The 128702-nt window shown below is 42.4% G+C and overlaps 1 protein-coding gene across 4 annotated transcripts; it reads right to left on the bottom strand.

Annotated features, from left to right (window-relative positions):
• Nucleotides 1-7591: 7591 nt before the first annotated feature.
• On the bottom strand, nt 7592-88969 carry dcp1b (decapping mRNA 1B). 4 transcript variants are annotated; one of them, XM_078220062.1, is made up of 9 exons: nt 88816-88969; nt 76305-76345; nt 70001-70128; nt 33739-33805; nt 29306-29423; nt 27433-27576; nt 22581-23435; nt 11494-11757; nt 7592-10028 (listed from the first exon to the last, which is right to left on the bottom strand). In XM_078220062.1, the coding sequence occupies exons 1-9, from the start codon at nt 88951-88953 to the stop codon at nt 9948-9950; spliced, it is 1836 nt and encodes a 611-aa protein (XP_078076188.1). In that variant the 5' UTR covers nt 88954-88969; the 3' UTR covers nt 7592-9947. The 4 variants fall into 4 exon arrangements, with proteins under 4 accessions (XP_078076188.1, XP_078076190.1, XP_078076189.1 ...); XM_078220064.1 differs by lacking the exon at nt 11494-11757; XM_078220063.1 differs by lacking the exon at nt 27433-27576 and having other exon boundaries at nt 8505-10028; nt 88816-88958.
• Between the last annotated feature and the right edge of the window lie 39733 nt (nt 88970-128702).

The raw sequence follows: 128702 nt of genomic DNA, 5'->3' as shown, positions 1-128702 counted from the left end.
CCGGCTACAAGATCAGTACATGTCCAAGAGGAGACACTGGAGAAGGACCAAGCTGGGCCTGTAAAGGGATACACCATCACTGGTACACTACCAGCCACAGATTACTCTTCCCTGCAGGGGCAAGAGAGCGGGAGAGATGCCCCCCCCCCCAACCAGAGGATGATAAGTCACACCCCCTCTCCTCTCCCCCCACCCTACCCCAGGGGATGATTGGTCGCACCCCCTCTCCTCCCACCACCACCCCCCCAGAGGATGAGACGTCACACCCCCTCTCCTCCCACCCCCCCTCCCCCAGGGGATGAGACGTCACACTCCCTCTGCTCCCACCACCCCCCCCCCGCCCCCCAGGGGATGAGACGTCACACCCCCTTCCTCCCACCGCCCCCCTAGGGGATGAGACGTCACACCCCCTCTCCTCCTCCCACCTGCCTCCCCCCCGACCAGAGGATGACCTGGGTCAGAGAGCCGTTGGAGGCTCTGACCCCGCTCTTCGGAGGCTGCAACGGCGACTTCAGACTTTTATTTGGCAGGTCGGTAACAACGCGGATCGGGCCAGATGACGGTAAAGTGAGATCTGGCGGTAGAGTTGAGCGTGCCGTTCATTAAGTCGATTTAAAAGCATGCAAATGCATTTAAATCGTCGGGCCGCAGGGGAACCTGTGGATGCGGTGTGGGCAAGCCCACCTCAGCCCTTTGTGGGATGCCTGGCCACATTTTACAGGCATCAGGCAACTTATTAGTTGCCTTTGGGGTTGCCATCCCGTTAGAGGACAGCTGCCCACAACCCAAAGGATCAGCTGGCCAATAGCTTAGCAACACCAGAGGTGTCCAGTGCTCAGACTACACCAAAAGAAGATGCCACCCTCCCAACCAGTTAAGTGGGATATGGGAGCACTGGGACCAGTCACACAGGCCCTGGTGAGGGGAAGGGGGTTGTTGCCATGCTAGTGGTCATTGCTGCCAGGATGCCCCTCTGTTTGTCATGAAGAGCTTGAATACGAGGCTCAACCCACTTCAAGCCCATAGAGAGGCAGCCAGGATTCACCAGGCAATCCCTCCTAGTGATGGAGGGCTTGCCTCCTGCTGGTCAAATGAGGCAGAAAAAGACCCTTAATTGATCACCAAAGTGTCTCAACTGGCCTCTGGAAGGGAGGGATGTTTTGCACCTTCCCCAGTGCTGACAAGATTGAAATGGCAGTAGGAAGACAACAGTCACTCCACCAAACACTTCCTGCTCCCCTGCAGCCCCCTGCTCCCCAGCAAATTCCCGCACCCTGCACCACTACCCCCTCCCCCCGCTCCCCCACTTTCCAGTTCATCCTCAGAAAGCTGGTAAAGGTCAGCCGACCAGCTCTGTCCACATTTGCTGAGGGAGACAAGAATGAATTGACTTAACCCTTGATTACATTGCAAATATCATAATTACAGAATCCCGACAGTGCAGAAGAGGCCATTCTGCCTATTGAGTCTGTACTGACTCTCTGATAGAGTATCTTACCAGGGCACACTACCCAACTCTATCACCATAACCCCATACATTTTCCATGGCTAATCCATCCAACCTACATATCTTGGGACACTAAGGGATGATTTAACATGGCCAATCCACCTAACCTGCACATCTTTGGACTGTGGAAGGAAACTGGAGCACCCAGAGGAAACCCACGCAGACACGGGGAGAACGTGAAACTCCACATAGATAGTCACCCAAGGCTGGAGTCGAATGAGGGTCCCAGGCGCTGAGGCAGCAGTGCTAACCACTGTGCCACCATGTTGCCCTATCACAAATGCCTGATTTGGAAAGACATCCCTTTTGACTTTCTCTATTTTTTTCTCTTTCGACAGGGATACATAGAGCTGTTTCTCTTTACAGGTGTAAATCAAAATGTAGATCATTCAGCAGACATGGCAGAAGAGGATTCTGGGAGAAGTCGACTCACTCACCTCGACTCTACGGTGGGTAGAGGAAGAGCTGGTGTCAAGAAGCGGTTAAGCCCAATACACTACATTTGTGTTTCCCTCCCTCCCTCCTCCTCTAACCAAAATAAAGGCACTGTGAGGAGGATAAGCAAGGTAAAAGCAAGGTAAGATTCTTATTATTTTTTCTTTCTCAAGCGGACAAGGGCAGAGATAGTTGTTAGAGCAGTGATATGCTCGTCCTGCCAGATGTGGGAGATCCAGGAGCTTTCTAGCGTCCCTGATAACATGTCTGCGGGAAGTGTGACCAGCTACAGCTCCTCACAGACTGCATAGTTTGGTTTGAGCAACAGCTGGACACACTGCGGAGCATACAGGGGGCAGAGAGTGTGATAGACACTAGCTTCAGGGAGGTCACACCATAGGTCCAGACAGGTAGATGGGTGACCGCCAAGAAGAGGCAGGCAGGTAAGGCAGGATTCTCCTGTGGCTATTCCCCTCTCAAACAAGTATTACCGCTTTGGATAATTTTGGGGGGGTAGTCTCTCAGGGAAAGATACCAGCAGCAGCCAGGCCTGTGGCACCACAACTGGTTCTGCTGTAAGCAGGGTCAGGCTAAGTCCAAGTGAGTGATAGTAGTAGGAGACTCAATACTCAGGGGCACAGACAAGTGCTTCTGTGGCCACAAATGAGACTCTAGGATGGTGTTTTGCCTCCCTGGTGCCTGGATCCTGGATGTCTCTGAGTAGGTACAGGGCATCCTGCAACGGGAGGGTAAACAGACAGATGTCATTGTCCACATTAGCACTAATGACATAAGCTGGAAGAGGGAAGAGGTCCTGCGAAGACAATTCAGGGAGTTAGGTAGGGAGCTAAAAAGCAGGACCTCTGGGGTAGTAATCTCAGGATTACACCTCATGCCACGTGCTAGTGAGGCTTGGAACAGGGAGATAATACATTTGAACACGTGGCTAAAGAGCTGGTGTAGGAGGGAGGGCTTTAGATATATGGATCACTGGGATGTCTTCTGGGGAAGAGGGGACCTGTAGAAGAAGGACGAGTTGCACCTGAACTGGAGGGGCACGAATATCCTGGGCAGGAGTTTTGCTAGTGTTGTTTGGGAGGGTTTAAACTGGTGTGACAGGAGTGGGGGTCGGAACCAGAACAGCAGACCAGTAAGTGTAGACAGGGGAAAAAAGTGAGACTGAGATAAACATAGCGCAGAGTAAGCGCAGGCAGAGGGAAGCCGCAGGGCTTAATGGGACTGGAGGTCTGGAGTGCGTTTGCTTCAGTGCAAGAAGTATAACAGGTAAAACAGATTAACTGAGAGCCTGGATTAATGCATGGAATTATGATGTTATTGCAATTATGGAGACATGGCTAAAGGAGGGACAGGACTGGCAGCTTAACATTCCAGGATGTCGTTGTTTTAGATGGGGCAGAAGGGGAAACAAAAGGGTTGGGGGAGTTGCATTGTTGATTAGGGAGGAGACATTGGAGGGATCTTGCAGTGAGGCATTATGGGTGAAGTTTAGGAATAGGAAGGGTGAAATCACAATGTTGGGAGTGTATTATAGACCTCCCAACAGCCTGCAGGAGACAGCGGAGCAGTTGTGTAGTCAGATACTTAAAAGGTGAGAAAAAAGCAGGGTAGTTGTGATGAGTGATTTTTAACTTCCCCCATATTGACTGGGACTCCCTTACAGCCAGGGGCTTTGATGGAGAGCAATTAGTTAGATGTGTCCAGGAGGGCTTTTTGATACAGTATGTTGACAATCCAGCCAGGGAGGGGGCGACACTAGACTTGGTATTGGGGAATGAGCAGGTGATCGATGTTTCAGTGGAGAAGCATTTTGGGCTTAGCGACCATAATTCCATAAGATTTCGGGTAGTCATGGATAAGGACAAGAGTGGCCCTCGGGTGAGGGTGCTTAATTGGGCGACAGCCAATTACATCCAAATTAAACAGGAACTGGGGAATGTGGATTGGGAGTGGCTATTTGAGGAAAAATCCACGTCTGGCATGTGGGAGGCTTTTAAAGGCCAGTTGATTGAAGTGCAGGATAGAAATGCCCCGCAAAAATGAAGGGTAGAAATGGCAGAATTCGGGAACAATGGATGACAAGGGAAATTATAAGCTTAGTCAAAAGGAAAAAGGAAGCATATGATAGGTCTAAATATCTAAAAACTGAAAAACCCCTTGAGGAGTACAATGAAAGTAGGAAGGAACTTAAATGTGGAATTAGGAGGGCTAAAAGGAGCCATAAAATGTCTTTAGCAAACAGGGTCAAGGAGAATTCTAATGCTCTTTATGTATATGTTAGGAGCAAGAGGATATCAAGAGAAAGAGTTGGCCCACTCAAGAACAGTGGAGAGGTTATGCATGAAGCCACAGGAGGTGGGTGTGAGGCCCTTAATGAGTACTTTGTATCAGTATTCACTAAGAAGGACATGACGGATGTAGAGTGTTGAGTATCCTAAATTGCGTTAAGGTAGACAAGTGCCCGTGGCTGGATAGGATCTATCCCAGGTTACTATAGGAGGCAAGGAAGAAATAGCCGGGGCCTTAACAAATACCTTCACATCCTCTTTGACCACAGGTGAGGTTCCAGAGGACTGGAGAATAGCCAATGTTGTTCCCTTGTTTAAGAAAGGAAGTAGGGATAATCCAGGAAATTATAGGCCAGTGAGCCTGACATCAGTGGTGGGGAAGCTTTTGGAGAAGATACTGAGGGACAGGATATATGCACATTTGGAGGAAAATGGACTAGTTAGTCTCAGGCAGCATGGTTTTGTACAGGGAAAGTCACGTAGTCATGTCTCACCAACTTAAATGAGTTTTTTGAAGAGGTGACAAAGAAAATTGATGAGGGAAAGACTGTGGATGTATTTTATATCGATTTTGGTAAGGCATTTGACAAGGTCTCACATGGCAGACTGGTACAAAAACTAAAATCACATCGGATTCAGGGTGGGCTAGCTAGATGGATACAGAATTGGCTTGGTTATAGAAGAAAGGGAGTAGTGGTAGAAGAATGTTTTTTGGAATGGAGATCTGTAGCTCGTGGTATTCCACAGGGATCAGTGCTGGGACCTCTATTGTTTGCAGTAAAAATAAATGATCTGGAGGAAAATGCGGGTGGTCTGATTAGTAAGTTTGCAGATGATACGAAGATTGGTGGAGTTGCTGATAGTGATGGGGATTGATACAGGATATAGTTAGATTGGAAACTTGGGCACAGAAATGGCAGATGGAGTTTAATCTGGATAAATGCGAGGTGATGCATTTTGGAGGATCAAATTTAAGTGTGAATTATACTGTAAATGGCAGAACCCTTAGAAACATTAACATACAGAGGGATCTGGGCATACAGGTCCACAGTTCCCTAAAAGTGGCAACACAGGTGGCCAAGGTGATTAAGAATATGGCATATGGCACTCTTGTCTTCATCAGCTGGGGCACTAAATAGAAGAGTTGGGAAATCATGTTGCAGCTATATAAAACCTTGGTTAGGCTGCATTTGGAGTATTGCGTGGAGTTCTGGTCACCACATTAACAGAAGGATGCGGAAGCTTTGGAGAGTTTAAAGAAGGTTCACCAGGATGTTGTCTGGTCTCGAAGGTGTTGGCTATAAGGAGAGGTTGAATAAACTAGGTTTGTTTTCATTGGAAAGACGAAGGCTGATGGGAGACCTGATAGAAGTCTACAAAATTATGATAGACAAGGTGGATAATCAGAGGCTTTTTCCAAGGGTGGAAGTGTCAATTACAAGGGGGCACAGGTTGAAGGTGAGAGGGAACATGTTTAAGGGAGATGTGCGGGGGAAGTTTTTCATGCAGAGAGTGGTGGGTGCTTGGAACGCGCTTTGTTAATAGGCCTTTTCTGTTTTGCTCAGTACTTAAACAGCTCAGTTTAGGTTGGTATCAGTATAATGCTGCAACAGTGTAGGGAAATAGTTTGTATCAATGCAGGCATGGATATATGACAGTAAACTGCTTTATAAAAACATGAACTTGGTGAACCTGGCAAGGAGTTCGGAGGTGACTGCATAGGTTGCTTCTAACCACCAGGGAGTCCATGGAATCCATGGAAGAGAGGGCACCAGAGAGTGCAGGGGTTACCCAGGTAAGAGGGTCATGGATACAGGGCGGGTAGAGTGTGGGACAGTGGGGGGGGGGGGGCATTGAATGAGGCCAGAGAGGCCAGCCCCAAAGCGGGTTCCTTTGTTTGAGGGGGGTGGGGGGGAAAAGGTTGAGTGGAGGCCTGAGAAGAAATTCCAATCTCATGAGGTTACTGAAACCCAGTCTTGGGGAGGCCGCCTTTGTGTGTGTGGGTGGGGGGGGGAGGGCGCAGGGTGTGGTCTGGCCCTATGAAAGTGCCACAAAGCCACTGACAGATCACACCCATCCTGAGGATGGAATCCACAGCTGAAGCACCTGTACAATCTCAAGGGATTCTGGCAATGGGCTAGGAAGGCTGAGGAGCTGTGCTAGGTGGGTGGATATCCATAATGCAAGGCTGCTGGGAGGCACAATATTGGTGAGGTGGGGTCTGCCAGTGATGTTAACTGATCCGAAGTTTGATATGGAGCATGACAGCAATAACCTCACCCATACTTCACACAGGAGCAAACCACTTGCCCATTAACACTCCTTAGCCTTGATGGACGAGCCAATTATACTCAGTTACTTAGATGTGATTAATGCTGGTGCCACTGATTGGTACACGAGCAAACCCTTCCCACCATGATCTCTCCATTTCTTGAATTCCAAGCTTGCCCACAGCACCGAGAGAGCTAGCAGATGTACTGCACCCGTCAAGGATCAAAGATTTCAGAGCTCACCAGGCTGCCCAGCTCCAACATGTATTGTTTCAGCGGCATCCTCACAGGCTATGCAGTGCCACCCACACCTTCCCCCAGAAGATCTGCGTAGAGGGCCCTTCAGTTAACCCATGGGCTTCATGAGTTTGCCCTTCAGGAGAACTGAGGGCTAAAGGGGGTATCCGAAGTAGATGCCCATCTGTCACGCTGAGGCCCGTGTGGGAACTTGGCTTGTGTGGGAATTTGTGAGAGAGTAGAGCTCAGTGAGAAGGCGACGTAGGATGCTCCCTGGGTTGAATGGGCAATAGGGGAGGGCATAGACAGGACTGCTCAATGGTCACTCATTCTCTTTCTTCCCTTTCAGTTATTTCAGATGCAAACATGAAGCATGTAGAGTTTTTATCCTACTAGCCATGAGGCAAGAGACAATGGGTGGGATTCTCTCAAACAAATTCTAAGTGTCAAATCCGTGTAAAAACGGGAGTAAATCACGCTGGTTTTTTCAGTGGGAGTTTCGAAATGAATCACCCACACTGTGCACTGCAGAGACCACTAGTGTGATTCACTCTAGAAATCAATGGGTGGGCCTATTCCCGCTGGAGAGGCCAGCAGCATAGCGCTGAACGGGCCACAGATCGGCACATGCACAATCGGCACCATGCACAGATCTATCAGCACCATGCGCAGTGGCCCCTGTCTGCTAGTCTCCCAATCGCTGGCCAGCCCTGTGTCCCCCCCAATGTCGGCCTTCTCACCCCCCCACGGCCCAATCACTGGTCTCCCAGACATGATGTGGAGATGCCGGCGTTGGACTGGGGTAAGCACAGTAAGAAGTCTCACAACACCAGGTTAAAGTCCAACAGGTTTATTTTTGTAGCAAATACCATAAGCTTTCGGAGCAGAGCTCCTTCGTCAGATGGAGTGGATATCTGTTCTCAAACAGGGCACAGACACAGAAATCAAATTACAGAATACTGATTAGAATGCAAATCTCTACAGCCAGCCAGGTCTTAAATGTACAATGTGGGTGGAGGGAGCATTCAACACAGGTTAAAGAGATGTGTATTGTCTCCAGAAAGAACATGTCCAGGCCAGCCTCCAACCTGCACCCCCCTCGGACCAGCATGTCCCAAATCTCTCCCCCACCCCCTAAACAGGCACCACCTCCCATCTGGGGTTTGTGACTTTGCTGGATGGTCTCCAGCCCATTTGAGGGTACAGCACATCACAACTCTCCTTTTCCGCATCCAGCAATCTGGTCAGAGTTCCCTCCAAAAACCTTGGCACTGGCTTCTTTGCTGCCATCCTCGTGGCTAGACTATGAACAAGTGCAGGGGAAGTACTTAAATGCAGCATCCCCATTGAAATACTGATCACCAGGTGGGCAAATCAGAACAATCTCACCATAGGTGTGGCATGAGTCACGTAAATGTTTTTTTAAAAAGTGGTTAAAGATATGGTGCAAACTCCCACCCATGGGCCGATGCGATTCATTCCAGTTTTCTCATTTAGCCAAAATAATGGAACATTCTGCCTCGAGAGTATAATAAGTGCACCTGGAGAAAATAAATTGTTGCAATTAGTGTCCTATGTTTTATATATCACAGGAGTAGGAAACATGTGCAGACCCACCTATTTACAATGGCATGACAGTATTTTGGAGTTTATGTTTAATATGTGGTGTTAAAATTTTCATAGACCGATAACTTTTAAAAAGATGTTTGAATCCCCAGTGACTGACTGGAAGGATAACAGGACAAGATTGCAAGTTTTAAGATTTTTACTGTAATAAACAAACCAAAAACACCATTGTCCAAACACTATTCAGTGTGCAACTTATACATCAAATAACAGAAAAGAACCCCCATTTAACTTTTAAATTACTAAAAGTACCACTCCATGCTTATACTTTGCGTTGCCCCACAAGTGGACACTTCATTCTCCAGGAACCAGTCCAAAGCAATTCTCAGCTCCCGATGATTTGCTTCCTTTTTCCTTTTCCAACCGGATAGCTCCTAATCCTCAAACTGACTTTACAGTGAGGGTTACCATGGAGATTTCTCTGCATAGCCATTGTTTAAATCCTTGTAAAACCTGATTTTTCAATCCAAGTATGAGTTCCCACCCACACTGTGGTAAACAATAGGACTGAACACCTCTCTCTTTCAGATTCTTGCGAACTGACCTGCCCTAGGTTCAGGGATATCTTAAGAAACCCATAAGCAGATACTACAATGGCTTGCTCATGACCTTTCTCCTCTCAAACTCCACTTCCAAGGAATTGTAAATCACATAGGCCTTGTATCCAGGTAGAAATGCTAACTGGCTGTCCTCTCAATGCACCTCCCCACTCCATTCCTACTTGAAATTAAATAGGCATGTTTTAAGTGCAACTGTTTATAAAAGCTTTCATTTCTAACACCTCCCTGTGAGACTTGAAGTCCACCATCAACACAGTTGCTGTCATTGTTTATAGGTGAGAATATCTTGCACATTCTTTCCAGTAAGATGACCTTTTTTCTCCCCCACCCCTTAACATTTAAACAACCAAGCCAGTAGTTGGGCAGAATTCAGAACAAGTCACATGACCTCCTTCATTCTTCCATTTTACTTTAAAAGAAAGAGACAATCCCAAAACAATCTTACAAACTATATTTGTAACAATGGTTTCCTCCCAGAACCAAATAAGTTTGGTTTTACTCAAACAGTATGCAAGTTGCCTATGCGGGATTAACTTCTACACAATCTAAGGGGGTACTAGGGAAGAAAACTAATAAATGGTGCTGCAATTTTTTGTCAAGCAAGTAAAAGTGAGTTTTACATTACATGTGCTGATGTACATTGGGGGCAAATTGTTGACAATTCACAAAGTTGGACTGGTATTGCGTTTTTATTTGCTGAATCAATGAAAAAATACAATATCAATTTCCCATGAACTAACAGTAGTCTTCAAATAAAATTGATTCTTCAGATACCTCAATTCACTTTTAAATTATCTTTATCTTACAACAGCTTAAAATAAGCCTGATCAGCAGTAAAAGTTATCCAGTGTGAAAGATAGTCCTTTAAGCGCTCCACGCAAGGCCAACACAATTCCAAAAATAAAAGACTCTTATAAAATAAAAACAAAATAATTCTTTTATCAGTGTGTATCATTTGATTATCTTCACTAAATTAGATCTACTTTTACATCTTGCATCAAAACTTTCAGGTTTTCTTCAGTGCTGCAGTATTTGGTTGGCCTGCAAGATAGGCTTCATAAATTACATTCACAAAGCTGGTATCATTCTGAAATTCAAAATAACAAAAGTATAGAAGTTAGAAAATATCCAAAATTGATAAAACTGGGGCAAAAGAATTTGCTGTAAAATTGTTTTAATAGGACCACCACACAATCAAGATACAATCTTACCAAGTAAATATAAATACTGATCCCAATTGATTGAAATTCATGATGTGTTAAAGAAATTAAACTGCCTCAACTTAAAAAATGTTTCCAATTGATGAGCATGAAATTACATGTTAGAACTATTCCTGATTTACTGTCAAATCTATTTTTACAATTATGAAACACAATCAATCATCCCCAAGAGTCACACAACATATTTATCTTAAAAAATTATTTCCACTGAATTTTTGTGAAAACTATTTATGTCAAATAATAAAACAATCGATCAATTATTGTTGAACAAACTGTTGAGCCAAGGCAATAACCTCAGCTGAATTGTGTTTTTTAAATGAACTACTTTTATTTGAACACACAGATTGGTGCTTCTTCAAATTGTCGAAATGCTGATGACATTACTCTGCTTGCTAACTCTGAAGGAGCTACAGGAGTTGGTGGATCCCCATGATCAAGTTAACCAGAAATACAGTTTCCCGGACAATGTCAATAAGAAAATGGTCTTATGGATGAGTTGAAAGACTTGCAAGATTCTGATTAACAGAGTTCAGGTTGCTATCTTCCACTGTCTTGGGTCACTCATCATGGGAGGTGCACTTTCAAAGAAATCCAGGCTAGATTTAACAAAGGTCATGGCATTGTGAACTCACTTTAAAAAAAAGTGTTGAGTAGCTACAGCATCCTGAAAATTCATCTCTTGAAAGCTTGTGTGTGGCTGGTGACAATGTATGAATGTGTTTGCTGGTCCATCAAGAAGAGTGATGAGGATCAAATATGAGCATTTGAAATGAGAGGACTGATATTACATGGACAGCCAAAGTGGACTAATGAGTGGGTGCTCAAGAATATTGGTGCTAAGAGGAGCTTGTTTGAGGCAGTGATATGAAGGAAGCTCACATTTTGAACATGTGATGCAAACAGGAAAGGAGTGTTTGGAAAAAGAGGCAAGTGATGCAATGCAAAACACCTGAGAACTTGCATGAGGAACTCCTAAATTGGCATGTTGCATAATATCAGACCATGGACTGGCCTCTCTCTGGGATAGGCATTGAGGGCAACAGAGAAAGAAGATTGTACAGAGTGTGGCCAATCCTTGAAATGAGGGTAGATGAAAGACAAGGGTTGGTGCTCGAGTGAGGTGATAGAATGGTTTCTGAATTTAAAAAGGCTGTTTGCTTTAACATATTGATATTAAACTTTGATCCAAGAACAGCTGAGAAAAATTGCTATAGTCTCAATGACATAGTAAGTAATAAATGTATGTTTTTGAATTGATTTACAAAGTTACTACATGCAGTGACCAGAGCAATTCTTTCAGAAAATCCTAAATTAACTTATTAAAAATTTTACCTGCAAAAGGTACAAAAGGGTTTCCTGTAACTGAGTCTTGGTAAGCACATTTGGTGTTTTATTAATCAGCTCTCCCATCTGTGCAGGTGGATGCAAACAAACATGCCGCTGTTTGGAAGTTGGAATGGTGTCTGTCTGTGGTAAAGGTATTGCACTTGTTTCTACCCCCATCATTGGCTTTCCCACTGTAGACTGGGCAAACACCATGGGTGACATCAATAGGGATGGCACCACTGTAGCTGGAATGCGCTGTGGGGAAATTGCCTAATCAAGAAAGAAAATAAACAACAAAGAGATTGCTAAAGTAAAATTGGCAATAAAAATCCCAATTTAAATTTGTAATTTCCCATAATTATGCCACTTTATCTTATGTGGTCTTCCTGAAAAGCAACTTCTGTTTGTTCTCCCTTTTCTAAAAAAATTCTCTTAAGGGTTTCTTGTTTCATTATTCTTTGACTCTCACTAATCTTCCCAGGACCTGTTTGGATAAAACAATGGAACATGCCTTTCAGTTTCAGGATTGCGACACAAGATTAAAAGAGTAGGATCACAAGGATGATAAACTAAGGAGTAATCCTAATACCATTCAGATTATAAATAATAAGGTAAAGGAGGTGAATGCTTGGATGAAAACTGTATAGGGAGAGAGTAATGATCAGATTTCCAGGACATTAGGATCAGTCTTGTATGGTTTTATTCACGAGTTTTTTTGTGTCAACAGCAAATTTTGTGATCATGCTCGCCACACCCAGATTCAGATAATCCATATAGAACAGTGGCAAAAAGTAACCAGCAAAAGACCTTTGTTCAAGAAAGGAGAAAAAAATTCACTGAGTAACTGCAGATCAATTAACGTAATGAGTTGTAGGAAAGTAAAAATTAATTTGCATTTCATCCACTTGCACACACAAATTGTAACTACCGTCATATTATTTAAGGTGTTCCTTTGGCATCCCTGGCAGCTGCCTGAAATTAATGTTGACTGCATTAAAATGTTCCAAGGAGGCCTTGGTATTGTGTTAGAATCCTTTCAAGAAATTAGTGCCTATTCTTGAAACTGCCCAAACAAACATGGCACATTCAAGAAGCAAATCAAGACAGTGATATTTAAAGGGATCCCACCATTTCTATTGAGTTTCTGGAAAGTTCTTTCTGACTGCTGGGATTTTTGGAGTGGCTACTTTGGGGTATATTCACTTCTCATCATATTCTTGATGCAACCCATTCCCACAGTAGACATGATATCCAACCCAACGGGAGAGGACCTGAATGGATACTTTCCCACATCTGTCCAAATATCCTCTAATAAAGACAGTAGAGGTGCAGGGTGAGGCATTTGAAGAAAGAGGTGTGGAGTGAAGCACGCTGCAATAATTGGAGCAGGGTACTGTGGTTCAGTTATTTCAAGGCAATGCAGAGAATGAGGTACAATACAAATTAGATGTCTTATCTTAACAAACCCAGTCAGATCATAAATGTTTTCATGTATTGCAGTCTTGTTCTGAACTGGTGCTCTTGCTGTTGACATGCATATTAAAAAATGGTGGTCAAATTCTTTATTTCCTTTCTGACTTCAATGAACAATTTGTGTTGATAGTGGCTGAAGGCTTCTCCAAACTGGGGCTTTCTTTTTTTAAAAAGTTTCTTTTTAAACAGTCATCTCTAACAACTGTTCCATATTCTCTATACACCTACTAGTCACCTCCACTATTATTTGTACAAAATGCTGCAAAGCATATAAATTTTCCACCATACCTTAATCCTCCTGCTCAAGCATTTAGATGTATCAGTTAGTCCAAGATATTTAGTATGTAGCAATATGTGATAGGAGTTCTGAAATTTAGCTGCACTAGGGATCATAGAATCATAGATCGTAGAATCATAGAATCCCTATAGTGCAGGAGGCCACCATTTGGCCCATTGAGTCTGCACCGACAATAATCCCGCCTACGCCTATCCCCGTAACCCCACATATTTACCCTGCTAGTCCCTCTGACATTAAGGGGCAATTTAGCATGGCCAATCAACCTAAACTGCACATTAATGGAGTGTGGGAGGAAACTGAAGCAATAGGAGGAAACCCATGCAGACACAGGGAGAACATGCAAACGCCACACAGCCAGTCACCCAAAGCCGGAATTGAACCCGGGCCTCTGGCTCTGAGAGGCAGAAGTCCTAACCACTATGCCACCATGCTGCCCGTGATCCTGAACTTTGGTAAAATTAGGCTGGATGTCCAACATTAGTAGTGCTATTTTACATTAGTAGTACTATTCAGGTTTGGCAGCAAGAGGATTTGAAATGTTTTGATTTGGCATTACAGAAGAAAGGGAACCTGACCTAGGGGTGAAGTGTTTGACTTGCTAGTGAATTCCTGATGTCTGTAATTGCAAGACTAAGATGCCACCTGTAGTGCCCCCTACCACTTGCCTGTCAAATCAATTAGCAGACAATGGATTGAACTAGGAACCTTCCTGGTTCATGCGAGTATCTCATTTATCTGAGCTTTAGGGAAGTGTAGATTTATTTTACCCAAAAATAATGAAAGACAGTGTAAATGAAAAAGATTCATCAAGACACAACATTGGAAATGAGGAAAACAACACCTTTGTAGCAACACTTCAGGTGCTAGTTATGACTCACTTGGTAGCATTCCCACTTCTGAGTCAGAAGGTTGTGGGTTCAAGTCCCATTCCAGGCCTTGAGCACAACAGTTAAGGCTGACACTCCAGTGCAGTACTGAAGGACTGTTGAATTGTCGGAGGTGCTGTCAGATTAGCCATTGAACCCAGGCCTCTCTGTGCTCATGAAAGAGAGGCTTGCATGTTATATTGTGCTTTCCAAGATCACTGGACATCTCAAAGTGCTTTGCAGCCAATGAAACTTTATAAATGTTGTAAGTGACACCATTGTCAATTTGTGCAAAGCAAACTCCTGCAAAGAGCAATGTGATCATTACCAGATAATCTGTTTTTTGTTGTTGATCAAAGGATAAATATTGATCAGGACATGGAGGATAGCTCCTCTGCTCTTCTTTGAAATACCACCTTGGGATTTTTTTTTACATCAACCCGAGGGCAGATGGGGCCTCAGTTTAATGTCTCATCCAAGAGTCAGCAACTCAGACAGTGCAGAGCTCCTTCACTTAATATCCTGTAGTGTCAGCCTCGATAATTTGTTCAACGCCTGGAGTGGGATTTCTAATTCAAGGGTAAGAGGGCCACCAACTGAGCAACTACTAGCATCTGAAGTGTTGCTACAAAGGTGTTGTTTATATAATTTTCAATACTGTGATGTGAAAAGGCACTATATAAATGCAAGTTGCTCTTCTTTATTTCATTTTAAAGGTTTCAACTGCTTCAACTACTGAAAGTGCAACAAGTTTGTTCATAAAGTAAGAGTGGTTGTTTTTGGGGTTACAGTGAAGAGATACACCTATTGGAACTGATTTAGATTTCCCCCTAATCAAAATGTTACAAACAGCTTTGATGTATTGTTATTTATCTAAATCTTTGTGATCACTTTCTCTAGTTTGAAAAATTCAGGAGCCTACAAAGAATGCAGCAAATAAAAGTAACAAAGACAATATGGACAGATACTACATATCAGCTAAACAAACAGTAAAGAATATGCAATTGTTATACATTACAATAGATCACAATATTCTGTATTTTCTATTTTTATTTCAGTTTCTTGCTGGGAGATACCCACAAGCCTCAAAATCCTCAGGACTTGATAGCATTATTACGTCTACTTTACATCCTCTTAGACAGAGATTTGGGTTGCCTCTGGGGGCGTTTCCAGAATGGTAGTTATGCCTCAAATCCATTAAGATGAACATAAAACTGATCCATTTTCATCTCCATTGGCTGGCATGTGTTTCAAAACAACTCAATTGTGTCAAACCACAATTACAGAAGCGTTTTGCAACTTTGAAATGCACATTACTCTAATGGAACAAAAATCATTGGTTTCAGATCATTTATTTGTTAGTCACTTTCTGCATTGACAAATGGATGTAGAGTGAAGACTTGTGTAATTAACTCACATGACTTGTACTGAACAATGATTTGGAGGATAATTTGAACTTTCATTTCACTGTATGTTACTAAGAATTAAGAAAGCCTGAATGCATAGCATAGTGGAAAATGCATTAGTGCTTTGCAGGTTCACAAACCTTCAATTTGAAAAAGGCAGCATATTTTGTAGTCATCTGGAAACTATTGGCTTTAAACAGTTCTTGCATCACATGTAGAATATCAGTTGTGCTTTAAAACATATGAAATTATTTTACAAGTATATATTAATTTTTAGATGTTACTTGAAATATTACAGATGATGGAGTGGACAGTTTAAATATGTCAACAGCAAGAATGAAATCAAGAGAGGAGAGACTAATATCTTCTCTTAACTTTCCTCGCAAATATTTGGGTTTCATTGGAGCTTAGACGGAGATGAGGTTTGTGAGCAAATGTTTTGTTGCTGAGTTTGTAACTTTACAAATTAAGTCATAGGATGTGTGGGGAATGTAGGTCGTGTGCCATCCTAGGTTGACAAGAGATTAAAGGGTTCTACATCTGCATCAAGTGGCAGAGGACTGAATTCCTCAGGGCATCAAAGCGAGCTTGAACTGACTGTAATATAAAGGCAGAAGAATTTCTAAATTACAAACTATTATTCCCGAGTATAATTTGAGTTTCATTTAATTGGATGTTACTGAGGTTTAGGAAAACCTAAATACATAGGTGTAGTGGCATTTGTTCGAAAAGGTAGCAGCCACTGAGAGAGTGAGAATGAGCGAGACACACACAGACATTTACATTCTCCGACTGGACATCAAGACTATTGACTTTGCTAAATCTACATCTAAATGCTTTATGCATTCTTTCCACTCAATTGTGTTCACCTTGGGGTCTCAATGCATTTTTTGGTGAGGTATTGCAGCGCCACCTACAGGTATAGTACCACCAGCCACTCTATTTTTAATGAATAATGGATACAGTTAAAATGTTGTCTTTTTTTTCTAAAAATCAAGTGAGCAGAACGAAGCAGAGTCCCTTGACAGCTTCTCCAGTACTTGTTTAATTCTGAAGTATGTTTGGGCAACAAAAAAAAAAATCAATTCTCAGGACTTTGTTTTATCCCAAGAGATTTCTCTGCTGGTGAAGGGCTACCAAGAGCTCTGATGAACTGTATGTCAGAATATCTTCCACTGGATTGGTTAAATTCACTTTTCACAACTTGTAGCTAATTTTCTAAATAAATTGGGTTAGCTGTTTTATCTCGTCTATTTTCTGGTCTGAGCTTAACATGAGACTATGCTCAGCTGCTATCTTCTCAGTGTAATTGGGATGGGAAATTAATGCAATCTTACTAATACTGGGTATATCCCAAGAATAAGCCAATGAAAACAGAGAAAAGGAAAATATGGCCACACAGATAATAAGAATGTTGAAGGGTGAACTGCAAGAGGGAGGCAGAGAACTTTCTGACTGGAAAGAAAATGTGCAAATCGATGATATATACCAAGTCCTCATTTAAAGTTGTATTCTTATTCCTGAAAAGTGCAATGCAAGTGAAACAACTTTAAGTGAATCAGATTTTTCCATTAAACCCAATGCAAAAGCTGTAGTTAGGCTCTGTAAGACCTTTGTCATTTTATAAAAACATTAAAGCATTATACCCTGAAATATTTGTCTTGCTCACCATGCATCCCACTCCCTGATCCTCCTACTCATTGGCAACCCACTGGTTTGCATCCTGCGTCACCCTCCGAACCTTCTGGTTGCTGTGGCCTATTCCTCTCATCAAGTCTCCCACAGTGACAAATGACAGGAAGTGCAGCTTTAACTGGCAGAAGATAAGCCATAAGGTGCAGAGATAGCGAGAGGAATTGTCACGGATTAGCAGAGGTGGAGGGAACATCAGAAGCAGCAAACCATGGGACCAGCAGCAAGATGGCACTGAGGTCAAAAATCAAAAGGTTCAGGGAGCAGCAAAGGCAAAAAACTGGAGGGTTAGCAGCAGGGGGAGGCAGAGGTTGTGAACAGGAGGATTGGTGGTAAGTGCAGGGTTAGGAAACGGCAGAGGACACTTCAAAATGGTGGGTCACATGGCTCTTCAGACCCAGACTGAATATGGGCACCATTAACTGACCTGCATGAGAGGTGAATGGCTTAAAACGACATCCTTAATAAAGAGGCAGTTGCCCAAGTGATCATTACTTTTGTCCCAAATTACTGTTTCTAGAAACATTTCCACGATTAAGGTTAGGCTGCATGGCATGTAGATGCTAGGATTATCTTTTGAAGTTTTTTGAAACAAGGGTTGCAATTCTCCAATTCTGACACCAATTTTGAGTCGAAGGAAAACTGTAAAATTATGGCTAGTGCCTCCAGCAAATTTCCACTCACTTCATTCTGCATCCTTGGATGCATCTGATTCTGGTGCCTAATCAACTTTAAGTACCTACAATCTATCCAATATCTCCTCCTTATCAATTTTAAACCCTTCAAGTGAGTTACCTACTCTTTCACCATGAACTATGCAACATCATCTTCCTTGGCTCCGCTCTCTACCTCTATGTGCAAATCTCCTTTTTGGTCTCTAATTGGCCCCATGCTTCTTTTTACCACTCTATCACTATTTAAGTGCTGATAGAAGACTTTTGGCTTTCCTTTCATGTTAGCTGCAAGTCTGCTTTCATACTCTTTGCTTTTCTGATTTGCTTTTTCATCTCTGAACCTTCCAATCTTCTATATTCACTCTGATTCTCGGTTGTATTATCCAGCTGACATAAGCACACTTCTTTATCTTAATCTCTATCACTTTTGTCATCCAGGAAGCTCTAGATTTGTTTGCCATAACTGTTCTCCTTCATGGGGATATATGTGGACAGTGCCCAAACTACTCCTCTTTAAAGGCAGCTCATTCTTCACTTACCATTTTGCCTGCCAACCTTCAATTCCAATTTATCTGGCTCAAGTGCCAGGGACCCGGGTTCAATTCCGGCCTTGGATAACTGTCTGTGGAATTTGCACATTCCCCCCATGTCTGCATGGGTTTCCTCCGGGGCTCCGGATTCCTGCCACAGTCCAAGATGTTCAGGTTGGTGGTTTGGCCAAGCTGAATTGCCCCTTGGTGTCCAAAGGTATGCAGGTTAGGTGGAGTAGCGATGGCAAAATGCATGGGGGGTTACAAGGGTAGAACGGAGGGGATAGCTTGGGTGGGATTTTCTTTTGGATAAATCGGTGCAGACTTGATGAGCCAGGTGGCCTCTTTCTGCACTGTAGGAATTCTACAGATTATATGTAATCCACCCTAACCCCACTGAAGCTGGTTTTCCCTCAGTTAATTATTCTTACTCTGGATTGTTTCTTGTGCTCTTTCGTAGTCAATCTAAATCTTATGAAACCATGATCACTGTCCCCTAAATAGTCCACTACTGACACATAGAACATAGAACAGTACAGCACAGAACAGAACAGGCCCTTCGACCCACGATGTTGTGCCGAGCTTTGTCTGAAACCCAGATCAAGCTATTTCCTCCCTATCATCCCGAAGTACTCCATGTGCCTATCCAATAGCTTCTTAAATGCTCCTAAAGTTTCTGACTCCACTATCCCTGCAGGCAGTCCATTCCACATCCCAACCACTCTCTGCGTAAAGAACCTACCTCGGACATCCTTCCTATATCTCCCACCATGAACCCTATAGTTATGCCCCCTAGTTACCGCTCCATTCACCCGAGGAAATAGTCTTTGAACGTTCACTCTATCTATCCCCCTCATTATCTTGTAAACCTCTATCAAGTCTCCTCTCAACCTCCTCCGCTCCAAAGAGAAAAGTCCAAGTTCCCTCAACCTTTCCTCATAAGACCTACCCTCCAAACCAGGCAGCATCCTGGTAAATCTCCTTTGCACTCTTTCCAGTGTCTCCACATCCTTCTTGTAGTGAGGTGACCAGAACTGCACACAATATTCCAAATGTGGTCTCACCAAGGTCCTGTACAGTTGCAGCATAACCCCACGGCTCTTAAACCCAAACCCCCTGTTAATGAACGCCAACACACTATAGGCCTTCTTCATGGCTTTATCCACTTGAGTGGCAACCTTCAGAGATCTATGGATATGAACCCCAAGATCTCTCTGTTCCTCCACATTCTTCAGAACCCTACCTTTGACCCTGTAATCCACATTTAAATTTGTCCTACCAAAATGAATCACCTCGCATTTGTCAGGGTTAAACTCCATTTGCCATTTTTCAGCCCAGCTCTGCATCCTATCTATATCTCTTTGCAGCCTACAACAGCCCTCCACCTCATCCACTACTCCACCAATCTTGGTGTCATCAGCAAATTTACTGATCCACCCTTCAGCCCCCTCCTCCACTTGGTCCACCTCATTCTTAAAAACCAGGATTGGAAACATACTGCTGTGGAAGATTTTCTTGATCACACTTTAGGAACTCCTTTCCCTCTCTGCCCTTTCCACTCCTACTGTCATCGTCTAAATTCAGGTAATTAAAGCCCCGCATTATGACCACTCTATAATTTTTGTCTCCCTCTAATTTCCGTGCAAATTTGTTCCTCTACAGCTTTCCCTCGATTAGTGGTCTATAGACTACTCTAGCAATGTAACTGCACCTTTTTTGTTCCTCAGCTTTAGCCAGATATATTTTATCTCTGAGCCATTTGGGAATTTCGTTCTCTTCACAGCAATGTAATGCTGTTCTTAAATCAATACCGTCACCCCTCCCCCTTTTTTCTCCTGTCTTTCCTGAACACCTTGTATCCAGGAATATTTAATACCCAGTCCTGCCCTTCTTTAAGTCATTTCTTTGTTATATCATATTTCCACATGGGAATCTGTGCTTGTAATGCACCAATCCTATTTTCCACTTTGTTCATTTACATATGTGTACAGTAATCCTCAAGTCTTAATTACTTTCTCTGTTATGCTGAACCCACTCAATATCTTACTATTTCTTACTCAGGTTCGATCTGTCTCTTCCAGTTTCTGTGCACCTTCCCATTCTTCTGTGATATTACCTCCTGATTCCCACATGCCTGTCAAGTTAGTTTAAATTCTCCCCAACAGAACTAGCAAATCACCCCTCAACAAAATGAATCCCACTTCTGTTTAGGTGCAACCCATTCGGCCTGTGCAGGTCCTATCGCCCCCAGAGCCAGTCCAATGTCTCAAAAATCGAAAGCCTTCCCTCCTGCATCACCTTAGTCTCACATTCATCTGCTTTATCCTTCTAGATCCATGCTCACTTGCATGCAGAACAGGGAGTAATTCAGAGATTACAACTTTTGCTTGTTATGCTTGTTAATTTCCAAACTAGCTCCCCGAATTATGACTGCAGGGCAATATTCCTCTTTCTGTCCAAGTCAGTAGTACCAATATGGGCCACAATCACTGGTTATTGACCCTCTATCCCTCAGAGTGGTCAGCAGCCTCTTAGTGGCATGCTCGATTCTGGCATCAGAGACAACATACAATCCCAGATTCACACCTGGGATCAAAGAAATGCCCGTCCATTCTCCTAACTATTAAATCTCCAACTGCAATACTCTTCCAGTCTTCTTGGTTTTGTCAATTTTGCCATTTTCAGCAATAATCTTGCAATCATCGTTTCGCAACAAAATTACACCTAACCTGATTATTTTCCTCCTAGTGTTATTACTTTCTTGCATACCATCTTGGCCTATTAATTCCCCTTTTTAAAATACATTGTTTAGATTTGTTCTAACAATTTATTATTCTAATAGTTCAGGCCCAAATGTTTTGTTGCAATTTGAAATTTGATATCTCATAATTCAACTATGGGACCTCAGCCTGTGATACACTCATTTTCCTCTTGCTGATATGACTTGATTTGTATCTTTTCATCTCCTTTTAACCATCCTTGATTTATTTGCCAATTTTATTTTTGTTTAATCTTGACAAGCTCCTTGTTCTTATGTTTCTACATTGAACCTAATTATATTGCAGTCACTCTTCCAAAATGGTCCTCCACTTTATGACATAAACCTTGCAGTATATGCTTGTTCAGTCATGTACTGGTGCAAAGCAGGAAATAAACAGGGGCCCTAATTATATACCAATCCAATTATTTGGAGTAGTAGTAGTTCTGGATAGGAAACTCAGAAGTATCAGTGTCCTTAATGTTGATATTCTCTTTTCTGATTGGGTAAGATAGGGAAGCTACTTTCACTGTAACAGTAGAATGTTACAGTGAAAGAGGAAATAGAGGACATCCACCTGGGGGTTTTGAAGATTGGGGAAGACAAGATTGTGGGGGGCAAAGGGTGTGGAGAAGAGGTCCCCTGGTAGTGGAGAGGGAGAGAGAGAGAGAATATGGGGGTCATGTGATTGATGAGATCACCAAGGTGTACACCATAATTGAGAGTGGGGCAAGGGTTTGTGGGGGAGTGAACAATAGGGCTTTGCAGGTTACTCCTCCTTCTCTTGACCCACAAGCAGTGCTGGAAAGGACTTAACTTAATGGATCTGGCCCTTTATACCTCCTTTTACTGGCCAGGCTTCCCCAGGCCTATAAAACCCAGCCAACATGTATTAAAACTAAAAGGCTGTTAACAGAGACGTGCAACCTCCATAAAAGATTTTACTAACCAACCAATCTGCTGCTGAGTTCCTGTTTGCCATACCGACACATTAAAAATGAAAGAGTTTGAGTTTTGAGTCCAGTTTGAAATGTTAATTTCTTACTTGGCTCAAACTTACTCGTATGAGGGTTAAAATCTCTTAAATCTTCAGGAAGCTTGATTTTGAAAACAGTTTTGTACTGACAGCCTAATTAGGACGGTTACCACAGGAAACTTGCATAAATGCAACACAATGTTTCAGAACATATGAGCACAACACTGCATGCTCTGAAACTTCTTAAATATCCAATTCCTGAAGGAAAATTGTTCCTGCAAATTTTCTTCTCATTAATGAAGATTAATTTTTAAAGTTATCTGATTACTTTAGGTCTTTGTAGTACAAATGGTTTTGGTAAACATTTGGTCAGTAGTTCACAGCACAATCTTTAAATCTCTTTCATTTAGGTTTTCTTACCTGAAAAAGTAGGTTCTGTTTTTCTGAATTGACTGGTTTCTTTGTCCGAGAATCAAAAGATTTCATTGAGGAATTAGGCTGATTGATGACTGGAGGTGGCTGGGCTGAAAACTTAGCTGCAAGAGTCATTTTCCCAGCATGATGCTGCTGTTCCTGCTGGACTATCTGAAGCTTCTGAAACAGTTCATGAGGAGGTATGATACCAGAGGTCTCTATTTGATTACTACAACTATTCGAAGCAGCAGTTCGCTTGGCCTTGTCGAATGCTGGAACATGGGGCATTTTAGGTTGTGCTTGTAGGCTGGAACCAAGATAGGCAGACTGAGAACTAGGCTGCATCTGGGAACCATTCAGAGATTTGCTGAAGTAAAGTTCTGACTGTATTACAGTAGGACATGACGTAGAAAGGGATGCCTGGGTACAATGTAGCTTTTGAAACAAATTGTGAGTACTCTGAGATAATAAAGGACAGGATTCATCAAATGACTTTCGCTGTGAAGAGATATTTCCTTTTGAAGATTGTGAATGGAACAGTCCCACTAATGATTTTTCTATACTTTTTTCACTTTGGTTTTCACAAAGATGATTTTCTGGTAACTCAGACACTGGATGTAGGTCAACTCCGCGACACATTAGTTTCTGAATAGCAGGACAAAACTGTTTCTTAACAGTTTGGGAGGTTTCAGGCTCTGGCAGTCTCCTGGGCTCCTCATAGGACAGAGAACGCACAACAGCTGGTCGACCAGAAACTTTATTCTTGGATTCCTGTGTTTCACTTGACACATCAGTTAAAGCAGATTTTTGTGCACCAAACAAGGCTGCCAAATTCAAATGCTTTGTTCCCAATTCTGTGCTCTAAAAAAAAAAATACTTTTGTGACTGAGAGTATTAACTTCATAACTTTAAGACAATACCAACAGAAAAAAAAACGTTGCTGTTGCTGGTTACATTGAAGAAATTAGTATTTGGGAACAAGCAAAACTAAGTAAAAACAATTGGTGAAATGGTACAATATAAAAGAACTAAACTCTCAATAGCTCCAGAAACAAGGTGAAAAAACGGCAAACAGTTGAATTAAAAAGCATAATAGCAAATTACTATGTTAAAGGTGCTACATAAATTTTAGTTGTTGTAGGGGCCTTGAAAGCAACATCAAATAACTTTTGCTCCAAAACTCAAAACAGCAATGAGATTATCTGCTGGTTATCTGTTTTAATGACATTGTTTTGGAATAAATACTGGCAAGATGTTGGGGGAAACGCCCCTCCCTCTCCTCAAAGTAATGCCATGGAATCCAACACAGCTACCTCTTGTTATATTTGAGAAATGAGGAGACCAATAAGAAAACTAAAAATATAAATGAGAATGGAATGGAAATAAACCCAATGAAGCTATAATGTAAATGCAGGCATGCTAAACAATCTCTCCACCAGCCAGATTTTATCCATTTTGAAAATAACTGAATTATATACAAGCATTATAGTTCTACTCTAATTTTCACGACTGATTTTATTCTTTGTATTAGATTTTTAAGCTCATATTTTTGTTTTGATAAGTGAAGTTTCCGCTGACACAACTTACAGCATTATTAAATTGCACATTGTTTTATATTATACTGCAAAGTTGTATCAAGCTAGTTCTCAAAACCCCCCAAAATTCTGAGTTTCTCCACCTCTCTCATTTCCATACTCTCTCTGGAAAGCTTGCCTCACTCCCCAAAGTACTCTCAGCCACCAGCTCTTTTCACTGAGGCCTTGCACCACAGCCAGTGCATACACTAAAATCTCAATCTATTCATGAGTGTTTCTTATTCACCTACCCTTATAAAGATCCCCCAGATCGCAAATATATTTGAGGTACAGCCAAATTAAGTTCCTACGATGGGGCATGGTAAGGCAACCAAAGAGAGAGTTTCCTGAATGATGAAAAAAAAGAGTAGGATGAAGAAAAGGGGGTTTATAACAGATGCCAGGCTGATAATACAAGTAGAGAACCAGGCTGAATATACAAAGTTCAGAAGGGAAGTTTTTAAAAATTCTTTTACGGGATGTGGGCGTCACTGGTTAGGCCAGCATTTTTGTTGCCCATCTCTAATTGCCTGTGAGGTGGAGATGGTGATGTGTGGCTTTCATCCACTGCAGTCCATATCATAGAATCTACGGCACAGAGACAGGCCCTTCGGCCCAACCTGGTCCATGCAAACCAAAAAGCCCATCTAAGCTAACCCCATTTGCCTGCATTTGGCCCATACCCCTCTAAACCTTTTCTAACCATGTATTTGTCCAAATGCCTTTTAAATGTTGTCAAAGTCCCTGCTTCAACCACTTCCTCCGGCAGCTCATTCCACATACGTATCATCCTCTGAGTAAAATAGTTGCTCCTCAAGTTCCCATTAATTCTTTCCCCTCTTAACTTAAACTTATGCTCTCTAGTTCTCGATTCCCCAACCCTGGGAAAAAGACTGAGTGCATTCACCCCTTATTCATTCCTCTCATGATCTTATACACCTGGTGTAGGTACACCTACAGCGGTGTTAGGGAGTGAGTTCCCATGATTTTGACCCAGCGACAGTGAAGGAACGGAGATGTAGTTCCAAGTGAGGATGGTGTGTGGCTTTGAGGGACTTGTAGGTTGGGTGTACCCCTGCATTTGCTGGCCTAGTCCTTCTAGATAGCACAGGTCGCTGGTTTGGAAGGTGCTGTCGAAGGAACCTTGGTGAGTTGTTGCAAGGTATCTTGTAGATGATACACACTGCTGCCATTATGCATCAGTGCTGGAAGGAGTGGATATTGAAGGTGGGGAAGGGAGTGCCAATTAAGTGCGCTGCTTTGCCCTGGATAGTATTGAGCTTCTTGAGCGTTAGAAGAGCTGCACTTATCCAGGCAAATGAAGAGTATTCCATCACTCTCCTGATTTATGCCTTCTAGATGGTGGACAGACTTTGCAGGGGTAAGGAGCTGAGTTATTCTCTGCAGAGTTCCCAGCCTCTGACCTGTTCTTATAGCTACAATATTCATATGGCTGGTCCAGTTCAGTTTCTGGTCAGTGGTAAACTCCAGGATGTTGATAGTGGGGGATTCAGTGATGGAAATGCCATTGTAAGTCAAGGGCAGCTGGTTGGATTTTCTCTTGTTGGAGAAGGTCATCACCAAGGGAAAAGGAATACAAGAGGGGCAGACAGATTATGGAAAGAGACTTAAAAGGAAATCCAACTATGTTCCATAAGGCATATTAATAGTAAAATGGTAAAATTATAGTGAGAAGGGGTGGGGCTAATTAGGGATCAAAAGGAGACCTATGCATGGGGGCAGAGGACATGGCTGAGGAAGTAATGAGTATTTTGCATCTGAGTTTACCAAGGAAGAAGGTATTGTCATGCCATAGTAAAATAGCAAGTAGTTGGACTAAAAATTGATATAAAGTGGAGGTTGTAGAAAAACTTGGCGTACTGCAAGTTGGTAAGTCACCAGAACCAGATTAGACACAGCTCAGAATGTTGAGGGAAGGGTGGGAATTTTGAATGGTACTGGCTATAATCTTTCAATCTCCTTAAAATAGGTTGGAGGAGTGATGCCAGAGGATTGGAGAATTGTAAGTTTACGCCTTTTTTTAAAAAAAAGGTGGCCTTTGAAAAGGAAATTGGATAAGCACTTGAAGGGAAAATATTTGCATGACTACAGGAAAAGAGCAGAGGAATGAGATTCACAAAATTACTCTGTATTACAGAGAGCGGTCAAGGGTTAAACTGGCAGATTATCTTTCTATGCTGTAACCATTCTAAGATTATATTTTTTTCAGATTTCAGTTCTCTGAATGCCCCAACTAATAGGTCCAACCCCATAAACTGACGAACACATTTCAACACAAGACTCTTGCAACTTTACCTCACAGCCTTTATTAATCTAATCTTTAGCCCCATATTCCTTTTCCAACCACCCATATGCATAAATTCTTCGCAGCTCCACTTCAATCTTTCCTGCTTTTTATCTTCCTACATAACTCAAGTCTTAAGAAAAAATTGATAAATTGAGCACAAAACAGGAGACGCATGAGAGCGAGACAAGTGAGGAGGTTGAATTAGACAGAGGCAAAAACAATGGTAGAAAGCTGGATAATCACAATGAGATAAGTGTGACAGGAAGGAAAATAAAAAGTGAAAGGGAAACAGTAGGAATCAAGTAGATACAGTTATTGGAAGGGAAATCTAACATTTTAATTCTGTAAACATACCACAGGAGAACATACATAAATTCATGCCAGCATAAAATTACGTATCCTCTCCTTTTTTTATTCATTTGTGGGATATGGGTGCCGCTGGCAAGGCCAGCATTTATTGCCCATTGCTAGTTGCCCTTCAGAGAATAGTAGTGACCTGACTTCTTAAACCATGGCAATTCCTAAGGTGTAGGTACACCCACAGTGCTGTTAGGGAGGGAATTTCAGGATTTTGACCTGATGGTAGTGAAGGAACGGCGATATATTTCCACATCAGGATGGCCAAGAGTGTCTTGGGAGAGGAACCTGCAAGTGTTGGTGTTCTCGGGTATTTGCTGCTCTTGTCCTTCTAGATGGTAGTGGTCGTGGGTTTGGAAGGTGCTGCCTTCGGAACCTTGGTGAGTTCCTGCAGTGCATCTTTAAATGAAATACATGGCTGCCACTGTTCGTTGGTGGTTCAGAGGGAGTGAATATTTATTGAAGGAGTAGCATTCAAGCAGGCTGCTTTGTCCTGGATGGTGTAAAGTTTTTTGACTGTTTTTGGAGCTGCACTTATCCAAGCAATTGGAGAGTATTCATATAAAAGAACCAATATAAGCAATGTCATAGAATTACTGGTGAAATTTAAGCACAATACCTTGTCCTGTTGCTGTATTTGTTGGTAATGAGTGTCTGCTCCAATCTCAGTCAGTTTAATCGGAATTGGCTTGATCAGGTTTGAACTGTTGTGAATCAGACTGGAACTAGTTGTTATCTGCTTTGGCTCAGAGGACTGTTTAACCTAAAAACAAAAATTAAAGACACTCAATTTGAATGATCATTGTTCATTACTCAGAGGTACATTACAACTTGTATTGCTGGATGAAAAAATGATGGGGAAAGATCATCCCTTTTGGGCCAACGGCTTTGTTTCTGTGTTGCAAGTTCCATGCAATACATGGAAGCTGACCAAATCTCAATGGATGATGTCAGCAAGGGGCGGCAGCATGTGGTAAAGTTGAGGAGGATATGGATACAAGCAATCCAGAGACCCAGGGTAATGCTCGGAGGACCAGGTTCAAATCCCACCATGGCAGAATCCAATAAAAATCTGGTATTAAATTCTAATGGTGATCATGAAACCATTGTCAATGTTGTAAAAAAAAAATGCATCTGGTTCATTAATGTCCTTTAGGGAAGGAAATCTGCCATCCTCATCTGATCTGGCCTACATGTGACTCCAGATCCACAGCAATGTGGTTGACTCTTAACTGCCCACATCTTCCGAATGATAAAAAAAGATATTTGATGCAAGTGAGAGAGTGGATAAATAAGCCACTGTTCGAGGTCCTGTGACTGAAAATGAGTGGTACCAAGCAAGCAAAACCCTACCCAGTGGTACAATTGTGACGAAACCAAGGAATGGTAAGTATGCAAGCTTCTTAAACCGCTGTGGCATTTACTTATCTACTAACAAAGTAGTCAAATTTTTGAGGCAAAAAGGGTTGACTTGTACACAGCATCTGCTCATGGATTGGCAATCTAGATAAGTCTACTTTAGTCAGCTGCTCAAGCTAGCTGCTATGGTCAGGTTGAGTGCACCCTGATGAGGTCAGGTCTGCTGCAATTTGGCTTGCATTTGGGCAAGTTGTGATACATCGTTGAGCCTCTGTGCAGTGATCTGAAATTGGCAGATTGTACAGCCACAGTTGTGCCTCCTCGGGGAGAACTGTGGGCCACCTGCGATGGTGATGTTAGCAGAACTTCAGTTCAAATAGCTTCCAGGAAACAAGTGGATTGAGACCAGGACTTTCTCAGACACATTTCCTTTACGTTAAGTATATGAAGGGGGAGCAGGGAGGCGAGTAGAGTAAGGCAGGCAGTGGGTTTTGAACCCTGTAAAACTAGAGTCCACTTTTACATAAGGTAAGTGAAAGAGTGACACAATTTGAAGCCAAAAATCATGAATTAAATTTCACACAGGTATATATGGTATATCACATGTTATATATATCACGTGTTGTACAGAGGTTTATGAGCTGGACACTTCTAATTGGGGATGTTAAAGGTTGGACATCCAGTGATGCTATCTGAGCACAGATAGCATTCCTCTTCCTAGACTAGGAAACATCAACTGTTTTGTTCTGGTATCGGGAGTAGGATATATTATCATTGTTAAGTCATAAATGATTGATTTTAGCTGTCCTATGTTAGGCTTGTTTGACTACTGACACTGCAACTCCTGCTGCACTAGGTTAGTTGGTTATTTTGAAAAGTTGAATACTTGGCACACAACCCACTGGACAGGCTTCAAATTCATTTCTGTAGCTTACTGAACTGTTTTTGCAATACTCAACTGTTCAGCATACCACTGAGGCATCATAAATTGAAAGAGGATAAGATTGGAACCCGAATAAACTAGGCTGAGAATGCATCTTCCAAGCTATTTACACCCATTTATTGCAAATGGTCCACACATTCATTTCTCTTCATCTTTTACTTGGATCTTACTTAGTGGTCACCACACGCACCTTGTTATATTCGTGTTCAGCTTTGAACAGCATCTGCACAATGTCCACAGCTCTGTGGTGACTAGTGATTGGTGATCCAATTCCTTGCTGGGCCTTCAACTGCTCCAGCTGAGTTAAGCTGAATAAAAAGGAAATGTAAAATTTGAAGTAAAATTTAACAATAGTGCACAACCTCAACTTTTAACTTTTAGGCAGGATTCTGACTTAGAGGCGTTCAGTCATAATCCCACAGATGGTAGCTTCACACCATTGGCTCCTCAGCCAAGCACATACACCAAATGTCTGAACCTACAGTTCCACTCGTCAATTCACAAATTGACATTACATTCTTCTCAGATATGAGAGCAAGACTGTCTGAAAATGATGCATCTAATTTCAAGGAATATGCTTCTCAAAAGTGCACAACAGTAGTAAGCATCAATTCAACTACTGATTTTCTTTTTCTTCTTCTGACTGTGTTCTCAGCCCCCAACTATACCTCTTATACACCCATGACTGTGTGGCCAAATTCCCCTCCAACTCTATTTTCAAATTTGTGTGACGACACCACCGTAGTGGGGTCGGATCTCAAACAATAACAAGACAGAGTACAGGAATAGGAGAGAATCTGGTGAACTGGTGCGGCGACAATAATCTCTCCCTCAATGTCAACAAAATGAAGGAGACTGTCATCGACTTCAGGAAGCGTAGAGGAGAACATGCCCCTGTCTTCATCAACAGGGACGAAGTAGAAAGGATCGAGAGCTTCAAGTTTTTAGGTGTCCAGATTACCAACAACCTGTCCTGGTCCCCCCATGCCAACATTATGGTTAAGAAAGCCTACCAATGCCTCTACTTTCTCAAAAGACTAAGGAAATTTGGCTTGTGCGCTACGACTCTCACCAACTTTTGTAGACGCACCATTGAAAGCATTCTTTCTGGTTGTATCACAGCTTGGTATGCCTCCTGCTCTACCCAAGACTGCAAGAAACTACAAAGGGTCGTGAATGGAGCCCAGTCCATCACACAAACCAGTCTCCCATCCATTGACTGTCTACACTTCCCACTGCCTCGGAAAAGCAGCCAGCATAATCATGGACCACACGCACCCCAGACACACTCTCTTCCACCTTCTTCCATCGGGAAGAGGATACAAAAGTCTGAGGTTGAGTACCAACCAACTCAAGAACAGCTTCTTCCCTGCGGCCATCAGACTTTTGAATGGACCTACCTCGCACTAAGTTGATCTTTCTCTACATCTTAGCTATGACTGTAACACTATATTCTGAACTCTCCTTTCCTTCTCTATGAATGGTATGCCCTGTCTGTATAGCGTGAAAGAAATAATACTTTTCACTGTATGCTAATACATGTGACAATAATAAATCAAATCAAAAATATCAGCAACCAGTGCTTGTTCCAGGCAATTACTGTATGGAAAGGTGCACATCTAAGCTCCCTATCTCTTTCCAAGAGAGGAGCTTCATCAAACAATTGGAGATAACTTTGCTTTTTATGAAGGTTACAGCCTCAAATAAAAAATATCAAACAGGATCTTTATTCAAGATTGCAAACAAGCTATTAGAAGCTTGACTGAGAGATTAATTGCTGAAAAATTAGGAATGTGTTTCATCTTCAACATTATTTTCAAATCAACAAATTTTATTGTTTTTGAAACCTAAAATACAGTAATGCTTAGAAGTTTGCAATTACATGTTCAGGCTACTCTTGGGTAGATTACGCCATCCTCTTCTCATCTCCCAACACCACTTCTAGTGCATGCATGGAAAAATACTGCTTTATCTTGGTGAGAACAATCAGAAGTGCATTCCCGCAGTTCTTATGAAAATGTTCATTACCCCTCCAAAAATGGATATCTTCAGTCAGGAAATGACATGTGGGAAATTGCAGGCACAAATATGGAAAACATGAATACATGAAACATTTTGGCAGACTGCATATCATTCTTAGTTACCAATATCAAGGAAGTTGGTGGCTTTGTGATAATATCATTAGACTAGTAATCTAGAGGCCCAGGATAATGCTCTGGGGACTTGGGTTCGAATCCCACCCACAGCAAATGGTGAAATTTGAATTCAATAAAAATCTGGAATTAAAAGTCTAACCATTGTTGTAAAAACCCATTTGGTTCACTGATTTCCTTTAGTGAAAGAAATCTGCCACCCTCACCTTGTCTGGCCTACATGTGACTCCAGATCTAGGGCAAGGGCAATTACAGATGGGTAAATAAATGCAGGCCTAGCCAGCGATATCCACGGCAAATAAACAATAAAAAAAATGATCAATTTCTTAAATTGACACAGATACAAGGGAGCAGAGGAAAAGGACAGAGCAACAAGTAAATCTGATGTACTTCATCACACTCTGATACTGGAAGCAAGGAAGACATCTTTATGGATGCAATTGTTGCCAATTAACTTGTTTATTTACATTAATGTTTTGTTTACATTTTCTGAAATCTCACTTTCAAATCAATTTATTCAGTGCATTATATAAAGATCTTACATGTTTAAATAGCCAAATATGCAATTACGGTCAGGATAATCCCGGATGTTTGATTTATGCTTGCTTTTAAACCCCGTTGCTCATTGTGACAATCTTTTTGGAAAACACAAGTAACCTCCTTTTAAAAACTATGTTGTCTTTGACCCTCTCTACTTTCCTTTTGAAGTAATAATTTTCCTCAAAAAGTGCTTTCTCAAAAAGATAAAATCAGGTTCTTTCATAAACTGAAGTTTCTTAATGCCTAACTTGTCCAAAACAAAGAGCAAAATAATCACATATTACATATGTAAAAGTTTTAAAAAGCTGCATATGCTTGAAATCAGAGTTAAACATAAAATGCTGCAAGTATATTAATCAGTCATCTTCTTTGAAAAAGATAAATAGTCACATATAACTCTGTCAGAACGTTCTAGTCCAAAACTCTATTGCATATATCCTTTTGTCAGTTGCCAACCAATGTTAACCTACATTGGTTCCCTGTCCAATGATTCATTGTCACAATGATCTAGAAATTCAGCAAATCCATTTTTTGTGTGCATGGGCGCAAGGTCAATCTTGAATAGTGAGGCCTTGGGCCCCATTTCCACTGAATTAGTAAGCTGAAGGGAATGGCAAGAACAAAGAACTACAGAAAAGTACAGCACAGGAACAGGCCCTTCGGCCCTCCAAGCCCGTGCCGAACATGATGCCCTAACTAAACTAAAAACAAAATCTTTTGCCCTTACTTGGACTGTTCCCCCCGCATTCACGTACCCATCCAGATGCCTCTTAAATGTTGCGAAAGTGCCTGCTTCTAACACCTCCTCTGGCAGCGCGTTCCAGTTGTCAGTTGAAGTAGCGTGATTGAAGATTGAGCTGCTGCTGGTGTGATAGTGGACCTTAGATTCGTCAGGGAGTGTATGACCAGGACAAGAGGGAGCTGTAGTCTTGGTGGAGGAGGGAGCAGTGATAGTTGGTAGGAAATAACTGACAAGAGCATATGCTCTTCCAATGTTCAGGTCTATATTTGTTAAGAGAATTTGGATTTACATAGCACTTTTTAGTGCCTCAGGGCATCCTAAAGCACTCTCTGAGCAACAAAATATTTCTGAAGCGCACTCACAGGTAGGAAAGAAACATGGCATCCAATTTGCACATAGCAATAAAATAATAACCAAATAATTTGTTTCCATGTTGTTGGTTGAAGAATAAATATTGACTGGTTGACAGAGAACTACCCTGCTCTTCTTCAAAATAAGGCCATGAAATCTTTTTACTTCCTATTGTAGGGGCAGATAGGACCTTGGTTTAACCAAAGGACAGCACCAACGACAGTGCAACCCTGTCTCTGTACTTCAGTAAGTAGGGTGGGACCCAACGGGCATTCGCTTTAAGGACCGTCTGTTAGGCCGCATTTTGTACAGAAATGAAAACTACTCTTCAGTAAAATGGTTGGTAAAATCCTCCAAAATCTATAACAACAGTACCTAAGGATATGCAACGAGCAAAGTGAAGTGCAAGTTTTAGAAGGATCGTACAAACGGGTTTATATTTATTTATATTATGATTTGGCTTTATTCTAGCACTAAAATACATCACTGCCTCAATATAAAATAATATTTTAATATTTTGTATTATTTTATGTCAAGACACTTGAACATTTTGGTCAAAATCCAGAAAAGTATTCACTTCTAACTATCAAAACCTTATTGGCAGACTCCTTTAGAATGGAGTAAGAGGAACCTAAACCCAAGTGGTACTCCTGGTCCTACCAATAAAGGTTGTGGTACAGGAATATAGGTATGATATTTCCTTTGCAGAACACCTTCGTCACGTGACTTGTAGTTATTGTATACAAAAAGCTGAGGGTGGGGGACGGTTAAACTGTAGTACAAATAAATATACAAAAATAAACAATGATCAAGTTTAAAACTTTTTCCAACACTTACTTCTTCATTAATTCTGCAATCCTTTGACATTCTACCTCATCATAGAACCAGATCCCATAGATAGACACTGAAATATAAAAATATAAATCATGCATTGTAGAATTTGCAAGATAAAACTTTATCTTCAATTCCTTTCACTGCCAATGCTCACATTAAAATGTTCACCATCATAAAGGGCAAAAACATTTATCAGTGATATGCTTATATACAAGGCTCTGAACTTTCATGTGTTGTAGTCCAAAAGCAGGAAAATATCTTGCAATGGAGAGAAGGCACTGTCCACAGTCAGGAAAATGTTGGACATACTCTCCTGAAAACAGCAATGCATGGCTTATGAAAAACAGTAAACAAGCTGTGGAGATTTATAATATCATGATTCTAGCCAGAAAATGCTATCAGCTAAGTACAGGACTCAAAATTGAGGCACAATTTAACATCTTGCAATTAAAAAAATAAATTGTTGGTGCATTAGTAACAGGACACATACTGAATCTTTAAAAGGTACACAGGAATTTGTTGGAGCAGTTTTTCAAAAAGCCTACATCAAAAACTTGCTCCCCAAGCCACATTCCTCTTTGGTTTGTTGCTAAATTTGCTTGACAAAGACCAGCAGACGATCATTAATTTCAAGCAGCAGAAATATTTTGAAGCGCTGAAGGCAAACAGTAAAGTAGGAGAGGGCCTTCTGGACATGCTCTAAGTTCCTCAGTCTTTAGTGGGATCCAGTTAACTCCACAACTTTAAAATGTGCATAGAAACATAGAAGATAGGAGCAGGAGGCGATTCGGCCCTTCGAGCCTGCTCCGCCATTTATCACGATCATGACTGATCATCCAACTCAATAGCCTAATTCTGTTTTCTCTCCATAACCTTTGATCAAAAACTGCAAAAGCTGTAACAGACTGACTTTGAAACTGACTAATCTATACAATATGTAACAATCTAGGCATTAAGAATTTATACATCAATATTTTACAATTAGTTGCATAGAGTGCTACAAGCCTGTCAGAAACTAGTACCATTTTGTTTAAAGTAGACAGAAAGTTTGAAATCCCTGGTAATCATAAGAGAACAGTGCCACAAGATTACACTTTTTTAAACAAACAAAAATAAACTTCAATAAAGTCATAGGGCTAAAACAATTTTATAGTATCTATCTCATACTGTGACATTCAGAATTAACATGAGGTACATATGAATTAACAGGGAAAGTGTGTCAAACACACTACAGCAATGGCAGATGCAACTAGGATAGATGTAATGGATTTCTCAGCAACCCGCCCAGGCGGCAGTATCCACTGAGTTGCAGAATTTCATTAAAACTGTCTCCCTAATGAAGGATTTCAAGTCTTCATATTTGAAGATCTAGACTCTGAACTCATCCAAAGGTTGCTCCGGCTCAGACTGCCTCAACAACTGCTCACCTCGGAATGGTTTAATCTCTTCTGCTGAGACTACTGCAGCTTTTCAGCTCCAGTTTTTAAGCCTCACTAAGCAGAACATCACTGCTCCAAAACATTTGCTGCCCCAGTGACCCAGAGCATGTAATAATTGATCTGCTGCTGCTTTTTCAATTCTGCAGGGCTTCTCCCGAGTCCTCACTATGTGGAGCCTACCAGCAATAGTACTTTTGCTGGCTGGAGCCTCTTCTTCAGACTCCCAACACACCCAGTCCTACTGGCTCACTTCTCTAGTGTTTCCTACTGGTGGTCACCTCCTCCTCTGGTGGTCTCTCTCCCTGGGTCCTCCCCCTGAATTCCATCCATCTCCAGGGCTCCCCATGTTATGGTGTCAAAACTCTTGGTCTCGTGATTATGTTTTTTGTGTCACAAAGACACACTCCCAAAATCTTGGATGGTTAAGCTCTTTAAAAAAAATCAGAAATAGAGCGTAGTACGTGCAAGGTGCCACTCCGTGCTTGGAACCCTTGGGCCTGCCAGGAAACACCCCTCGGTCTTTAGTCAGGACCAGGAAAGTTCCCATTGCTTAACATGAGGCAGTCAATGAAAGAACATCTGGACCAGTTCCCAATTACTGCATGAACATAAAAACAGACATACGTGATATAAATTGTAAATAGTCTGATTAGTTAGACATATACTCCAAAAAGAACTTCTTTAAGAACATCAATATTCCATGGACCCAATTTCTCAAAGAAATGTTTTTTTAAATGGCAGAACAGTATTTATCTATTTTCACAGCTTCACTTTAGGCTGGTTTTCTAACTTGCCTAGATGCCAGTAATGCATTGAGAAATCTGTACCAATACCAGATTGCATGTCTAAACATTTTCATTTCAAAATGCTTTATAGTAACAGGATTATAAACAGGATAACTGTTGGGAAATACTATGCAGAAGTGCAAGGCACAGCTTGAATATCAGAACTAGAACGGAGTACGCTCGGGTTGCCGCTCCATGTCTCGAACTCTTGGGCCTGCCAGGAAACACCTCTCGGCCTTTACATTGAACTGACAGAGAGACCACAATAAAGTGCAACTTAATTCTGATCTGATTAAAATGTCAATGAATCACTTTTTGACGAACCTAATTATTCTTAGATCATGAAGTCTTGTTAACATTACAATCAGATACTGCAAATCTACACTTGGATCCTGCACTCTTGTTCAAAACCCACTGTAGCATCTTGGTGACCAGGAACTCTGCAATAAATTTAAACAAAATATTCCAGTTGGAAAATCCTTTCAGCCATTAAGCAGGGCACTATTCACCAATGCTATTGTTACACTAGGGTTTGGTACTAGATCACAGTAAAGTCCCATGTCTCCCACTGAATACACCCAAGGTGATCTTTGGCAACTTGAACCTTTAATGTGTTCCCAACCTCTCTGCATGGAAAAGAAAGTATGTTGCTACAGATTATTATCCTATTATCTTCACATTCAAAATACAACTTGTAGATCTACTGCAGCTAATTCCAGAACAAACCAGTGAAGAATGTGCCTTTTGTTTTGTCAAATCATACTGTGTATTAGAATGCACACTTTAGCATTACTCTCGCTTCTATATAATTTAAAGTAACAAGACACCAAAACCCAATTATGAAGAGCATTCACAATCAGATTTTGCAAAGAAGATGAGATGATTATAGTGACAACTGGATTATTTGACTAATATGGTAAAAGTTTACTCCCTTTAAACATGCCTTCTGCCTTCAAACCAAGGAGCTCCAGGAGGCATCAGTTAAGAAAATTGTCCAGGCTTACTGAACAAAGGATTTTGAATGGTGAGGGAGGGGGGGTGGGGGGTGTGAGAAGAAAGGACTAGAAACCGAATTTGAAGTATCTCTCCTCCCCACTGTAATTATTCACAGTAGGCTGATACAATGCAAACTGTTAAAAGCTTAGAAAAATAACCCTGACCCATCCCAATTTTGGTGTGTATATAACTCTTTTTGAATAACAATGTGCTGAATATACCAAGATGCAACAATATTTATTCCCAAAAAAACTAAACTAATTTCTGAAGTGTTAAAAGTATTTTTTAGTAGATTCCATCAACGGCCAGAAAATGGGATGGAATTTAATGAGGGCAGCAGGGGACCTGACTTCCACCATTAAAATTGGTGACACATCAGCCGACCAAAATCCCTTGGGTATCCTGGGGATAAGTCACTAATTGGCAGTGAGAACACTGCCACCAGGCCTTCTGGCTGCATGAGAGACATTTAATTGTTGCACTTTCCCTGTCGGAGCAGAAATTCTATCCTCGGAGTTGCTGGTAAAACAGTCTGGCAGTTCTCCATTGCCAGCAGCACCACTGACAGCAGTGTCAGTAATACACTTAGGGCTTCAGTAGGTTTATCATGGGATTCCTGGAAAAAGTGAAGTGACGGCAGGATTGGGGTCACAGGAAGGTGGTGTTGCTAGTTGCGGGTAGAGGTAGAAAGCATGAACCTAAGGAAAGGTCAGGGGGTGGGTCTCGGTGAGCCCTCCCTCTTATTGCTGCAGGGTCCCTCGATCAGTACTAAATGCCTTTGAACAAGAGACTCCCTTCTAGGCCACTGTCAGTCTGCCCACATGGCAGACCTGCCCATTGCCGGTTGAACGCAATTAACACCCACTTTCAGGCCTCAATTAGCATTTAGGCCTTCCCACCCGAACTTAATCAAAGATAGATGGGGAGATGGTGTGATCTCCATCCTGCATCATCCCACCCGATTACATGGCCCCTGCTTTCAAACTCACCAACACAGTAAGAGTTTTAACAACACCAGGTTAAAGTCCAACAGGTTTATTTGGTAGCAAATGCCACTAGCTTTCGGAGCGCTGCGCCAGATATCCACTCCATCTGACGAAGGAGCAGCGCTCCGAAAGCTAATGGCATTTGCTACCAAATAAACCTGTTGAACTTTAACCTGGTGTTGTTAAAACTCTTACTGTGTTTACCCCAGTCCAACGCCGGCATCTCCACATTCAAACTCATCTCCAGGGGTGGGAGGGACATTAAATTCTACCCATGATTTCTGTGACTGCATAAAGACCTTGAGGTTAGTTGTCACAACTTGGTCATGTGTGAGGTGAAGTGCTGAGTATTTCTTAAGAGGATTTCTTAGCTTTGATCTGGAATAACATATTCTTTAAGATTGAAACTTGAGTACTGTTTTATTCATAAGATGAGAATATGTTAGAGGGTCATTGATTTGCAGTGATAAATAACTTAAATGGTATTTTCAAAAAAGTATGGTAGTTTGTCTCGTCACTGGACACAGGTGAGGTCCCAGAGGATTGGAGGATAGCTAATGTGGTCCCGGTATTTAAGAAGGGTAGGAAGGATAACCCGGGTAATTATAGGCCGGTGAGCTTGACGTCCGTGGTGGGGAAGTTGTTGGAGAAGATTCTTAGAGATAGGATGTATGCGCATTTAGAAAGGAATAAACTCATTAACGATAGTCAGCATGGTTTTGTGAGAGGGAGGTCATGCCTCACTAACCTGGAGGAGTTTTTTGAAGAAGTGACTAGAATGGTTGACGAGGGAAAGTCCGTGGATGTCGTCGATATGGACTTTAGTAAAGCGTTTGACAAAGTCCCTCATGGTAGGCTGGTGAAAAAGGTTGGATCTCATGGGATAAAGGGGGAGGTGGCTAGATGGGTGGAGAACTGGCTTGGTCACAGAAGACAGAGGGTGGTAGTGGGAGGGTCTTTTTCCGGCTGGAGGCCTGTGACTAGTCGTGTTCCGCAGGGCTCTGTATTGGGACCTCTGCTGTTTGTGATTTATATAAACGACCTGGAAGAAGGTGTAACTGGGGTGATCAGTAAGTTTGCGGACGACACAAAATTGGCAGGACTTGCAGATAGTGAGGAGCATTGGCAGAGGCTACAGAAGGATATAGATAGGCTGGAAATTTGGGCAAAGAAATGGCAGATGAAGTTCAATCCTAATAAATGCGAAGTGATGCATTTTGGTAGAAATAATGTAGGGAGGAGCTATACGATAAATGGCAGAACCATAAAGGGTGTAGATACGCAGAGGGACCTGGGTGTGCAAGTCCACAGATCCTTGAAGGTGACGTCACAGGTGGAGGTGGTGGTGAAGAAGGCATATGGCATGCTTGCCTTTATAGGACGGGGCATAGAGTATAAAAGTTGGGGTCTGATGTCGCAGATGTATAGAACGTTGGTTCGGCCACATTTGGAATACTGCGTCCAGTTCTGGTCGCCACACTACCAGAAAGACATGGAGGCTTTGGAGAGAGTACAGAGGAGGTTTACCAGGATGTTGCCTGGTATGGAGGGGCTTAGTTATGAGGAGAGATTGGGTAAACTGGGGTTGTTCTCCCTGGAAAGACGGAGGATGAGGGGAGACTTAATAGAGGTGTATAAAATTATGAAAGGCATAGATAGGGTGAACGGTGGGAAACTTTTCCCCAGGTCGGTGGTGACGTTCACGAGGGGTCATGGGTTCAAGGTGAAGGGGGGGAGGTTTTACACAGAGGGTGGTGGGGGCCTGGAATGCGCTGCCAGGCAAGGTGGTGGAGGCGGACACACTGGGAACATTTAAGACTTATCTAGATAGCCATATGAACGGAGTGGGAATGGAGGGATACAAAAGAATGGTCTAGTTTGGACCAGGGAGCGGCACGGGCTTGGAGGGCCGAAGGGCCTGTTCCTGTGCTGTATTGTTCTTTGTTCGCTTTGTTCTTTGTTTGTCATTTTTAAGACATACGTAAGAGATGACATAGCCCAATCACACTTTTTACTGTAAAAAAGCAATGTCCGGGTTGAAAATACAAACGAAAGAGAAACAAATAAAATGTGTGTCAGCCGGGTCTCAGTTGATATCACTCTTCCTTCTGAATAACAAGATCCAAGCTCAAATCTCACTCCAGGACTTGAGCACACGAAAAATACCAAGGTTGACACTAGTGCATTACTGAGGGAGGCTGCAATGTTGGAAGTGTCATGTTTAACTTATGCCTCATCTGCCATCTCAGGTGGAAGTACATGGTCCCATGGCACTATCTGAAGCCCAAAGGAGGTGCGTCAACACCAAATTCATCAGCCGCACTCACAAGACAGCACCGAACATCACCCAAGCACAACGCAACGCCATCCACGCTCTCAAGACCAACCGCAACATTGTCATCAAACCAGCAGACAAAGGAGGGGCCATCGTCATACTGAACAGAACGGATTACTGCAAAGAAGTGTACCGACAACTGAACAACGAGGAACACTACAGACAGTTACCCACAGATGCGACCAAAGAACACACCCGCCAACTCAACACTCTGATCAAAACCTTTGATTCAGACCTTCAAAACACCCTCCATGCTCTCATCCCACGTATTCCACGCGTTGGAGATCTCTACTGCCTCCCAAAGATACACAAGGCAAACACACCCGGCCGTCCCATCGTTTCAGGCAATGGAACCCTGTGCGAGAACCTCTCCGGCTATGTCGAGGGCATCTTGAAACGCATTGTACAAAGAACCCCCAGCTTTTGTCGCGACACTACGGACTTCCTACAGAAACTCAGCGCACATGGAGCAGTTGAACCAGGAGCACTCCTCGTCACAATGGATGTCTCGGCACTCTACACCAGCATCCCCCACGATGATGGCATTGCTGCAACTGCCTCAGTACTCAATGCCGTCAACTGCCAGTTTCCAGATGCAATTTTACAACTCATCCGCTTCATCCTGGACCACAATGTCTTCACCTTCAACAACCAGTTCTTCATCCAGACACACGGAACAGCCATGGGGACCAAATTCGCACCTCAATATGCCAACATCTTCATGCACAGGTTCGAACAAGACTTCTTCACCGCACAGGACCTTCAACGGATGCTATACACTAGATACATCGATGATATTTTCTTCCTTTGGAGTCATGGTGAGCAATCACTGAAACAACTATATGACGACATCAACAAGTTCCATCCCACCATCAGACTCACCATGGACTACTCTCCAGAATCGGTTGCATTCTTGGACACACGCATCTCCATTAAGGACGGTCACCTCAGCACCTCACTGTACCGCAAGCCCACGGATAACCTCACGATGCTCCACTTCTCCAGCTTCCACCCTAAACACGTTAAAGAAGCCATCCCCAATGGACAAGCCCTCCGAATACACAGGATCTGCTCGGATGAGGAGGATCGCAACAGACACTTCCAGACGCTGAAAGATGCCCTCATAAGAACAGGATATGGCGCTCAACTCATCGATCAACAGTTCCGACGCGCCACAGCGAAAAACCGCACCGACCTCCTCAGAAGGCAAACATGGGACATGGTGGACAGAGTACCCTTCGTCGTCCAGTACTTCCCCGGAGCGGAGAAGCTACGGCATCTCCTCCGGAGCCTTCAACATGTCATTGATGAAGACGAACATCTTGCCAAGGCCATCCCCACACCCCCACTTCTTGCCTTCAAACAACCACACAACCTCAAACAGACCATTGTCCGCAGCAAACTACCCAGCCTTCAGGAGAACAGCGACCACGACACCACACAACCCTGCCACAGCAACCTCTGCAAGATGTGCTGGATCATCGACACGGATGCCATCATCTCACGTGAGAACACCATCTACCAGGTACACGGTGCCTACTCTTGCAACTCGGCCAACATTGTCTACCTGATACGCTGCAGGAAAGGATGTCCCGAGGCATGGTACATTAGGGAAACCGTGCAGACGCTACGACAATGGATGAATGAACACCGCTCAACCATCACCAGGCAAGACTGTTCTCTTCCTGTGGGGGAGCACTTCAGCAGTCACGGGCATTCAGCCTTGGATCTTCAGGTAAGCATTCTCCAAGGCGGCCTTCACGACACACGACAGCGCAGAGTCGCTGAGCAGAAACTGATAGCCAAGTTCCGCACACATGAGGATGGCCTAAATCGGGATGTTGGATTTATGTCACATTATCAGTAACCCCCACAGCTTGCCTCCTGGGCTTGCAGAATCTCACTAGCTGTTCTGTCTGGAGACAATACACATCTCTTTAACCTGTGTTTAATGCTCTCTCCACTCACATTGTCTGTATCTTTAAGACCTGGCTGGCTTTAGGGATTCGCATTCTAATCAGTATTCTGCAACTTGATTTTGTGTCTGTGCCCTGTTTGAGAGCACATTTCCACTCCATCTGACGAAGGAGCAGCGCTCCGAAAGCTTATGGTATTTGCTACCAAATAAACCTGTTGGACTTTAACCTGGTGTTGTGAGACTTCTTACTGTGTTCACCCCAGTCCAACGCCGGCATCTCCACATCATGACTATTTCAAAGAACAGGGGATTATCCCCATTGTCCTGACCAACACTTATCCCACAATGAACCTCACAAAAAATGGATTACTTGCATTATCACGGGTGTTTGTGGTAGCTTGCTGTGCCACGTTTCCTACATTACAACAGTGACAAAACTTCGAAAGTACTTCACTGGACTTTAAAAGTACTCTGAGATAGCAAGGCATGCATGAAAAGTCTTTCTTTTCTCAGGACATTACAAAATAAGTACAAATGAAAGGCAATTAACTGAAAATATGCAATTGTAAACATGACTCAAGAGCATAGGAGCTAAAATAGATTGATATCTCCTTTCCACATGCTTCCCCCAGACTTATTTGAAATATGCTTTAGGAGTGTGTGTTCTAGAAAACTCCAGAAGATAGACTCATAATGTGTTTCAGGTTATGCACATTTATTTTCCCTCTCTCCCTCCACTCCCTGCATCCACACAACTGGACTTGAAATGCAGAGAATGTTTCAACAGTTCATCACAAGATCATGACAAATTCTTAGAGAATTTTATAATCGTAGCTGACATGTAATTCAGGCATTGCTGAAGCTTTTATCTTTGCTTCCTCTTAATTGGATAAGGGTTCCATATCAAAACGTCAGCAGTGATGCAGAGATGCATACCATAGTTTAATTCCTTGGAGTGAAGCATGACATTGGATATAGCTACTATCTTCTTCATTTCTCATTCTTTGAAGGAACGCATCAGAAGCAATTAACGAGCTTGCTCACCCAACATGTGCCTTACTGAGCTGAACTGTGAATAAAGAACTCTTGAACACCTTCCGAGATTGATCTAAGATACTACTAATTTTCACTGAATTTGTATGTATTTTCAATGAAGATAGAATCATCACCAGGCAAGGTAAAATGTTTCCAGTAGTTTTTCATCGAAAAGCTTCTGTACAGTTGCCCAAACAATCACTACAAACATGGGATAACAAATATAAAGGCATAACCGTGAAGGAGACACAGCTGAACTGCTTCTACACTTGCCCAGGAGGTAAGATTTTCTCATGTATTTGCCCTTGTGGGTGATAGCATAATGTAAGACCATATTCCAAAATATGTTGTTTTAAGATTGCAATTTAGATTTGGGTGCAAAGTTCAAAGGTGTCCGAATTACATTTCTCTCCTGTCAGTGATCAAATTTATATCATTAACCATGTACATGTTTACAAATTTGTATCGCTACACCACAAGTACCTGAATGTTTATATTTCCTTCAATTACAAAAACATACCATGGATATGATAATTTTACAAAAATAAAATTCAATTTTAAAATTATGATTTAAACTACATCCAATACTAGGACTACATATGCCAATGCCCAGTATGAAATTTACAGTAAGTTTGGCCATTTTAATTTAACTCAGTTAGCAGGAGGTCATAAATATAAAAAATTTATCTCAACTTCCTGAGATTGTCTCAAAATATTTAGGGAGATTTTGAAGACCACCTGCAGTATATAAATAACTTTACCAAACCACTTTTTAATGTAGGTCAAAGAATTTATATGATGCAAGCGAAACATTAATCTCAAAGCAAGACTGCAACAGAGGTCATTTATCATGTCATTGTATTTTACTCATTTACGGGATGTCGTCGTCACTGGCTAGACCAGTATTTATTGCCCATCCCTAACCACCCTCCAGAAGATGGTGCTGAGCTGCCTTCTTGAATTGCTGCAGTTCCTGAGATGTAGGTATACCCACAATGCTGTTAGGAAAAGAGTTTCAGAATTTTGATCCAGTGACAGTGAAGGAACACATATATTTCCAAATCAGGATGGTGAGTAACCTGGAGGGGAACTTTCAATTGGTGGTGTTCCCATGTTTCTGCTGGCTTTTGTTCTTCTAGATGATAGTGGATGTGGGTTTGGAAGGTGCTGCCTAAGGAGCAGTGCATGGTAAATGGCATACACTGCTATGACTACACATCACTGGTGTAAGAAGTGAATGTTTCTGGAAGGGGTACCAAGCAAGCGGGCTGCTTTGTCCTGGGTGGTGTTGAGCTTCGAGTGTTGTTGGAGATGCACTCATCCGGGCAAGGGGAGAGTATTACATCACACTCCTGGCTTGTGCTTTGTAGATGGTGGACAGACTTAAGGGAGTTGGGGTGAGTTACCCACCCATAGGATTCCTAGCCTCTGACCTTCTCTTGCAGCCACAGTATTTATATGGCCAATCCAGATCAGTTTCTGGCCAATGGTAACCCCAGGATGTTGACAGTGGGAGACTCAGCGATGGTAATGCCATTGAATGTCAAGGGGTGATGGTTAGATTCTCCCTTATTGGAGATGTTTATTGCTCGTCACTTGTGTGGCATAGATGTTACTTGCCACTTCTCAGCCCAAGTTTGGATATCATACAGGTCTTGCTGCATTTGGGTATGGACTGCTTCAGTATCTGAGCAGTTGCGGATGATGCTAAATGTTGTGCAATCAGCAGCAAATGTCCCCACTTCTGATCTTATGATATCAAGATCATTGATGAAGCAGCTAAAGATGGTTGGGCTGAGAACACTCTCTTGAGGAACTCCTGCAATGATGTCCTGGAATGGAAATGATTCATTTCCAACCACCACAGCCTTTGTGCTAGGTACAACCCCAAATCAGTGGGAGAGTTTTCCTCTATGATTCCCACCAACTCCACTTTTGCTCGGTCTCCTTCATGTCATACTCGATCAAATGTGACCTTGATGTCCCTTGATCATACTCGATCAAATGTGATCAAATCATGATCATACTCGATCAAATGTGACCTTGATGTCACAGGTCCAGGCAAGCTGTGGCGGTTACAAATAGTGTGACATGGACCCAATATCCCGGTTGAGGCCGTCCTCGTGTGTGTGGAACTTGGCTATCAGAGCTTGGACCTGCAGAGTTTCACTGGCTGTCTTGTCTGGAGACAATACACATCTTTTTAGCCTGTCTTGATGCTCTCTCCACTCACGTTGTTTGTATCTTAAATACTTGATTAGCTGTAAGTATTCGCATTCCAACCATTATTCATGTAAATTGAATCTGTGTCTTTATATGCCCTGTTTGTGAACAGAATTCCCACTCACCTGAAGGGGCTTGGAGCTCCGAAAGCTTGTGTGGCTTTTGCTACCAAATAAACCTGTTGGACTTTAACCTGGTGTTGTTAAACTTCTTTTGCCAGGAGCAGAGATGCTTATCAAATAGTTATTGGAGTTGCAGGGTAGTATTTTACAACTTATGCTTCTTTAACTAATATTCCAGGTCCCACAGATCTACGGGACACGTTAGGAGCTTACCCAGAGTTACATAAAATGTTATAAGCCCATTAATGGTGCTCTCAATCTAATTGTGGAAAGGGGAGCTGCATATACAGATGTAAGTGCACAACCCAGAGTTCTCCCCATGATCCTGAAAACTGAATTGGTAGCAGGGCAATAAAATCAGGTTCTTCTAGGTCAGAATCAGCTCACTAATTAAGGTCACAGACTAGTAGATGCCACATAAACATCAGGCAATGAAGAGGGAGGGATAAGCGAATAACCCAGTGTCTTGGACAACATCTTATAAATGAATAATTCCCAGTCACTGCTTCTCCAGGGGTCCCTTGGTTAAGAATCTGTGCAATGTCTTACTGTGGTGAAATAAATTAAATCATCACTCTTCAATTACAAGATAGGCACAGCAGGATTATGTAATTGATTATCTGCGCATGTGCGGTGCAATGCACGTGAAGGGACAGATTCAGTCTCAGAAATGGTAACTTTACCTCTAGGCCATTTGGACAGTCCATTTTAAAGACACTTTTGTGACAAAGATGAAAACAAGCAGCTGGTGAAAGCTGATAATGACTCAAACTGGACGATTTCATGAGGAACATTTGCTTCTCCTCACTTTAACCAATTGCTTTTATTATATGGTTTCTTGTAATAACATCTATAATTTCAAGGAACTTGGATCAGAACAGATATTCAGTGGTCAAAAAATTAGATGGAGATGTCTTCCATTAAAGATGTGTAGGTTAGGTGGATTGGCTATGCTAAATTGCCCCTATGTATCCACAAATGAGTAGGTTAGGTGGATTAGCCACAGTACGTGCATGAGGTTATGGGGATAGGGCAGTGGTTGGGTCTGGGTAAGATGCTCTTTCAGAGAGTCATGCCCTCCACCCTGGAAGCCTCGGATGAACCTGTATCTGGGGTCACCATTGCAGATGTCAGAGCAGCTTTCTTGAAGGTCAACCCACAGAAAGCAACTGGCCCTCCTATTTATTGACTGCAGCTCAGCCTTCAACACTATTATTCCCACGAAACTCATCTCCAAACTCCGTGGCCTGGGCCTCGGCACCTCCCTCTGCGACTGGATCCTGAACTTCCTAACTCACAGACCACAATCAGTAAGGATAGGCAACAACATCTCCTCCACGAACATCCTCAACACCAGTGCCCCACAAGGCTGTGTTCTCAGCTCCCTACTATACCCGTTATACACTGATGACGGTGTGGTCAAATTCCCCTCCAATTCGATTTTCAAGTTTGCTGACGACACCACCATAGTGGGTGGGATCTCAAACAATGACGAGACAGAGTACAGGAATGAGACAGAGAATCTGGTGAACTGGTGCGGCAACAATAATCTCTCCCTCAGAGTCAACAAAACGAAGGAGTTTGTCATCAACTTCTGGAAGCGTAAAGGAGAACATGCCCCTGTCTACATCAACGGGGACGAAGTAGAAAGAGTCAAGAGCTTCAAGTGTTTAGGTGTCCAGATCACCAACAACCTGTCCTGGTCCCCCCCCCCCCCCCCCCCATGCCAACACTATAGTTAAGAAAGCTCACCAACACCTCTACTTTCTCAGAAGACTAAGGAAATTTAGCATGTCAGCGACAACTCTCACCAATTTTTACAGATGCACCATAGAAAGCATTCTTTCTGGTTGTATCACAGCTTGGTATGGCTCCTGCTCTGCTCAAGACCGCAAGGAACTACAAAAGGTCGTGAATGTAACCCAATCCATCACGCAAACCAGTCTCCCATCCATTGACTCTGTCTACACTTCCTGTTGCCTCGGCAAAGCAGCCAGCATAATTAAGGACCTCACGCACCCCAGACATTCTTTCTTCCTTCGGGAAAAAGATACAAAAGTCTGAGGTCACGTACCAACCGACTCAAGAACAGCTTCTGCCCTGCTGCCGTCAGACTTTTGAATGGACTTACCTTGCATTAAGTTGATCTTTCTCTACACCCTAGCCATGACTGTAACACTACATTCTACACTCTCTCGTTTCCTTCTCTGTGAATAGTATGTTTTGGCTGTACAGCGTGCAAGAAACAATACTTTTCACTGTGTGTTAATACATGTGACAATAATAAATCAAGTCAAATCAGTACAGACTCAATGGCTGACTGCCCTCCTTCTGCACTGCAGGGATTTTATGATTCTATGAATTAAAATCATATGCAAACAAGCACAGGCTGGTCTTGTGAAGTATGTGCTATGTGCTCATACTACCAATATTAGGCAGAGTTGAGAGTTCAGCATCTTACTAGCTTGACAGGATCAGCTGTATAAATTCCAGCATATGTGATGTAAACTTTGCCTCTGGGCATGAGAATGCTGAATTTTTCAGTGTTAGTATTTTGTGTGGATGTTTCTATCCAAAAGTTCCGACAGCAAGATTTGTGCTTAATACGACTAAGAGTTTGAAAGTGGTATCCCAAAGGTTATTCCTTCGTCGTATTCTTTTTTAGGGAGGAAGAGGAGAATGAAAGACAAGATAGGGGATAATGTCTCTTTTACACATGCCTGTTTTTAACTACACAGCTGAGAGTGCTAAACCAAGCACACCTACCTGCAAAGGTTCAAGGAAATTGTCTTCAGAGGAACATTCCATTTAGGAAGCAGTGAATGACAAAAGATGCTGTCAGCTCAACACTGTTTGCAGATAAACTCCACCTCAAGCCAGTGAATGTGTTTGCCTCAGACTTTTCAAACTCATAGAAAACAACAGCAACATCAGTCAATTAGCAGTTCACAAGTGGATTAATCAAGCAGGTTGACTGATTAAGTGTTTTGCTTTTACTAAATGTACAAATCTTTTCCCATGAGAAACCTACAACACAAAGTAAGCACTGGATTATTTTTTGCATCGTTTAAAGGCATTCATGAGGCCTGCACTCAGTAACCTGGCTTGGTGAACAAGCGCTTCTATTTCAAAGTATAGATATTCAGTGACCGTCAACATAAGATCAAGCAAGTGAATGTCTGTTGTTTCGGGAGCAGTCAATGTATCTTCATTTTAAGTTAATTCTCTTTCCAAGTTTAACTGATAAAGAATAGTGCAACAATTCCTTTATGCTATCCCCTTCAGTCCTGGTTCCAGACTCCACTGAAGTCACCACTAATGTACATCAAAAATACAATTAAGCCCATGCAGTCACCAAGATTGTCAGACGCATTATATGAAAACAGAAACAGTGATTCAGTTGATTGGAGACATCAGGAACATACAGCCCTGCCCAGAAGTCTAATACCTTTGTAGTCCATGGCATTTTCTACAGTCACCCAGACAGATACAATTATGAGGGCAGCAGATAAAGCCCACCACAGCCAAAGGCATGAAAAAAGCGATGACAACAGATCAGAAGGAAATCCTACTGAATAACATTTGCTGGAGATGGTATGGAGGTCAATAGCAGAGGAGTGACCAGGGAACATGAGTCGACCATCGTAAAAGATTCCATGACCTGATAAAATCTGGAAAGGCGAATGGCAAGCGATAACCATGTGACAGATCTCTGACTCTGTATACAGCAGCATACGCATGAGCTGAGCAGACTGAATGCCCAAAATTCTCCCTTACATTGATGCAACTGTACATTTGCTCTGACAATAAGTCAGCCACCTTCACATATATAGTGTAACAGACAGAAGCCATGGCCATCTCAGCTGCAAGTAGATACAATGAAACAGGTTGCATCCACCTCATCCTCAGTAATGGGACAGCACCCTGTAGAAGTGGGGGTGAACACAAGGCGCCACACCAAAAGTTGCACTTTGAAGGTAATTCGGTTCAAGTTTGCTTTGCCATTCATTTCTCCTGTAGTAATAACAATGTTTTTGATCAGATTTTTATGTAATTAAAGCTTGATGTCATAAGTGAAATGAAGTTTAAGGGGGAGGGACGGGGGACTGGGCTTGGTGGTGTTCCATTGTCTGTGATGTGAGGCAATATGGCTGATGGATATTTTTGCGTGGCAATGGGTTTATTCAGATTTGTGCTTGCTGCATAATTTCTGTCTCCGATGAAAGTTGAAGGACAGAGTCATCTGTCATGGGGTTGAGGCGCGCTCAAATGAAGCACTGCTGAATCAACATGGTCTTGAAGCCAGGCCATCCTGCCAATTGCCACAATGCTGGGACATCCTCGGTAGTCTTATTCCCAATGTCTGGGTAACAGGGCTCCTCTGCAGCTTCCCTTTGTCTTCCTCTTTCTTCTCCCCACCCTCCTTCAAGGAAGAATGCTGTTCTAGTTTCTTCTCCTCATCCAGCTCCAGTCCTCTTTGTATACTTTTACAACTTTTACAGATGCACCATAGAGAGCATTCTTTCTGGTTGTATCACAGGTTGGTATGGCTCCTGCTCTGCCCAAGACTGCAAGAAATCACTAAAGGTCGTGAATGTAGCCTAATCCATCACACAAACCAGCCTCCCATCCATTGACTCTATCTACACTTCCCGCTGCCCCGGCAAAGCAGCCAGCATAATTAAGGACCCCACGCTCCCCGGACATACAATCTTCTTCCACCGGGAAAAAGATACAAAAGTCTGAGGACACGTACCAAACGATTCAAGAACAGCTTCTTCCCTGCTGCCGCCCCAACCCTATGACAGAATTTTGAATGGACTTACCTTGCATTAAGCTGATCTTTCGCTACACCCTAGCTATGATGTAACACTACATTCTGCACTCTCTCATTTCCTTCGCTATGAACAGTATGCTTTGTCTGTATAGCGCGCAAGAAACAATACTTTTCACTGTATACTAATACATGTGACAATAATAAATCAAATCAAATATAGCCTTGTGGTGTGGTGAGCAGCAAATGACCAAAATACAAGATACTTTGGCTCTTACTGGAGGATGCCACCCAAACAGTCAAAATAACACAAGCGCAACTTCACGATGTCACTAGTTTGTTCAGTGCAGGTTTGTGAATTGATTGCTTTGGTTGCAGCACCCATCTACATTTGGCAATGGATAGGTATCAGGAGCCACCTCCTCAGAGAATAACCCCTATCCATCAGTAGCAATCCAAGGAGTCTGGATGTTAGCCTGAAGAGGTGCAACACCTGAGACTCAAGCAGGACGAAAACCAGTACACACCTGCAAAGATACACTTCCTATGTTCACAGATCAACTGGAAATTCAGTGAGCCTTTTCTGTTCAAAAATCCTTGAACAAACTAACCTTAGAGAATCCATCAAAGGTGGCAAACCTCAGTGCCGTCTGTACCTGCGATGGTTCATATGTCTCAAAGCGGATGTAGTCTCCTGCCCTCTAGAACAGGACATCTATGATCTGCATGTTGGTGTGCCACAGCTGATCTTTGCAAGGATCCGGAAATAAAAATATTCAGCATCACTGTGATCTTGACCGCTACAAGTGACTGCGATGGGGACCGTGAGGCCTCAGGTCATCACTGACCAAAGCACAAATACCCAAGACCAAATGCCTGGAGAGATGCAAACTCCCGCAGCAGTGGAACTCTGAAGTAGCTGACGCTTGAGCAGTACAGCCTTAGGTAAGGCCTTCTTTCTTTTGCAGCCCCTCTGTGCTCCTCTAGCCTCCTCTTAGAGTCATAGAGGTTTACAGCATGGCAACAGGCCCTTCGGCCAACTTGTCCATTCCGCCCTTTTTCTTTTTAAAAACCCGTAAACTAATCCCAATTGCCCGCATTTGGCCCATATCCCTCTATACCCATCTTGCCATGTAACTATCTAAATGCTTTTTAAAAGACAAAATTGTACCGGCCTCTACTACTACCTCTGGCAGATTGTTCCAGACACTCGTCACCCTTTGTGTGAAAAAATTGCCCCTCTGGACACTTTTGTATCTCTCCCCTCTCGCTTTAAACCTATGCCCTCTAGTTTTAGACTCCCCTGCCTTTGGGAAAAGATATTGATTATCTATCTTGTCTATGCCCCTCATTATTTTATAGACCTCTATAAGATCACCCTTCAGCCTCCTACGCTCCAGAGAAAAAAGTCCCAGTCTATCCAGCCTCTTCTTATAACTCAATCCATCAAGTCCCGGTAGCATCCTAGTAAATCTTTTCTGCATTCTTTCAAGTTTAATAATATCCTTTCTATAATAGGGTGACCAGAATTGCACACAGTATTCTAAGTGTGGCCTTGCCAATGTCTTGTACAACTTCAACAAGACGTCCCAACTCCTGTATTCAAAGTTCTGACCGATGAAACCAAGCATGCCGAATGCCTTCTTCACCACTCTGTCCACCTGAGACTCCACATTCAAAGAGCTATGAACATGTACCCCTAGATCTCTTTGTTCTGTAACTCTCCCCAATGACCGACCATTAACTGAGTAAGTCCTGCCCTGGTTCAATCTACCAAAATGCATCACCTCGCATTTGTCTAAATTAAACTCCATTTGCCATTCGTCAGCCCACTGGCCCAATTGATCAAGATCCCGTTGCAATTGGAGATAACTTTCTTCACTGTCCACTATGCCACCAATCTTGGTGTCATCTGCAAACTTACCAACCATGCCTCCTATATTCTCATCCAAATCATTAATATGAATGACAAATAACAGTGGGCCCAGCACTGATCCCTGAGGCGCACTGCTGGTCACAGGCCTCCAGTTTGAAAAACAACTCTCTACAACCACCCTCTGGCTTCTGTCAAGAAGCCAATTTTGTATCCATTTAGATACCTCACCCTGGATCCCGTAAGATTTAACCTTATGCAACAATCTACCATGCGGTAACTTGTCAAAGGCCTTGCTAAAGTCCATGTAGACAACATCAACTGCACTGCCCTCATCTACCTTCTTGGTTACCCCTTCAAAAAACTCAATCATATTTGTGAGACATGATTTTCCACTCACAACGCCATGCTGACTGTCCTTAATCAGTCCTTGCGTCTCTAAATGCCTGTAGATCCTGTCTCTCAAAATACCTTCCAATAATTTACCCACCACAGATGTGAGGCTCACCAGCCTGTAGTTCCCAGGCTTTTCCCTGCAGCCCTTTTTAAACAAAGGCACAACATTTGCCACTCTCCAATGTTCAGGTACCTCTTGATCAGGAGAATGCATCTGCTGAAGCTCCTCCTCCCTATTCTGTCACACATCAGAGTAACCTACTCCCATTTCAACTTCCCCAGTAGTGGGTCGCTCGTTTATCAGGGTTCTCTCTGCCAACCTCTATTGCCCAAGTGATACCAGCAGCCTTACATCCTTTCAAAAATCCCACCACTAAATTTTTGCAAACGCAAGCATCTCACTACCAGCTATGGCAAATCTGTGCCACTGGTTGATAAACTAAGCATTATTTTCCGCATCTTATGTTGGCTAATGCATCCATTGGCACTCATCTATGGTTTCCCACTGTGCTCTTGACTGGTGCACCATGACGTATCCCAGACATTGTTTTCCCTGTGCCTACTGACCTGAAATTTTCAAACTGCTCCCGAGACCTGTTAATGACCTCAAAAGCAGTTACTTGGAAACATGCAGGCTCCCACATCCACTCCCTGCCTTTGAAAATCATTTTGCATTCCGAGGGCATTGGGATTCAGTAACGTTGTCCAGAAATGCAATTTGCAATGTGTGCCCACACCCCAACTCGCCCCCACTGGCAACTGAAAACCAACTAAAGATGTCAATTGTAAAGTCAGAGTTACTCAAATTGAGTTCAGGAAAGAAGAAATGACATACATTTACATAGTGCTTTTCATAACCAGATTGTTCCAAAGCATTTTACAGCCAATTAAGTATTTTTGGACTGCAGTCACTATTGTGACTTGTATCTTGTTCTTCTCAAAGACATACAGAAACAAAAGAGAAAGCGAGGTTAAACTGGTAGCTGAAACACCTGGTCAAACAGAGTTTACGTGTGGAAGAGCATCTGTCAAAGTGCTTTGCTGTAATGTTCTATGTACACACATAAAGATCAAGTGAAATATAATACAATAACCACACAATAGTCAGATCTAAGTAATCGCACAACCAGGTAGAAGTTCTGCAAGTCCTCCCCATCGAGTCCTGAATGATTTTATTTATTGTCACATGTATTAACATAGTGAAAAGTATTGTTTCTTGCGCGCTGTACCAACAAAGTTTGTCTGCTTCCACTACCTCCCTAGGCACCCACCACTCTCTTGTGTAAAAAAACCTGCCTCATACATCTCTTTTAAACCTTGCCCCTCGCACCCTAAACCCACGCCCCCGAGTAACTGATTCTTCCACCCTGGGAAAAAGCTTCTGATTACCCACTCTGTCCATGCCTCTCAATCTTGTAAATTTCTATCAGGTCGCCCCTCAACCTCCGCCGTACCAGTGAGAACAAACCAAGTTTCTCCAACCTTTTCTCATAGCTAATGCCCTCCATATCAGGCAGCATTCTGGTAAATCTTTTCCGTACCCTCTCCAAAGCCTCCACATCCTTCTGGTAGTGTGGCGACCAGAATTGAACACTATATTCCAAGTGCGGCCTAACTAAGGTTCTATAAAGCTGCAACATGACTTGCCACCTTTTGAACTCAATACCCCGGCCAATGAAGGCAAGCATGCCATATGCCTTCTGGCTACCTTCTCCACTGCGTTGCCACTTTGTGACCTGTGTACCTGTACAGCCAGATCCCTCTGCCTATCAATACTCTGAAGGGTTCTGCCATTTACTGTATATCTCCTATCTTTATTAGACTTTCCAAAATGCATCAACTCACGTTTGTCCGGATTAAACTCCATCTGCCATTTCTCCGCCCAAGTCTCCAACCGATCTATATCCTGCTGTATCCTCTGATGGTCCTCATCACTATCCGCAAATCCACCAACCTTTGTGTTGTCCACAAACTTACTTATCAAACCAGTTACATTTTCCTCCGAATCATTTATATATTACAAACAGCAAAGGTTCCAGCACTGATCCCTGAGGAACGCCACTTGTCACAGCCCCTCCATTCAGAAACGCACCCTTCCACTGCTACTCTGTCTTCTATGACCGAGCCAGTTTTGTATCCACCTTGCCAGCTCATCTCTGATCCCATGCGACTTCACCTTCTGCACCAGTCTGCCATGAGGGGCCTTGTCAAAGGCCTTACTGAAGTCCATGTAGACAACATCCACTGCCCTACCCTCAATCATCTTTGTCACTTCCTTGAAAAACTCGATCAAGTTAGTGAGACACGACCTCCCCTTCATGAAACCATGTTGTCTCTCATGTTACCATCAGTCTACTCTCAATCAGCAGCGAAGTGATGGAAGGGATCATCAACAGCACTAACAAGTGACACTTACTCTTTTTTGATTTATTGTTACATGTATTAGTATACAGTGAAAAGTATTGTTTCTTGCATGCTATACAGACAAAGCATACTGTTCATCGGGAAGGAAAGAAAAGGGTGAAAAATGTAGTGTTACAGTCATAGCTAGGGTATAGAGAAAGATCAGCTTAATGAGGTAGGTCCATTCAAGTCTGATGGCAGCAGCAAAAAAGCTGTTCTTGAGTCGGTTGGTACGTGACCTAACTTTTTAAAAATCTTTTTCCTAATTGAATAAGGTGGAAGAGAGAATATCTGGGGTGTATGGGGTCCTTAATTATGCTGGCTGCTTTTCCGAGGCAGTGGGAAGTGTAGACAGAGTCAATGGATGGGAGGCTGGTTTGCGTGATGGACTTGCTTGTTCATGATCTTCTGTAATTTCTTGCAGTTTTGCACAGAGCATGAGCCACACCAAGCTATAGCACCACCAGAAAGAATGCTTTCTATGGTGCATCTGTAAAAGTCGCTGAGAGTTATAGCGGACATGCCAAATTTCCTTAGCCTCCTGAGAAAGTAGAGACGTTGGTGGGCTTTCTTAACTATAGCGTCAGCGTGAAGGGACTAGGACAGGTTGTTGGTGACCTGGATACCTAGAAACTTGAAGCTCTCGACCATTTCCAATTCATCCCTTTTGATGTAGATAGGAGTCATGATTCAAGTTTCTCAAGTTTCCTGTTCTTGTTGTGCTTTTGCTACCTGTTTCTGGTGTCTGCTGTGGACCTGTTCAGTCTGGGAGGCCAGAACCGATTCATGCCATGACTAACCTTTCGAAGCACTTCATAATGACAGATGTTAGAGCCACCAGGCAATAGTTATTAAGGCACACTGCCAGGCTTCTCTTTGGTACCAGGGGGATGGTCATCTTCTTGAAGCAAATAGGGACCTCAGATTGGTGTAAAGATATTAAAGATGTCTGCGAATACCCCCGCCAGCTGGTCGGCACAGGATCCGAGTGCTCGTCCAGGTACCCTGTTTGCTTGTGCGGCTTTTGCTACCAAATAAACCTGTTGGACTTTAACCTGGTGTTGTTAAACTTCTTACGATGTAGATAGGGGCATGTCCTCCACTACCCTTCCCAAAGTCGATGACTATCTTCTTTGTTTTACTGACATTGAGGGAGAGATTATTGTCGTCGCACCAGTTCACCAGATTCTCTAGTCTCTTTCCCAAACTCCGTCTCATCATTGTTTGAAATCCGACCCACTATAGTGGTGTCATCAGCAAAGCTGAAAGTCAAGTTGGTGGGGAATTTGGCCACACAGTCATAGATGTATAAGGAGTATAGTAAGGGGTTGAGGACACAGCCTGGTGGGGCACCGGTGTTGAGGATAATTGCGGAGAAGGTATTGTTGCCTATCCTTATTGATTATGGTAAGTGGGTTAGGAAGTCTAGGATCCAATCAGAGAGGGAGGAGCCGAGCCCTAGGCCATGGAGTTTGGAGATAGGTTTTGTGGGAATAATGGTGTTGAAGGCTGAGCTGTAGTCAATAAATAGAAATCTGACATAACTATCCTTGTTATCTAAGTGTTTCAGGATTGCATGTAGGGCCAGGGAGCTGGTGTCTGCTGTGGACCTGTTCAGTCTGGGAGGCCAGAACTGATTCATGCCATGACTAACCTTTCGAAGCACTTCATAATGACAGATGTTAGAGCCACCAGGCAATAGTTATTAAGGCACACTGCCAGGCTTCTCTTTGGTACCAGGGGGATGGTCATCTTCTTGAAGCAAATAGGGACCTCAGATTGGTGTAAAGATATTAAAGATGTCTGCGAACACCCCCGCCAGCTGGTCGGCACAGGATCTGAGTGCTCGTCCGGGTACCCTGTCCAGGCTTTCCATGGGTTGATTTTCGAGAAGGCTGATCTGACTTCAGTTATTACTCAGCAATAACCTGCTCACTGACACTCAGTTTGGGTTCTGCCAGGGCCACTTGGACTTCTGATCTTATTACCACCTTGGTCCAAACATGAACAAAAATAGCTCAACTCAAGAGTTTAAATTTGACAGAGTGTAGGATCAGGGAGCCCAAGCAAAACAAGTCAATAATAATCAGGGGGCAAATTCTCCATTGGTTGGAGTCAAACCAAGCACAAAGGAAGATGATCATGCTTGTTGGAAGTCAATCACTTCAGCCCCAGGCTATCACTGCAGGAATTCTTTGAGAGAGAGTAAACCAGCCCAATCATTTCAGTACCATTCACCTCAAATATTAAAGCGATCCAGGTTCATATGAAGCAAGACCTGAACAACATTCAGGCTTGGGCTGATGTGTGGCACTCATCACATAAATGCTAGGTAATGACCAACTCAAACAAGGGAGAATCTACCTGTCTCCTCTTGACATTCAATAGCATTACCATCAATGAATCCTGCCTCAACATCTTCCTGGGGGTAAGAGAAAACGCTGGAAAATCTCAGCAGGTCTGGCAGATCTGTAAGGAGAGAAAAGAGCTGACGTTTCGAGTCCAGATGACCCTTTGACATAGGGTCATCTGGACTCGAAACATCAGCTCTTTTCTCTCCTCACAGATGCTGCCAGACCCGCTGAGATTTTCTAGCGTTTTCTCTTTGGTTTCAGATTCCAACATCCGCAGTATTTTATTTTTATCTTCCTGGGGATTACCATTAACCAGAAACTGAAATGGAACCATATAAATACCGTGGCTGCAAGAGCATATCAGAGGCTGCAAATTCTGTAACATGTAGGCTCCTGACTCCCCAAAGCCTGTTCATTATTTACAGAGCATAAATTAGGAGTATGATGGCATACTCTCCGCTAGCCTGGATGAGTGCAGCTTCAATATTCCAAAAATTCCAAAGAACAGTAGCCTGTTGGATCAACATCCCATCCACCATGTTAAACTTTCACTCCCTCCACCAATGATGCACAGTGGCAGGAGTTGTACTATCTACCAGATGCACTACAATATCTCACCACAGCTCTTTCAATAGCACCTTCCAAACCTGCAACCTCTAACATCTAGGACAATGGCAGAGGATGAATGGAAACAAGCTCCTCTCCGAGCCACACACACCCCGCTCCCGACTTGGAACTTTATTGCCGGTCTTTCATTGTTGATGAGCCAAAATATCGGAGCTCCCTTCCTAACAGCACTGTTGGTACGCCACTGTTATAGCTACACCAGATGAACTGCAGCAATTCATCACACCTTCACAGTGGAAATTAGGGATGAACAACAAATGCTGACCTCTACATCAATGTCCACATCCCACAAAATAACAAGTGGTTTATCTGTATTGCATCTGGTTCTTGGCTTTGTCACAGTACACACATTATAGTGCCTTCATGACCTCTGAATTTTCAAAAGCACTTTACAGCCAATTAACTACTTTTTAAAAATGTAGACATTGTTGTCATGCAGGAAACGCAGCAGCCAATTTGTGCAAAGACAGGTCCTACGAAAGGAAGGAGATGATGACCAGATTATCAGATGTTTTAAAGTAATGTTGAATGGGGAATAAATATTGACAAGAGCACAAGGGAAAACTTAATTCATCTTCAAAAGTATTTAAAGTGATCTTTTACGCCTGGAGGGGGGAAATGGGTCCTCAGTTTAACATCTCATCCAAGATAATGGCATCTCAGGCAGTGCAGCACTCCATGAGCTGGAATATCAATCTAGATTTTGTTCTTCAGTTACTGGCATGGGACTGCTATTTAAGGTAGTCATGGTATGCTATGAGATCTGGAGAAATTCTAACCTGACACGTGATTATCATTCCAAGGAGACATTATGCCTGCAACTAAGGTAAATTGACATTGAATTCTAAAAAAGGCCTGTTTTTTTCCCCTAAATGTTTTTAATATATGTAATATACAAACCAAAAACACAAAGTAGAACTTTAGTTTTTTGGAGCACTTGAGATCAGAATTAAAAGTAATTTGGTTAGAAAATCAAGATTGCAATCCAGACTTTTAGGTTTAGACTGCACTAAATCAATCAGGTCCAAAATTCTTTAGCAGCTTGATTTAATGCACGGAGTTGCTTCACATCCACATTGAGTTCCTTTATCTTATCTTAAATTTCGTTAGAACACAGAGTGTTGGCAGAACACTCTTAACAGTCAGTCACATAGGCTGACCTATATGCAACCCAGTCATGACCAAAGTTTCCTTTGACTATAAAAGGTTAGAGTAGACAGCAGATGGGAGCCACATATCTAGTCTCATTCTTAACACTATTTTTTAAAACCTATTTATAATCTGAAAGGGAGCAAGTCTCAACAAGACTTCACTACACCTCCAGTCAGATTTTAATTGGTATCTGCACTGTTCTGTGTCATGGACAAGTCCAAAATGTGCTTTAAAAATACAATTTTACAAACTGACACTTTGCAGGAATGCTCTGTCAAAGCAGAAACACAATTCAGGCAGAGAAATAAAGACTGAACACTGTACAACCAGCAGCAAAGCAAAGTGAGCACAGACTGGAAAATGTGTGCATAATCCATACTTAGTTTTATTTTGGATGACTAGATCTGATCAGTCCCTTTCCCAAATTCCTTTACATACTCTCAAGTGAATATTTATGACACCCAGGTTTACAGCTTTAAAAGTTCTTTCTACTAAGTGGAAAAGAAGGTATAGTTCATTTATTTCTCACTTCTGCCTCATGTTAAGTACTTACTGCCAGTTGATTTGGATTAATTAGTAGAAACCTAGCAGGAGTAGCTTGGCCCAAAGAAAACACTAGGGGAGGAAAAAAATGGTAATTAGAGGGGAAATAACCCAAAATAGAATAATCTTAAATCAAAAAGTATATATGTTCCTAATATTTCTATAACATACTTTCATCTAAATGTAGTTAGTAATCTTGATGTAAGTTTTTTTTTAAATCGGCCAATAGTGTGTTTGCCAATACATTTAAATGATTATACTTGTGAATAGTTACATCATCTCAAGAAGTGATGTAATGTAATACAGCAGCCATCTTAGTTAGTTGGCACATGTAGCAGCACACAGGAAGTGTTCAGCCTCTCTCTGCCTTCAGATTAGTTTGTATCAATCTCGAACAATACAATTTGAGCATTCAGTCAGATGTCGCAGTACATTGAATCATTGTCAATTGGCTCACTATTTGTGTTGTTCTTTTGCAAGATAAATCTAAAATTAAACACACTAACCTATCAATTCCTCATAGCCATATATCATGATCAAATATTTAACACATTTGTCCTTAAAACATACAATTGCCTCCACCTCAACTATTCCATGTGTCAAAGCATCCAATGCCGCACCAAGCCTTTGCAAAAATAAACTTCTCCTAACCTAACACAATAACAATTTTAAATTGATGATCTCTTGTCACTGACTCACCAACCAGAGGAAATAATCTTTCCCTGTTCACTCTACAACAGCCCTTCATAATTTTAAATCAAAAAAGCTCTTAACTCTCATGGAAATAGACTCAATATTTTAAGCATCACCTTATAAATATAACATCCCATTCCTGGCCATGTTGGTCAATCAGCATTGCATACTCTTTTTAAATTTCATGTTCTTTTGATCACAGAATGTCCAAAAGTATTCAGCATTCTAATTCTGCCATAAACAATGTTTTGTACAAATTTATAATTTAGTTATTTGGTAATACAGAACTTGTAAAAGAGAGACATAATTTTGAAGCTTTGCATCTTGCACTCATCAGGACAGATTAAAGGGGAAAAATAATTTATATCACATGAGAAAAGAGTGCTGACTGGTTGGTAGGTGGACTCTGATGTTGCCATGGAGAATGCACAATCTCGACCAATGGATTGCTAAGCTTTTGGTTAAATTCAAATCAGGCAGGTTAATGCTGAATGGTCAAGGCATTGCCCTGGAGAATGAACCAGGGAATGACTTTTGTTTAGTTCAGAAAGGCAAAATGAGTGAACATGCACTTTCCATCTGCAAATTAAAGGGCCCTGCGTGTTAATATATGTAGCTACTGGCACGTGTAAATGAGCCACACTGAGCTCAACTGATAATCTTAAATTGGTTGTCAACACAACTCTTGACATAATTGGATTATTTTGCAAGTGTTGTCCAATCAAGGAATCATATCAAATGTTGGACCTGTTTTGAGTTTTGCAAGAATAGGCCGGTTGGGTATGGCCAGTATTTTGCCTATTGCAAATAGCCAAAGGGACATGCTATTTGATATAATCCACCAGTCGCTGGTACGCATGGCTTACATACCTGGCATCACACTAGCACTAAGATTCATACACCATATTATTCGTTTGTGTGATTGGCACAATGTCTTTTTGGCTTGACAACAGCATCCTGTAAATGGAAAATACCAGACAGTAACAACATGATGCAGCCAGCTTCACCTGTTGTTCAATTATTTGAGACACCTTACCCTTGCAGGGTAATCGGAGGTAGATTGGGCACTTTTCCGGACCGAATGTGGCAGCCTTGGGCCCATTCTTGAGTTTGAGCGATATACAGTGAGCAATGATCTGATCAGGGTATTTGCTACCCCGCAAAATGACTTGGATGCATCCTATTTCAGCATTAAGCTTGCACAATGAGCAAATGGCTGAGGTTCCCAATAAGGCCAATCTTGCAGCTTGTGACACTGTAGGAATTCCAACATGTAAACTGACCAGGGAATGTAGGCTTGCAGTAGACAGTAATGGAGAACCCACTGGCGTATTTCTGAATTAGCACATTGAAACGGAGCAAAAGCTCCCTTTCCTCAAAGTGAATTTGAGCGCAGGACGGAGTCTATAAAGGTAAGGAAATTCTTACATGCAGTTGTGGATTCAATTTTAGCAAATGTATCATGAATGTATCAGAAATATGCAAGCGATATGATATTGCGTGTTATTCCATTGAAGATTTCACGTGGAAACCAACAGATGTTTTCAAAAGTTGGGTCTAGTTGCGATCCCTTGGTAACATCATTTATTTGGGCATACATGATGTCATTAAAATGGAACATCAAATTTCAAGGGGTATTTGTTGAGTTGTTGCAGGATTCCAAACAACCTGGCTGATTTTCACATGCAATATAATGCAAATCCTGCACAGGGCCTTGTCCTTTGCAGACAGAAGGGACATGCCCACACGTTGTGCCTTTTTCAACTAAACAAAAGCTTGCGGTCAGCAATTCCATCTTGTATTCCCCAGGGCAATGACTTCATAGAATCCCTACAGTGCAGAAGGCGGCCATTCAGCCCATCGAGTCTGCACCAAAGACAATCCCACCCAGGCACTATTCCCGTAACCCCACATATTTACTCTATTAATCCCCTGACACTAGGGACAATTTAGCATGGCCAATCAACCTAACCCACACATCTTTGGACTGTGAGAGGAAATCGGAGCACCCGGAGGAAACTCACGGAGACACAGGGAGAATGCACAAACTCCACACAGGCAGTGACCCGAGGCAGGAATTGAACCCGGGTCCGTGGTGCTGTGAAGCAGCAGTGCTAACCACTGTGCATCATACCGCCCCACTTGACCAGTGTTAATCTACTGGATTGGAATTTAAACAACATGTCACTTATTTCAGCAATACTCAATTTAGAATTGATCTTCACTGTATGCCACTGTTTATAAAATGCAAAACCATTCTTCTTAAATAGAGCTTAATCTTCTTGTATGATAGGAATTATGTATTTTGACCTTGTCTTCTTCCTTCAGTGTTGAGTGCATCGTCACATTCCTTGTTTAGCTCTCAAGATGCATTTGTGTGTGGCAGCTATGCACTACTTATTTCTCAGTTTAATTGTTCGATTAGATTTACTCTGATGAGAACCTTTAGGAGTTGGAATTCCATCTATTATAAACATGCAGGAATGACTTGTACTATGGTAAGCTGCTATATAAACACAAGTCGTTCTTCCACCCTCACTAGGAAGCACCCAAATGTATTTCAGGTTGATCTGATCTTTAATCTTCCATTTTCCATAATTACTATCCTACTTCATGCCCCATAAAGAGATCAGGACATCATTAGAGTGTTTGCAGTTATTATCCTGAAATTCTTTAGTATATCATATTAGTACTCTACTGAATTATTAGTTTCTTCAAATTAAAAACACAAGTTCATGCCAAAACGTACCATGAACATAAAAGTAGACACAAGGCGCCCATGGTATTCCCATTTTAAAAGGCAAATTTCAAAATGTGATGCATGAAGAGAATTATCCGGTAAGAGTACTCAATTGTGTGTGCTATGTTTCAAAGCTGATCAGTAATGAACTCGGTAACTTTCACTTGCACCACCTATAGGGTGGCACGGTGGTTAGTACTGCTGCCCCACAACACCAGCAACCCGGGTTCGATTCCAGATTGGATGACTGTGTGGAGTTTGCATGTTCTCTCCATGTTTGCATGTGATTTCTTCAGGTGTTCTGGTTTCCTTCCACAGTCCAAAGCTGTGCAGTTAGGTGGATTAGCCATGGTAAATGCACAGGATATGGGGATAGGGTGAGGGTAGAGGAGCATCATCCCAAAGAGAGCAAAGGATGTGAACATGAAAGCAAAAGGTGGTGGCCACAAATCAGGGAGTGTGTCAGAAAAAAAGTGCCATGAAAACAGTCTAGTTAAGAGACAAGGATAGGAATCTGATGAAACAAAGTCTGTTAAGTGAAGTTAAAAATACAGAGCAGAGGAAAAGGCTCCAATTTAAAGAAACAGCTGCAGAGAGAAGACTGGAGCAAAGTGGCCTTGAGCAAAGCCAGAAGATCCAAGGAGGTAGCTGAAGGTAGCCAACTCCTTATTATGAACCCTTAGAACTGCTTGGTACAGTCATAAATCTGAGAGTGTGCACATAGCGATCCAGGAAAAGGAACATCAGAAGGAGAGACTGAAACCCTGGTGGTGGATCTGTGTTGAACACACACCCAAGTGCAAGTGTCATTTGGGAGACAATTCCAATACAGGTTCTTTGATCATGGAGATTGGAAGCCATGTGAGACACTGTTTGAGATACTGGTTATTTGTGCCAAGAATCAGCGTGCCGGGGTTAGGGGTTGTTAATGAGTGAGTCACAGAATCTGCTTTTGTGGCATCTCCCTCTTAGTTTTGGAATATCAGGTCTCTGACCACAATTCATCTATTAGCTCACAGGTACTGCACACTTACCATGAATATTAGAGTGTAAGACAGGTATTGTAAATTGTGTTATCTTTAGAAATTTGTATGCATCTGTAACAATATAGTTGGGGTGACGGGATAGTTTGATTTGCCTCATTTACTGGTGGTTATATCGAAATCTTTCCAATCCTTTTGTCTAGAATAATAGTCCCCTTTTCTTATTTAATATATTTTTTTTGTTAAAAGTACAGTAGCAGATTCCTGTGAATATTTTCAGTAACTGCCTTCCATGGTTTCTAAAATCCCAGAATCTTGTCCAATAGTAATATCAGCTGGTATACCAATACACAAAATTTCCTGCATAGTCCTTTCTTTGCTGGGTTGGATCGCTTCCCCGAGTCTCCCTGTTTCCCACGCTGACTGGCTGAGGCTGCTGTCAATGTTTGCTAATAAATGTTCCTTGTCACAATCTGGTTTTTGTCAAGCGGCCATAGTGTCAGTCTTTCCAATGTCCACACAAATGTAGAAAGGCAAGCTGTGGGGTGGACAGAGAGAGGCTGCATAGATATAGATAAATTAAGTGAATGGGCAAAAAGATAGCAAATAGATTATGTAGAGAAATGTGAAGTTATTCACTTTGGTTGAAAGAACAGAAGAGCAGTATTTTTTTAAAGATGAGAAACTTTGTAAGTGTTGATGTTCAAAGAGACTTTTTTTGTTCATTCATGGGATATGGATGCTGCTGGCTGGGCCAACATTTATTGCCTTAAACTGATAGGCCATTCACAAATCCATTCACAAGTCAACCACATTACTGTGGATCTGGAGTCACATGTAGGCCAGACTAGGAAAAGATGACAGATTTCCTTTCCTTAAGGACATTAGTGAACCAGGTGGGTTTTACAACATTCAACAATGGTTTCATGGTAATCATTAGATTTTTTTATTGAATTCAAATTTAACTATTTGCATTACTCTGGATTTCTAGTGAAGCCAATGCCACTACTTCCACCCCTCATACAAACAATGCAAAAGTTAACATACACGTACTGTAAGCAATTAGAAAGGCAAATGTCATGTTGGTGTTTATTGCAAGAGGATTGGAGTAGAGGAATAAATAAGTCTTGCTGTAGTTTATTATAGAGAGTTTTGGTGAGACCACATCTGGAGTAGTTTGTGCAGTTTTAGTTTCCACTTAAGAAAAGTTACTCACATTGGAGGAGGTACAATGAAGGTTCATCAAATTGATCCCTGGGATGAGGAGTTTGTTCTATAATTAAAGGCTGAGCAAATTGGGTTTATTTTCTCTGGAGTTTAGAAGAATGAGAGGTGATCTCATTGAAACCTGCTTGATAAGATAGATGCTTAGAGACTGTTTCTGCTAGTCAGGAAATCTAAAATATTGGGGAACGGTCTCAGGATAAAGGGGCTAATCATTTAGGACTGAGATGAGGGGAAATTACTTCACTTAAAAGGTTGTGAATCTTTGGAATGTGCTATCCAAGAGGGTTGTAAATACTCCACCATTGAATACATTTAAGGCTGGGATAGACAGATTTGTGGTTTCAGGGAATCAAAGAATATGGGGAACTGGCAGGGAAGTGGAACTGAAGCCCAAGATCAGCCATGATCATATTGAATGATAGAACAGGCTCAACCCCTGTTCCTATTTCTTGTGTTGTGTTCAAACTTGGTTACTTATTACTCTATATGGTTTGCCTATTCATTAAATAAACTTGCAAAAACATGTTTTTCCCAAGAAACAGATGGCTCAATTCACAAAAATGATTTCTATCACGAATTATCCATTCCTAGTGTTGGGAGCTACACGTCTATTTCTTTCATCTCTGGATTGGGCTGTTTTAACCTTACAATAGCTAGATTTTCTGGTGATCTACTTGGTGTGGTTAGGAAATCTACCTGGAAAGAATTGCCGACAAACCGGAGGGGTCACACATTCCAGTCCTAATCCTGAATCTCTAAATTTGGGGAACTCCTTTTCTGAAGCATATTTGGGTTAGACTACAGCAGGCAATATAATGCTTCAGTGGAAACTATCAATGCCAGCAAACTCTGTGGCAAGACCAAAGTACATCAGGAAGTCATCTTTATGTTGCAGTATTTGATGATTTTCCTGCTTGCTTGAAGGATTGAATAGGATGAAAGGGTCCCACTCAGTACATTGGATGCTTACCTGCTTTCTGGTAATATACTTAGTTTTCTCACTTATGGAGGAGAGGGTTTCTTTGAAGCAGAAATTGACAGCATCTGGAACTCTCAAAGCATCACCTTGATTACATCACTGAATGCTCAGATGTCACATTTCTTGTAAAGTTCCAATATAGCAAACACTACTCTCATTATATATACACAATTCTGAATTCATAATACTTGAAATACATGTACTATATATATTTGCAGAAAAATTAACCCCATGATTGGTCTGAAAAACTGAATTTTTCATATATCTCAAGGAAAAACTGACCCTAGTTTTTAGGGATCAAACTGCGTTATGATTACTAATTACTTACCAGTAACTACTCCGAATCGTGAAATTTAAAAGGTATTCATGGGAAATTCCTCTACAATTCTAGTGGCAATCTCCCAGCCAACCGACATGACTAATGCGTGCCACTTGCTCCATCACATAAGAACGCAAGAGATAAAAGCAGAAGTAGGCCATATGGTCACTTAAAAGTATATTTAAAGTTTATTTATTCGTCACAAGTAGGCTTACATTCACACTGAAATGAAGTTACTGTAAAAATCTCCCAGTCGCCACACTCCAACGTCTGTTCGGGTACACTGAGGGAGAATTTAGCATGGCCAATTCACCTAACCTGCACATCTTTGAACTGTGGGAGGAAATGGGAGCACCTGGAGGAAACCCACGCAGACACAGGGAGAATGTGCAAATTCCACATAGACAGTGACCCAAGCTGAGAATCGAACCCAAGTCCCTGGTGCTGAGGCAGCAGTGCTAACCACTGTGCCACCGTGCCGCCCCGTACTTGAACCATACTCGAACCTGCCCCACTATACGATCATAGCTGATCTGTTTGTGCTTCAAGTTCTACATTCCCAACGACCCTAATAACCTTTGATTCCCTTGCCGAGCAATAATCTATCTACCTCTGCCTTAAAAATATTCAATGACCTTACCTCCACTGCCTTCTGAGGAAGAGAGTTCCATGTTCACATAATCATCAGGAAAAAAAAAATTGCATTTCTGTCCTAAATGCCACAATGCCTTTGAGAAAGAATAGCATGTACACAGCTCAATTTAAAGTTGTAGCAGAATAATAATTATGCAGGAGCAAGAGTGTAATGTCTTTGAGAAAATAATTAGAGAGTGGAGTCAGGTATCAAATAAACTAGAAAATATGTCAAAGAATAACTGTTTAGCAGAGAGCAATCAGGTGGCCTCACATGGAGAAAAAAATGGCAGAATGGGTTAACTAGCATTGGCAAAATGGTAATATCACACTGGAAACATCCAACTCAATACATTCAGACAGGCGAAGAAAGCTGGTATTCCAGAATTCAAGACCAATATCAGGAATGCACAAGATTAATGACAAGATACGATATAGTGTTGAAAGTAAAACAACTATTTAACATCTGTCACCTGAATTTGACATTAAATCATCAAATTTTCCACTATTTCATCATCCGAAAACACCAATTAACTTTGACAAGCCAACAAGACAGTTATCAAGGTTGGTGAAAAAAAAAAACTGTCCTTGTAAAGATGATTGCCCATTAGAAGACATGATTCCATTTTGTATGGCGGATGGGGCAAAATTAAATCCGATTGTGATTTTCAAGAGCAAAACTCTCCCCAAACCAAAATTTCACAAAGGCATTGTTGTCAATGTTCACAAGAAAGGCTGGCTGGGTGAAGGTAATTGCAAGAAATGGATCAAAGAAATGTGGAAATTGAGACCAGGAGGACAACGCAAAAGAAAGGATTTGCACGCCTGGAACATGTTCAAATCTTACTTTTCACATCACAGAATACGCCGTTGGCAATGAACCAACACCAATGTGGCAGTTATTCAAGGAGGTCTTACATCCCTTGTTGTTCAGCCCTCTCAAGGGCAGTATCCAAAAGATGTACAATTGGATGATTGGAAGGTGAAAAGACAATTTACCTCGGGTAGAAATATGTGAACACCCTCAGTAGCAACCTTACGACAATGGAATACATGGAATGAACTTGATCCTAATATTGTCAAAAAATCACTTTCAAAATGTGGACTAAATGCACTCCAAAATATCAAGAATGATTACTTGATACCAAAGTTACGACTGCTGCTACCAATGATGATTTTATATTGTGGTTATATAGTTTGTAATGTTATAAAATAAATGTCAGAGAATTAATATGAATTTAGTACTGTTGATTTAAACTTTATTCCATTGAGACTGTCTTTTTGGGCCCAAATCAAGCAGGTATGCCAATCTTTTAAAAACATTATCCATGTAAAAGTCAATAATTACTTTTCACCTAAGATAGATCTCACAAATTTGACTTCTCCATGAGCATATACATCAATTTCAATACAAGCTTAAAGTATTCCAATTATTTATGTTTTTACTACTCAACACATTGAATGTTGGTCAGTCCTGATGATATTATTCATCTCTCATCTGTTAAAAACCTCTCCAGTTGTATAGTATTGATTTAGATTGTCGCATACAGGCATAATTAAATCAGCAGTTACAAGTATTACAAATTGGTAATTATCACACTCGGTCTTTAAATTTTCTTTGATTCAAGCAGAATATATCTCAACAGTTAGTTATGCATTCATTTGATTCAACTGTATTTGATTCTTTTGTTGAAAAATAGTCACAAACAACTTTCTGATAGAATAAGATAGTGCATTTGGTGTTTGAGATATTGTTCAGGTCCTGTAGCCTGACATTCCCCTTCTTCCACCAATACCGTTAAAAAAGTATTTAATTATTTTTCGGTCTCCTTGTGCTGTACATCTCATTCCCCAGTTGAGAAGGCAGGCAATCTCTTGCCAAGCCTTAGCAGAGAGCACTCTGATTTGGCTGCCAGTGGACAGACAAGCACCAACTGGGAAGCAACTTGCCGGCAGTTCAGATACTTTAAGTAAACACCAAAGATCCAGATAAGATTTATTTTCATTCAGATCTACATTTTACTAATGACAATTTTTCTGTCGCCAAAGACAAAATGTGCACAGATAAAACTACGCTTGTACAATATAAATTATACGTGTTAAATAATGCATATCAGAGCAGACTCTTTTTATTCGGGTGGTGGGGAGGAATAAAAATAAAACAAATTCATATACAAATCCATTTAACTTAAAAAAAACATTCCATCTAAGATTAGTTACAATGCCTAATGTTCAACACTACTTTAGTGTCCTGAATGTGCTTTCCATCTCCTCACCTCCACAGCTCCCAAAAAACAAAATCCCACACTTATTTAGGCTCCTCTTATAGGGTGGACTGATTTTCTCTCAGTGATTATCAATGAAGCTTTAGTTTTATGGAATTGGATCTTCCTTTGTTATTCCATGGAGCATATTATCATCAAACACCAGGATGCTGGCTAAAAACTGGTCAAAGTTGTGTAAGTTATGAATTTGGAAATGCTACAGAGGTAATGATTCAAATTAAAGTGCTCTTACTGACTGTCCAATACAAAGGAAGGGTTCACTATGCCATAGCCCTAATTATTAGTCCAGAGAAAATAACAAGCTATTTCTGTTCAATTCAAGTCAGCTTTGTTAACTCAGGAGCCAGAAACTGTTTTCCAAGCTGTGTCTGAAATTTCAAAGTAGTCAATATATGGAATGTAATATCAGCCAAGCACACAGTCACAAAAATACTTCCAAACTTACATTGTGCATTTCTATAGAGTAGAAAAGGGTCCTGTAATTGAAAGTCCAAATCCTTAGTAATTGGTTCAGTCCTGTTTTCCACACTAAGTCTGTTCATGATGGTGAAGCCATGCCTTGGAGAAGCAGATCTAGAGCCAAAAGAATGGCAAGTCAGAATAGCGTTGACAATAAAAAGCTGACAACCTTGTACTGAAACTGTATTTCTACTAGTTAACCCAAGTCTCTACAAATTGCTCTGAATGTAGAAGAAGCATGTACAGTGAAAGAGTGATAGCAATGCACTGTGCACTTACGAAAAAAGTAGACATATTAGAATGTATGCAAATTATTTTATCATTCACCACACAAAATCATAACCACCAACCCATCAAAAGTGCAACAATTTGTTATGTTGAAACATTACTCAGCAGATAAGCAGTTACTTTTGAAAAATTGCATCATTATCAACATGTTGAAATTTTTATAAGAACAAAGGGCGTTTTGCCAAGTAGTGTTTATTAGCTGGGACACTGGCTTATTGGCATTGGAAATATAAGGTACTGGGAAGGGGCCCGCAACCTGTCAATATGAACAAGTGAAAAGAATGGGCAGGGAAAGACCAGCTCATCAAGCTGATCCCCATACCTGATGGTTGAAGCATCATGGTTAGGCACAGCACCCATTGCCTCCTAACCCTAACCCCAGCAGCGCTACTCCGCCCCTAGTGGTGCAGCTTTTAACATCTGAGAGATTAATGCTGAGATGGTGCCTCATCATTTTGGTGTACTTGGGAAAAATAGATCCTAGGGTCTAGGCAGAGCAGAGATGAGAATCCAGAAACATTGAAAATGTAGGTTCTGGGGACACTGGTCATGGTCCTATGATCCAGAAAATTTGGACAAAGAATTCTGTGGTCTTACAGATTGGGAGCATCGGGGTGATACTTGAAGAAGGAAGCAAGGATAAAATAAGGAGGATTTCAGAGTCACAAAGGGAATTCAGAGATTTAAGAGTGAATTTAAGAGTCCTTGGGCCTAGCACAACTGGAGAAGGAAATTAAGAGAATAGGACGAGTGCCCAACAGTACAAAGGGAGAAGATCTAGGGAAATGCTAACTAAACTGAACTTAGACTCAGATGCCACTCCCTAATGCAATCATGCCTCTTTCTTCCCCCATCCATCTACCGTCCCTCTTAAAACTTGGCTGTAATATTAAAACTTCCTCAGTTGAAAAGAGAGTTCCTGCCTTTGTAATTTTGTCTTGGCTCTTTTCAGGACTAGATTGATGATCTCTAGATCTCAATGTTGTTGAGTTAGTTTAAGCAAATCACAACATTTAAATCTCTTGGGTAATACAGCATCATTAAGCTGGAAAAGGCAAATAAATTAAGATTTTTGAAAAGATCCAATTTTGGCAGTATGGATCAACAATTTCAGAAACTGCATTGTAATCAACTCCTGGTGGATAGAAAGGCAATCCCACAGAATGTTTCAATATTGGATGACGAATAGAGTTCCTCTTGTTAGAACACTGAATAGCTCTACAATACTGGTGAAATTTTATTTGCAAACTGCACTCAACCATAATATTACTTCTGAGTGAAAAATATTCAGCTGGAACATAATAAAAGCCAAGCACAAATTACACAATTTATAGCAGGGTTAGGGGGAAAAAATACTGAATGGGAATTCCAAACTGTCCCCCCTTCCCCACCAATCCCTCATGATTTTGTGGTGTGATTATTCTGCCTGTAACCTTCTGAAAGAAATCAGTGATATTCCTGTTACTCCAGCCATGAGATACAAAAAGGTCTCCTCAAAAATTGACAACTGCAAAACTGAGCTGAAATGTTAAATCTATGTTTGACAGAACCAATATCCTTGTGCCAAATATGACATATCAAAGCAAGTTGATATGACATGCTATGGAACTACACTACAAGAAATGCTTAATGTATAAGGTGATTTCTGCTAAAGTACTAGTGTATCATTCATGTTGGACAATGGGTAGGCAATCCACATAATCCATTCAACACAAGAGGAAAAGAAAGCAGAATCCAATGACAACTGCTTTTGAGATTTCAATTTCATCCTATTGGTAATGGAAACATAAATATGAGCACAGATAGCTTTTCATCCACCTGAACAATGAATTCAGTTTACTGTAGTGCAAACTGATGAAGACAGTTCTTGATGTGGTCAGTCGAAGTTTATTCTGTTTTCAATTATTTCTCTTGCCCCCCACCCTCACACTTTCTCAAAACTCCATTGAAAAAAAATACAGTTATATAGTGATGACCATAAGAAACTTCCCAAGATGCTTCACAAGGGAGACATCAATTAACACTGGAAGTTTTAAGACAGGTCACCAAAAGTATGGCTGAGAAAGCTTCCAAAAGATGAATGAAGCAGCAGCAAGGGCTGAGAAAGGAATTTCAGAGTGGTGTCAACAGTTGAATGTGAAAAAAAATTGAAAGGCTTCCAGCAAATACATACAATGGATAATGATGAAGTGGCTTGAATTCACATTATTTTAAAGCCTGCAAATCTTGCAGTTCAATATGAAGAAACATTATTCCCTTCCTTGAAGGAAATAAATGAAAGACTTTAGTTTTCATACAGCATTGCATTCAAAATGATGTTCCTGGCAATAAATCATGTTATTTCAGTCCTGACTGCTATATATGTTTAAATATGTGCATATATATGTACTTAGACATGCTTACACAGATGTACAATTTTTAAAAAAAATCAATATTGCACAATTGCATTTTAAACGCTGGAAAATATATTTTTAATTGCAAATGCAGGGTTCCCAAATCTCAGCATTGAGCCAGATATTCCAAGAGCAGTGTATCTCATGGCTTCCCTGTCACTTAAATGATTTTCTGCTCAAAAAACATTTTGCATCATAAAGTGCAAGGTGGCAAAAGACATCTAGGATCGCAGAGTAACTAACGATGTATCCCCAAAACTAATGAAATTTAAGGATCAAGAAACAGATCAATTGAGATGGTGAATTAAAAAATAGGTGAACCAAGTCCAATCAGCTACAAAAAGTGAAATAGAATGAGGAGTGAATGATTTAACCAAGGGAAAAAATGATAAATAGAAAAACGTAAAAATTAAATCTTGAACAATGTGCTACATGAATGAATGAGATTCCACAGTTTAAACCATTTAATTGTGGGCCACAGGTCAATTGGCACTGCATTAATGATTGCCATATGACTAAAAATACATGCATGTTAATTACCAGGCTTGAATTTGTGGTGAGCCTAATTTGCAAATGAATCTGCAAATTGGTCAAATTCTTAAAATTGAAAGTAGGCTAAGAGCAGGATGCTGTTCATGTAAAGCAACCCACAGAAGGCCACAAGTTCATGAACAAATTCCAAATTTACGCAACTTGTGGTTTCTCTCATTTCCCTCAACTTGTTGGCACTGTCTGCCATGAAAACAGTTACATTTCTAACAAGTTCCATCCCATTATCTTTCAATAAAACCTATTTTCCCACAAGTCAACCTCATTAAAACACGAACAGAAAATGCAGGAAAATCTCAGCAGGTCTGGCTTTTTGGATCAGTTTGTGGTACAGCCCTCTTGGTAGGGAACGGGCAATTCTGAATTTGGTGATATACAATGAGACAGACTTGATAAGGGAGCTTAAGGTGAAGGAATCCTTAGGAGGCAGTGACCATAATATGATATAATTCACCCTGCAGTTTGAGGGGGAGAAGATAAAATCAGATCAGTATTACAATTAAGCAAAGGTAACTACAAGGCATGAGGGAGGAGCTGGCCAGAATTGATTGGAAGAGGAGCCTCACAGGAAAGACGGTGGAGCAGCAATGGCAGGGGTTTCTGAGAATAATTTGGGAAACACAACAGAATTTCATCCCAAGGAAGCAGCAGCATACTAAGGGGAGGACGAAGCAACCATGGTTGACAAGGGAAGTCAGGGACAACATAAAAGCAAAATAAAAAGCATACAATGTGGCGAAGATTAGTGGGACTGGGGATGTGTCAGTCTTCACGGTGGAAGACACGAGTAACATATCAAATATTCAAGAGAGTCAGGAGGCAGAAGTGAGTGTGGTGGCCGTTACTAGGTGCTAGAGACGCTGAAAGGTCTGAAGGTGGATAAATCACCTGGACCAGATGGACTACACTCCAGAGTTCTGAAGGAGATAACTGAAGAGATTATGGAGGCATTAGTGGTGATCTTTCAGGAATCACTGGAGTCAGGGAGGGCCCCAGAAGACTGGAAAAGCACTAATGTAACATCCTGTTTAAGAAGGTAGGCAAGAGACAGGAAATTACAGGCCAGTCAGCCTGACTTCAATTGTTGGTAAGATTTGAGAGTCCATTATTGAGGATGAGATTTCGGAGTTATTGGAAGTGCATGGTAAAATAGGGTGAAGTCAGCATGGTTTCGTCAAGGGGAGGTCATGCCTGACAAATCTGTTAGAATTCTTTGAGAAGGTAATGAGCAGGTTTGACAAAGGAGAGCCAGTGGACATTATCTACTTGGATTTCCAGAAGGTCTTTGACAAGATGGCACAGAGATGGCTGCTGAATTAGATCAGAGCTCATGGTGTTAAAGGCAAGGTACTTGCATGGATAGAAGGCAGAGAGTAGGGATAAAGGGGTCCCTTTTCAGGATGGCAGCAGGTGACTAGTGGAGTTCGCAGGGATCAATGTTGGGACCACAACTTTTCACTTTATACATCAATGATCAAGATGAAGGAACTGAGGGCATTGTGGCTAAGTTTGCAAATGATACAAAGATAGGTGGAGTGACAGGTAATATTTAGGAGGCGGGAAGTTGCAGAAGGACTTGGGACAGGTTAGGAGAATGGGCAAAGAAGTGGCAGATGGAATATAATGTGGGAAAGTGTGAGGATGTGCACTTTGGTATTAAGAATAGAGGCGTAGACTATTTTCTAAATGGGAAGAGAATTCAGAAATCGGAAGCGCAAAGGGACCTGGGAGTCCTAGTTCAGGATTCTCTTAAGGTTAACTTGCAGGTTGAGTTGGTAGTTAGGAAGGCAAATGTAATGTTAGCACTCATTTTGAGAGGACTAGAATACAAAAGCAGGGATGTACTGCTGAGGCTTTATAAAGCTCTGCTCTGACCACATTTGGAATATTGTGAGCAATTTTGGGCTCCTTATCTAAAGGAGGATGTGCTGGCCTTCGAGAAGGTCCAGAGGAGGTTCACAAGAATGATCCTGGGAATGAAAGGCTTAACATATGAGGAGCATTTGAGGACTCTGGCTCTGTACTAGGTGGAGCTTAGAAGGATGAGGGGGAATCTCATTGAAACTTATAGAATACAGAAAGGCCCGAATAGAGTGGACGTGGAGATGTTTCCGTTACTGGAGAGACTAGAATCAGAGGGCACGGCCTCAGGGTAAAGGAACGACCCTTTAGAACAGAGATGAGGAGGAATTTCTTCAGCCAGAGGGTGGTGAATCTGTGGAATTCATTGCCACAGAAGTCATTGAATGCATTTAAGACAGATAGATAAGCTCTTGATTGGTAAGGGGATCAAAGGTTACAGGGAAAAGGTGGGAGAATGGGGTTGAGAAACACATCAGCCATGATTGAATGGTGGAGCAGACCTGATGGGCCAAATGGCCTAATTCTACTCCTATATCTTTTTGTCTTATGGACAGCACACAGCAAACGTTTTGAGTCAAGATGACCCTTTGTCAGAGTGACTCTTGCGCACACACCTCTCACACATGCACACACAGGCCCCATTTGCACTCTCAGATGGTCAGAAAAGATGCCCAGCAGTATTTTAGAAAAGAACAGGGGAGTTATCCCCAATGACCAAACCAATATTTATCCCTCAACTAACATCACTAAAAAATAGATTTTCTGGTCATTATCACATTGATTGGGCCTTACAGTATGAAAAATGTCTGAGTTTCCTACGTTACAACAGTGACTACATTTCAAAAGTACTTTATTGGCTCTAAAGGGCTTTGGGATATTGTAGTCATGAAAGGCATCATACTAGTGCAAGTTTCTTTCTTGAGAAATTCAAGTTTCAACAAATGCATTTCAGCAGAGAGAAATCAATAGATGGCCATGAAAGATAGAAGAGACTTGGGTAGATTGTAGCGTGCACAATTCACCAGTACCCAAAATTTCACAATTTAAACCATGCAATTGGTTTGTGCCCAGATTACATAGGTCTCTGGGCACAAATACAGAGGACATTCATGGTCAAGTAATTTAGGACATTTAGCACATTTTTTAAAATTGAACAGTCACATGGAAATAAAATTATGTCCTACTGTTTGTTCGTACCTTGCATAAACAAATAAGGTCCCTTCGACGTCAGTCTTCTCCTGTGATTAAAAAGGAAAATTTATACAGCCTTTAATATTTATGAAAGTCTTGCATTGTTTGGTACAGGAAATTAATGGAAATGCAGCTTAATGAAATTGCGTGACAAATCTCAATCAAAAATTAAGATGCGGCACTATATTTTGAAAAACTATCTGAAGGTTCCTGTACTGATGCGCTGAAACTCCATGCATCTGGAGAAACCTGGGTCTCAGATGGGCCACCAAGGGGTTGGAGCAAATATATTGAATGTCAAAGGACAATCAAACCCCATATTTCATTTTAAACAACAAAAGAGAGCATAACATAAATAAATTTAGGATCAATAGAGTAGAGGACTGGAAGTAGATCATTCATCCACTTTTTCCAAATTGGAAATGATATGAAGATTTTTTTAAAAGTGAAGATTTTTTTTTAAAATACTGATTTGAAAGTTTGTAACAGAAAGTAATGAGCATGAGACACATTTGGGTGGTATTTAGAAAGGCACAGCCTACAAACTAGCAAATGCTCTTAACAGTAAAAGAATGGTAGGCCTATAGATGACGAGAAAACTGCACAAATTATAATTGTGAAGAAGTGGTATTGCCTTCCATGCACTGTTCTGTGGTTTGCAAAAATGAAATGCAGCTGTTACTAATGATTCTGTTATTTCTATTTCCAGCTCCATTTTTTGTTTCATTACTTTTGCTCTTTTATCTTATATCATCATCCCTTGTATTTTATTTCAGCATGTTATGTACACCAAGGAACTAAGGATAAAGTTATGTTCCTTCTCACCTCAAAAAGGGTCATGCTCGAAAAATAATTGTCTTCAGCAACAAATGCTAAAATATTGTCTTTTCATTTTAAATGACTGGAAGAATACTATAATTAATATTTAGTTCTTCACTCAGTACATTTAATATTAGTACATTTTCATGATTAACCATTTACCACTATAAAAACAAACTACACAAACCTTACACAAAAATTTTTATCAGCCTATAAAATATAAAATTCTCAATTCTATACATGTTGTATCATTTCGAGTACAAAATGCCCATTGCTCCTCCCTTATGATTGATTTGATTTATTGTCACGTATTAACAAACAGTGAAAAGTATTGTTTCTTACGTGCTATATAGACAAAGCATACTGTTCATAGAGAAGGAAATGAGAGAGTGCAGAATATAGTGTTACAGTCATAGCTAGGCTGTAGAGAAAGATCAACTTAATGCAAAGTGACCATTACAACATTCCAATGAACAATAGAAACTAATATGGTGCAAGGAATTAACTGGGTACAACATGGAGAAGAGCTATTACTTTCCTACAAAATGTCCACAGCCCATTATCATACATTTCCGTACCCTCAGGGATCGCCAAAGAGTTTGAGGCTGCAGGTGTGGTGAAACTTGGCTCCAGGACAGGGCGAAAGTTTTGTTTTTCCAAGACTTCTCGGCAGCAGTGCAGCAAAATCGCAAAGGTTTTGATGTGGCCAGGAAACATTTGAAGGCTTTTGGAATTCAGTATGCTCTGCACTATCCTGCTGGCCCGAGGGTCACCCTCAGAGGGTGCATTAGGACATTCGACAATCCTGCTGAGGCTTTGGCTTTTTTAAAATCCATGAAAGGCAGAGATTCAGACTCACGATCATAGTTCTTTGTTAATCCTGGACTGTACCCCTGTAATTTTTTCCTTGTGCTAATCCTATGCTGTGCATTTTCATATTGATGGGGGAAATCCTGATTGAGCCATGATGCAAATTTCACTAAATATCCTGGTTAGAGTCATATCATTGTCAATTCTTGAATGTATCCTCTGTAATTGCATTGCTTCATTGATCATGTTACATGATTTATCAGATTTATGAGGGAAATCCTGAGAGTGAAAAGGATAGCAAATTTTTGCTTGTTATCTTAATGTACCCAGGAACATTCACTTATCCTTAATGGAACGCAACCTGCAATGTACTTCTTGTTTTTAAGGAGTGTGTTGCATAGGTTGTATGGTATTAGAGCCGTACAATTTTTATCCGTTTTCTCGTCGTCATCCTGCATTTATAGAAACATAGAAAAACTAGAGCACAAAACAGGCCCTTCGGCCCCACAAGTTGTGCCGAACATATCCTTACCTTCTAGGCCTACCTATAACCCTCCATCCTATTAAGTCCCATGTACTCATCCAGGAGTCTCTTAAAAGACCCGATTGAGTTTGCCTCCACCACCACTGACGGCAGCCGATTCCACTCGCCCACCACCCTGTGTGTGAAAAACTTCCCCCTAACATTTCCCCTGTACCTACCCCCCAGCACCTTAATCCTGTGTCCTCTCGTAGCAGCCATTTCCACCCTGGGAAAAAGCCTCTGAGAGTCCACCCAATCTATGCCTCTCAACATCTTATATACCTCTATTAGGTCTCCTCTCATCCTACGTCTCTCAAGAGAAAAGACCAAGCTCCCTCAGCCTATCCTCATAAGGCATGCCACTCAATCCAGGCAACATCCTTGTAAATCTCCTCCGCACCCTTTCAATCATTTCCACATCCTTCCTGTAATGAGGCGACCAGAACTGAGCACAGTACTCCAAGTGGGGTCTGACAAGGGTCTTATATAGCTGCATCATTATCCCTGGACTCCTAAACTCAATCCCTTGATTGATAAAGGCCAGCACACCACATGCCTTCTTAACCACCTCCTCCACCTGCGGGGCCGATTTTAGAGTCCTATGGACCCGGACCCCAAGGTCCTTCTGATCCTCTACAGTACTAAGAGTCTTTCCCTTAATATTGTACTCCTTCATTCCATTTGACCTGCCAAAATGGACCACTACAAATTTATCTGGGTTGAAGTCCATCTGCCACATCTCCGCCCTGTCTTGCATCCTATCTACGTCCCTCTGTAACTTCTGACATCCCTCCAGACTATCCACAACCTCACCAACCTTCGTGTCGTCGGCAAACTTACCAACCCATCCCTCCACTTCCTCATCCAGGTCATTTATGAAAATGACAAACAGCAAGGGTCCCAGAACAGATCCCTGGGGCACACCACTGGTGACCGACCTCCATTTAAAAAAAGACCCATCTATACCCACTCTCTGCCTCCTTTGGGCAAGCCAGTTCTCGATCCACAGGGCAGCAGCCCCTTGGATCCCATGCCCTCTCACATTTTCTAGAAGCCTTGCATGGGGAAACCTTATCGAACGCCTTGCTAAAATCCATATAAACCACATCTACCGCTTTCCCTTCGTCAATGTGTTTAGTCACATTTTCGAAGAACTCCACCAGGCTCGTAAGGCACGATCTGCCTTTGACAAAGCTATGCTGAGTATTCTTGAGCATACTAAACCTCTCTAAATGCTCATAACTCTTGTCCCTCAGGATCTTCTCCATCAGCTTACCAACCACTGAGGTTAGACTCACCGGTCAGTAATTTCCTGGGCTATCCCTATTCCCCTTCTTGAAAATAGGAACCACATCCGCAATCCTCTGGCACCTCTCCCGTCTCCATTAACGACGCAAAGATCATCGCCAGAGGCTCTGCAATCTCTTCCCTCGCCTCCCACAGTAACCTGGGGTACATCCCATCCGGACCCGGCGACTGATCTATCTTGATGCCATTCAAAGATTCCAGCACAACCTCTTTCTTGAAGTCCACATACTCAATCTTTTCAGTCCACCGCAAGCCCGCAGTACATCTACCCAGGTCCTTCTTCTCTGTGAAAACCGAGGCAAAATACTCATTAAGCACCTCTGCCATTTCTACTGGTTCCGTACAGACTATCCCACCTTCACCTTTTATAGGCCCTATTCCTTCATGTCTCATCCTTTCACTCTTCACATATTTATAGAACGCCTTAGGGTTTTCCTTAATCCTACCTGCCAAGACCTTCTCGTGGCCCCTTGTGGCTCTCCTAATTTCCTTTAGTCCCTTCCTACAAGCCATATACTCATCTAGATCCCTATCTTCGCCAAGCTCTCTGAACCTTTTGTATGCTTTCCTTTTCTTCTCGACAAGGTCCCGCACAGCTTTCATGCACCACGGTTCCTTTAACCTACCAACTCCTCCCTGTCTGCTCGGAACGTTGTCCTGTAGAACTCTAGACAGACATTCCTTGAAAAACTGCCACCTCTCTTCAGTACATTTCCCTGAGGATACCTCCTTCCAATTTACTCCTCTAATTTGCTGCCTTATGTCTTCATATTTCCCCTTACTCCACATAAACGCTTTCCTAGCTTGCCTGATCCTCTCTTTTTCCAATGCAAGCCTAAAGGAGATAGAGTTATGATCGCTATCCCCAAGATGCTCTCCCACTGAGAGATCTGACACCTGTCCAGGTTCATTGGTCAGTATCAGATCAAGTACAGCCTCTCCTCTTGTAGGCTTGTCCACATGCTGTGTCAGGAAACCCTCCTGAACATACCTAACGAACTCCTCCCCATCCAATCCCCTTACCCTAGGGATATTCCAATCTATGTTTGGGAAATATAAGTCTCCCATCACAACAGCTCTGCTATTACTGTATCACTCCAGGATCTGTTTCCCTATCTGCTCCTCCACCTCCCTGTTACTATTGGGCGGCCTGTAGAAAACTCCCAGCAAAGTGATCGACCCCTTCCCACTCCGAACTTCCACCCACAGAGACTCTGTGGACAATCCCTCCACAGCATACACCTTCTCTACAGCTGTGACACTATCCCTGATCAGCAATGCCACTCCACCCCCTCTCTTGCCTCCCTCCCTGTCCTTCCTGAAACATCTGAATCCTGGCACCCGGAGTATCCAGTCCTGTCCCTGAGACATCCAAGTCTCCGTAATGGCCACCACATCACACTACTAGGCATCAATCCACGCTCTGAGCTCATCCCCTTTATTCACTATACTCCTGGCATTAAAGTAAACACATCTCAATCCTTTGGTCTGAGCTCTCCCCTTCTCTATCCCCCGTCCATCCTCCCTCTTGCACTGTCGATAACCCTTCTCTGTTTGCAAGCTAACTTCCTCCCTCCCAGTCACCTCGTCTCGATCCCCTCCCCCCAATAGTGGTGGGCTTTTTCACCCGATATCCTTTATTTCAATTATGATTAAAATGTGTAGCATCATTGCAGGGAGGTGGGCAAACAGTTTAACATCAAGGTAGTGGGCAAGGCTCTGCATGTTCTCATAGTGGGTGAGGAAAACCCCCCGAGAACTTATGGGCTCATGTATTTTTTGTATTTTAATTTTTATGGCGTTACAGAATCTTTGATTAACTCCTGTTGTGGTACAGGCAGACTATATATCCTGGGAAGAGATGCTGTGCTGTTTCGTGGCACCTCCAACGTAGCTGAGGCTGGGGGAAGCTTCCTTTGGTGCATGCCCAAGTGTGGCGCAAAGATCCATGGCGGTTTAACAGCCATTTTACCTGTGCTGATATGGTGTAGTTCTTATGGTTGAATAAGCAATGGCAGTAGCTACTATAAAAATATGCTCCTGGAATGAATGGGGGATTCATCTTCCTATTAAAAGAAAAAAGATTCTGTCTGAAGTTGGAGAAAGTTGACACAGCTCTGTTGCAAGAAACTCATCTGGGTGACAGGGTGCACCTCAAACTCAAGAGGGACTGGAATCAGCAGTCAAGAGGTAGCACTTTTGGCTAATAAAAATCTGCCTTTAGTTTGGAAAGCTGTGTGAAAGATAAAGGGGGTAGTTATGTAGCTGTCAAGGGGCTGGTGTACCTGGAGAATGTGGCGACAAGGAATGTCTATGGCCCCCCAATTATTCCCCGGACTTTGTCACTTGGGTCTTTATGGACTTTGCTGACTGGCCTCCGATTATTCCTTTATTGGTGGCAATTTTTGTATTTTAGTTTTTTTGGCATTACAAAATCTTTGATTAACTCCTGTTGTGATACAGGCAGGGGCAGCGTGGTGGCACAGTGGTTAATTAACACTGCTGCCTCACAGCGCCAGGGACCCGGGTTCAATTCCAGACTTGGGTGACTGTGTGGAGTTTGCATGTTCTCCTTGTGTCTGCGTGGGTTTCCTCCCACAGGTCTGAAAGACATGCTGGTTAGGTGCACTGGCCATGCTAAATTCTCCCCCAGTGTATCTGAACAGGCGCCAGAATATGGCAACTAGAGGGTTTTCACAGTAACTTCATAGTAGCGTTAATGTAAGCCTACTTGTTACACGAATAATAAATGAACTGAAGATTTTAATTGCCATCAGAACCTAATAGACAAACTCGGTAACACAGAACCCTCCTAAACAGCAAGCTAGGGTGGCTTGTGAAAAGGTAGGCAGCTGGATGTGTGGAGAACTTTGAATCCCAAGAATAAAGAAATCCCCCTTTTTTAACCCCCCTCCACTTCCTGTATCACACCAGGAATGACGATGTTTTGTGCGAAAGATGATCCTGTGATCCCTAACCACGCTCGTCTTTTTAGAATTCTTCTCAAGGAGGTCTCCTCAGCCCAGGTCCTGGAGATTTGACACGTCTTTACTTACAAGACCATAAATACATCTTTGTACTTCAAGACTGAATTTAATGCTTTTTATTTGATTAATTCACTTTCTGCTGCGAGCCCCTCTATTCTGTGGGAGACCTGCAAGGCCTTTGCTAAAGATCTGGTCATCTCATTTTCGGCCAGAAAGAGACATAGGTTGATATTCACAACATGAACCAATTTCTATTTACATAATTCCTGCCTTTAAGAACAAAAGAACTCGGAGCAGGAGTAGGTAATTCAGCCCATGGGGGGTTTGCTCCGCCATTCAACATGATTAGGGCTGATCTCGTCTCAGCCTCCACTTTCCTACCCATTCTCCATAACCCTTCAACCCATTACTAATTAAATATATGTCTATCTCCCCCTTACATGTACTCAATGTCCCGGCATCCACTGCATTTTGGGGAAGAATTCCACAGATTTACAACCCTTTGAGAGAAGTAGTTTCTCCTCATATTGATTTTAAATCTGCTACCTCTTGTCCTTAAACTATGACCTCTTGTTCTAGATTGCTCCACAAGACGAACAATCCACTCTACGTCTACTTTGTCAATACCTTTCATCATCTTATATACCTCAATTAGATCTCCTCTCATTCTTCTAAACACTAGAAAGTATAGGCCTAAACTGCTCAATCTCTCTTCATAAGACAAACCCCTCATCTCTAGAATCAATCTCCTTGGAACTGCCTCTATGCTACTACATCCTTCCTCAAACAAGGGGACCAAAACTGTACACAGTACCCCAGGTGCGATCACACAAATGTCTTGTATAGTTGCAGCAACATTTCCTTACTTTTATACTCTATTCTTTTGCTATAAATGCCAAAGTTCCATTTGCTTTCCTTATTACCTGCTGTACCTGTATACCAGTTTTCTGCGACTCATGCACAAAGACACCCAGGTCCCTCTACACCAAAGCCTCTCTCCATTGAGATAAGTTGCCTTTCCATTATTCCGACAAAATGGATAACCTCACACTTATCCATGTTAAATTTCACCTGCCACATTTTAGCCCACTCACCTAACCTATCTATATCCATTTGTAAATTTATTTCCTCATTGCAACTTATCATCCCACCTATTTTAGTGTCATCTGCAAATTCGGCAGTAGAACCTTCTATCCCTGTATCCAAGCCATTAATATAGATTGTAAATAGTTGGGACCTAAGGACTGACCCCTGTGGCACCCCACTAGTTACATCCTGCCAACCAGAAAAAGATTCATTTATCCCAACTTTCTGTCAGCTATGATGTGGAGGTGCCGGCGTTGGACTGGGGTAAACACAGTAAGAAGTCTCACAACACCAGGTTAAAGTCCAACAGGTTTATTTGGTAGCACAAGCCACTAGCTTTCGGAGCGCTGCTCCTTCATCAGGTGAGTGGGATTTCAGTTCACAAACAGGGCATATAAAGACACAAACTCAATTTACAAAATAATGATTGGAATGTGAGTGTTTACAGGTAAGCACATCTTAAAGGTACAGACAATGTGAGTGGAGAGTGGGTTAAGCACAGGTTAAAGAGGTGTGAATTGTCTCCAGCCAGGACAGTTAGTGAGGGTTACAGATAGTGTGACATGAACCCATTTCCCAGTTGAGGCCGTCCTCATGTGTGCCTCATGATAGCCAAGTTCCGCACACGAGGACGGCCTCAACCGGGATCTGGGGTTCATGTCACACTATCTGTAACCCCCACGACTTGCCTGGGCTTGCAAAATCTCACTAACTGTCCTGGCTGGAGACAATACACATCTCTTTAACCTGTGCTTAACCCTCTCTCCACTCACATTGTCTGTACCTTTAAGACTTGATTACCTGTAAAGGCTCGCATTCCAACCATTATTTTGTAAATTGAGTTTGTGTCTTTATATGCCCTGTTTGAGAACAGAACTCCCACTCACCTGATGATGGGGTAGCGCTCCGAAAGCTAGTGACTTGTGCTACCAAATAAACCTGTTGGACTTTAACCTGGTGTTGTGAGACTTCTTATTCTGTCAGTTAGCCAGTTTTTGAAATCTCTCCACCATCTTGCTCTTTCTGACTTCTCCAACCCTAAACACATTCCAGCCTTCTTCTGATTGCAGCCTCTTGTCTATCCCCCCCTCCGTTCATCACAGCACTAATGGCTGCACCTAAGAATTCCATTCTCTTCAATTTTCTCCGCAAGTTCTTCCATCTTTCATCCTCAACTCCCCACTTTCAGACACCTATTTGCCTCAGCCTTTGTTCACTCCACTTGATTTCTTTTTCTCTGGCACAGTGCCCATTTTGTACCACATTTCCATAAAGTAGCTGTGATATTTTTATACTTTAAAGGCACTATTTAAATGCTAGTTATTTATTCCCATCATTGAAATCCTTCTTTGAGACAGTTTCAATTGTCAAGTTAGCATAAGAGAAAAACTGAATAAGTCACTGCTAATTGAATAGATCATGAATTTCTTGGCAGTGTGATCAAATAATTGTGGAGTATATAATACATTAACATATCTAGCTCATGCCTTATTCACAAAAGCTTAGAACAATTATATCGTATTTATTGGTGTCATATTCCTAATACATGAAAGAGATCACAAACTGTTAAATCAGACCTTACGTTTTTGCTTATTGAAGAAGTGTACCTTGCTGAACCAAAAGATGGCTGCTACATGTCGCATAATTCACAACAGAAGCTACAGGATAATAGTTCAACCTTCATCTTTGTGGAATCTCACACCTCATTGTGAGGACACATTACAATCAATGAAACCAGGGACCAGTGGACGATCTCTCCCCCCAGCCTGGACTATAACAAAGAGGAAGCATCAAAATTCATATCTGTATAATTGTTAAAAGCCACCATTTATGTTCCAATGTGAAGAATAGATTTCAACCAGGGGCATAGAAACTGCTCATCATCCTGCAACTGATTCATGAATGGGCAATATCACATGAGCCAAGCTTCGGCCTCTAGAAAGCTTTAATAATAAATTTCCAAACTCAGACTGCTATTAAAATTCCAGCTTGCAAACATAAAAGCAGGACTCCAGATTGACCAACAATCTGCATCAAGTCTAAGCCTCTGCAAACTCTGTTTCTCTGGAAGATTCCTGGCATTGCTTGTTGAGTAGACCAAGTCTCTGTATACCAACCACACCTTCTTTCACCTCATCAACTTGAATGGAATTCTATAAACTCCTGCTTCAGCTCGCTGAACAGTTGCGCCTCCATGAAGGAACCCACACTGGATTCTGACTATCACATAGACTGATATCCATACCAGTGGTGCTTTTTCTTTTAAGTATTTTGTAGTTCTAAGAGCTCCACTTTCCTATCTTCTTTGTGTATGAAGTTGCAGCCATTCCCTAGGTTTGAACATGTGAATAAACTTTACTTCTGATTTAACCCTGAAGAGTTTGCTGTAGATCCTCACAAAAGAGGGTTTGGGGAAACATGTTAAAGCCTATTTTTAAAAAAGTAAAACACCTCTGCTTTACAGACATGCAGAGAGAAAAATAAAGGATTTCAGTTTGTCTCCCTCCTCTGTCCATAGCACTGGTTACTAATATTACTTTGAAGTACTTTTACATAAATGACAAATGCTGATAGTTACTTTAGTGCAACATCAACGAACACCAAAAAAAAAATCCATCTGGTTATCTATCTGTTTGACATTTCTGTATGCTTTGCACAAACAGTCTGTGTGCTTGACTACCAAATAAACCTGTTGGACTTTAACCTGGTGTTGTTAAAACTCTTACTGTGCTTGACTATATAACAGCGATACACTTCAACATTTGTTGTGGGGCACTTTGCAATATTTCAGGGCTACATAAATACAAATGTGTTCTCTGCTAATGCTTGCAATGAAACAGTCTGTGTGAAGTGCTCATGTGAGTTTTAATTGCTATGAATAAAATGTGAGTTGAGATAATTTCCCTTAAGAAATTAAAATACCAGAAATTGATAGAATCAAGGGAAAACTGGCTGGGTTCAAATCAAGTCCAGGCCAATATCTCATTTACTCACTGCGTAGTTTCTTCATGGAAAGAGTGTGATAAATCAGTAGGGCATGGACTTACTGTGCAAAGTATGTCCTAAATTTGACACTAATTAACAGACATACTTAGGATGTTTGGTGTGTGAAATGGCCAAAAAAGCTTACACTGGTGCAGTCAGGCATATATTTATGACTGGATAAATTGTTGGATCACAAAACCTTTCAAGCCAACAGCGTGTCTGAAATGGAAAAATCCCCAACCAGATCAAGCATTAGATCAACCGTAGTACAGTGGAGTCTGCGTCATTGAATGGTTTCAAGAGGGAGAAGGACATATTTCTAATAAAAAAAAGGGAAAGAGGAATATGGGAACAGATGGGGAGGTGGATTTGAGAGATCAGCCATGATCTGATTGAATGGTAGAGCAGGCTCGAAGGGCTAAATGTTCCTACGTAGATCAAGCCCAAGATGGGGTGCAGTGCCTTATCTTGTCAGCTTGGATCTTGCTTCTCTCCCTTATGGGGACCCTGAAATGGATTCAATTGGAATATGAATTTAGTTTTTGGAGCAAGCAAGGAATGGTCTGCCCGGTCCACTTTGAGCAGTGGCTTTGTAACTTTAAGAGTGGAGTAAAACAAAATTTTTAAATTCCCAACCCCCAACACTGTCATCTGAGGAAGGATTAACTAAACAAACTGAAAAAGATTCAGTATAGAGGTTAATCTGCATGTCTGATTGGTTTTGCACCACATCACAATTTTACACCATTTGTAAGTTACACATCTCAAATAATTAAAGCAAAACAGACTAGGAACCACAAGTACAAAGTCTGGAAAAAATGTGCAATTCAGACCGCTGAATTACATTTTCAGCTAACATATTAACATAGTCATTACCATTATTTTATCTTGGGACAAACTTACTTAACTGTATAACATACATGATCAGGACAAGAGTAACTGTCAGAATTTCAGTCAACTATTTTTAAAAGTCCCATCATCAATCACTGACAAAACAAACACCCTTTCAGTTAAAAATGACACTTGGCTATTATATAGGATCGTTTGTATGGGACAGCCTTAAATTTTAATTTGGGGGGGGGGGGGCGTTCTGGTTGTGAAAGATAATGTTGCCCTCTTACATTGATCAGGGTGTCTTGTATAAACAGTAATTCAATATTCATTCACGTTGTAGGTTGCCTTTTCTATGTACAACTAATAAGGTTCTATCTCTAATAATGGAAAGCAGCATCTACTTCAGCAATTGGAGATTTAGAAAAATACTAAGCTCTGACTTTTGTTCATTACTTGGGGAGGCTCTGTTCTATAAAAACATTGCAGCAGAAACATGAGAATTCTAAAAACACTAAAATACTATCACATGTTTTTAAATTAGCCTGGCACAGAAAATGTAATATTTTAGTAAAAGACACCAGAAATTGCAATTTTTATGACTGTATGCTCATTAGATTCCTTTCAATACTACAAGAGGCAACACAAAAATTTATCAAGGCAATACAAAACATTAATATTTGAAAATTGCAAGCCCAAATTATGAGTGGTTTATCTTTTAGCATTATTTTTATTATACCAAACTTTCTAGGCCTATAGCATTCAATGCCAGTTCTAGATATGCCTTCGAATACATGGAGATCACATAAAAACACTTTTTCCCGAATCTCTGCTTAATGTTGTTCGCCAACATTTTCATATTTATTTTTGTTTTGTTTTGTTAGGTCTGCTAATCCATCATCCTCAGAATCGTCTATAAAGATCTCACACCGTTCAGTATACATCTTTTAAAATGTGACCTGAACGTTTGTTCTCAGGTTTAACAACATGATAAGAGAGATAGGCACAATTTGATAATATAAAGTCCATCAGCAGCTTTCGAAGTAACGCCAAATCCAACACCGGCAGCTTGTCCCTTTACCTCCCACCACCAGCAGCAGCAGTGGCGATGTCACTTTACTATGTTAGAGAAAATCCCGAAAATCAGCTCCCCTCACACTAAACTCACCCATTCATTGTCTCTCTGACTGAAGGTGTACAGCGCTACTTGACTGGCCACATCCACAATGTGGAAGATGTAAGGATCCTGCCTCTGTAATGCTGCGAGGCTAATATCAAGGCACCTGTTTCCTGACACGGCCGCCATCTTGTCACAGCAAACAGGCAACAGAGCAGCTGCTGGAGAAATCGAGCCAGACAAGACGGTCAGCCATCGATCGCAGAAAATGTGAGCAGCTGCTCTTATGCACAGTTTCCAATCTTCTGGTGTGAGGGATCACATCTGATTTTCTTTTCTCATTCATAAGGCAGAAGAACACATTTCAGAAATATGAGGTTTGGCACAATATTAAACATGAATTTTTAAAAAAGAATCAATGTCTAATTAAGCAATAAATTGATCATTTAAGAATAAGAGCAATGAATAAAAATGACAATTTATAAGTGCCAAGAGCCAAGTTTACAAGTGCCAAGCTAACCAATAAAACTGTTCTTTTGCCTTGATACTTTAAGAAGCAGAGCTAAATAGACAGACTAGAACCTGAGTCCCAGTCAGAGAAAGGATGGGGACCGGAGCCATGTTAAGGAGCTGGGTTTAGATCATAATGATGTGGAGATGCCGGCGTTGGACTGGGGTAAACACAGTAAGAAGTTTAACAACACCAGGTTAAAGTCCAACAGGTTTATTTGGTAGCAAAAGCCACACAAGCTTTCGGATCTCCAAGCCCCTTCTTCAGGTGAAGCCCCTTCACCTGAAGAAGGGGCTTGGAGCTCCGAAAGCTTGTGTGGCTTTTGCTACCAAATAAACCTGTTGGACTTTAACCTGGTGTTGTTAAACTTCTTACTAGATCATAATACCATAAAGATATAGGAGCAAAATTAGGCCATTCGGCCCATTGAGTCTGCTCCACCATTCAGTCATGATTCTCATCCCCATTCTCCAGCCTTCTCCCCATAACCCTTGATCACCTTATTGATCAAGAACCCACCTATCTCTGTCTTAAAGACACTCAATGATCTGGCCTCCACAGCCCTCTGTGGTAATGAGTTCCACAGATTTACCCCCCCACCTCTGGCTGAAGAAATTCTTCCTCATCTCAGTTTGAAAGGAGCGTCCCTTCACTCTGATGTTGTGCCCTCAAGTTCTAGTCTCTCCCACTGGTGGAAAGATCCTCGCCACGTCCACTCTATCTAGGCCTCTCAGCTTTCTGTAAGTTTCAATTAGATCCCCCTCATCCTTCTAAACTCCATCAAGTATAGGTTTAACTAACACTAGCTCGTGTTCACCTCTGCCCAGAGGGAAAAGCAATAAAACTGGGAAATAAGAATACTAGTGCAAACTGGTCTTGCATACTTTAAAATGGAACACCAGTAAAACAGGGAAATAGGAATACTGGTCTGAACTGTTTTTTTTGCTTCTGGGTGGTGGCACACACTCTGACCTGGCCTCAGTAGAATTCATACAAAAGCCGGCATTAGAAGTGGGTTGCCTTTTGGCTTGGATTTCCTCTTCTCCCGACTTGCTTTGTGGAAAGGTTATTGGGGAGGAAGAAGGAGATGGGGAAGGTGTGTGTATGTGTACGGCACGGTAACACAGTGGTTAGCACTGCTGCTTCACAGCTCCAGGGACCTGGGTTCGATTCCCGGCTTGGGTTACTGTCTGTGTGGAGTTTGCACATTCTCCTCGTGTCTGCGTGGGTTTCCTCCGGGTGCTCCGGTTTCCTCCCACAATCCAAAAATGTGTGGGTTAGGTTGATTGGCCATGCTAAAAATTGCCCCTGAGATGCGTAGGTTAGAGAGATTAGTGGGTAAATATGAAGGGAAAATGGGGGAAGGCCCTGGGTGGGATTGTGGTCGGTGCAGACGCGATGGGCCAAATGGCCTCTTTCTGCACTGTAGGGTTTCTATGTGTGCGGCTCACTCCCAGTCTTAAGCTTCACAGACTCACTCCTCACCCGGGCCTGTGAGATTTGGACATTTTACCATTGGAGAAGAAATCAGTGTTAAGACGGCGAACTTCCTCACTGTGCCCTGTCAGAGACTCCAGCTGCCTTGGGCGGCCACTGCTACTAAAACTGCAGTTCCTTTTAGCCTTTTCAGTCCAGTCTGTCATCTTGACCCCCTTAGATCCAGGCCTTCATGGGATTGAGAGAGAGAGAGAGTGCAACATGACCACTCACCTTCACAATCCTCCTCCTCTTATCACAGATTGTTTTTCTCCTGCATTTGCTGCTGATCAGCTCATTGAAGAGCCAAGGGAACAATGTCTCAGTATTGACCCTGTCAAGCCCTTCATAATCTTGAATGTTTCAATTAGATAAGTGTGATAAGTAGCATTTGCACCACACAAGTGCTAGATAGTGATCATTGCCAACAAGAGAGAATCTAACCATCTTTCTTGACATTCATTGTTTCATGGGATGTGAGTGTAGCCTGCAAGGCAAGTATTTGTTTCTAATCCCTAAGTGTCCTTGAAAGGGTGGTTGCGAGCTGCTTTCATTTACTGCTGCAATCCACATATGTATGTGCCCATAGTGCTGTTGGGAAGGCAGTCCCAGGATTTTATTCCAGCTACATTGAATAAATAGTGATGTAATTCCAAGTCAGGGTGGTGTGTGGCTCAGAGGAGAACATCAACACCATTAACATTACTGAAGACCCCCACTATCTACATCCTAAGAATGATCATTGACCAGAAACTTCCTGGACCAGCTATATAAATACTATAGCTACAAGAGCAGGTCAGAGATTGGAATTCAGCAACAACTAACTCACTTCCTGACTCCTCTAATCTTGTTAGTCATCCACAGGCACAAGTCATGAGTATTTTGGAATATTTTCACTTGCCTGAATGAGTGCAACTTTAACAACCTTTTCCCTTTGGTGGAGGGATCAATGATTAGGGACATAAACTTAAGGTAAGGGGCAGGAGGTTTAGAAGGAATGTGAGGAAAAACTTTTTCACCTGAAGGGTGGTGGGAGTCTGGAACTTAGGTGGTGGAGGTAGAGGCCCTCATTACATTTAAGAAGTATTTAGATGTGCACTTGCAATGCCAAGGCATTCAAGGCTATGGGCCAAGTGCTGGGAAATAGGATTAGAATAGTTGGGTGGTTTGTCTTTGACTGATGTAAATACGATGGGCCAAAGGGCCTTTTCTGTGCAAATACCTCTATGATTCTATCATGCAGGATAAAGCAGTTCACTTGATCAGCGCCCCATCCATCACCTTAAACATTCATTCCATCCATTACACAGTGCACAAGGGCAGCAGACATATGGGAACACCATCATCTGCAAGTTCCCCTTCAGACCACAAACCATCCTGACTTGGAACTACAGTACCATTCTTATACTGTCACTTGGTCAAAATCTTGGAACCCCTTCCCTAACAGCACTATAATGTACCTACACCACATGGACTGCAGTGGTTCAAAAACGTAGCTCATCAACTCTTTTTCAAAGACAATTGGAGATGGGCAACAAATGCTGGCCTTGCCAATTAAACTGACATCCCACAAGCAAATGTTTTAAAGTCCATCCATTTTGAAGCCATAGACTTAGTTCATTTGAACTTCTCAGTTTATTAAAAATTTTATTGTAATTCCTACAATAATTTAATGGAGTTGAGAATGAACATTCAACCACAATTTGCATTTATATGCTGTGTTTAATGTGAATGCAAGAAAATGATCTGTGATTTCTCTGAGATATGATTACTAGTGGCAGAAATTCGATGAACGACACTGAGCAACAGCACACACCGATCTATTGAAGGGGTCACACACTCCATGGATAGATAACAAGAAGAGTGTTGATGCTGTATGCCAGAACCCCACAGAAGTTGATAGTGTTCTTCACACTCTCCAACATGCAGAAACTTCTGACCAGTAAGTCCAACACATTCAGCAATTGCAGATACATCATCTTTTATATACTGAGCTCCTGAAGTCTGCATATCTGTCCTCTTTAGCAGATCTCAAAAATGAGCCTGTCCTCTGGTCAGCTATTTCTATTGCCATCCTTTCTCCATGAACTTACCCCTGTTCACTTATGCTCAGTGAATCACCCAGTGCAACACCAGGTTACCATGTTGAATATGTATGTGAGATTTAAGTGCAAAACAAAAAGGAAGGCCAGGTTCCCAAACACTCTGCAGTGTGTGGCCTTCAGTCTCACCATCTCCTCTGTTAATTGTGTCAATAAATCATAATGGTTACAGTTATGCCTGTGCCAGCTCTCTACAATAACAATCTAGATAGTCCCACTCCCTGGCCCTTTTTATATAATCCTGCAATTTTTACCACACTTATAAGCAGTGCATTCCAGATAGTTACCACTTGCAGTGTAAAAAAGTGTTTTCTCATGTTGCCTTTGATTATTTTGCCAATCATTTTAAACTTGTGTTTTCTGATTCTCAACCTTTCCTTCAATAGGAGCTGTTTTTGTCTAACTGCTCCAGCTACACCAGTGCTTCCCAAGCATTTTTCAACTGTGATCCTATTTTAACATTTTAAATTGCCATGACCCCAGGGTAGGAAGTGGGAAGGATGAGTTGTGATACTGTTTCAAAGGCTTTGGAGGTAGTGATGGAGTCTTAATTTGGGAACTCCTGATTTACATGCTATAATTAATATAATAGAACTTTTGCAATGTGATATTGATTGATCATTTTAATTTAATTTTTAAAAAATTATAATGGGCCCGATTTTACCAAAACTTCGGGCATGAAATTGCGGTAAAGTTGGGCGTCGGGCCTATACCGCGATCTGCACCCGATTCCGAGCAGATCGCGGCTTTACCGACACCCGATTTGGGCGCAGGTCCAGCCCACGCCCAAATTGGGCGGCCCGACGATTTAAATGCATTTTCATGCATTTAAATCGACTGAATGAACCGCGCGCCCAACCCGACCGCCAAATCCCACTTTACCGTCTTCTGGCCCATTCTGCATCCGTGCTCTAATCGACCTGCAAAATAAAAGTCTGAAGTCGTCGCTGCAACTTCCGAAGAGCGGGGTCAGAGCCTGCAACGGCTCTCTGACCCAGGTCATCCTCTGGTTGGGGGGGGGGGGGGGGGGGGCAGGGGGGGGGGGGGGGGCTGCTGGGAGGAGGGGGGATGGGACCCAGATCATCCTCTGGTCGGGGGGTGGGGGGGGGGGTTCCGCTGCCAGTCTGCGGTCGATTGGTGGGGAGAGAGGGGGCAGGGGGTTCCACCGCCACTCTGCGGGCGATCCCTCCTCCCCACCAGAGGAACTAATCCCTCCTGCCGGAGTGGATGTGCGGCCATGCCATCCCACAAAACCTTCAGGATGAAGCGATTACTTGCTAAGAAGATGAAGCAGAACCGGCCAATTCCACAGAGGATCCGAATGAAAACCGGCTACAAGATCAGTACATGTCCAAGAGGAGACCCTGGCGAAGGACCAAGCTGGGCCTGTAAAGGGATATACCATCACTGGTACACTACCAGCCACAGCCATCTCTCCCGCTCTCTTGCCCCTGCAGGGAAGAGTAATCTGTGGCTGGTAGTGTACCAGTGATGATGTATCCCTTTACAGGCCCAGCTTGGCCCTTCTCCAGTGTCTCCTCTTGGAGTTGTACTGATCTTGTAGTCGGTTTTCATGCAGATCCACTGTGGAATCGGTCGGTTCTGCTTCATCTTCTTAGCGAGGAATCGCTTCATCCTGAAGGTTTTATGGGATGGCATGGCCGCACGTCCACTCTGGCAGGAACCCCCTGCCCCCTCCCTCCCCACCGATCGGCCGCAGACTAGCAGCGGAACTCCCCCCCCGGACCAGAGGATGATCTGGGTCCAATCCCCCCCTCCCACCTTCCCCCGCCACCCGACCAGAGGATTATCAAGGTCCCACCCCCCCCCCGACCAGAGAATGATCGTCAGAGAGCCGCTCTCTCCGCTTTCTGCTTTTTCTTTCTTTCGCGCCCGGGTGCACTCTGTTAGATTTTTTTAGAACTGCACATGCGCAGTTCAGAGCTCTGATCGGTCCACCAGCACTAAGCCCCGCCCAGAGCGCGAATCGGACCGGAACTGGCAAAACGCGTATGGGCGCGCTGGAAAGGGCGCGGATCTATTTGACGCCTGGATTCGGCACTTAGACTCAAAATGGTAAAATCAGGCCCAATGTTTCGGCCAACATCAAAATTGAAGCCCAATCTCAAGCTGTAAGATTCAGGGGATCTGAGGTACAAAACTCTTCTAATTAAAATCTCTTAAGTTCCAAATACTTAATTTCTAACACTGGGGTCCTCAGTTGTGCCTGACCTAACAAAGTATGAATAACTAGTATTTATGAATGAATATTAAGCAAGATTTTACATATAACATAAGAACATAAGAAATAGGAGCAGGAGTAGGCCATCTAGCCCCTCGGGCCTGCCCCGCCATTCAACAAGATCATGGCTGATCTGAGGCGAATCAGTTCCACTTACCCGCCTGCTCCCCATATCCCTTAATTCCCTTATTGATCAGAAATCTATCTACCCGTGATTTAAACATATTCAATGAGGTAGCTTAATAAAAATCAGTGAAGACAACATTTAAGTTCCTCATCCCTCAAGTTCTTAGGCATTGCCAACACAGGTGGAGTCTCTCTCTTTATCTGTCTCTGAAGTGATGTTGATCTGTGTCCAGAAGAATCATACCACAGAAGTCATGGTTAAACTGTACCAACAAAAGCTCAATTTTTCCAACTTTTATCCCCGCCTCTCATTATTCCAGAATCCCTTATTTGGAAATAGTCCAAATTCACCTCTTCCGTTGGCCTAGAGTGCGAGTCATTTCATGTCGGGGCACCTTGGTAACTAGAGTCATATAGACCAAAGACAAATGCCCATCTCTTGTTTCCTGGGCCTCTGGAGTTTACATTCCATTGTGAATAAATAGCACATTTCCTTTAGATACAGATTACCAATGTATGAACAACACCACACCTTCTTGCCAATTGTACACCTATTCTAAACATTCACATCAATGTAGCCTAACCCATTCCACAAACACTAAAGCCATTAAGAACAAATGTTCAGAATATTTCTATCATGATGTCAGAAAAGAAATAAAAGTTTCCCTCTAATACAGATGTTCTAGCCTACAAATATGGTTAATCAATTAAAATAATGCATGGGTTTTGTTTAAAATAGGGTGTCATCCTGAGTAAGCTAACATTTTGCCATTTCTTCAAACATAGAGCTGCTGAATCCAGACTGTTAGGCAACTTAAAGTCATAAAACCATTAAGTGCAACTTTTCACAAGCAACAGCTGCCACCCTGTAAAGTATCCCAGCTGTCTTGCCTGCCCATTGTCTTACTAACAGAAATTCAAACTTTAAAAAGTGGTTAAATAAAAAATCCAAATGGTTACAGACCAACAACAAATCCTAAAAAATAGTGGTATTATCAAAATCTTACAAACTGGTAGTAAGATGTACATTTAAAATGTCTCACCCTTCGAAGAAAGCAAACACAGTTGCAGAGTTTTTGGAAGGGGTTTTCCTGGTCCTTTGTCCCTGACAAATGTGCCAATTTATTGGAGCCTGATGACCTGTCATCGCTGCTTGGCTTCTCCAACTGAATTTGTCTGGATTGATCCCTGGCAACTGAGAGATTTCTTCTGCCCTTCATTTGATGTTGAAACCCCTTATTTATTCAGTAACTTAAAGTTGATAAAGTGATGCTGTAACTATCTCTACCAACCCACTTCTTATAAATATGTGAACAATGATATAAAACCCCAGACACATAGATTGATCAAACTTACCAGCAGTAAAATGGAGCCCCCCCTCCCTCCCTCTCCCCGGCTGATCTTGCAACAACCAGCTGGAGTCTCACTGCAGAGCACATCAGGAATTGTAGTTCTATCAAAGTGGTCCATTGCAAGAGTTCCATTTGGGCCTACTTTCATCCACACAGTAGTTGTTGCTGCCTCCTCTGAGAGGAAACTCGTGACCCTGATTACTCATCCTGTGACCCCACTGGGGGTTGCAACCCATGGTTTGGGAACCCCTTGTCTAAACAATTGTGATTTTGAACACTGCTATCAAATTTCCTCTCAACCATTGCTTCTCTAAGGAGGAAATTCTCAGCACCTCCAATCTATCCATGTAACTGACATTCTACACCCCTGGAGCTATTCTTGTACATCTTTGCTGCATTCTCTCTAAAGCCTTCATATCCTTCCTAAGGTGCAGTATCCAGAATTGTATATTGTACACCTGGTGAAACCAAACCAGTGTTTTATAAATATTTATCATAGCTTCCTTGCTTTTGTACTCTACGCCTTTATTTTTAAAGCCCACAATAGCGCAATTCTTTTTAACTACTTTGACAACCTACCCTGCCACCTTTGATGACTTGTGCATATATACCCCAGGTTTTTGTTCATGAACCCCCTTTGGAATTGTACTCTTTAGTTTGTATTGCCTCTCCTAATTTTTTGTATCATAATGTAACATTTTGAAATTGTGCCCTGTACTCCCTTGTCTACATCATTATTATTTATTCAGAAAAACTGTAGTCCTAATAATGACCACTAGGGAACAACAATATATATCTCTCTTCAGTCTAAAAAAACAAGTGTTTACTATTTATTTCTGTTACTCAGTCAATGTTGTATCAATACAGTCCCTGTCCCTTTCATTGCGGGCTCTTTGACTTTGCTGGAATACCTATTATGGAACATAGAGTCATCGAGTCATAGAGGTTTACAGCATGGAAACAGGCCCTTCGACCCAACCTGTCCATGCCGCCCTTTTTATTAAACCCGTAAGCTAATCCCAATTGCCCGCATTTGGCCCACATCGCTCTGTACCCATCTTACCCATGTAACTGTCTAAATGCTTTTTAAAAGACAAAATTGTACCCGGCTCTACTACTACCTCTGGCAGATTGTTCCAGACACTCACCACCCTCTGTGTGAAAAAATTGCCCCTCCTTTGTATCTCTCCCCTCTCACTTTAAACCTATGCCCCCTAGTTTTAGACTCCCCTACCTTTGGGAAAAGATATTGACTATCCAGCTGATCTATGCTCCTCATTATTTTATAGACCTCTATAAGATCACCCCTCAGTCTTCTGCACTCCAGAGAAAGAAGTCCCAGCCTATCCAGCCTCTCCTTATAACTCAAACTATCAAATCCTGGTAGCATCCTAGTAAATCTTTTCTGCTCTCTTTCTAGTTTCATAATATCCTTTCTATAATAGGGTGACCAGAACTGTACAGAGCACTCAAGTGTGGCCTTAACAATGCCTTGTACAACTTCAACAAGACGTCCCAACTCCTGTATTCAATGTTCTGACTGATGAAACCAAGCATGCTGAATGCCTTCTTCACCACTCTGTCCACCCGTGACTCCACTTTCAAAGAACTATGAACATGTACCCCTAGATCTCTTTGTTCTGTCACTCTCTCCAATGCCCAACCATTAACTGAGTAAGTCCTGCTATGGTTCAATCTACCAAAATGCATCACCTCGCATTTATCTAAATTAAACTCCATCTGCCATTCGTCAGCCCACTGGCCCAATTGATCAAGATCCCGTTGCAATCGGAGATAACTTTCTTCACTGTCCACTATGCCACCAATCTTGGTGTCATCTGCAAACTTACTAACCATGCCTCCTATATTCTCATCCAAATCATTAATATAAATGACAAATAACAGTGGACCCAGCACTGATCCCTGAGGCACACCACTGGTCACAGGCCTTCAGTTTGAAAAACAACTCTCTGCAACCACCCTTGACAGAAGCCAATTTTATATCCATTTAGATACCTCACCCTGGATCCCGTGAGATATAACCTTATGCAACAACCTACCATGCGGTACCTTGTCAAAGGCCTTGCTAAAGTCCATGTAGACAACATCAACTGCATTGCCCTCATCTACTTTCTTGGTTATCCCTTCCAGAAACTCAATCAAATTTGTGAGACATGATTTTCTACTCACAAAGCCATGCTGACTGTCCCTAATCAGTCCTTGCATCTCTAAATGCCTGTAGATCCTGTCTCGCAAAATACCTTCCAAACATTTACCCACCACTGATGTGTGACTCACTGGCCTGAAGTTCCCAGGCTTATCCCTGCAGCCCTTTTTAAACAAAGGCACAATATATGCCACCCTCCAATCTTCAGGCACCCATGACTATCAATGATTCATATATCTCTGCCAGGGGACCGCAATTTCCTCCCTAGCCTCCCACAACGTCCTGGGATACACATCATCAGGTCCTGCGGATTTATCTACCTTGATGCGCTTTAAGACTTCCAGCACCTCTTTCTCTGTAATATGTATACTCCTCAACACATCATTATTTATTTCCCCAAGTTCCCTATCATCCATGCTTTTCTCAACAGTAAATACTGATGAGAAATATTCATTTCGGATCTCACCCATCTCTTGTGGATTCACACATAGATGACCTTGTTGATCCTTAAGAGGTCCTACTCTCTCCCTTGTTACTCTTTTTCCCTTTATGTATTTTAGAAGCTCTTTGGATTCTCCTTTGCCTTATCTGCCAAAACAATCTAGTGTCCCCTTTTTGCCCTCCTGATTTCTCTCTTAACTCTACTCCTACACCCTCTATACTCTTCAAGGGATTCACTTGATCCCAGCTGCCTTTGCATGTCATGTGCCTCCTTCTTCTTCTTGACCAGGGCTCAATATCCCGAGTCATCCAGGGTTCCCTACTTCTGCCAGCCTTGCCCTTCACTCTAAGAGGAATGTGCTTACCCTGAACCCTGGTTAATATTCTTTTGAAAGCCTCACACTTACCAAACGTCCCTTTGCCTTCCCACAGACTCCCCCAATTAACTTTTGAAAGTTCCTGCCTGATACCATCAAAATTGGCCTTGCCCCAATTTAGAATTTTAACCTTTGGGCCAGACCTATCATTCTCCATAGCTATTTTAAAACTAATAGAATTATGGTCACTGGTTCCAAAGTGATCCCTCACTAACACTTCTGTTACCTGCCCTTCCTTATTTCCCAAGAGGAGGTCAAGTTTTGCCCCTTCTCTAGTCGGGCCATCCACATACTGATTGAGAAATTCCTCCTGAATACACTCAACAAATTTCTCTCCATCCAACCCACTAATATTATGGCTGTCCCAGTCAATGTTGGGAAAGTTAAAATCCCCTACTATTACCACCCTATTTTTCTTGGAGCTATCTCTAATCTCCTTACATATTTGCTCCTCAATTTCTTGCTATTTGGGGACCTATAGTACAACCCTATCAAAGTGATTTCCCCCTTCTTATTTCTCAGTTCTATCCATATAGACTCAGTGGCCAAACCCTCGGATATGTCCTCTCTCAGTACTGCCGTGATGTTTTTCCTAATCAAAAATGCAACTCCCCTTCCTCTCTTACCTCCTGTTCTATCTTGTCAAAGGCCTTTCAAAAGTCCATATACACCACATCAACCACATTTCACTCATCAGCCCCTTATGTTGCTTCATCAAAAAACACAATCAAGGTAATTAAACGTTATCTATCTTTAACAAATTCACAACAAAAACAGAAAATGCTGGAAAATCTCGGCGGTTCTGACAGCATCTGTGGAGAGAGAATAGAGCCAATGTTTCGAGTCATCCTGACCGGAGGCGTTGGCTCTATTCTCTCTCCACAGTTGCTGTCAGACATCCTGACTCGAAACATTGTCTTTATTCTCTCCCCACAGATGCTGTCAGACCTGCTGAGATTTTCCCGCATTTTCTGTTTTTGTTTCAGATTCCAGCATCCGCAATATTTTGCTTTTAACAAATCCATGCTGGCTTTCCTTAATTAATCCACACTTGTTCAAGAGATTGCTAATTTTGTCCCGGAATATTGTTCCTAAAGGCTTTCCCACCACTGAGGTTAAATTGACTGCTCTGTAATTGCTGGGTTTATTCAAGGATGTCGCATTTGCAGCAGTCGCAGTTCCCATAACTCAGCCTGACACTTTCAATAACAACAGCATTTGCTGCACCTGTAATGTACAAAAATATCCCAAGGACCTCCATGAGGAACATTAATTCTGAGCCAAGGGAAAAGACGTGGGGAATGACCAAGAGGTTGATGATAGAAACACATTTGAAGGAGTTTCCTACAGGAGGAGAAGGAGTGGAAATTATATGGTTAGGGAGTAAATTTCAGAGAATGAGACCTCTGCATTTGAAGGCTCAGCCATCAATAGGGAGAAAAGGGAGGGCGATGCAAATACAATTAGTGTTAGAGAAATTGGAAATTTACAGTTGGAGTTATAGAGTTAGAACAAGTTGCCTAATGTTTAAAATCAGGATCGGAATTTTCACCTTGATAATTCACCAAAGATCCAAATGAATAATATATATAGTTTGCTGCATCCGGTTAACTCATTTGCAGTTCTGCGCCTTACTTTATTGTTACGGACACAGGGCATAGTGAATTGGATTATTATTAATGTTCCCCTTTTCTGCTCATGACAGTAATAATTTTAATTTCTACTTGAATTTATTTCCTTTAGTATCCTTTCCCTCGAGGAAAAAGGCCATGCTGTATTTCCCAACCCCAGTTTATGAGGTTCAACGCTCACAATAATCCCACAATACATTATTTCAGATGAAACTAAATTTGGATTTATTAACACATTCAAAACCCAAGAAATGGATTACGACATAGATTCACACTCACAAGCATACAAGGTAGAAAGGCAGAGAAGGCGAAAAGTTACAAATTGTGAGTTACTTAAGAAAACCAAAAAGATATTGGCATTAATTCATGTGAATAAGGCGCAGTAAATTAATGTCCAATGAAGGCTCTTTCAAGTGGCTTAATCGGGCAGAATTTGTGGTCTTGGTCCTAGGAACTCAGTGGCAGGTTGAAGCAGTTGAAGATGCAGCAAAATATTTTTGTATTCTGGGAAGTAGTTCACTTTATAGGTAAAATGCAGGGTTCTTTCTGGAGGTCACAGTTTTAGAGATAAGGAGGTCAGAGGCAGACTGTTAGCCTGGAGTCTGGTTTTCTCTTCTGAGGATAAACAGCAACTGAAGACAGATAATTAAGATAATTCAAACAGTTCAAGACTCAGCCATGTGAAAGGGTGGTTTTGGGTTGAGCCATTCAGCTAATCATGAACTTAAAGGACCCTTGTTAAATCCATTGTACCTTGAGCAGGTAACTGTAGAACCATTAGCACAACGTTGGACATGAGGAGTCACAAATAGCTGTACCTTTGTCCAGAACTAGTTGGTGCAGATATCTCATCTGCTAATCCTTGTGTCGGTTTGGCTGGAATGTTCATGCAATGCAAGTCATATTCCAGAAGGTTGATATCTATGCTGGAATTTTACCACCTCACCCACCTGAGGCTCGTAAGATCCCGCTGAGGCCAACGGAGAATGCCGTTCTGTGAGCCTTGCCCGCCCCATCGAAGCGGTAAAATTCTAGTGCTAGTCTTTGTCTCGTGGAATGGTTTAGAATCTTGCAGAATCAGCTGTGGCCATTTTATCAGCCCAGCAATTGTCCATTAAAAAAAAGTTAAGAGAATATGGAAGAGAAACACATTTTAAAGATTTTTTCTTCTTGCCTTCTTGGCATGACCTCAAAACTGACATCAAAAAGACATCAAAACTGTAATTAAAATTATTGTACGTGTTAATGGGAACCAGATCCTTTAATTCATGAGATTATTTCATATTTACCATGCAAAACAACCTCATACCATTCAATGAATTTTAATAGTGAGTTAATAGTGAGATGCCATTTTTGCAAATCTTAGGCTATTTGAATTTAACAGTGCATTTTCCCTCATCTAAATTTGTTATACTATTTGTGCATGAATAATGGTAGGTACCATTATCCTCATTGTTATTTTGACAGGGAAATCTGGGTCAATTCCCCAATTAAATCATGCCCCCAACTGAATATAACTTTTTTAGTCCAAATTAAGTTTTGTGTTGCTTTATTTGATCAACATCTCGAGATTTATTTTTATATATTGATGTGCCCTGAAGGATACATTATTATTATGGCTGTTCGAAATGATTTTGTATTGGCGCATATGACCACTTGAATTTATTTATTATGAAACTCGGTTTTACATACCATCAGTGCAGATCTGAGACAGTTGCCAGAATTTTACGCCCGCCCCAGAATCGGGGCAGGTGAGTCTCGCAGAACGGCATTTTTCGTTGTCCTAAGTGGGATCTTACAAGCCTCAAGGCGGTAAAATTCAGTGTGTATGGTATGTGAAATGTGAAAAATGTGTTATCCTTGGCACAATCCATTGAACACTTGAAATATCAATTGCTTCCTCAAATTTCTTAAATTTTTGCTTTCACTTAGGTATTTCTTAAATAAATATTTTAATTGATTTATTGTTGATTTGTGAAACAATAATGATCAAGCCTTGACTTTGCTTACAGCATAAATACTACACACCAATTAATAATTACTTTGATGGGCAAATTTGGTTTGATTTGATTTGATTTATTATTGTCACATGTATTAGTATACAGTGAAAATTATTGTTTCTTGCGTGCTGTACAGACAAAGCATACCGTTCATAGAGAAGGAAACAAGAGAGTGCAGAGAGTGCCTCATGATAGCCAAGTTCCGCACACGAGGACGGCCTCAACCGGGATCTGGGGTTCATGTCACACTATCTGTAACCCCTACAACTCGCCTGGGCTTGCAAAATCTCACTAACTGTCCTGGCTGAGACAATACACATCTCTTTAACCTGTGCTTAACCCTCTCTCCACTCACATTGTCTGTACCTTTAAGACTTAATTACCTGTAAAGACTCGCATTCCAACCATTATTTTGTAAATTGAGTTTGTGTCTTTATATGCCCTGTTTGTGAACTGAAATCCCACTCACCTGATGAAGGAGCAGCGCTCCGAAAGCTAGTGGCTTGTGCTACCTAATAAACCTGTTGGACTTTAACCTGATGTTGTGAGACTTCCTACTTTCTTGTATAGGTCAGGGTCGTCTTGAACGCCTCAGACCGGGACTTCAGCAAGCAGTGGATATCCCTGTTCATCCATGATATCTGGTTGGGGAACACACAGATTTGCTTCTTTGGCACACAGTCTTCTACACACTTACTAATGAAGTCAGTTATTGTAGTGGCGTACTCGTTCAGGCTGGTCGCAGAGTTTCTAAATATTGACCAGTCCACTGACTCCAGGCAATCACGTAGGAGATTGAAGGAGAATTTACTCAGGTTTCAGCTTATTTCCATAATGCTTTAATATGTTTTTATGCATTAATAAGCTTAGGTACAAATTGATTCCGTTAATTTGCTGTGCTCTGGTTATACTTAAAGGAAAAGTTACATCTCATAATTGAAATCACTCAACACTACATGGACAATCTGCGTGTGTCCTTTATTAACCAACATTAAATCTTTCAGAAAATTAATGTTATTGAGCTGCTGAATCACTGATATTGACATGATGATCAATTTAGAAGCAGGATGGCAACAAGCGGGACTATTCCAGCATGCACTTGATATATCACTGCAATAACCTTTTTAAAACCCATTTAAAGATCAAGATTAATTAAGTAGTTTAAAATGCATCATGCTGGAAGACATGCTGAGGGAAATATTTCAATGATGGATTTTGTGATAAAACTTTTAGCTAAACTACATCCAAGGCTAGTTGCATGAATTTTGTCTTGAGGTTCAGTCTTAGGTGGATTTGAGAACACCTTGGGTGGAATTTTACCGGCACATCCGCCCGGCACATCATACGATCCCTCCAACGGAGAATGCTATTCTCCAAGCCTCGCCCGTCCCCAGAATTGGGGCGGGCCTGCCAGTAAAATTCCGGCCATTGTGTTGTAAATGTTGGGCCCGATTTTACCATCAAGTTGCGCCTGCTTTCAGGCGAGAAAACTTGGTAAAGTCGGGCGTGAAGCGAGTAGCGCGATCCGCGCCGCCCCCGCGCTGGTTCCCCCTTTACCAAGGCCCGAAAATGGCCGCGATCGGGACCGCGCCTGAAACGGGTGTAACAGCCATTTAAATGAATTTGCATGCATTTAAATAGACCTAATGGGCTGCACTCCCAATCTTACCAGCACTTCCCCCTTTACCACCGCGTTCGCCCATCCAGAATCGGCAGGAAACAGACATGCTCCACAAAAGTACGATTCGGGCGCTCCATTTAATGAGGAAGTAAGTGCTAAGCGTCCAACGGCTCTCTGCTTGAGATCGGTGGTGGCGCGGGGGGTGGGGGTGGAAGAGGTGGGGGAAGGTGGGTCCGACGGCGCTCTGCCTGAGATCGGTGGGGGGGGAGGGGTGTCCATTGCCACTCTGCCTGAGATCAGTGGGGGGGAAGGGGGGGTCCGCTACCACTCTGCGTGAGATCAGTGGGGGGGGAGGGGGGGTCCGCTGCCACTCTGCCTAAGATCGTTGGGGGGGAGGGGGGGAGGGACCTGCGATCGGTCTGGGTGGCGGAGGGAGTGGGGAGATAAGGGAGTCAGTAATCTTGTGGGGGTGGGGCAATGTCTGTGGGGGCCAATGGGAGGCATTATCCGGCCCGGGATGGATGTGGCAGGGGAGCCACATTCTATCATTTTTTTTCTGCGCATAAGCAGTTGGATGCGCCGATCGGAGCTGCACGATTTCGGGTGTGTTAAGCACCGCCCACAGGCTAGTGCAGCGTGATTCGGACTCGCTGATATTTTTGCAGGCAGAGTGTGTGTGGGGGCGGCTGAGAACGGGTCTGAAAGTCGGATCTGAAACACTCCCAGTTTCAAGTCCGCCCAGCACTTAGAATCAAAATAGTAAAATAGGCCCCATTTAATTCATCATTCATATGTTTTAGAATATAATTTTTAATTTTGTGAAATAAAGTGTTCAATGTAAGATAAATGGAAATACTTAGTTAAGAACTAGCATACATCTAATGTAAGTGCAAGCTTGGGTTGATTACATTTAAAAGGTAACCTGTGTTAATCTTACAAGGTCAAAGGTAAAAGAGAAAAACGTAAACAATGAACGATCCATTTCTGGGCTCGTAATGGAGCCAGTAGGTCTACACTTATCTCAGTAAAATATGTAAATTGTTTATGTAATGTTTTCACTGTCTCTATTGTGGATTAAATTAATGGTTAAGAATGTAGAGTTTTGGTTTCAATTTAAAGTGAATTGGGGGTTGCTCATTTCTCAGTTTGGTTTAGTATGCCTGCGTGTGTTTACAAACCATGCTTGAACTTTTGACCCAGCTGCGAGGCTTTTATAAGCAAGAAAGTCCTGAAATTGCTGTGGGGAAAATTGCTGAGGGTCGTGTTTTAAAAGGAAAACTGAGGGATTTTGCGTTTTTTTGAAAAAAAAATTGCGGAAGTGTTAGACATCCAGCTTGTTGTGTTTAAAAATAGAACTCAGTTATGTATGTTTAGAGATGAAAAAGGAATTCTAGAGAATTGGGTAGGACCATGTAGCTCTATAAAGAGCTGAGTTCAGCGACGGAGTAGACACTAAGCGAGTGTCTATGTGTGTCTGGTGGATATGCCAATTCCAGGATCATGAGGTCGTTTTGGTAGGAATATATACCATATATCTGAGCTGTGACCTGTGCAGCCCAACCCAGAGAAAGAAGTGCTACATCTGGAGCATGAGTATGTTTGAAGGTCTATAAGAATCCGGATAGCACAGTAAAAAGGTTAGGCTTGGCTGGGTTTGTTGGATTGAGTTTAAGGTAGAAGCTCATTTTGTTTGATATCATTATCCTATTTGTTCAGTGCACCTATTAGTTATTATTGCTTGTTTTCATAGAATTATAGAAGCTACAGTGCAGAAGAAGGCCATTTGGCCCATCGAGCCAGCACCGACAACAATCCCACCCAGGTCCCATCCCCGTGACCCCACATATTTAGCCTCCTAGATCCCCTAAGGGGCGCTAAGGGGCAATTTATCATGGCCAATGAACGTAACTCGCACATCTTTGGAGTGTGGGAGGAAACCGGAGCACCCCGAGGTGCTCGGGGAGAACATGCAAACTTCACACAGACAGTGGCCTGAGGCCGGAATCGAACCCGGGTCCCTAGTGCTGTGAGGCAGCAGTGCTAACCACTGTGCCACCGTGTCACCCACGATTTGGTTTTGCTCAAGTTGGAAGCATAGAAACTAGAAGCAGAGGAGGACATTCAGCCCTTCGAGTTTGCTTCGTCATTCATTTTAATCATGGCTGATCATCGAATTCAATATCCTGATCCCCCCTTCCCCCATATTCCGTGATCCCTACAGCCCCAAGATCTATATCTAGTTTCTTCTTGAAATCAGACAATGTTTTGGCCTCAACTACTTTCTGTGGGAGTGAATTCCACACATTCACCACCCTCTGGATGAAGAAGTTTCTCCTCACCTCAGTTCTAAAAGGTTTACCCTTTATCCTCAAACTATGACCCCTAGTTCTGGATTCCCCCACCACTGGGAACATTCATTCTGAATCTATCTTGTCTAACCCTGTTAGAATTTTATAAGTTTCTGTGAGATCCCCTCTCACCTTTCTAAACTCCAGTGAATATAATCCATATGACAGATCTGCCATCCCAGGAATCAGCCTGGTAAACCTTTGCTGACTCCCTCTATTGCAAGGACATTCTTCCTCAGATAAGGACATCAAAACTGCACACAATACTGCAGGTCTGGCCTCACCAACATCCTAAACAATTGCAGTAAAACATCCCTATTCCTATCCACAAATCGTCTCGCTATGAAGACCAACATACCATTTGCCTTCTTTACTGCCTGCTGCACCTGTGCATTTACTTACAGTAACTGATGCAATAAGGTCTTGCTGAGTATCTACCTCTCTCAATTTACACCCATTCAAGGAATAACCTGTCTTCCTATTATTGCCACCAAAGTAGATAACCTCACATTTATCCACATTATACTGCATCTGCCATGCAGATGCCCACACACCCAGCCTGTCCAAATCACACTGAAGCATCTCTGCATCCTTCTCACAGCTCAACCTCCCACTCAACCTTTTGTTTCATTTGCGAATTTGGAGATAATACATTTAGTTCCCTCTTCCAAATCATTAATATATAATGTGAACAGTTGGGGTCCTAGCACAGATCCCTGCGGGGGAACCTCACTAGTAACTGACTGCCAATCAGTAAAAGATCCATTTATGCCAACTCTTTGCCTACTATCTGCTTACCAGCTTTCTATCCATCTCAAGACTCTACCTGAAAACTTATGTGTTTTAACTTTACCTGGTAGTCTGTTATGTGAGACCTTGTCGAAAGCCTTCTGTAAGTCTAAATAAACCACATCCACTGGTTCTCCTCAGTCAATTCTACTCGTTACATCCTCAAAGGATTCCAATCGATTCATCAAGCATGATTTACCCTTTGTAAATCCATGATGACTTTGTCTGATTATACCACTGCCTTCCAAATGCCGAGTTATGAAATCCTTGATAATGGGCTCTAGCAACTTTCCCAGTACCAACGTTAGGCTCACTGGTCTATAGTTCCCTGTTCTCTCTCTATCTCCCTTTTTGAATAGCAGGCCTACATTAGTTACTCTCCAATCTGTAGGATAGGCCAGAGTTGAAAGGACTTTGGAAAATAACCACCAATGGGTTTACTTTTTCCAGGGCCACTTCCTTAATTACTCTGGGATGAAGATTATCAGAGCTGAAGATTTATCCACCTTCAATCCTATCAATTTCCCCAAAACCATTTCTCTACTAATGCAGATTTCCTTCAGCTCCTCACTAAAACTTGTTTCTCTCAAAACTTCTGGTACGTTATTCATGCCTTCCTTTGTGAAGACTGAAGCAAACTACAAATTTAATTCCTCAGCCATTTCTTTATTCCCTGTTGTGAATTCTCCCCTTTTTGACTGTAAGGGGCCTACATTCATTTTTGTCAATCCTTTTATTTTTACATACCTGATAGAAATTTTTAAAGTCAGTTTTTAAGTTCCCCACAAGCTTACTTTCATACTCTATTTTCCCCTTCTTAATCAATCTCTTGGCCCTCCTTTGCTGAATTTTAAACTGAGCTTTTTGTTGTTTCAATTTAATCTTGGAGTCCTGATGCTTATTTTCTTATATTTGCTTCTTCCAGGCATTAGATTATTTCAGTGATTATGGTCTTCCAAGCCAAATCTTAACTAGTATCTAGCTTTAAAGTGGAGTCTTTGGTGGAATTTTTTTAAAAATCCATATACATTGTTGGGATTACAGAATCAATGGTTGGAATCGTCCCAGAATTTGTCAGTGTCAGTTTCAGAGTGAAAACCAGTGTGTAACTCTCCAGCTGCACAGCTGAGTTTTCTTTCCAGATTCTATGGCACTCAGTACACACAGAACCTGGGGCCGTGGTTTGCGCCAATACTCTGGCGGAGCTGTGGAGCCAGCAAAACTGGCTCCACAGAGAGGGGCACCTCAATCTGTGCAAAAAAGTACACCCCCATGGATATGAAGGACCCCCCTCCCAAGCATCGGGGCGACCCCCCCCCCCATCACACGGAATTGGGGCACCCCCACAGGCATCGGGATACTCCCTCCACAGGCATCAGGGCTCTCTCATCCCCTCATAGGATTGGCGCATCGGGGCACCCACTTCCCCCCTGCAACCCAGCAAACATCAAGACACTCCCCTCCCAACTCGTCCTGCAGGCATTGGGGCACTAGCGCCCCACAAGCATCGGCGCACACCTCCAACCCTACAAGCATTGGGGCTTGCCTCCAACAACATACAAAGGAAACCCCCCCTCCCCCAATGGGGCTCCCCAGAGGGCAATGCCTGGTGCCGGGGGCAGTGTCAGGGCACTAGTTGAGCATATCCCTCGCCTCCCAGGGACTATACTATCTGTGCACCCCTGACATGGTCATCACAACTGATTTTCAGTTTTGAGCCTGAACCCACCCCAGAGGCCAGCATCAGCGTGCTGAGCAGACAACCCACTGCGCATATGCCGATCTGTCAGTGGGGGGAATTGGCACATGCACACGGTGTCCCCCCACCCCCCCTCCCCATCATCATGGCCTCCCAATTGCCGGCCTCCTGATTGTTTCCCAGGGCCCCCCTCTCCTGATAGCTGCCTTCCCAACCTGCCCCCCCCCCGCTTTCGGCGGCCTCCCTGATCCCCCCCCCCCCCCCCCCGCCGGCCCCAGGATCAGCCCCAATTCCCCCCCATGTGCAGCCTCGATTTTCCTCCCATGTGCAGCTCCGCTCCCCCCATGTGCAGTCCCAAATCCCCCATGTGCATTCCCGATCCCACCCACCATGTGCAGCTCTGATTGCCCTCCTCCCTCCCTCTCCCACCAATCTCTGATGCAGAGTGTGTAGCAGCAGTTCCCCCCCAACACCACCGATCACCCTCCAATAGGCCTCACCCCCTTGGCACTGCCTGGTGCCTGGTGGGCAGTGCCAAAGTGCCGGGTGGACAGTGCTAGGCTGGCACAGCCCAAGGTGTAACCCCCACACCTGACTCCCAGGGGAGCCTCAGTGGCCCCTGTCCCCACCAGCGGGGTGATCATGTTGGATCCCCATTGATGAGAACCGGCTTTAATCCTAGCTAGTGGGAACCTCTCCTGGCAGAGGGGGGTGACATTAGTGAAACCGGAGAATACTGTCTTGGGCTCACTAATGATATGGAAATGTGCATTTCCATATTGTTGTCAGCCTCACGCTGACTTCCAGAGCGAGGCTGATTATGTAAAAGAACGTGGCCTGGGAGACTCACAATTGGCTGGACGCAAGTCATAAGTCCCGCTACAGGCCCCCCACTAATGTCTCCCAGCCTGCTGCACTACTTGAGCAGTGCAGCAGGCTGGGAGAATTGCCCCAAGGTGTTTCACTCTAGGTGGGATTCTATTGACACACTAGGAAGCTTTTATCAAAACAAATTTTATTTTAACAATACAGTTTAACTGTAACAAATGAATTAGCTTAACTTTTACCAGTTGAAATATTTAAACATGATAAGATATGCTTCTTGACCACTAACCTATTTCTATTGGTTCCAATTCAAGCAATATTTCTCTTATAGACTTAAACTCCTCTTCACAGTTAGTTAGCAAAAAACACAGGCTTACATGTTTTTACTTGTTAACAGTCCTAGAGCCTTTGAACATATCTGGAGAGAGAGTCAGAGAGATACTTGTCTTCTGACACTCAAACTGCAGCCACCAGAGAGAGAGATACCTCTTGCTTCTTTCAGGACCATGCAGAAACTGCTTTCTTTAACCTGTAAGCTTAGTTCCTCCATTAGCACATGACTCTCTCTCTCGTTGATCAACATAATCAAATTCTACTCTGAACCCCCAGGGGAAAAACCAAAAAATAAACAAAAATGCATTAACTCAGATTACAACAAACACGCCATTAGCTAAGATCAATTAATAGTCTGCATTCTCAGCATGACAGCTACCTGGTGCAGACAAATCGGCACTGTGTAAACAGAAATGAATTCTAAACATACCCGTGACAAGAAACATGATAAAAATACATTTCTTAAAGGCACAGTATCGTCACATCAGTTACAGGAGTTGGGATGCCTAAGGCGTCTTCAGGAAAAAAAAACAGGTTTAAAGATGGAATTGAGTGGTAAAACAGTGACAATACTAAAGTGCAAAGCGAGTTCTCAGAACTACCAAATGAGTGGGGGTGACCCTTCAAGAGACTCAGGTGGATTCTTCACTGAGTTTGGATGCTAGGGCACAGGTTACAGAAAGTTATAAAGATTTATCTTTTTAGGGGAGACATATTCCCTTATTCTTCCAATAAAGCAGATAATCAAGTTATTGTACTAGGAATACTGGAACAGTTTAGTCATTGATGGTGGCTGATGATACATTTTGTCTTCCAGGTGCCTTGATGAAAGAGAAAATATTAATTTTGGGTATTTGTGGGAGTTACAAATCTGTTCCATTGTACCATGTTAAGCTAAACAGAATGGCAGCTGTTGTTTGTGAGAAACTATACTTAATTAGTTTCCAACTTTAAGTTGCTCAAGAGTGTGAAATCAGCAGTTCTATGTTGTAGCTAAGAGTTTTTTTAATCAGCTTTTAAGGAATGGCTAAAAGTAGTTTGAACTTAGCATGACATTTTGGCCAGAATTTTCTGGTTGTTCCACCAGCAGGATCTTCTAGTCCTGCCGACAGTAAACTACTGCCGCAGGTTTCCCAATGGCAGGGGATGCATTAAGCAGAAAACCACAATGACAGAAGATCCCACCACTGGCCAATATGGGCCACCTCTTCCGTCACATGGAAAATCTCACTCCTGATCTTTAAACAAAACTCATGCATTGATTTAATGGATTGACTATATTTGTAGGGCAGTACATCTGTATCAGAAGGTAATTTTTCTTACTGTTTTGACGTTACGGTAGGAAATGATAATCTAGCATCCACTGGTGTTTGTGGAAGAGAGTTCCAAACCTCTACCACTCTTTGTGTGTAGAAGTGCTGCCTAACATCTCTCCTGAATGGTCTGGCCCTAATTTTTAGACTATGCCCCTTAGTTCTAAAATCTCCAATCGGTGGAATTAGTTTATCTTTATCTACCCTGTCTTTTTCTGTTAATATCTTGAAGACTTCAATCAGATCACCCCTCAACTTTCTAAATTCTAAATAAAGAAAATGGGCCTAATTTGTATAATCTCTCCTCATGATTGAAGTCCAAGTAACTTTCTTGTAAACCCACGTTGTACTCCCTCCAATGTCAATATATCCTTCCTAAGGTGTGGTGCCCAAATCTGCTCACAGTACTCCAAAGGGGTCTAACCAGGGTTTTGTATAACTGCAGCATAACTTCTGCATCCTTATATTCCAATCCCCAGATATAAAGGCCAGCATTCCAACAGCCACCTTGTTTATTTTCTGCAGCTATTCATGGTAAATTTGCCAAATCTAAAATCACTTATATGGGGCACAAAGTGGGACAAAGCCAAGTATTGCCCACAGAAGCTAATGTACAAGAATTTCTGGACTTTTTTGGTCCCAGAACGAAATAGGAAATTCTACAGTTTTTAAGAATGAGTGGATTTCACACCAGAGATTTTTTTCTAAATTCCAGCACTGTGGTCGTTCCCTTGACAACCTTGTTGAAGAAAGACAGGAAGTTCAAAAGGTCAGAAACCTGTCAAATTTCTTTTGATGGCTGGAAATCTATTTAGTCATTGTTGCTTGTGTTTGTCTTGTTTAAGTTTGTACAGTAAAGATCCTTTAGTGTTTCAATATAATCTTGGAATCCTGATACTTATTTTCTTACCCTTGGTTCTTTCTTCATTACATTATTTAAATTATTATGGTCTATTAAGCCAGATTCTAACAAGTATCAGTCTTTTCTAGTATTCTCACAGATGGGACCATAACAGTAGTTTCCAGTTGAAAAGAAGCTAAAGCCAGATGGTTAACAAGGGAGTTCCTTCATAGGGACAGCAAGCCTGGATAGAGGGCAATTATATCCATTGAAGATTTTAAAATAACAGTGTCAAAGAGTTGTGTTAAAGGTAAAAATAATACATTCACATTTTTGTTCGGGAACATCAGAAAGCATGCTAATTTGTCATGGAGATGGGCTGTGGGGACTAGAAGCTTCCTTTGTTTATATTATCTGTGTTTGTCTTTGCTCACAGGAGCAAACAGCCTGTAGTCAGTCAGCTTGGAACAGAAACAGAGAGAATGCATTTACTCAAAGTTGAGAATCACCTGTGGGACCAACAGCTGAACAGACGCTCTGGGGGACATAGAGGGTCTTTAGAAACCAGGGTGTTCCTGATATTTAAATGTCTAAGCAAGAAGGCAGTGAATCTCACACATGAACTGAAGAACCCACAATCATGAGATCGTTGAAGAAACTTGGAAGCTTGCTTAGCCAGAAGCTAATGGAAGGATCCCCATGAAATTTCATACCTCGAGGAATAACTATAACACTGAGAAGAAATCGAGGTGACTTCTGGAGGGCTGCAGCAGAACTTTGCGTTGGTCACAGAAAAAGTGAATGAACCTTCAAGATTCTTGTAACATAGAAGGAAACTCTTGGGGGAAGTAACAAGTAAAGTTGAGTTTATTGCATAAGTCTTTATAAACTGTAGTGTTAGGTTAGTGGTGCTTGCTTTGTTTAACTTCTTTCTCTATACTGTTATGATCCTTGACTAGATTGCAGCAGCAGGGGGGGCTCCAGTTAGAGATCAATAAGATTTTGTTTAAACTAGATAAAATTTGAGATTCAAGACATTTACTAAGTGAATAAAGCCACATGATTCCATGTGTGTTTGAAAAACAAAAATTAAATTTTACCATACAAGTTCAGAAAGATAAAGCAATTCACAATATCTATCTTATATATACTCTAACATTCAGGGTATGTATGAGGTACATGTGAGATAACAGTGGTTGGACTCACTACATTAAACAATAGCTCACAGAAGTGACCAAAATAGATTCCACGGATTTCCAACAATCCACCCAGATGTTTGTCACTTTGTGAGCTAACCAGTCTCACTGAAACTTTGTTTTTCTCATGAGGATTTCCAATCCCCTCATTTCCAAATCTCACCTTGGAGTTCTCTTCAAAGGTTATTCCTACTCAGAAGTTTTCAACAATGACCCATCTCACATGGTTTCAATCTTGCCTTCTGAAATTCTTTTCCCCTGAATCTCTGAGAAGATGCAAACTTCACGTTTCATGCACAACCTCAGATCTTTGCCATGACAAGTAGAACACCTTGCTCCAAAGGGGTACCTTTACCCCAACAGACGGCAGCACAGAGTTACTGACTTTCAGCTGGCTTCTTGGATCTTCAGCCCACTTTGCTGAAAGTCCGCTCTCTGCAGCTCTTTCTTGAATTTGGAGCCTATTACTCTGCTTCTTTCTTTAACTTCACTTAAGGGATCTATTTCTGTTCCCTGGCTTTTACCCCTTGCTTGGGACTGTCTTTTTAGACCTCTCGCTGTCCCCCGCCCATAATCTGCTGATTATGGATCTCTCCCTGCAACGCCCCCCCCCCCCCCCCCACCTCCCCCCCCCCCCCCCCCCCCCCCCCCCCCATGATCTGTTCCCTGGGACATCGACCAGATCATGGTGCTGCATATCAGGACATCTGCTGGGGTTTTTTCTGTGCAGGCGCGCAGTGCCAGTTCCCAGCCGGAAGAACATTAAATAACAGAAATGTGCATGTGCAGCCAGTTCCCAGCTGACACATGCACAATAGGCTCAAGGTTCATCGAGAACTGGAGTTTCTGACCTCTGAATTTAAAAAAATGAGTCTTGAGTTTCATCACAATACACTTTTCTGTTATGTTTAAAGAAGTGAAAACTTGTGGCATAGTTATGTCAAATAATTACTGGTTTTCTGGTTTTTCTTTAAACATTAATGGTCACTAACAGGATCGTAACAATTATGAAAGAAAGTAAATGTGTAATGGAATATAAGCCGGAATTCTCTGGCAGTTCACCCCGGTGGGATTTTCTGGTCCTGCCGGCAGTGCACCCTCTGCCCCAGGTTTCCCAGAAGCATGGGGTGGCTTCAGTTCGAATTCCCATTGCCAGCAGCAGGACCAGAAGATCCCACCGCCAGCGAGCGGCACACCACCTCTCGCTGCTGAGAAAAACACTGAGGAGAGGCCAGATAATCTCACCCAGTTTCAAATATATTATTTGCAGAGCTTTGCTGATTTATTAAATGTATTTTCTTGGAACCCCTTGCGGTTACCCTCTTTATTTATTCAAATTACTGCACAGGTAACTGAGTGCATCCAGTACAAATGGTTCATTAAAGCTGTTGATAAGCACATTTATTTTAAAAATAAATCATGTGAAAAGGATGTGGTGTTGTTGATTTTGGAGAGATTGAGATATCTTGGTGCATAAACATGAAATTAGATGCAAAAAACAAGGAATGAGATGCTTTTAAGCAGTCCTAATTCATACCATGAAACAGAGCCAAAGAAGGTGTCTATGAAGAAGTGTGAAACAATTTCAGTTTGTGAGATGCCTTCAGTTCTCCTTAACAGTTGCTAAATAATCAAAGGAAGTTTTTGGATAGGTTAACAGTTCTACTAAAATAAAAAAGAAGAATTTGATTGAAAAACATTCAAATGTTAACACTGCTTTAAATTTTACTGATGTTATTGCAATAACCACTGACAGCATATTTCTTTGTTCAACGTGGCTTTACTGAATACACTTAAACATTATAAATCCTGCACTTTAACACTCAAAGGGCAGAACTTTGCACCTACTGAGTGGGTGCTCAGCTGACACGAACAATTGCGAAGTGGCATGAAATGATGTCATAGGAATTAGGAGCGGGTGTAGGTAATTCAGCCCTTCTTGCCCGCTCCACCATTTAACATACTCATGGCTGAACTTATCCTGGTCTCAACTCCACTTTCCTGCCTACTCCCCATAGCCCTTTATCTGGCTTGTGTTTGGAGGGCATCCCCACACTAGCATGCCACCTCGCAATATTTCGGTTGGCTGGCATGCGCCGTAGAACTGCACCCACCAACTGTTAAAGGGCCAATTCACCCCATTTAAAGAGCAATTGACAATGATTTTGAGTGGCTTGTGCACGTTGACACTCGGCACATGGGCTGCTCGGCCAGGTGGCCATCACTTTCTATATCCAATATGGGATAAAAGGCCCACAGGCCGTTAATAAATTGAATAATTAGGAGTTTTGCAATCAGTTCTCTTTAGTTGGTTTACTGATAGTTTCTCAAGACTCAGGGGATGTCCAGAGGAATGGAGAATTGCAAATGTCTTGCCATTGTTCAAAATAGGTTGTAAGGATAGTTCCAGCAATTACAGGCCAGTCAGTTTAACATCAATGGTGGACAAGCTTCTAATCTGGAAACAATTATTGAGGATAGAATTAGTAGTCACATGGAAAAATGTAGGTTGGTTTTTTGGTGTCTGATTTTCTAGCATTTGCAAAGGCAAGAGGCCCTTTCAGTGCAGAAACCAGTGTAACTATCTGTACAAAAATGAGGATTGGGTACTCTGCCAGAGGGACCACCTCAGAAAAAGAGCAAAGAGAAGGGAGAGGAGACCAGTTGCTCATCGGCAGCATCTCAGAGGTGGATCTAAGAAATGAAAGCTGCAGCCAGAAGGGATGCAGAGTCAGCAGGAAGTGCAAGACGCAGAGAAGGCATCATTACCCAGCGGGCAGAGTATACAGACAGTGCTCATGCTACCTGGACGTAGTTGAGGCTCCTGAGGTCACTGCCAGTCTGTGGGCTTGCAAGTCTGAACGCAACCCCAGAAAGTTGAAAAAGAACTGCGACCAGATGAGATGCATCCCAGGGTATTGAAGGAAATGAGAATGGAAATTGCAGGGGCACTAGTCATAATTTTCCAGGCTTCTCAAGACTCAGGGGATGTCCAGAGGAATGGAGAATTGCAAATGTCTTGCCATTGTTCAAAATAAGATAGTTCCAGCAATTACAGGCCAGTCAATTTAACCTCAATGGTGGACAAGCTTCTAATCTAGAAACAATTATTCAGGATAGAATTAGTAGTCACATGGAAAAATGTAGGTTGGTTCAGAAGAAGTTAATACTCATGAAATAAAACGGACAGCAGCAACGCGGACATAAAATTGGTTTAATAATAGGAAGCAGAGAGTAACGGTCAATGGATATTTTTCAGGCTGGAGGAAGGTTTGTAGTGGTGTTCCCCCGGGTCAGTATTGGGACTCTTACTTTTCCCAATATATATATTAATGATCTAGATCTTGGTGTGCAGGAAACAATTCCAAAGTTTGCAGATAACACCAAAACTTGGAAGTATTGTAAATTGTGAAGAGGACAATGTAGAACTTCAAAAGATCACTGAAAAGTTGGTGGAGTGGGCAGATAGGTGGCAGATGAAGTTCAATGCAAAGAAGTGTAAGGTAATGCATATGGTAGGAAGAACATGGAGAGATAATATAAAATAAGGGATAAAATTCTTAAAGGGGTGCAGGAGCAGAAGATCCTGGCTATATATGTGCATAGATCATTGAAGGTTGCAGGACAGGCGAAGAGGACGGTTAATAAAGCAATAGCATCCTGGGCTTTATTAAGAGGGGCATAGATTACAAAAGCAAGGAGGTTCTGCTGTACTTATACAAGACACTAGTTAGACCTCAGCTGGAATACAGCTCTGGGTGCCACACTATTGGAATGCCACACTGGGGAGAGTGCAGAAGAAGTTTATAAGAATAGTTGCAGGGATGTGGAACTTACAGTTTTAGGAATGGAAAATTGTCAATGTAACACTCTGTGAATGTCATTTTGCAGCAATGAATTATACAGGAGTAGGGAAACTTGATAATAGAAGAAACTTAAAAGCTTTGGGGACGATTCTTTGGAGGCTAATCTTTTAGCGCAGCGGGGGGTGATTCGCAGGGTTCCCGTGAGTGTTGACGCCCTGCTAGTGTCTCACGGTGTCGGATTTCCGGTGTGGTCTGCTCTGCGCTGGAAATTGGTGGGGAGGTGGGGCTAGCATTTAAATCATTTTTTCAATATCATTTACATGCTATTGGAGAGCCTGGGATTGAATTCTCCAGGCCGGCTAGCCTCTCCCACCCCGCCAGAGTGTTTCAGTCCAGCGGGATTTAGAGTAGCTTCCCACTTTCGGGAAGCTAGTGGCCTTAATCTGCTGGAGTGAAGGGGGGGCAATCGGGGACCCTTGAGGGTCAGGAGGTGGGGGCTGGTGCCCTCTGGGCATGAGCGCCAGCCTGTGCCCCCTGGCACTGCACAAGGGGCAAAGTGCCCAGGCTCACAGGGCACCTTGGCACTGCCCATCGGGGAGCACGCTGCTACTCTGCATTGGGATAAATGGGGGCAGGAGGGAGGCTAGCAATCAGGGTGGGCTGGGGAGGGGGGAGGCTGCCTGCAGGGGTGGGGGTCTCGGAGGGTTGGCACTGCAGTGGGTGGGGGTCTGAAAATTGGGGCAGTCTGGGACGGGGGGGCGGGAATGATCAAAGGTCCGTGATCGGGCTACGGATTCATTGGGGGGGGGGGCAGCACTGTGGGAGTCATGGGCTGGGCATCGATCGAGCTGGCCAGCAATCAGGTGGCTGACAGTGCGGGGCCACTGTGCCTGTGTAGAGGCCTGCTGGTTTCAGCCTCCCAGCGAATAGGCCCCGCCCCCTGAAATTTAATGAGATTCACACTGATGGACTCTGTGCATTGCACAGAGTGTGGGAGATTCTAGTGTGAACTCCCATTGAAAAAGCCAGTGTGAATTACTTCAGTTTTCTCACAAATTCAATCCTTAGAATTTTTTTGCGAGAATTCCTCCCTTTGTGTCTGAATGCATGAAGCATTTGGAACAAAATTAATGAGTTAACAGCACAAATAGAGACAAATGGGTATGATTTGGTGGTGATTACTGAGACATGGTTACAAGAAGACCAGGTCTGGGAATTGAACTAAGAATAGACAGAAAGGAAAAGGAGGTGGTGTAGCTTTGCTAGTGAAGGAAGGGATCAGTGCTGTAGTGAAAAATGATATAAGCATTGGAGATCAAGATGTAAAATCAGTAGAAATAAGAAATAGCAAAGGAAAGAAGTCCCTGGTGGGAGTAATCTATAGGTCCCAAACAGTAGTTCTGCAGTGGTGCACAGTATAAATCAGGAAATATTGGAGACTTGCAAGAAAGGTACGGCAATAATCATGGGTGATTTTAATATGCACACAGACTGGATTAGTCAAATTGGTAAGGGTAGCCTTGAAGGAAAGTCCATTGAATCTATTAAAGATTGTTTCTTGGAGCAATATTTTGTGGAATCATCCAGAGTGCAGACTATTCTGGATTTGGGACTGTGTAATGATCAAGGATTAATTAATGACCTCATAGTTAAGGATCTTCTCAGGAAGAGTGCTCATAGTATGATAGAATTCAAAGTTCAGTTTAAGGGCAAGAAACTGGAGTCCCACACTCGCATTCCGGAGTTTAACAAAGGTAATTACGTAGGAACGAGGACAGATTTGGCCCTTGTGGACTGGGCAGGAAAGCTAAAAGGTAGGACAGTTGATGAGCAGTGGCAGTTGCTGTTTGAGGAGATATTCAACTCCTCCCAACTAAAATATATTCCAGAAAGGAAGAAAGATTGTAAGAGGGGAAAAAAATCTATGGCTAAGTAAGGAAGTTAAAGACAAGGCATACTATATTGCAAAGGCCAGTGGGAGGCTGGAAGATGAGGGAAACTTGTAAAGATCAACAAAGGGTTACTAAGAAAGTAAAAAGTAAAAATAGCAAATATAAATTATGAAAGAAAACTAGCGCAAAATATAAGAAGGATAGCAAAAGCTTCTATAAGTATATAAAAGAGAAGAGAGTAGCTAAAGTGAATGTTGGTCCCTTGGAGGATGAAACGGGGGGAGTTAATAGTGGGAAACACAGAAATGGTGGAGACGCTAAATCAACATCTTGCCTCAGTTTTCACAGTGGAGGACACTAGTAACATCCCAATAGTAATAGGTAATGCAGAGGGAATAGAGAGGGAGGAACTTAGAACAATCATCATAGAACATAGAAAAACTACAGCACAAACAGGCCCTTCGGCCCACAAGTTGCACCGGTCATGTCCCTACCTACCTAGACCTATATATAGGCTTACCTATAACCCTCAATCCTATTAAGTCCCATGTACTCATCCAGAAGTCTCTTAAAAGACCCTATCGAGTTTGCCTCCACCACCATTGACGGCAGCCGATTCCACTCACCCACCACCCTCTGAGTGAAAAACTTACCCCTGACATCTCCTCTGTACCTACTCCCCAGCACCTTAAACCTGTGTCCTCTCATAGCAGCCATTTCAGCCCTGGGAAAAAGCCTCTGAGAATCCACCCGATCTATACCTCTCAACATCTTGTATGCCTCTATCAGGTCACCTCTCATCCTTCGTCTATCCTCATCAGGCATGCCACCCAATCCAGGCAGCATCCTTGTAAATCTTCTCTGCACCCTTTCAATAATTTCTACATCCTTCCTGTAATGAAGCGATCAGAACTGAGCACAGTACTCCAAGTGGGGTCTGACGAGGGTCTTATAAAGCTGCATCATTATCTCCCGACTCCTAAACTCAATCCCTCGATTGATGAAGGCCAGCACACCATACGCCTTCTTAACCACCTCCTCTATCTGCGAGGCCGATTTAAGAGTCCTATGGACCCGGACCCCAAGGTCCTTCTGATCCTCCACACTGCTAAGAGTCTTACCCTTGATATTATACTCCTTCATCCCATTTGACCTGCCAAAATGGACCACTACACATTTATCCGGGTTGAAGTCCATCTGCCACTTCTCCGCCCAGTCTTGCATTCCATCTATGTCACGCTGCAGCTTCTGACATCCCTCCAACCTATCCACAACACCACCAACCTTCGTGTCGTCAGCACTTCCACTTCTACCTCCACTTCCTCATCCAGGTCATTTATGAAAATGACAAACAGCAAGGGTCCCAGAGCAGATCCCTGGGGCACTCCACTGGTGATCGACCTCCATTCAGAAAAAGACCCATCTACAACCACTCTCTGCCTTTTGCAGGCAAGCAAGCCAGTTCTGGATCCACAAGGCAACAGCCCCTTGGATCCCATGCCCTCTCACTTTCTCGAGAAGTCTTGCATGGGGGACCTTATCGAACGCCTTGCTGCAGTCCATGTAAACCACATCGACTGCTTTTCCTTCGTCAATGTGTTTAGTCACATTTTCAAAGAACTCCACCAGGCTCGTAAGGCACGATTTGCCTTTGACAAAGCCGTGCTGACTACTTTTGAGCATACTAAACTTCTCTAAATGTTCATAAATCCTGTCCCTCAGGATCTTCTCCATCAACATACCAACCACTGAGGTTAGACTCGCCGGTCAGTAATTTCCTGGGCTATCCCTATTCCCTTTCTTGAATATGGGAACCACATTCGCAATTCTCCAGAACCTCTCCCGTCTCCATCGACGACACAAAGATCATTGCCAGAGGCTCTGCAATCTCTTCCCTCGCCTCCCACAGTAACCTGGGGTACATCCCATCTGGTCCCGGCGACTTATCTATCTTGATGCGATTCAAAATTTCCAACACATCCTCTTTCTTAATGTCGACAAACTCAATTTTCTCAGTCCGCCGCAATCCTGTAGTACAACCACCCAGGTCTTTTTCCACCGTGAATGCCGAGGTAAAGTATTCATTAAGCACCTCTGCTATTTCTTCCGGTTCCGTACAGACTTTCTCACCTTCACATTTTATAGGTCCGATTCCTTCACATCTCATCCTTTTACTCTTCACATATTTATAGAACGCCTTAGGGTTCTCCTTAATCTTACCTGCCAAGGCCTTCTCATGACCCCTTCTGGCTCTCCTAATTTCCTTCTTAAGTCCCTTCCTACAAGCTGTATACTCATCTCGATCCCCATCATCGCCTAGCTCTCTGAACCTGTTGTACGCTTTCCTTTTCCTTTTGACTAGGTTCAGCACAGCTTTCGTGCACCACGGTTCCCGTAACCTACCAAAACCTCCCTGTCTCATCGGAACGTTGTCATGTAGAACTTCAGACAAACATTCCTTGAAAATCTGCCACCTTACTTCGGTACTTTCCCTCGAGAATACCTCCTTCCAATTTATGCCTCTAATCTCCTGCCTGATGGCTTCATATTTCCCCTTACTCCAGATAAACACTTTCCTAGCTTGCCTGATCCTATCTCTTTCCAATGTTAGCGTAAAGGAGATAGAGTTATGATCACTATCCCCAAGATGCTCCCCCACTGAGAGATCCGACACCTGTCCAAGCTCATTAGCCAGTACCAGATCAAGTACAGCCTCTCCTCTTGTAGGTTTATCCGCATGCTGTGTCAGGAAATCCTCCTGAACACACCTCACAAACTCCTCCCCATCCAAACCCCTTACCCTAGGGATATTCCAATCGATGTTTGGGAAATTAAAGTCTCCCATCACGACAACCCTGTTATTACTACATCTCTCCAGGATCTGTTTCCCTATCTGTTCCTCAACAGCCCTGTTACTATTGGGTGGCCTATAGAAAACACCCAGCAAAGTTATCGACCCCTTCCCGCTCTGAACTTCCACCCACAGAGACTCCGTAGATAACCTCTCCATGGTGTCCACCTTCTCTACAGCTGTGACACTATCCCTGATCAGCAGTGCCATTCCCCCCCACTTCTGCCTCCCTCTCTGTCCTTTCTGAAACATCTGAAATCCGGCACCTGAAGTATCCAGTCCTGTCCCTGTCCCCAAGTCTCCGTAATGGCCACCACATCACACTTCCAACATCGATCCACACTCTAAGTTCATCCACTTTATTTACTACACTCCTGGCATTAAAATAGACACATCTCAAACCATTGGTCTGAGCTCTCCCCTTCTCCATCACCCGTCTATTCTCCCTCTTACGCTGTCTACAATCCCTCTCTATTTGTGGACTACCCTCCTCGCTCCCAGTCACCTCATCTCGATTCCCTCCCCCCAACCTTTCTAGTTTAAAGTCTCTCCAGTAGCCTTAGCCAACCGTCCTGCCAGGATATTGGTCCCCTTGGGATTCAAGTGCCACTCGTCTTTTTTATACAGGTCACACCTGCCCCTAAAGAGGTCCCAATGATCCAGGAACCTGAATCCCTGCCCCCTGCTCCAGTCCCTCAGCCACGCATTCATCCTCCACCTCTCTCCATTCCTGCTCTCACTTTCCCGTGGCACAGGCAGTAATCCTGAGATTACTACCTTTGCGTTCCTCCTTCTCAACTGTCTACCTAACTCCCTATATTCTCTTTTCATGACCCCCTTCCCTCATCCTACCTATGTCAGTGGTACCAATATGTACCACGACCTCTGGCTCCTCTCCCTCTCCCCTCAGGATTTCTGGGACGCGACCAGAGACATCCCGGATCCCGGCACCAGGGAGGCAGACCACCATCCGAGACTCCCGTCTGCCTCCGCAAAAACGCCTGTCCGACCCCCTTACTGCTGAGTCCCCAATTAATACTGCCTTCCTCCTCCTTTCTTTAGCCTCCTGAGTTACAGGGCCGGACTCTGCTCCAGAGACACAGCCACTGCTGCTTCCCCCAGGTGGGCTTTCCCCCCCAGCAGTACTCAGACAGGAGTACTTATTGTGAAGGGGCACATCCACTGGGGTGCTCTTTATCACCCGAGCTTTCCGCCTCCTGGCCGTTACCCACTTGCCTGCCTCCCGTGGCCCTGGTGTGACCACCTGATGATAGCTCCTGTCTATCACCTCCTCATTTTCCCTAACCAGATGAAGATCCTCAAGCTGCACTTCCAGTTCTCTAACACGGTCCCTTATGAACCGCAGCTCGACACACCCATCACAGATATGGATGTCCGGGAGGCCAGGAGCCTCCAGGACCTCCCACATCCTACATTGGGAACAACAGACTGGCCTCACACTCACAACTTCCCTTTTTGTTTCAAGGAACACAGAGAAACGTACTTAAGAATTAAAGTTTCCCCGCCTCGCCCTTTTCGCTATTTCCCTATCATGAATAGGGAAATAGTACTCAACAGCCTATTCAGATTGAAGGCAGACAAGTCCCCAGGGCCTGATGACCTACATCCTAGGGTATTAAAGGAAGTGGCAGCAGAGATAGTGGATCCATTGGTTACAATATTCCAAAATTCCCTGGAAGTGGGAAAGGTTCCAGTGGATTGGAAAAATGCTAATGTAATGCCCTATTCAAAAAGGGAGGGAAGCAGAAAGTAGGAAACTATAGACCAGTTAGTTTAACACATGTTGTTAAATAATAAGGAAGTAATAATAGGACATTTGGAACTTCAAAACATAATCCATCAGATTCAGCATGGTTTTGTGAAGGATATATCGTGTTTGACTAATTCCCTAGAGTTCTTTGAAGATGTAACAAGCTGAGTGGAAAATAGGGATCCTGTAGATGTAGTGCATCAGGACTTCAGGAAGGTGTTTGATAAGGTTCCACACAGAAGGTTAATACATAAAGTAAGGTTACATGGGGACAGCGGTAATTTATAAGCTTGGATAGAAGACTGGCTATCTGACAGAAGGCAGAGTCGGGATAAATGCGTCTTTTTCTAGTTAGCGAGACATATCTAGTGGGGTGCCACAGAGTTCGGACCTCGGTTCCCAACTATTTACAATCTATATTAATGACTTGGTTACAGGGATAGAAGGTATTATAGGCAACTTTGCAAATGACACTAAAATAGGTAGGGTAGCAAATTTCAAGGAGAAAAAAAAATTACAAATGGATATAAATAGGTTAAGTCTGTGGGTAAGTGTGAGGTTATCCATTTTGAATGGAAAGGCAACTATTATCTAAATGGAGAGATACTTCGGGGTGCTTCAGTGCAGAAGGATCTGGATGTCCTCGTGCATGAGTCACAGAAAACTGCTTTGCACGTACAGCAGGTAATAGGGAAAGCAAGTGGCATTTCGGCATTTATAGAAAAAGGAATAGAGTTGAAAGTAAGGAAATGTTGCTGCAACTGTACAAGGCATTTGCGGGATCACACCTGGAATACTGTGTACAGTTTTGGTCCCCTTATTTGAGGAAGGATGTAATGGCACTAGAGGCTGTTCAGAGGAAGTTCTCTAGATTGATTCTAGAGATGAGGGGATTGTCTCTGAAGAGAGATTGAGCAGTTTAGGCCTTTAATCTCTAGAGTTCAGAAGAATGAGAGGAAGAACGAGTGAGAGATTCTCTGTACCAGAGGCCGATTTAGAGAACTTTGGAACGATGCCATATGACTGTGGGGAGTGTTGGGGTGCTTGTGGTTGTGTAAGACCTCTCTTTAGTATATTGACTGTTACCTTTTCATTTGAAGCATAATTTGCCTCTTAACTAGTGTTTATTTTGAGTATGTTCTGATTTGTGTTAAAGTATGAGTTATAAAAAGTGAAATATTGTTGGTAATTTCTTCATTTGGGAGTCATTTAGTAAATTTGGCTAATTTGGTTTGCCATTTCCCCACCGAGATTATAACATCTCTTCTCTTTTCCCATAAATAACTGTATACTGTTTCACTCAGTACTGCTTTTCTACCACTAAGAACAGGATTCTCTGATCTCATCTGTGACTGCTCCACTGCAAGTGAGAACAGATAATTTGGTGTTCCAGTCAAAACGCCATTCAATTTCAGTGCCAGCGGAGAATCCCAGCCATGAACAAGGATGGAAGGTTTCGGCATAAATATGGGCTGCTAATGTAATCAAATATAGGTGAGAAATTTGGTTCTATGGAGAATATTATTGGTCAATTGCATTGGCAAAACTATTGCCTGTTCCATACTGTGTAAAGACAATAAATAAGGGGAAGAATTTCTGACTGATGGGGCATGGGTGTGTACATTCTGCACCCTCTCCTTTCCTTCTCTATGAACAGTATGCTTTGTCTGTATAGCACGTAAGAAACAATACTTTTCACTGTATACTAATACATGTGATAATAATAAATCAAATAATTACAATTGGCTGTTTTGAAAATTGTCAGTTCCCACTAAAAAAAGTACATCAAATGAATTGCCTACTTGGATAATTGCCAATATAACTATAGAATGTACAAAAGCTTCATTCAAATAGGCAATTAATATCATTAGCATGCGAATGAATTTGCACATGGGAACATGTTTTACAAGCAAGGATTGCACAATGCATTAAGAAGGGCAGAAAGGGCCAAACATGGCACGGCTTTTGCAGAAATGGCTCCTTAATAAGAAACTATTCCTTCTTTTTATTTCTACAGTTTAAATTCAGAACTTGGGTTTTGCATATTGTACTCATTTCACACAGTTTTTGGAAGGCAGAAGGGGAAGAAAGAAGAAATTCCAAGAAAGTTCAATTGTCCAAGATTCAGACCATGCACAAACACCATTAGTAAGGAGCTGTGTTTACAGACCTAGACACAGCTACATGAATCAAACGAGAATTATCTTTATAGGCTCAGGATCACCTATGCGACAGTGTTGGCCTTGTGCTATTTTCTGCAAGCTTCACAACAGGAAAGGCAAAGCCAGTGACAGTCAATGTGTCCATTTCCATAAACTTGAATGTCTTCATCTCCTTCATTGCTTCTACACGGTACATTTCCAATTGTGTAGAAATGCTTTAAGCAGGTCACTGATGTTTTGTTCACTGGCGCAAACATCAGTTTTGCTATGGAGAGAAAGAAATTCACATCAAAATGACAAGCTAAAACAGTTATTTTGTTTAGCAGGATTCTTTGTCCCTAGGTGGGTATTAACTGAACCCATGTGACATTCATAACAACATAAGAAATAGGAGTAGGCTATAAAGCTCATCGCCCCGCTGCATCATTCAATAAGATCTTGGTTAAATGTCAATAACTCCACATTTGACACCCAAAAATATATCAGTCACAATTTTCAATATACTCAATAAATGAGCATCCATTCAAAGCAATAGGAGTAGATAATTCCAAAGACTCACAATCCTCTTAGTGAAGAAGTTTCTCCTCATTTCAGTCCCAAGTTTATTCAAAGACTGCGATCTCCAGGCTCTGCAGCCAGGGAAAACCGCCACTTTGCATCCACTTTGCCAAGCCCTCCTAGAGTTTTAGATATTTCAACAAATATCATTTAAACTCCAGAGAAAATAGACCAGTTCTACTCAATCTCTCCTCGTGGTACAGTGCCTTCATCCAGGAATCAATCTTGTGAATCTTCATTGCACTCCATCTTCATTAAAGAGACCTAAACTGTTTGCAGTACTTCAGGTGTGGCTTCACCAAAGCCATATATAATTGCAATGAAACTCTTTACTCATATACTAAACCCATCATAATAATATGTAATAAAGACTATAATACAATTTGGCTACCATGTTTTTCTCTTCTTTCTTTGCACTTAGGAGATTGCATGGCTAAGATGTGGTTGCTCATGATGTTCCAGTCACATTGAGTGTTTGACAGGTTTCAACAGCTTGTATTGCTACCCTGCATGATTGCCTTGTTCCTTTCTCCCCTCCTGCTCCTCACCTCCACCCCCTTACTATTTTGTTTACAACACTCTCTACAGCCCGAGTGATTCAATTTGCCAGAACACTGGTCCCAGCGTGATTCTAGTGAAGCCCGTTCCCACAGCTCCCTATTTCCCAGGAATTGGTGTCAGTGGCCCATGAAATGAAACCGAGTACTCTGAGACTAATGTTTGAGATACACATTCAACTCTCTATCTTATGTACCCTTTGTTAATTTGTTCATGGCTCAGATAGTAATCCAGAGATCATTACCTCTGTGGTTCTGATTTATAATTTAGCCCCTAGTTGTGCATATTCTCTTCGAAGGAGCACTTTCTTAGTTGTTGATACCCACATGGATCGCAACAACTGGATCCTATCCGCCCACTCCAAGTTTATCTCCAGTTCTGAGGAGATGTCCTTATATATGCTGTGGCAGGTAACACAGCCTCAGGACTCAAGTTCTAGGCTGCAGAAGACAGTACCTATCCCCTAACTATACTATCCACCACCGCTAGATTCCTTTACTCCCTCCGCTTAAATAGCCCCTCCACTACAATACTGTGGTCAGTTATCCATCCTTTATGCAATCCATGTTCCAGTCCACCACAGGTGGCAACAACCTTTAAACTGTTTTAGACAAGTGTAAGGGTTGAAGTTCCTCCAGTACTACGTTCTGGATTCCCATATCTACCTCATTCATAGTCACATCTTCCTGTCCCTAATCAGGGACCAAATCTGAAGTATTTAACATCAGGACTTTGACTTCTTCCTGGAACTAAAGTATCGAGGTAATGGTAAAGATTGTAAATAGCTGTGACATAAACACTGATCCTAGTGTTATCTCACTAGTTACAATCAACCTGAAATGACCCATTTATTCTTGCTCCCTGTTTTTTTGACCATAAACCAATTCTCCATTAAGGCTAATATATTACACCCAATGCCATGATCCTAACCTTATGCAACAACTTTCAGT

The sequence above is a fragment of the Mustelus asterias genome, chromosome 9, assembly GCF_964213995.1.
Source record: "Mustelus asterias chromosome 9, sMusAst1.hap1.1, whole genome shotgun sequence".
Lineage (NCBI taxonomy): Eukaryota > Metazoa > Chordata > Chondrichthyes > Carcharhiniformes > Triakidae > Mustelus > Mustelus asterias.
Note: the sequence above shows the minus strand (reverse complement) of the source record. Positions and strands in the feature narration are given on the sequence as shown.

Bases quoted from the DNA above. Each gene is read 5' to 3' on its own strand.
- dcp1b (XM_078220062.1), bottom strand. From the start codon at position 88,953: ATGGCGGCCGTGTCAGGAAACAGGTGCCTTGATATTAGCCTCGCAGCA. The intron at 29,424-33,738 runs GTAAGTGTTGGA...CTTTTTATTCAG, and splicing joins ATTGCAGAATTAATGAAGAA to CTTAACTCAGCTGGAGCAGT. The intron at 23,436-27,432 runs GTATTGTGCTTA...TTTTTTTTTTAG, and splicing joins AAATACAGCAACAGGACAAG to AGCACAGAATTGGGAACAAA.